Genomic DNA, 130798 nt, shown 5'->3' on the forward strand with positions numbered 1-130798 from the left:
TCCTCAGAACATGTCATCCTTAGAGTACACCTCAAAATCTTCTCCGACTCAATAGTATGCTTATAGCAAATATCAATACATCTTGTACTTTGTAAATTATGATAAAATATGATATGAAGGTATTCACAATAATAAAACTTATATAGGTTAATTTATATAAAGGCATAATTTAATAAAACATTTAATAAAAACAAAAGTAAATAACTGAATGTAAACAACCTCAAGAATTATCTTTTTTAACAAAAACCGCCTCATCAAAGTTAACTACATCAAACATTGTTAACACAACCATAGATAAACCACCAACCAAAGTTATCCAAAACTAGTGCATTCTAATCATATGTGGTATTTTGTCACAGCTCATGATCATGAGTACGGTTGATTAATCAGTTTTACATTTTACAAAAATTATATATTTCATATAATATTTACATACTTTCGAGGTGTGCGACCAAAAAAATAACCTCCTAACAAATAACCTCAACAAATAACTGCAAGCCCTTTACAAAGTTTCTCCCAACAAGTGTCTACCCGCTAAGATTCTACTGCCGTATAACACAAATAACCTCAACAATAGAAGCTCCCTCTTGTGTCATACAGTTCCAGAGAAATTCCATCGATTCTCTGTTCCACCACCTAATCTACACTATGTTAAGAGAGATTAATTAGTTAGCCAGGCTCATCTCATACTACGCTTTTTGTTGTACTATAAAGCTTGATCCGATCACATTATGAACCAATCCCTAATTGAATTAAGCAAGACTACTATCACACAACCAATTCAACCTCTTGATCAATTCCCTAATCCATATTACTAAATACATTAACACAAATTTATCTCATGTTGCAGAAAGCCATTATCAAAGTTATTGTACCAAGTGTATGATCCAACTCTCAAGCGTGGCTCGGTTGTCTATGGTGAGCGGCGGAAAAGGACGCGGGAGCGACGGCGAGCCTTTTTGGGGAACATGTTGGCGTCGGGGCGGCTCGTAGTGATGCAGCGACGGCGAGGCACCGCGGTGGGGGCTCTAGGCGGCGGAAGCTCACCGAAGAGGGCGCGGATCGGCGCGGACGTCGACGGATAGAGGCGGAGGAGCATACTTGGGTAATGGAGAACCCATTTGGGGGATCATGTGGTCGCCGGGGAGGCTTGCATTGGTGCGGCGACGGCAAGGAACTCCGGCAGCGGCTCGTGCTCAGCGAGGAGGCATACGGGCGGCGATGGAGTCCTGGAAAGGGAAGGATGCGGGAGGGGGGGGGGGGGCTCGAGGATGCCTATGGGGTGCTCTTGGGGGGATTATATAGGCTAGGGGCGGGATTGAGTTCGGGTAGGATTGGAGGCCGGCAGTGAGATTTGCGGTGGTTTCCTTCTTGCCGAGCTTGAATTCCGGGAGCTGTTAATCTCTCTTCCCTTATCTGCGGCCGAGCCTTCCATCTGTTCGTACGCGGTGAGCTGGCTTCTCCTTCTTCGGCGCGGAATTGGGACGGGATTGACGGTACGGTGTCGGGCACAGAGGAGAAAGGGGGCGGCGGGAGGTTGGGGGCGGAGCTGACGCGTGGGACCGGCGCGGCAGAGAGAGGGAGCGGCGGGCGCAGGCGGCTGGGCGCGGTCGCGTTGGCCGTTGCGGGCGAGCGAGGCCCAGGAGCGGGGGCGGGGGCGGGAGGAAGGGTAAGTGGGTTGGCCGCGCGCGCTGGGCCAGAGGCCGGGGTGGGTCGGGCCGGAAGAGAGAAAGAGAGGGGAGAGGGAGGCCCGACAGTTTTTTTTTCTTTGACTTCTTTTCTCCTTTTGTTTCTCTTTTCTTTTCTATTTTCCAAACATTTTCTTATGCAAAACATTTTAATACCACTCTTTGATTTATTAAAAGGGATTCATAGACTTTTATTTAATTATTTTCTTGAGGAAATTTTATATAGCAAAATCTGGTTGTTACACTTCAAAATAACACAATTCAAGAGCATTTCAACATTCCATTATCTGAACAAACTTATGAAGAATATCACAAATTACAAGAGCTTTTACATGGTATTCAAGCGTAAAATGAAGAAAAAGATAGGTGGTATTATATCTTGGGAACTCACACTTACTCTAAGAAATTTTACAGCCTCCCTTTCCAAAATATTCATCCACCTCAGCCTTTGCTATGGATTTGGAAATCTAAATGTTGCAACAAACTCTAAGTCTTCATCTGATTGCTTCTGATGGGCAAACTTAATACCAGAAATATTCTCTAGAGAAAGAACTTCAAGATTGACAACAACTACATATGTGTTCTTTGCACTCAAATGCTTAAAGAAACTGCTTTTCATCTCTTCTTTGGCTATCAGTTTAGCAGAAGTTGATGGAAATAAATCAATATTTACTGGAGCTACAATCTTCTTTTCTTCAGTATATTGTCCAAGGCCAAACTAAATTTTTTCCCCAACCTTTCTTCATGGATATCTTCATCATAGCACCCTGGCAACTCTGGAAGCAAAGAAATGATCTTACTTCTTTAAACAGACGACCAACTTTCTCTTCGTGGAAGCAAGGATTCTTGGATGAAGCTCGTTTTCAATCTTATAGATTCAAGGATGTCAACAGATTGTTTCTCTTAAATTGGCTTGAGTCCATTCCTTAGTCTATCTTTTGTTTCCTCCTCTTTTCCTTTTTGTTTTGTTTTGTTCTGTTTCCCTTTGTTTGGTCCTCTGCATATTTGTTTATTCTTCATTCTTTATGAAAGAACTAAAAGTAGGGGAATAATCTTGAGCTTAGATTATTCAGAAAGTCCTAGGGGCTATATATAGTATCATGTATAGAGGGAATTTATTTTTACCTTCAAGTCTATTTCTAAGTTAAGTCTATCTCTAAGAGATCTATCTGTACTTTAAATCACTTCATTTCCAAACTGTACAACAACTATAATCAACACAACTAACCGACCAACAATAGCGCTGTTGCCGGCCCTGCTACAGTGGCCACGCTAGATCATCATACGACATATTTCAACACTTTATATATATATATATATATATATATATATATATATATATATATATATATATATATATATATATATAATTTACAGTCGAGCCCTCCCTAATGTATTTCTCTTTCAAAACAAAAAGATACAAGGCGACTTCACCTAAGTTTCTGAAGAGGAGTTGCTTTTATGCATTTTTGACTACTGCCACATAGAAGCATCTCGCGCTTTGATGCTTGTGTTCACCTCCTTCTAGTTTACTTTTATTGGATCTATTGTTTTGTTTCAAGTTTTTCTTTGTTGGATGAGATTATCGTTTTAGTCTTTGGGCTGAAAATTTTCCTCCGTGTGAAATTGTTCTTCTTGTTGTTAGAGGCATAAAATTCACATACAAATGTGTACAAGTGAATCTTGAATTCTGTTTCCTCTAAATCATCAACTTAGAGAGTTTCTTCTTCAGGTGTTCCTCTCTTTGAATCGTTGTGTTTCTTTTATCTAGTTGTGATCTTTTATAGCGATGACTCATGAATTGAGTTTTATTGGAACGTAGAGTTCACATACAAACATGAGAGTCATGATTTTATTTGCGTTCTTAATTGCAATTTGCTTCTCTCCAACTTTTACTTCCACTTGAGTTTTAAGGTTTGTTAGGTGAAAGAAAGAAGAAGGTTATCATATTTAAAAGAATTTGGTAAGACATCTATTCACCCTGCTCTAGTCGTCGTTGTTGGTCCTACAATGTCAATCAAGTATTTGGCCTGCAAGATTTGATGTGTGGGTCTATGCCTCTGTGCTCTCTCCTTATCATCATGATAATAAATACTGGGATTTTTTTATTTACATTTTATTTCAGAAATTTTGATGCAAACCTTACTGAACAAATGAGTACTGAACACCTGATTATGCACTCTGGAGTAACACAGGGTAGTTGAGAAATCCCAGTCGCATAGTATAAGTTTTTACGCTATGACATGGATTGGATGCATAAGGCCGCTATTATAATTATGCAGCTGGAACATCTGGTCATATCTTAATCTGTAATTTGCTTATTCAGAACTCAATTTTAATGCGCATGGTCTTATGTTATTCAAGTCTTTTGGCTGTAGCATTAGAACAACTCATTGCAAGATCTGTGAGTTGTCAGTGACAAGTGGCACGGTATGCGTTGCATCAATGCTGCAAAGTACAATTTGTTTGTCACCTGCTAGATACTGCTTTCCTCTTGATTTGTTTAAAAAGTTAATTCCCTGAGATGAAGTCTTCTTTCATTTTCTTTTTGAACTGCCCTTGGTTCAAAAGCTTGGGTTTCCTTTCGACCACGGATTAACATCCTCTGCCATTTTTGAAAATGCTTGGAATGGAAGTTACAGAGAATTTCCTCACAAATAAAAAGGCTCACTTTATATTTGAAACCTGTCACTTCCTCCAGTCTCACATATCTCAAATTCCACTGGATCACTGACGAGAGTACAAATCCGGAACCGCATCATCTACGTTGTTCCTTAACGATGACAGGAACCGAATCCGGAATTTTTCTAGAAGTTCTAGGCTCATTAATCACTGAAGGACTGCCACAACAAAAGCTATTCTCCGGTACTAAATCATGGATGGGAGTAGGATAGCGTGAGCATCTTTGCTTAGATGATGCAAGTTAGCCGGAATAACTATAGACGCTAGAAGAGAATATATAAGCTGTTAGAAACTATACTTCTTTTTTGGTTTGGAGTACTCTACATTCTTTTTTTTTCTCGAACGCGTAGGAAAACTGTAACAGTATAAACTAGGTCCAAATAGACAAACAAACACCCGCACACACAAACACACACCTACGCTAAACAAAAACCAAAAGCCAAGAAATGAAGAAGAAAACGAGGCAATCCAACTAACAAAGATTAAAGCCAAGAAGCCCTAACGGCACACCAAAGGGAGGCTTCAACCACAACCGACGTCAGCATCGAACTAACTTTTGGGACCATCCCATTAAAAACAATCATTTCGGTGCTTCCAAACCTCCCAGGCAATAAGGATAATAAGAGTGTGAGCCCCTTCCTGTGTTGCTTAGGGACTTTCTTAATAGTACGACTCCATCAACTCGAGAACACAAAAATGCCCGGCTATGGACAGATCAAGGGCAGCCCAACCCTCTGTAGGACATCAAACCAAACCTGACGAACAAACACATAAGAAATCAACAGATGTTGTATTGTCTCATCAACCTGATCGCAAAGTGGACAAGCTTCTGGATGCGGCAATCCTCTCGTAGCCAATCTGTCTACCGTCCAACAACAATTAAGAATAACCAACCAAATGAAAAACCTGCATTTCAGAGGTGCCCAGGACTTCTAAACTCTCTTCCATGGAGCAAACCCAATCGAACCAACAAAGAAAGCGTTGTAACCTGATTTACTCGAATACATTACAGAAGCTGAAAGCCTTCAAAGATGTTGGTCTTGAACCCCTGGCTGCAGAGCAAAACCATCCAAGATATCCCAAAGATGAAGATACTCCACAATAGCCCTCACCGATAGGGCACCCTTGATATTAGATACCCAAGTCCTATAAAAAAGAGCCTGAAAAACTGATTTTTGGTTGGTCACCTTTTGAGAAACCAATGAAATAATATTGGGAGCTAAATCAGCAATTGACTGACCATGCAGCCAATGATCAGTCCAAAACTTAGTATTCATGCCATCGCCCACCAAAGAAATGGTAGCCATGGAAAACAAAGCACAAGCATTTGGATGAACCTTCACCTGAAAACTAGCCCAAGGCCACGACGAATCAGTCTTTTGGAGCCATAATTGCGAGGAACCACCCAAATAATATTCTAGTTAATCACCAAGTCAATCATTCACATACTCACGACTTCAACAATTAACCAGAATATCATCCTAGTAGTCCTGACACATGTTTTATGTCCAAGATCGGAACACACATAAGAAATCACAACTAAGCTTAATAAAGAGCGAGTAATTAAACTATATTACAAGTTCTTAAGCATTAACAAGTTTAACAATTTACAACAAAAGAGATATAGAAGGAAACTAAAACTGATCAACTCCTATCTAAAAGAGAAACTACGCAGCGGAAATAAAAGCTATAGACCACAAAAGGTGGGTGAATGCCGTGCCCGGCCCGTCTCGACTCAGGCCATGCCGTGCCTGAGTCGTGCCTACAGTGTCGTGCCTCGGGCCGGTCCAGTAGGCACGGTCCATTTGAACATCTTTAATCTTGACCTCCTCTACCGCGTAGGATAACATTGACACACCAAAAACGACCGAAACTCGGCTATTGCCTCTAATGGTGGTCGAGGCCATTGTTGAGCTTAGTGAGCTCAAATCCGGTCAATCTAGCCACAGGGAAGGAATGGGAGGGGGTTTAGGGTGCTCGTCATGTTCTAGCAAGCCTGTGGTCCGGTCGTGGAGGTTGGGGAATGGGCAGAGCTCGAAATCAACTTCGGGGAGGTGGTGGATGGCTTGAGGAGGAAGAAGACGTTGCCGAGGAGCTCAGGCTCGACGGGAAAAATCACCTCCGGTGGGGGAGCTCGCCGGAGACCTCCTCCTTGGCCTCCACTCCTTTCTCCTCCTCTCCACAACTCTCTTGGTCGGTTGGGGAAAAATGAGAGAGAGGGTGTGAGAGGGTGTGCACGTGGGGGGGGGGGGGAGAGCAAAAGAAAGCGATCGATCTACTTAACCCGAACCTCTATGTGCTGGTAGTCAGACTGCGACTAGCTGCGGTCGGACCGTGAGAAATCCACATGGCAGCGTACCTGGCGGTCATACCGCAGGTGACCCCGGTTAGACCGCGAGGGGGTTCTTTTGCCGAAAATTTTCTAATTCTCCCCCCATCAACCTCCTTCTATTCTTTTCTATTCTTTTCCTTCTCCAAAGTATTTAGGGATTCTCCAAAGCGCTCTAAACCATCTCTAAGGTATTTAAAACATGCTTGGCTAGTCTTTGATAGGCAAACACGTGTAAGCACATGCGATAACAATTACGCATGCTTAATTATGAAATTAGCATTTTGAGGACGTGACAATAACCACCTCATCCTAAGAGCCCAACCAAGAGACACCAAATCAAGGACACCGAAACCACCAAGATGAAGAGGGCGACACACTCGCTGCCAAGACACCAAACAGTTTCCACCCTTAGCTTGGTCCTGACCCGACCAAAGAAAGCCACGTCATCGTTTGTCTATTGCCTTAGAGAACCCACTTGGGGAGATCCATGGCAATCATTTGATAAATGGGAGTTACCGTGAGAACCATGCACACTAGAATGAGCCTGTCGGCCCAGTTCAACAAAGAAGCCTTCCACCCTAGAAGATTGTTAGAGACTTTATCAACTAGCGGTCAGAGGATAGCTTTGGAAGGCTTACCAATCACTAGAGGGAGGCCAAGATAAGAACACGGAAAATGCTTCACTTGACAAGGCAGGAAGTCCCTTATGACTGACATATCTTCCTCGAGACAATGAATCAGAGACACATAACATTTCAAAATGTTAGTTTTGAGGTCCGAAACATCACCAAAAAGCTAAAAAATATGCTTGATTAAACTCAAATCAGAAGGAACCATTCTAAGAAAAACAACCACATCATTCGCATACAAAGAAACTCTATGATGAAGACCTCGAATGGAGAATGGTTTCATCAAACCTTCTTAACATGCTCGACTGATCAGCGAGTTTAGAACATCCATAACCAAGATAAAAAGCATAGTAGAAAGTGGATCTCCCTGCCGAAGACCCCTTTGATGCTCAATCAACTAACCTGACTCCCCATTTAGCAAGACCTGAGTTAAGGCATAGCGCAAGAGACTACAAATCAAATTACACCAACAACGACCAAATCCTATGGTAATCAAAATCTCCAACAAAAAAGGCCAAGAAACCGAGTCAAATGCTTTAGAAGTATCCAACTTAAGGAGAATGTGAGGTTCCTTTTGAATATGCAACCGCTTCACCGTTTGTTGAACTAGCATGAAGTTATCCTGAGTGCATCTCTTACGGATAAAAGCACTTTGATTATCCTAAATACATTCTCAATTAGAATTCTTGTTTCAATGATGAATGGGAGTAGGATAGCGTGTGTGATCCTTTTTTTCCCTTCTAATTTTAGTTTCCTATTTTCTCTCTCTCTCTCAATTATAGTATTTTCCCTGACAGTTTGACCCGACAAAGGGGTCAAAAGAGAGAAACACACAAATTAAAGACTTAGAATGAGGAACTTGTGATTCTTGGATTATTGAAGAGATAATAGGGTTGCAACAAGTGGTGAAAGTGAATTCTATAAAGTCTAAGTTGGATATTAATTTTGTAGGGTTGATATTATATCCATGGCACAAATTTTTGTCAGGACAAGGCATCAGTTTAGTTGTCTTTTTGTTGAAGTGGTGTTCTATAAATTACAATCTAAAGGCAATTTTTTTTAAAGAACTCTAGTAGAGGAATCCCCTAAGGCAATATTATGCAACCATATGGCTAGAAATGTACTTTGTAGTACATATATCTTGATTGTGTATTATGTACTCTTTTGTGCTTATGATTGTGTTGCTAGAGTAAAAGGAATTTAAAGTTTCATCATTAGGCACTTTTAATATGTCTTCTTTACATACATGCAAATTTTAACCAAGAGTATTTATATACAAATGCTTTGGTTACATACTTTCATGTTCATGTGTTATTCATTATCTAAAAAAATGTTCATGTGTTTTTATATAGTGACAGTTCCGAGGTTCTAAGCTAGTACCACACATCCATGGAGCTCTAAACCACCAACACAGGTCCATGGAACCACAGAAGATCCCATTTTGCAACGTAAAACCACTTTTCTCCAACCGAATTCTTGGTAGAGCTCCCCAATCCAGATTCCCCATAAAAATCTAAGGAGCTCTACCAAACGGAGAGCTCAATGTTCACAGAGACTTTGAGTAGAAGTTTAACGGCTAGTTTCTAAGTTTGTACTCAATGGATGATACGGTGTTAGTACTACTGTTCTCACCGGATCATCCTGTGTTAACAACTTTCCTGAGCCATTGGAAAAACAGCTAGTTGCCGGGTTTGAGGCTATAAATACCCCTCCACTTAGTTATTTGAAGGTATGGCATGCTGCTAGAGTCTAGAGTAAGCTCATATACACTTGAGAAGACATCCAAGCTACCAAAGTGCTTAAAGTGATCATCCAAGGCGATTAAGCATAAGACTAAAGAGTATTTAATGCTTATAGGCCTAGAGTGAGTTGTAGCTAGGTGCTGTAGCTTGAAGAAAGGATTAAGGAGTGATCCTAGCTTGTATCGAGTGGTACGTTAGTGCCTTGGAATCCTGGTGACTTGCTGATATCTTGGGCATTGGTGGCTCAAACTTGTTAACCTTTCGACTTGGTGTGGAGCGGCGGCAAGACACGGGTACGGGAATACGGAGACCCTTGACTTGGTGGCTCAAGCTCCGAAGTGATCACAACGGCAAATGACTAGAAGAGATGCTAATTGTGAGACCTTGCCTTGGTGGCTTGGTAGCTCATTGTGCTTGAGACCTTATCTTGGTGACTTAGTAGCTCAAGAGCCGTGAACAGAAGAGTCGTGCCGACCGAGAGCATATCCTTTGTGGAGCTCCAACGTGGACTAGGGGTGGCATTCATACCATCGATGCCACATGATAAAAATCTCTTATGATGAGTTTGTCTCTCTACCCTATTTACGTTTCTGCATTTATATACTTACAATTTACCTTGCTAGAGTAGGATACAATCCTCTTAAACAGTAGAGTAGACACACTACATAAATCTAGAGCACATTTAGATAGAAATTGAGATAAATTTATCTTGTGAAGTTTTTAGAGCCAATTTAGTTTAGGTTTATAAGTGTCCTAATTCACCACCTTCTTAGGATGTCGTTGTTCCTCACACCCGCACGGTTGCACCCGTTGTGCCCAACCTTCCCCATCCGCTCGACCGACACCACCGCCCGATGCCTCTCCACCGCCCAGCGCATCTTGACCGACTGGCCCTTGTCCCCAGACCCTCCCTTCGGCAGAATCCCCTTTGCCTTCGCTCCTACCTAGCGTGTCCCATCCAGATCCCCATCAGCGCACTAGATCTAATGCCACACCTTTGAGCTGGCACCGTGCCGCCCCTTCGAGTCGACGCCACAACGGATCCAGCACCATGCCCTTGAGCTGACACCATGCCGCCCCTTCAAGTGACCATTGCGCCACACCTCTTCTTCTTTGTGGCCATGCAACCTGTTGTAACTGACAGCCTAACGTCATGGCATGCGTGGTGTCATCGCCATGTTTGTCGTGCTGATGTGTGCGCTGGTGAGGTATATGCATGTTTTTGTTTTGCAGCCACTGCCGATGGGATGCTCCAACTAGCCTTCATGCTGCCATCAAGGGACCCGAGTTGCGCGAGCATGTGTTTCCCTCTCTATTGCATGTGGTGATTGATCTCCACCGTGGGTGCATGGCTTCGGACCGCAGCGGCGTTGAGTATGTGATCTTTCTGCCGTGGGTGTATGGCTTCGGGTTGCGCCAGTGTTGAGTTTGTGGCATCTCCATCGTGGGTGCATGGCTTCTAGTCACGCCGGCGTTCAACTTGTGTTCGTCTCCGGCCATGCGTGTCTCTGCTGCCACGCGTGTACACCAAGTCATATGTATTTCTGGCATATTGTCGTCGAATTGGGCCATCATGCTGATGTGTCACCATTGTCATGCTGGTGTGAAAGGATCGAATAATCTAAGAGGGGGTGAATTGGGTCATAATTAAAACTATTTTAACTAAACTCTAGAATAAGTAAACAACCTTATCCTATATGAATAGTAAAGTAACTACAATGATCAAATTTGATAGAATGCTAAGCAAGAAAACATGCAAGCTACAACAAGAAGAGAATTGCAGAACAATAGCTTGCAAGAAAGACACAAATTTTTGTTCCGATGTATCAAGGAGTTGGTACTCTTCCCTAATCCTCGTTGTAGCATCCACTAAGGATATCGCTCCCCTTTAGTCACCAAGACTCAAGTGCTCCCTAGTGATAGCCACATCTTCATCTCTGGATTGACGTGCTTCAAACCAAGCACAAAGCTTCCTCTTAGGGCTCCCACAAGAACTACAAGAACTCATCAATACACCACCAATCACTAAGACCAATTAGGTGTTGCCAACCACCAAGAGTAACAAGCCAATAGCTTCACTTGACCTCAATCAAACCTGGACTATAGCTAGATATACACTTTCTACTCTTCTTGCAATAATGATGTTCTTAATCTTTAATTAAGAACTTTGCAAATCACTCTAGTGCACTCTTATGCCTCTTGATCATACACTAAGTGTTCTAGCTCTTTTGAATCGCAAGGTTACCCAACTGAGATGAAATGAGGGGGTATTTATAGGCTAGAGGTCTAAAACTAGCCGTTGCCTAACCACCTACATTTTTCGTGAACGCCGGATGATCTTGCATGCACAGGCTCTAAACACCGAACAATCCGGTGTGAACCGTCCACCTAAAACTAGCGTTACAGCTCCAAATGCTACAGCAAAGCCTCCTATGTATGTGTTGGACCATCCGGCATGTATATGTCCTTTTTCTACTTAATAGGAGCCTTCTGGACTTTACTCCAACGATGCCTCCCATATGAGCTGGACCATTCGACATGTATAACTCCGTTTTCCAGTGAAACACAAAGAAATCCTCTGAACTTTTACTTAACGATGCTTCCGATGTGTACGCCGGACCATCCAACGTGTACAACTTGAAATCCCTCTTCTGAAAAATACTCTGACACAGTCGATTTAACCTCGTCTAATCATCCAGCATGCACAAGCATTAAAGCCCACTTCTTAACAAATACTCCAGCATGTATAAGCTCATTAGCGCTGGACCATCCGTCATATAGAGGTTTTTCAGAACTTGTCCAGTTCAAACTTCTTTTAAATTATATCTTCTTTTCAATTCATCCATGTGCTTCTCTGAGTTACCTAGTGTTAGAATTTCACAAGTGTGCATCTAATCAATTCTAAACTCAACGAGGTCAAACTACTGCTCTTAGCTCTCTTTATAGTACAGTCAAATAATTAAAGATAGGCTATGCTATTCTAGTGTACTTCATCTCTTTATGACACTTAGAACTAGAAGGTCCTTAATCTTGACGCTCACATCCTTTGATTGCTAAACCATTTAATTACGGGACCAAGATCACCCAACAATATTATAAACTAATATTTTAATTGTCCTTTAAAATAAACTTGTTAGTCACAACACTTACCACTTGTATAGGGGTCTAGATGCTACATGGTGTGCGCGTGCCGCCGTTGTACGGATGTGCATGCGCTGCCGACGTGCTGGTGTATGTCCCCACTGGTACGTGTTATCGCCCGTGATGATGTGTGTGTCGCCACCACGTTGATCTGTGCATGCACGTGTGTGCCACTGGGTGAGTTGGCTGGCCGGTGTGCGTGTGTGCTACCGTATGTCTTGGGTGGCACGCATGTGTGCCGTATGATGTTCTGACTGGCTGTACGCGTATTATCTCTCTGTGTCGCCATCATGGTCATACCGTTATACGCGTGCCACCGTGAAGGTACTTGATTGATAACCACATGTGTGTGTGTTTCTGGTCTTCAATCTATGGTTGCTCCCTGTCTCTTTGGTTGAGCAATAGTTGTTGAAGTGATACTGCCTATTGTACCCATTAAGATTGTCTGATTGATGCTAGGGACCTCGGGGCATGGTGTTGTTTTTCCAGATTGCCTTTTTGTGGTTCTAGTATTGACATTGTGAGAATGTTGAGTTTTCCTTGTTGCCAATTGGTGATGTGTTCCTTCTCGACGGTGATATGCTATTGCTGGATGACAACCCGGTTACTTATGCCTCTGCTGTTAGTCGACTAATAGTGTCATTGTAATGTTATGTGAGGTGTCCCTCAGAACCCGAAGACATGATCGCAATGATTAGTTAGATATATGTATGTGTGGCGTACGTGATATGATGTAATCATGGAAATATATACTTTATGAATCAAAAGAATAAAGATCAATGTTGTAATATGATGTAATCATTTGGGCTCATTTAGTTGTAATATCTATATTATTAATGTTATGTTTTAACTACTCAAACTATATTTATATAGTAATCTTATGTAATCCAATGTTCTTACAATATATAGTCATAATTTATTAGTGTAACAAAGAAACATGACAAGAAATAGTTACAAATCAAGAGTCAACCAGAGATAAAAATGACAATTCTAGCATAATATTTCTTTCAGAAATCAGAAGTCAGCCACCTTAGTAAATAATTTTATAGACAGAAACAAATTTACTACAGAATCAATTAAAATCGAATGCTCTAGAAAAAGACCTAACTAACACTTTTCATTTCCTCTCTATATTTCTTTTAATCTCCATTTCTTGTCACTTTCTTGCACCTTCTTCTCCTCTTCTCGCACTGTCTCTTGCGCGCCGCGGCCCGCGTGGGAACCCACCTCTCTCCTCCTACTTCCCCACCACCTCTACAGTCTACCCGCTCCAGAGGTTTCGCCACTTGCTCACTCTCCCACACGCCCAAAAAACCCCTGCACATTTATAGTGCTCTATAACTTCGCATATAAGTCCGAAAGGGGGAGCGGAGCAGAGCAGAGCAGAGAGGCTTTTTGTGGGGAAGATCAGAGGGGTGTTGCCATGGTCAACAAGGAGGGGAACTTGGACGCTGTCCTCAAGGAGGCCGTCGACTTGGTAACAACTGACTGCTCTTGGGGTAGTAGTGTCCTGGCAAGTCTGCGTCTGGGCGTTCTTGGCTCTTGGGCTCGCAGAACCACGGGGGTTTCTTGGTTCTTGTTATCTCTCTGGATCGTGCAGTGGAATTAGCATGTGGATCGTGGTCCTGTGTGTTGTCAAGAACATATTGGCCTGTAGCATTATTTCAGGGTGGCAAAATTGGTTTGCTAGTTCTTTGGTCCTCTGTTCATGTTGTTGTACAATCTTGTTTTTCTTTTTTCTTTTTTGAAATAAAGGCGCGAGCGTCCAGGCTCCGAGCTAATTGCACCATCTTGTTGTTATATGTTCTTGGATTTATATGTTAGTACTTCATTGCTAATTCATGGATTGCTTGGAAAGAGGGACTTGGGTTGCTAATTCTTGTTCAGCTGGCGCCGTGGGTGGCACAACTGGGATGGTTTCTTGTTTAATGTTTGTAAATTTCAGAATTCTAGGTGACATCGCTGTGACACGATTCTTTCTTTATTGTGCTTACTTATTTTGGAGTTCCGTGTTCTTGCTTCTCTTTCTGATCATGATATCCGTTTGGTTGCATGGATATGTTGGCATCTTTCTTTAATTTTATCATGTCCCTTTTTATTGCAGATCTTTTTCCACTATTTGGTAAAATTATGTCCATACGAGTTTTGTTCTATTGGAAATGGTCCCTTAGACTCAGGTTTTGGTTGATAGCAACAGTAGGTTGCACACTGGCAGGTTGAATTAGAATTTTATTTTCTCTTTTATTTTGGCATGTGCGCGGTGGCAATTTCGCACTCAGGAATTTTTTCACTTTGTTTTCCTGATTATAGAACTCGTTTAGTTTGTAAAAGGCTGCTTTTGCAATTATTTTGCAGGAGAACATCCCACTTGAGGAAGTGTTTGAGAATCTGAGATGCAGCCACCAGGGGCTCACTTCCGAGCAGGCGCAGCAACGCCTACAAATATTTGGCCCGAACAAGCTCGAAGAGAAGAAGGTCAGGTTTCTCCAGCCCATTCGGCCATTTCTCGGGAAAGATTTTGTTCTTCTCAGAGAGAACAATCTTGTTTCTTCGCTTTTCTATCTTCCTTCACATGGCTCATTAAGTTGGAGTTGATTGCTGCAGGAGAGCAAGTTTCTCAAGTTTCTGGGGTTCATGTGGAATCCACTGTCATGGGTCATGGAGGCTGCAGCTGTCATGGCCATCGCATTGGCGAACGGTGGGGTAAGAACTATGACAAAATTTCCTATTTAGTTGTTTATTGCCTTTTACTTTAGTGAATGGTGATGAATGAAGTGTGTACATCCTGCTCTTTTAACAGTAGATGAGATGTTTTATGTCATCAGGGAAAGCCACCAGACTGGCAGGACTTCGTTGGTATCATCACACTGCTACTTATCAACTCAACTATCAGTTTCATTGAGGAAAATAATGCTGGCAATGCTGCTGCGGCACTTATGGCCCATCTTGCTCCGAAAGCCAAGGTCCTTATCCACTTATTTTGCGACATCCGCTGTAAAAAATTATTGTGATATCTCATTATTTTATCCCTGAGTCCATGTATCGTCTTTATGATGTCTATTTGAAAATCAAAACTCATGTTGGGTATTGTTGGATAGGTGCTTCGTGATGGCCGTTGGACTGAGAAAGAAGCAGCCATCCTTGTGCCCGGGGACATCATCAGTATTAAACTTGGAGATATCATTCCTGCAGATGCTCGCCTCCTTGATGGAGACCCTTTGAAGATCGATCAGGTTCTTTATATCTTTGACATTTGGTCTCCTTCACCATTTATTTCATCCACCTAGGTTTCTTCATCTCACATCTTGATCTGACCTCTTATTTATAGTCTGCACTAACTGGAGAGTCATTGCCAGTCACCAAAGGTCCTGGTGATGGCGTCTACTCTGGTTCAACGGTCAAGCAGGGTGAGATTGAAGCTGTTGTGATAGCAACTGGTGTGCACACTTTCTTTGGAAAGGCTGCACATCTTGTTGACTCCACGAATCAAGTTGGCCATTTCCAAAAGGCAAGATCGAGAAGCCTCACATTCATATCTGATGCTGTCATTTGAGTCATTACTACATTGTTACACTCATTATTATGTGATTGATGCAGGTCTTGACAGCCATTGGGAACTTTTGTATTTGCTCCATTGCTGTGGGGATGTTTGTTGAGATCATTGTCATGTACCCTATCCAGCACAGGGCGTACCGTCCTGGGATTGACAACCTTTTGGTGCTCCTCATTGGAGGCATTCCCATAGCAATGCCAACAGTTTTATCTGTGACCATGGCTATCGGGTCTCATCGCTTGGCTCAACAGGTTTACATCTCTTTGAGGGTACTGTTAATCATGTGATGACCAGGCCAGAACTTCTGTGCTATATACTTAGTTGCTGTTTTTTTTAAAAAAAAAATTATGCAGGGAGCTATAACAAAAAGAATGACTGCAATCGAAGAGATGGCTGGTATGGATGTTCTTTGCAGTGATAAAACTGGAACCCTGACTTTAAATAAGCTCACAGTGGATAAGAATCTCATTGAGGTTAGACTTGAACAACCACCATTTAGTCCTCCACGTCTGAGCTTAAAACACTTACTTTTCTCTTGTTGGTCCAGATTTTTGAAAGAGGAGTGACTCAAGACCAAGTAATTCTGATGGCAGCTAGAGCATCCCGAATAGAAAATCAAGATGCTATTGATACTGCAATAGTTGGGATGCTAGCTGATCCAAAAGAGGTATATCGATTGTTGAGTAGGGACGGAATAGGGATACCTATCTTGTTTATTTGATGACATGAACATCCAACAACATTTCCCACAGGCACGTGCTGGTATTCAAGAAGTTCATTTCCTGCCATTCAATCCTACCGACAAAAGAACTGCCTTGACATACATTGATAGTGATGGGAAGATGTATCGTGTTAGTAAAGGTGCACCCGAGCAGGTATGTAAAAACTGGATTGAAACATAGCTTCAAAAGGCATTATCTGGATTTGTCATTTATAGCATGGTCTTATTGATTAACAAAATGACCTTCAGATTCTCAACCTAGCTCACAACAAGTCAGAGATAGAACGAAGAGTCCATGCTGTAATTGACAAGTTTGCAGAGCGTGGACTTCGATCACTTGCTGTAGCATATCAGGTGAGTGAACTTCAAAGGAACTCCTTCAGAGTCCACTTAAAGCTCGCATAATCTGAAAATTTATTAAACATGTTTGAACTAGTGTAGAATTGGTAGTAGTCAGCATTAAATTATGGTTAAGTTTGTTGCACGGTTTTTTTTCCTGTCATGTATGTGCATATGTTGTTTTCTTGATGGTTGTTCTCTCTGTCATGTAGGAAGTGCCAGACGGAAGGAAAGAAAGTCCTGGTGGGCCATGGCATTTCATTGCTCTTATGCCACTCTTTGATCCTCCAAGGCATGATAGTGCAGAAACAATTCGAAGGGCACTGAACCTTGGTGTTAATGTGAAGATGATCACAGGTATACTTTTTGGAAGTCCAAATGGTGTTTCGCTCAATTTTCAGACAATCCAGTTTTCGTGGATGTCATGCCTTTGATGTTTTCCTATTTTTTTTAAGAATAGGACAACAATCATTAAAAAAAAAGATAGATCTCGTGGGGTTGTAGTTTTTACTGCAGTGAAGTCGATGCCATTTACACATCAGAGGGTAGTTTGCATCCATTTGTTATGTAAGATGATCCATCAGAGGTATAAGGATCCTAATCTACTGTGTTGGCTCTTGAGAATAGATAGGATGAGTCTATAGGACTGCAATATGTCGAATCAGGAATTCATGGTCCTGATGAAGCATAAGTAAGGAATTGAAGTTTTTATCATGCGAAAATGAAATCATCCACTACTCTTCTGCATTTGTTGTCAGTATTGGGACCATCAACACCATACTGAATTATGTGGATTCAAATTTATTTTATTATTTCCAGGTGATCAACTAGCAATTGGAAAGGAAACAGGACGCCGCTTAGGAATGGGTACTAATATGTACCCTTCCTCTGCTTTGTTGGGACAGAAAAAGGATGAGTCTATTGCTGCTTTTCCAGTTGATGATCTAATTGAGAAAGCTGATGGTTTTGCTGGTGTCTTCCCAGGTATGCTTCACTTCAATAGCAGGGAAATTGTTTTCAAAGGGTTGAAAATGGGGGCAGGAACAGAAAGTATAACAGCTGAGTAATTAGATCTTTTTTTTTTCCCTTTTTTCTCAGAGCACAAGTATGAGATTGTAAAACGTCTGCAAGCACGAAAACACATTTGTGGAATGACTGGTGATGGAGTAAATGATGCTCCAGCCCTAAAGAAAGCTGATATTGGTATAGCAGTTGCTGATGCGACTGACGCAGCCAGGAGTGCTTCTGATATTGTCCTAACAGAACCTGGCCTGAGTGTGATCATTAGCGCTGTTCTTACCAGCCGGGCGATTTTCCAGAGGATGAAGAACTACACTGTATGTCAGATGGAAACCTACGGAGATAGATTTATTGTTGTTTTGTTTATGTTATTTTGCTAATCCACATTTATATTTACAGATCTATGCTGTCTCGATTACAATACGTATCGTGGTATGTTCTATTGTTTTATTCTTCAGAACTAGAATTTTATACTGTCCAAGTTCATGGTTCCATCTGTGGTTACATAAATTTCATATTATTCTATTGCATGCATGTTAAAATATCTCTCTATTTATTTTATTGATTCGTTTAGGTGTTTATGTTATACTGCAAGCTAATTAGATGCATATGTAATTAGATTGCAATGTATGATTCTCCCACCATTAAATTGATGGTCAACTATGCGGTGTATTCATCTTGATTTTTAAGATTATGTAAATGAACCAGGGACTAATGTGTTTGGTTGCTCTATATTTCAACAGCTTGGATTTATGCTGCTTGCCCTCATATGGGAGTTCGATTTCCCACCATTTATGGTCCTGATTATTGCAATTCTGAATGATGGTACATCTCTTCTTGTTCCTTTCACCCCTGCAGTCAATCACCATATGGTGGTGGAAAGTAGTAAACATCATTTTCACTTCAACCATTTCCTGGTACGAACAGGTACCATAATGACTATATCAAAGGATCGAGTAAAGCCTTCTCCATTACCTGACAGCTGGAAGCTGTCTGAGATTTTCACTACTGGAATTGTGCTTGGTGGATACTTGGCAATGATGACTGTCATCTTCTTCTGGGCTGCATATAAGACTAACTTTTTCCCAGTAATGATCAAGAAAAATGCCAACACGTTTTTTTTTGGTTCTGTTGAAAAAGCCTATATGACTTGGGCAATCTCTATTAAACATTTTGACAATAAAAATGGCTTATGAAGCTAGTAACTGCAGCATTAAGTTTCATGATTGTTCTGAGAAATGCATTGACTCTATACTGTTCAATGGTGTTTTAGAGGATCTTTCAGGTCGAAAGCCTTGAGAAGACAGCTCAGGATGATCACCAAAAACTTGCCTCTGCTGTATATCTCCAAGTTAGCACCATCAGTCAAGCTCTCATCTTTGTCACAAGGTCTCGCAGCTGGTCATTTGTTGAGCGCCCTGGATTTATATTGGTCTTTGCTTTCTTGGTTGCACAGCTGGTATGCTCTCTCACCCTTTGCTCTGCACCACTTGATAAAATTCAGTTATTGGAATGAGTCTCATTATGCAAGTACTTACCTTTGAATGCAGATAGCTACATTAATTGCTGTATACGCCGACTGGGGATTCACTTCAATCAAAGGCATTGGGTGGGGCTGGGCTGGTGTTGTGTGGCTCTACAATCTCATTTTTTACTTCCCACTCGATATCATCAAGTTCCTCATCCGATATGCTCTGAGCGGGAAAGCATGGGATCTTGTCATTGAGCAAAGAGTAATGGAAATACACACTGCATAGTTGTCTTGCTATACCTATTTTCCATGCATTTCTGACTAATTTTCGGTTTACAGATCGCATTTACAAGAAAGAAGGACTTTGGCAAGGAAGAGAGGGAGCTCAAGTGGGCACATGCACAGAGGACACTCCACGGCCTGCAGCCACCGGATGCCAAGATGTTCCCTGAGAGGGTGAACGAGCTGAATCAAATGGCCGAAGAGGCGAAACGAAGGGCTGAGATCGCAAGGTAGGATCAAATCTGCCGGGATGATTTGCAAAACAAATACTGATACTAATACTATCACTTGCAACCAAAAAGAAAAAAAGAAAAAAATACTAGTGCTTTCCATGATCTGTCATGTTTTGGGATGTTTATAGTAGCACTGGTCCCACTCGCATCAACAGTACTTGGTATTTGTGGTCTTGCCTTCGAAGATCAGAAGCATACTTCTTCCCTTGGAACTCTCCATTCGCATCAAAATGCAGCTGCGTGATGCCAATGCGCGTCTCCTGCATAATTTTTATGTTGCACCTTAACAACGTAAAGGTAACTACTGGCTTGTCGATATCTCATTGCAGGCTGAGGGAGCTTCATACGCTGAAGGGGCATGTGGAGTCAGTTGTGAAGCTGAAGGGCCTGGATATCGATACTATTCGGCAGTCGTACACAGTGTGATAAGCTCATCCGCCCTGACTTATGTATATATATGTTTCCCACACAGGAACAGCTAGTTTTGATAGGCGGCTGTCGTCTTTTACTTGCCATAGCTACCATCATCGTTAAATCAATAGTGCACAGTTCATCAAAAGGAACTGATATGGTCAGTTCAGCTCCTATCTCATGTTGTACATTGCCTTCCGGGGAATAACTAAGGCCCTGTTCTGGCTTCTAACCAAACGGGCCATTGAGAAGTTGATATTTGAAAAACTGAAAAACTGGTTTATAAGAAAATGAACTAAAAGTTGAGAAGTTAGTTGAAAAGAGTTTTTTTTGTTTTTTAACATGCTGAGAAGCTAAACATTTATTGCAAAAATCAATAGCAAAAAACCATCAGTTAGACATTAGAAGTTAGTTTTTCAGTTAAAAAACAAAAACCTATAGTTTTTCAGTTAAAAAACAAAAATTTAACTGCCGCTCGCTAGTCGCCCGCTGCCTGCGCGCACCGGCGCACGCAACGGCTGCCCCAAAGCAGCGCGCCTGCGCTCCAGCTCCCAGTCACGGCGCTCCGCCCGCCATCCGCGGAGTGGCCCCTGCCCAGCGCGCGTCGAACTGGCCGCTCCTGCAAGGCGGCGCGGGCGCTCCCTTCCTGATGTAAGATTTGTACTACAACTTTGTTGAGCAATTTTGTGAAGTGTGGATTTGAGGCTCCTGTATTGATTCATAAGGACAACGAGCGTGAGAACAATTGAATGTTTCTCGACTCTCGCTGATTAGAGAGACACATTTTCACTCAGCACAAAATAAGATGCTTACAATTTGAGCAACAAAATGCCACAACCAAAATTGTTCTTCTCGATTTCAGCACCCAATGCCACAACCACAAGACCATTGCAGTTCCGAACGTACCATAACGAAAAAGCTACTCTTTTTTTTTTTTTAAAGAACTCCGGTAGGGGCAAGGTGACCATTTTATTAAGAGAAAAATTACTGTACAACGCCTGCAAACAGGCAAGTCTTAAAGAGAGACACAAAGTAGGAAAACACTAAATTAAGTTATTAATCCATTGGGAAACTCAGCATGAAAGGATCCTGTCATTCTGTACAGTTATAAGTGCACAGTGTAAAAAAATCGTTCTTCCAACTGCGAAAAGCTAGATTGATTTGCTAAAAGATCTTTGCATTCTTTTGCTTCCAAATCTCTCAAGCTGCAATAGTGAAGACTTCCTAGAAGAAGATGTCGTGAAAAGTCCTGGTTGCTTCATCTAACATTGCAAATAATTCTGCATCCTGGTCCAGGTAATGCCAAGAGAGGACTAACATCTAACGCTGAAAGGTCAGGCAAATAAGAGATGGGAGGTCATTTCTTCCGTGTTTAAATTACAAAGAACACAATTGTAATTGTTGTTTTGAATTCTCCATCTTTTCCTTTTAATAATGTTACAGGTGTTAATTTTGTCTCTGAAAAAGGAGACAAGTGAACACTCTGATCTTTTTGACTCTGATCTTTTTGGAGCACTCTGACTTCCAGATCATGGTAATGGGAGCTGGGGGGGGCAAAATGGCCTTAAAAGGCAAAGCATATAATTTACTTGAAGAGTACCTTTCACTGCCCCAATAATAACTCTAACAATCCTTTTACGTACTTTGGCTTTGAATATTCTCCAGCCTTAATTGCAAAATCAAAAGTTCTTGGAATGCAACATTCGATAGCGGGTGTGGAAGTTCCTATGGGGCAAGAATCGCTCTCTATAGGTCGCAATAGACACATGCTTTTCTCTGGCAAACGAGTACATATATGGGAGCTGATCTTTAAGGTAGTTTCCATCCCACATGTCCTGCCAGAGAAGAATGGTGGAGCCAATCCCAGGTGAACCTGAAGCAACACCTCTAAAATGATCCAAAAAGATCCCGCCACTAGAAGGATCCTCTTGGCCTGGATGCATGTGGGACACAACCATTTGAGTAGAGAGTATTGTAGATTAGATTGATCCAAGGGATGTCAAGTTTATTGTAGAATTTATACAGATGTTTCACCAAGAGAGCTTCATTTTGCATTGACAGGTCGATGACCCCTATTTCTCCTTTGTTTTTGGAGATACAAACATATTTTCAAGCAATAAGCGTCGTCCCTTTGGCCGATCCATTGGGTTCCCTCCATAAGCAGTTCCTCCTAGCTCTGTCAATTTGATCATTTGATCTAACTAAGTTTTGATTTTATATATGAACATTTACAAAACCTATTATTATGAATGTTTGTTTACCTAGTTTGAGATTGAAGTTAGCTAGTTCTTAATGCTTGTATTGCCTCGGTACGAGTGGATATTTATGTGGTGGTCACTTCTAACATGATTCAACTATGTGAACTTAAATACACCAATAATTATTCCGTTTAGCTTGTCTAGCTTTATGTTCTTGTGATACTATATCTTTTTAGCATTTGTGCACTTGTGAGCTCATTCTACTGTCTATAGCCTTTTGATGTCTTTAGTATTTGCAAATACTTTATGGTATACTTGTGAAAGTTCATTAGGATCTTATGATTATGCTTTGCATGATGTTTTGTTCTTAATGTTTGCATTGCCAAAGGAGAGAAAAATATGCACTAAGTCACAAAGAATAATCTTGCATGATGAAAGGAGGAGAAAATATATGAAAAATATGCATTCCTCAAGATTTTGCTTCCGTTATTGGTTTTTGAGATGCGTTGTGTGATAAAAGTGGAAGACCATTTATTTTGAAAAAAATTAGTAAGATAACTATTTACTTTTCTCTTATGGTCGTTCTCAATTCTATATTATATTGGCACCTATCAGCCAAGCTCTTATCTTTTTCATAATAAGGTCTCGCAGCTGGTCATTTGTTGAGAAGTTCACATTACCAGTTGAACTTTGGCAGTACATATTCTCGAACGCCAAACGCTAAGTAAGAATCGACAGGTGAAGTGGTGATGTATACCAGCAGCAAAGAAGACAACGTAGCATTAGCTGGGAATAACAATCACACGATGGTTTATCTCACAGGGGGCAAAAAGAACGAGAACAATCACATTATGGAATGCTGAAACAGGGAATGCCAAAATAAATGCTACGCCGGAGGATAAGCGTGGAACAGATTTTGGATTCTGGGCTTGTGAACAACAGAAGCAACGGGTGTCCTCGGTAACATTGAACATCTCAATCAGATGATACAGCTCGTTAAACCCGCAGCGGTGGTCAGCCGCTGGTGAGTTCCTCCCTCCTCCGCTCTGCCGCGTGTCCTCGGTGCCCCTCCCGCTCGGCGCGCGTCTCAAGCAGGCGCAGCCCACCTTCGGCGTGCCCCATTCCCATGCTCTCTCCCTGTGCGCCATACCCTGCCCCTGAGGCCCTGACCCGCTCCCTGAGGCATCCGGGCGCCTACCGGCCTCCTGTCGTTCGCCTGCTGCCTGCGCGCACGCAACGGCTGCCGCAGAGCAGCGCGTGCGCGCTCCCGTCCCGGCCACGGTGCTCCGTCCGCCCCCTGCCCACCGCGCGTCGAACCTGCCGCTCCTGCGAGGCGGCGCGGGCGCTCCCTTCCTGAGGTAAGATTCGTACTATTTATTTGTTAAACAATATTGGGAAGTGAGGATTCGAGGTTCTATATGTTGATTCATAAGAACAACGGACGTTGAGAACAATACTTACCAATCCGAGCTACAGAGCGCCGCCACCGAATCTGTTCTTCTCCCTTTCGGTTTCAGACACCAGATGCAACAGTTAGACAGCCAAACAAGCCGTTCTGCTAGAGCTTATTTTCCTGCTCCTGCATGCAACTCGGTCTGAGAACTAAGGAATACGGTTCCTTGGTGTAGTAGATGTACCCGTCGAGATCAAGTTTCTCTGATTCACACGCATATGCCTTTAGCTGCTGGACATGCTGGATCTTTCCCCACTCAGAGGTGTCATCTTGTAAGGATATCAGTTTGAGCAAGCTGAGGCTACAATATATAGTCAACTTAGTTAACTTTGCCTCTCGTAAGTATTGTGGTAGTGTTTCAGCATCGAAATCCTTCCATTGGATGCTTCCCAGTGCTGGCAAACCCTCCAATAACTTCAGCCGTGGGCAACTGGAAATGGTAGTCTTCTGCAAGCTTGGACAGTTGGTGATCCTCTCTAGTCTTGGATTGTCAAATATCTTTAGCTCAACGAGCGAAAGGAAGTTCTCTACAGAGACCAAATGCAAGACATTTCTCAGGTCCAAGTGCATGAGTCGACCTGCATGGTGTGCAAGCCCAGGAGGAAGATGCTGCAGTTTACAGTTGTCAATCAAAAATCCCTCTAGAACAGTCATTGCTGGGACCTGCTGCTCCCAGTCCCACTCTGTCCATCCTAACATGCCCTCAAAACCCAATGTTTTCAGCTTGGGAAAAGCAATAGCAGCACCATGAGAAATATGATGACGCTGCCTACTTTCGATCCTTGTTCTTGTTATCACTGGTGTATCGTCCTTGCCATCACCTTCACCACCCGTGGAGGGGAGGAGGAAATCATGCCCAATACACTGGATGGACGGAGCTTGCTCGACCCAAAAGTATTCTAGGAAGGGGAGCTGGCCCAATCCGTTAGGAATCTGTTTACAGCACGCGTAACCCTCTAGAACAAACTTCCTTAAGGTCCCAAAGGGTGACATCATTTTGGTCCACTGTGGTAAGCCACTTCCAAAGTAACCTTTGATAGTAAGTTCTTCTATGCAAGTCGGAGGACAGAGATTACCCAACACCTCCTCGATTTGTTCGTGCTCCTCCTTGCTGATGTTTTCTTCAACCTCCCCGTTGTCTCCGAGCCTACTGGTAAAATTCAAAGTTAACGTTGTTTGGTGGTGTTTACTGTACAGCTTTGCTGTAGCAGCCATGGAACCTGAAGATGCCTTCTCCAAACCTGTTATATCAAGTAGTTTCAGCTTTGACAAGGACCCTAATTCTTCCAAGCTGCACCAACCATCTGTGCAATCATCCGAATTGGTTGGAAACCCTGCCAGTATGACCAAATCTTCTAGTTTTCCAAAACCACGAGGAACTGAGGTTATGTTGGTGCCTCTAATGTCGAGTAACCTTAGCTTCCGTAGCTTCAGTATGCTGTTAGGAAGTTGAGAAATGTTTGAACATCCTACAAGGTCAATGGCTTGTAGAAAAATTAGACTTCCTATGTCTTGAGGAATTGCAGGTATGGGTGTACCTGAGAGTCCCAAGTATCTCAGATGCTTGAGGTGGCATATGGAATCTGGCAGCTCAGCAAGTTTCATTTTAAATATATTTATTACTCGTAGGCAAGAAAGATGTTTCCAGAAATCTTTCAAATCAACCATGTTGCTTCCAAATAACATCAATGTTCTCAGAGAGACTTGTTTTTGCAAAGCATCCCACTCCACTACCTTTTTTGAGATAGATAGGTGACGAAGCTTCAAAGTACTAAGAGTGCTGTTTACATTCTGCCCCTCACTAACAATTACTACTTCATCTTTTGTTATATATTGAGCAAAGGAGCGGACAACATCATGCATGGTGCATACTAACTGTCTATAGGATCCTTCTTTTGGTTCTAAAAGATTTCTTGAAAGCAATTCTTTGTAGTACTCGAACCCTAGATCTTCTGGTAGCTTTGAACCTGGTTTGTTATGCACATAACCTTCTGCGATCCATATCTGGACTATATCTCCATATCTGATTAATTCATCTTTTGGGAAAAGTGAACAAAGCAGAAAACATTGTTTCAAGTGTGAAGGCAATTCCTCGAAACTCAAATAGATTGCTTTGTTAATATCGTCATCAATCCCTTCTATCGACCATGCGAAGTGGTTACAAACATCCACCCAAGCATCTCTTGTTCTACTAATGTTAGACAAGAGTCCTCCAAGCACCTTAATTGCTAGTGGCAAGCCATCACATCTTTCCACAATCTTTGTCCCTATATCCTTTAATCCACCGACCTCTAGTTCATCACTCTCATTCAAAACTACCTGTTGAAAAAATATGCCGCATGAGAGAGAAAGAGAGAGACAGACAGACTGGGGGTAGAACACGGAGAGCCACTGGCAGAAACGGGAAAGCTCCCAGTTCTGAAAGAATTACGTCATGTTGCCTCAGGCCTCAACACAGGGGGATTTCCTGTGCAGCAGTAATGGAAGCACAGGGGATAATGTAAAAAACTAAGCGGTTATTATAGATCATGGAGATGCGCTAGGAAAGTTCATGCGTAAAAAAAAAACACCCTCCTTGGCATGTACAAGATGTTTATGTTTAATAAACTTGGGAGACATTCTAGGTGCATGTGCTATGGGCCACAATCACGTGTGATGCAAGTTTTGTGTGTGCGCGTAGTGATAGGTATACATGTTTGCCTCCCTTAATCAGCAAATCAAATGCCCTTATGAAATGGCATACCACAAGTAACTAATCTCTTTTAGATAACATTATTGTAGGAGAGGAGCTTGAAAATATTTCAAGGCACCATTATATCAATGGAAACACATTGAAAAGAGATATTTCCTAAGAAAATGGACAAATGTTTCAAACTTGATAGACAAGTAATCTTGAAAACTTAAGGATATGATCTGTTTAATCTATAATATCTATACAAGAGCAAAGGGTTCCTGCTCGGTGGGTTGCGTGTTTCAGTGGTTGCAGGCGGGTTCGACGGTGCAAACATACGCTCGGGCGAAGCAGACAACGATTCCTAGCTGCTCAGGGATGTGGGGTCAAGGTCAACAAAAGGAACTTGTGCATCATCATCTGCTTCACTTGAGCGTGTGTTTGCGCCGTCGAACCCACCTGCAACCACTAAAGCACGCAACCCACCAAGCAGGAACCCTTTGCTCTTGTTTGTCGTCTCCCTCCTTGCCCCTCTCTCCCTTTGCCAGTATTGTACTAGGGATTGATTTGTTCTGCTGGTAAGCAGCCCTAACTTGCCACCCTCTTTTTTGAACATCTGTTTGGTTCTGGAAGGCCTTTGGATTACTGTGAGCAATCAATTCCTAATCCTTTTGAGATTGGTGTGCAGTGGAAATCCATCTGGTCATGGGATTGATTCCTTTTATTAGTAAGCAACCCTAACCTACTCGGTTTTTTTTTTTTGTAAGCATGCTTTTTCCCTAGGGAATCTTCGAAGTTTGAATAGCTGTAAGCAATAAAACACAAATCTTTCTCTTTATTGACATCTTTGTAGCACCAGTTCTTTCTGCATGTGGTGGAGTTCAATCTATTCCAGTTACCCATAGTTTTTTTTTTAACAGTGGGACCCATTTCCACAGCCTTCATTGGAGGCAGGGTCGAGCGGGCCACTCCGTGTGAGGCCGCCGCAAATCGGGAACCAGTTACCCACAGTTAGTAGAAGTTCCTGCACACGTTACCTATTGAGGATCAAACCACTATTCCACTGCACTAATCGATTTTGTTTACCCGTCAGTTAAAGTGTGCACGTGTTTACTAGAGTTAGTTTCGTATTTTCTACTCCAATAATGAATCAACACACTCATTCAATATCAGATTCTGCACCCCGTATCCGAGGAGGATATGCATGTTCAACTTTTGGATAATTGGATTTGGCAGCAACAAATTTTGTTTTCCGTTTCCATTCCTTTTTTTTATTATTTAAGAGGGTTCATACTATGGAACTCATACTTTTGTTCGATGTGCAGCTCTCGGGGGAGCAGGCAAGGAACAATCCTTACAGCTACGTCTACCTGTCCCAATCGAATGGCAGTTCACTGAGTACAGGTAATTTTCCTTATGTTCGGCTATACCTTCATATTATTTAGCATTCCCTTTATGCTACACAGTATAATGAGGGCCAAAAACACAATGGTATTATTGCTGGTGTGTGTACTATCTTATTTGTTGGGATTCGGAAACTTTTCAAAGATTAAGTTCTATAGTTCAATATAAAAAGACTGGGTCAGAACAAACCAAAATGTTGGACAGAACAAAAAACTTTTGGGTGGTATTTGAGATATCCAAGAGTCCAAGGTCACGCTGTTTTTTTCCAGAACATTTCTTCGCCATGTCCAATCTTTCATTTCCAAGCCAAATATTTTGTTTTTCAAAGATCATTTTCCAATCCCAATATGAAATGTAGATATTTACTTGGTTTATCCCAGCATCTCGCCTGGCATATCGGTTACTTTTTTCTGAACTGCAGAACTGGTAATCTATATAGGATAAAAGTGACAGGATCAAGTATTTTATTCAACTAGCTAGAGTTACAGTTGAATAATTGCTGAGATATTTTCCCTGAGCTTTTCCTGTTTCACGGTTCATTGCTTCCTTTTCTACAAGGACGAATACTTCCCTGCCCAATTATATGCAGAAGTTTCAATTTTTTCTTAAAAGTTCCCCAGCAATGCGTGGGGAATTTACCTAGCTAAGTTATTTGTTATTTGACACTACATGCTGAACATATGGCAAAAAGCACAATATTTTCCATCCCGACAGTTATTTTATATATTCATTGGTGCTAAAAAAAAGAGTTGGAATCACCGGACACATTCAATATCCCGTACAGATTTAACCTCGATGTTGCTTGAGTTACTTTGAATCATAGCATGGACATTTCAGTCGTGCATATGTATGTGCAGAGTTCGTATATAAGTAGTGCAACGGATAAAATTTACGGACCTGATTCTTTAGCAAAATCCAAGCATCTTCTCCTTCTAGCTTATGAACCCGGTGGAGATGTTGTGCCTTCATCTTACGAGCGACTCCATCATTTCTAGTGGTCATCAAGACTCGACTGCCGGGAGCACCATCATTAAGCGGTACTCTAAGAATCTCACTCCACACATTCTCACTCTCTCTCCACACATCATCCATCACTAACAAGAACTTATTTTGCCGCACCGCCTCCTTCAATGCACACTCGAGCAGCGCCTTGTCTCCCACGGAGCCATTGTAAGTGCTCCCAAGAGCAGCAATAACATTTTGTAGCACACCAATTTGGTCGACTTCTTTATTAACGCTCAACCAGATCCTCTTGTCAAAGTTTTCCTCCACCAAGCTGTCATTGAAAACCATCCTAGCAAGGGTTGTTTTGCCTATCCCGCCAGCGCCTGTGATAGCAGCGGCAATAACCACATTCTCTTTGTTTACTCCCACACGAGCGTCCACATTCTTGACAAGTAGATCAACAATTTTCTTTGTATCTTGCTTACTCTTCTCGCCCACAACATCAGACTGGATGATACTCGGTCCCGTCTTTCGGTTGCTGTCGGACCAAGAAGTGGCAGCTTTGTTGGACTGACCCAAGGAGTTGATCTCTTGGATGATGAATCCAAAGCGAGAGCTCCTCTCCGCAATGTCCAACAGTCGCTTGTTGAGCGCCTGGATCTTCCTCCCGATCTCGTGTGCAGTGACGGGGTTGCGAAAGCAAAAGAACTTGGGGATGTTCCAGCACCTTGAAGCGGTTTTTGGAGTGGCTACTGTTGCTGTGGGATCTTCTCCATCCTCCATGATCTGGCAGAGGTCAAGGATGTCGTCGACATGGTACATGGCATCCTTAAGCTCCCTCACCCACCTCTCCACAGCAGTGCTGCAGATTCCCTTCCTCTCAGCGTCGGCCAGGATGCTGCTCAAGTCGCCAAGCGTCGTCTCGAGCTTGGTGATCTCGCCCGGCACGCCGAGGAGCATCTCCACCTCCTCCTTCGCCATGCCCATCATGATGAACGCCAGCTTGGATGCGAACGCGCCCAGCACCGACGCCATGGTCAGGGGATGGGGTAGCAAGAGCAAAAGAGAAGTATTCAGAATGTGCGTCCGCACTCTGTGCTGCTCCGGGAAACGTTTCGACGTTTTGTATAGAACGAAGGCTTCACCGGTGGATGCAAAATTACGATCCCGGACAGAGATTAGAATATTTATCTGGCACTCGATCCGAAGTCCACATGGGTGTCGAGGCTCTAGTCAAACAAAAAATGTATGCAAGTTTTTTTAACCCTGTAGAGCCGCGGGCAAGTGCTAGATACCAATGAAACCAAGTGCATTAAGAGATGCGGTTTTCACTCGATTCAGATCTTCAGCTGATCAATCGAATGTATGATGTGGTTCACTGCCGTGGCTGATATCAAAAATATTGCTCAAATTGGCTGCTGGCATTTCGCCGTCAGGTTTTTTTTTTTTCGTCTTCTGGTTCCTCAATATGGCTTGCAATGCATAAAGTTTTACTGCATGATAACATAGCTTGAACAACCGCCAGCTTGGCAGTAGCTAAAGTCTAATCTTGTGAACAACTCAATTATACCAGTGAACCTTTGAACTCTACCTCTACTGCACCCTAGTCTTAATTACCTCATGGTAGAAGAAGATGAAGCCGGTGAGATTAAATCAATCACGTGATCCCCCCCCCCCCTCCCCCTCCAATAATTCTTTTTTAACTAGGCCTTTGGATCTCCATTCAACATTCCAAATCTCCTCACCACTTCACATAAAAGGCTCAAGTACATTAAAAGAGATATGATACATGTCCCGAGTACTCTACTTTTACTCACACTGTTTATCTCTCTTTACGACGAAAATAGGACTTAACTAGATGGCCCTCTTTCTAACAGTAAATACATACATAGTCTCTTAAGTACTGATCTGCTAATCACTCTAGGTGCTGTTATAGGGGCTTTTAACTTGGACTGAGAAGCTCTCTTGAGTTGTCTTTGAAAACTATCTTCTTAATTTGTGGTGTGAGATTTTTCTTTTCTGACACAAGCTTTAATTTGTGGTGTGAGATTTTTCTTTTCTGACACAAGCTATGTGGCACTGATCTTAACTTTTTCAGGCTCTAGAGTAGTGAATGTGGTGAAAACAGTCTTGCCAAGACTGTTGCAAGAACATAGAGGTAATCATGTCTTATCCACACACATTTTGGTATTGTTTAAAATCAAATTCATGTTGTCCTTACCTTCTGAACATCGCTTCACAAGAAAAAAATATGTACTTATTTTTAGCCATGAGCTTGTGAGCTTGCTCTCTAACCTAGCTGGGTTTGTTCTTAAAGACGATACAGGTAGAACAATTCGACTGTATATCCTTAGAACAATCAGCACTCTCTAATCTAGACTCTAACTTCTTAATGCATTTTTCTTTCATTTCAGTATCTTTTGCAAGCGCCTAAAAGAGTAGATCTAGATTGCTCCTCAAGGAGTTTCTTCTCAACAGTCTCAAGCCGACTGACAACTTGAGCATACAAAATCTGAAACTCAGCAAGCTCAGTCATAATAATAACACAACTCTCACAGTCCTCTTCTTCATCCTTAGTCCTAGACCTAAGCAATTCAAGCTCAAACAAAGAACATTCTAACTTAGACTTTAGTTCCTTAACCTCTCTAGCCGCAGTACGAACCAACCTATCTTGACTAACCAACTCATCAGTTAATCTATCTACCTCAACAGAAAGCTGGTCATAGGATGGTTGTACCTCATGCGAATCAGGCTTGATGCTGTCGTTCTCTCCCGATATAAAGCAAAGGTCGGTGAAATTTTAGTTCTTCTTCTTATTCTTCACAAGTTGCTCCTCCTCTTTCAAGCTCACATCCTCGTTTGAGGAAATGTCAATGTCGCTGAGCGCCGCCACAAAAGCTCGTGAAGCCACCTTGGTTGCCTTTTGGCCATCTTGTCACAGTTCTTAAAGAAGGAATTATTGTTCTTCTGGTACTTGTCATGGTCGTGGTTGTGATCTTCCTTCTTCTTGAGCTTGGGGCAGTCCTGCTTGAAATGAGTGGTGACCACACTCATAACAAGCAGAGAATCACATCTCCTCTAGTCTCATCGGTTGTTGTAGAAGCGGGTGAACTTCTTCACAATCAACGCTAGATTTTCATCATCAAGTGCATCCACCTGCTCTTCTGTAATAGAGATCAAGGAAGAAAAAACAAATCTACCAGGTGAAGGGTTAGCACAAGAAAAATAAACTCATGCATGACTGTCACTACTAGATCATGAAACCATGTGATAGGGGTTTCATAGATCTAACCTAGGCACGTGACTATTTCTATGAACTTAAACTTATTGAAGAGTTCATTACAAGTCAAGGTATCATAACTAGATGACTCTTGAATGCTAAAGATCTTCATTTTTTAAATACTACGATCAAGAGTATAGAGAAGCTTAATCGCTCTCTAATGATCAGAATAAGATAAAACCTCAGTGGATTTAAGATTGTTAACAATTCTGCCTAACCGTTGTCGCCAGCCTACCACGACGCCAAGCCACCACCGCCTAGGCATCCCTAGCGCCTAGCTACCTGTCGCCAGAGCACTAGACGTCGCCAGCCCAGCCCACACACATGTCGATGGTAAAGAAGGAGCTGAGGTAGAAGGGCACGACCATGCTCAGTGCGCTGGGGATGTATTCTACAGGCACCACCGATGGTGCTTGGCCACCTCCTTGAGCGCGCATATGGCGATGACGAAGAAGGCGAGGCAGAAGTGGAGATATTTGCGTACGGCGCCGAGTAACCCTTCTGATCTGAAATTCAGTGATACCGAAAACTAAAACTTGAAAACCGAAACCGAACTAGGCGGTGTTTTCAATATTTTCCATCATCTTCAGTTTGCACATTCTGAAAACTAAATTGTTCCTACACCGAAAATACCAAACCAAAAACACCGAATGCCCAACCTACTGAATCTAGACGGACGAGAGTGAGAGAGCAAGAAGCTTGACGTGCCGCATGGCCTCAACAGCACGTCACTCCATGTATTTCACCCTTCTCTTTAACGCCCATCCAACCGGCCGACAGGGTATCTGCATGCTACCAAGCTCCTCAGCTGATCCTGACAAGCAGCCACATCGATGCAGAGTTGTTGTGAAACCTAGAAGGCAAACCTAGAGTCGTCCTCAGACCTCAGGTAACGAGGAGCTAGCGTATCAGAAAAGAAAACGACTAACGAGGAAGAGCGCATCACGGCATGCACATGGGGGCGGCAGGGATATATGTACGTCGATGGCTCCAGCAGAGCACGGTTAAATTAAACCTGCTGCTAATTTGCGTACAGATCCGGTTCCTTTCGTCAACGGATGCGCGCGCCTCTGGCAAAGTACCAGATCCCAGTGATCCTCTATATATATTTTCCTCTAAGACTCCAAGCATTGACTTGTATAAAGTACTACGATCTGGATAATTAAGCAGAAACTTGTGTACAGTTGCTACCTCAGAAGGTTGGACCTAGGGCGAGAATTGCATTTCCCCATGATTCATCCGGAGTTTTGCACTTCAATTTGGTTGTCCTTTCAGAAAGCATCAGCGCAGCTTTGCGGTATGCCTGTGTTACGTGATGAGTTCACTAGCGAGGCCACATCAACTCGTGCGCCTGCACGGCTAGCAGTAAGTTCTCGAAAGAATTGGCTATATGTATGGATTCAATTAGAATATGAAATGGTAGATGGTATATTTTCCTATTTCCACTTTTATGATTTGCAAATATATATACAAAATTTATTTTCATTATTAGAAAATATTTTTTTCTACAATGGAGATGAGTAAATAGATAGTATATCTACCATATAAAATACGAGTTGATTCATCGTCATCTCTCTCCTTCCATCCATACTATCTAATAAAAAATAATAAAAAACCATGTCAAAAATAAATTAGAAAAACTGGACCTCTTTTAGCAGGCCATGCTCTCAACCCCTTGCCCAAATCACAATATGTGCCGCCCCTCTCTCTCTCCCCTCATTTCTCGGATCCAACCTAGAAGCGTCCACGCCGCCCATGCCCCGGGGGACAAGCCACGGGGCCTGCTCCCTCTCTGTCTGTTCAACGCCGAGACATGACCAGGAGGATGGGTGGGAGGAGTGAGGACTAGCCGGGCCGCCGCCAACTCCTTCTGTTCTAGTGGATAGCGTCTTGTGGATTTGAAGGACCTCATCACCGGCCTCTACAGATCTCAGCGACTCAGCCGTCCTCGGCCGCCAGCGTTGCAAACATGAGTACGCAAGAGGAGGCAATGGATGACGACCCTTTTTTTGTATGGCTAAGTTACTTGCCTATGAGTTCACGAAAAAGGCTTACTCCCCTTCCAGATCTGACATGGCATTGAAATTTCCGGTAAACTCCTGCGTTAGTGCATTTGTATATTACCCGGATAAAATCGCTAGATGCTGCTGCATTTGTGCAGCTAAACTTTTGAAATCAAGTTATCAACATTTTTGTTTACTAGTAATCAAAGTGTCCAGAATTTTGATGTGAACGCAACTAATAGATCTCGGTTTTTGTTCACGGATAGAGTTACTTTCTATCACGTAATTGTTTGTTATTGATTCATACGAAGGCTTATCTAAGGGTATATGCTGCTTGGAGGGATTATTCATGTACTGTTTTACTGATGTTTTAAGTCTCCACGAATCGTCAATGCTTTTGCTATCAATATCGGGAGGTGTTTCTTACTATCAGTTCTTATTACTATAGAAAGTGCTTTTACTGTTGGCTCTAAAACCACATTCACACCCGGTTTTAGAGCCAGCAATGTGTAATATGCGGTGATAGTTGGATTATCACTGCCGACTTAGAGACCAGTAGTAAATGAGTTATCACTACCGGCTGAAGACGGTTGAAGCCTTCAGCAGTAAATGAGTCACGTGATTTTTCGCGTGAAATACGCACCCGTGCGTTTCGTGGCACTCGAATCTGGAACCTCTCAGCTCGCACGATGCATTATTATTATCTCACCACTGAAGTACTAGTGATAACAATAAGATATGTTTTCCTTTTGATCCTTATTTTAAAAAACTTTTTATGATTATTTAGGTATTTAAATGACCTTAAATTAAAAAGTTTTCAACTACAAAGTTTTAATCTTGTCATAGGCTACAATTTTCATATAAAGTTTGTATTAAAAAATTATGATTTTTTTAGGATAAACTATTATCCATTATTATTGCTCAAGAAGGGACATGGTTCCTAGTCTGCTCAAGTAGTCGGCCCTCTGGTCGGGTCCTCGACCACGATGTTCTATTCATCGAACATAGTGGTTGAACGGTTTGCTCGTGGTAACCGACCACGATGACTTTTTTTTTGCTCTACATAACTTGTACCTGCTTATCACTGTCGGTTCATAACACGAATCGGTAGTGATACTTGACGAACTATTACTACTGTTTCATGACTAAGAACCGGTAATGATAGTCAAGTTTCACTACCGGTTTATAAGAAAAATCGGTAGTGATAGCATAATTGTTAATTCGTAGTTAGAACCGGCAGTGATAGTCAATTATCATTGCCGGTCCTTTTTTAATAGACTTTTGTTGTTGTTTCTTGATACGAACTGACAATTATATTCTATTACTATCAGCTCATAAAAGCTCGTAAAGATCCAATAGTGATGAGCCGGTATATAAGACCTATAGTGTTTAGCTTCTCAACCCATATCATCATGTTGTTTCAGATAGCTTTCACTGCTGGAATTATTCCTTCGTTGTTTTAGGAGATGGATCCAAATGAACAAAATACCAAGCAAGTATTGTAGCACAGGACGATGCTCGATGAGCATAGGACTCCTACGAAGTTTTGGGTTAAGGCTATTAGCACAGTTTGTTATATCTTCAATCGGATTTTCTTACGCTTATTTTTTAATTTGACTTCTTATGAGTTGTGTTTTTGGAGGAAGCCGAAGGTTTCACATTTGAGAATTTTTGGTGGTCGATGCTTCATCATAACGCGTGGTAATCTTGACAAGTTCAAGTCTTGTTCTTCTGATGGTATTTTCTTGAGGTATTCGCTTCATGGTCATTCTTACAGGATTCTTAATCTTGACAAAAACACCATCATGGAGTCCTGTGATGTGGTCTTTGATGAATCAACCCCCTATGCTAGCCATGTTCTTGAGTGTGCAGATATCAGAAGATGAGCAAAAGAATCTGTCGGTGTAAAGAATAGTGGGGTCCCCTCGCGGGCGGACCCACGTCGGTAAGATATCAACAGGTGTTGTATGCCACATTTGTCCGGAACCATGGTCACCCCGCGTGATAAGTTAGCAACCATGCGACCAGCCAGCGATCACGCAACCAGACGCTCTGACCAAGCTCCGCGACCAGTCCCCAGTCGCAGGAGCAAACCCCGCGACCAGTCTCCTTTGGTCGCGGGGCAGGTATGTGTCTAAACAGTCTAATCACAATAAATATTTTTTCACTCGAGTATTTTTCTTCCCTAGGTCCTCTTTCTGGTCGTTTAAGGCATGGTCGGCGCAGAGGTCTTTTGCAGGTGCGCAGACAGCGCGTGGGGATGGGATAGGGTAGTTCAGATGATTGGGATGATACAGGCGGTAGAGTGATGGGACAGACTCTGTAGCGTCGTAGAGCAAGTGAGATAAGTCTGATCTTAGTAATGATGGGCCTAGGTGGGAAGCTCTAGCTAGCTCTAGGTCTATGTCTTGATTCACATGTAATTCCTCTCTCCCTCTGATATATAAAGGGAAGAAGGGATGAAAAAGAGAGAGATCCCATAGGCGAAGAAGGATTCGGCCCGAGGAGAAGAGGGCTGGGCAAGAACATCATCTGTAACCACTTAGACCATAAGAAAATAATACACATGATGTAGGGCTATTACCCTAAGGGGGGCCTAAACCTCGATAATTCTTGGTGTTCTTGAGTCACATACACACACACAGATTCAGTAGGCACATCTCGAATAAAGATCATGCACCTGTCGTCCGATACACCCTGGAATCACTGTCAGAGATTTACCCTTGACATTTGGCGCGCTAGGTAAGGGGAGAAAAAAGCTGGGCAAGAACATCATATGTAACCAATTTAGACTACAAGAAAAGAATACACAAGATATATGGATATTGCTCTGAGGATGGCCTGAATCTGAATAATTCTCGGTGTTCTTGAGTTGCACATACATAACAAATTCAGTATGCACATACCGAACAAAGATCACGCATATGTCGTCTGATACACCCCGGAATCACTGTCATGGATATACCCTTACAGAATCTTTGTAGATGGTGATCTTCTAGCTCTCGGGGATGACGAGTATGATCCACTACTTTCTATTACTACACTTTCTCTCGAGCTAGTTTTTGTCTTTTTTACACTGACAGAGAGTCATACAAACTCTATTTACACTTAAGCACTGGTTGCATTGAAATTAGATTAGTGCAGTTTTCAGTTTAATCCTAGCTCATAGAGCATTTGTTTGCCATGGTTAGCAAATTTCAACGAGTGTGTTTCAGGAGCTAAGCATTTGTTGGCCAGTCTACGAATTTATATTCATATGATTCTTAAGTATCATATGTCTAAAAACGAGTTTGTCCTCTTAGACAGATGCGGTAAGAGACGCGCAAGAGAGCGGGAGGTTTAAGAAGAGCGCGTTGTCGTGATCACATGTTTGAGGACGCTGAAAAAAAAGTCAAACACACGTACGGCACCGACAAGGCGATAATAACAGATGTCAATGGACCCTGTCAGTGACTGGAGGGAGCAGTACCGAGTGTACTGTCCCCCCCCCCCCCCCCCCCCTCGCTCCCATCCAGCCCCTCGCGTCGAAAGCCCGCACCTCACGAGCCCTTCGCTTCCTCCTCAATCTGTTCCGATCCGACCCGAGCCAGTCGGCCATGGCGATTAGGGCTGGCCGCTCGGCTCTCCTCCTCCTCGTCGCCGCCCTCCTCCTCTCCGCCTCCCCCTGCTTCCAAGGTAATGTAATGCCACTCGCAACCCCAGCCCGCATCTGCCCTTCTCTCTCTCTCTCTCTCTCTCTCTCTCGCGCGCGCGCGCGCATCCCGTCGGCCCGCGATCTCTCGAGAATGCCACGGCGGAGCGGCGCTAGATCTGTGAGATTTTCCCGTTCGTGGCACGGGAACGCGGCCGATCGTACGGTGTGGGGCTGCGCCGGAGCGGATTGGGATTTTTGGGGCGAGTTTAAGTGTATTAGATCGCTTGCTACTTGTTTTGTGGCGGTTTGTTGGCATTGGTAGGATTTTGTCATGTGGGGGTGGGGCATTTGATGCGACGGCGTGCGTCTGGGTCTGCTTGTTGGGGAGGGGCAGAGTGTCCATCTGAGAGCTTAGCAGTTAATGAAATGGACTGAGTTTCGTGATCATTTGTGGCCAGTGTTCGAACATTGGTGTAATAGATTCTGCAAAGTAATATTTAGCGTGGTAGAATTATGGAACAAGGCCTTTTACGAGTGATTGATTGGTTAAATTACCTTCAGGAAAGGTATATTACGTTGCTAATGTTAATGGATTTTTTATTTGTTGTTGGTAGTATACCTTATCCTGTTTCATGTCCTAATTTGATGCAATGTAGTTGGCCACAAGGGCCTTTCACTTTTTCAGAGCATACTCTCGTATATCTAAGGAGTTCCCTGAAACTATCAACAACAGCAACAACAGCCTTTGTCCTAAGCAAGTTGGGGTAGGCTAGAAATGAAACCCACAAGATCCAATCAAAAAGATGATGAGAAAACAATAATGATAATAAAGGTACTAAAAAGTAATGATAATAAAGGTACTATGTGACACTATGTGGCTATCCCTATTTTTGCATGTTGGCAAACAGCTATAGTTAATGGTTCTAACCCACATAAATTTGAAGATACTCTCAAGTCTCATTCTATTGTTTGTTTTCTTTGGGAACAAAATGTCAAGCGTCTGAATTGTGAACTGATCGACACAGGTGCGCTATACACCATGCCTACAGTTCTAACCTAGTACCTGACTAACTGCTCAAAAGCAAAGATTGGCATATTCCACATGGAAAAAGTACAAATAGATGCACCTATGCAGTCTAGTATACAGCCTAGCAGACTAATTGTTAGGATAATTCCACCTGGATCATTTGGCATCAACATTGCGTTACTATCAACTTAGAAAGCCATCTATTGCATAGATTATACCTTCTATGCCTTCCAAGCAATTGTTTTGCATTGCATTCTATTAGTTTAAGGGTTTTCATTTGTTTGTGTTGCCTGGAGTGCAGCTCAGTACTCAAGTTCATCCCGTCATTTCTGAAAATCATATGAAGTTTACAGAGGAAAAAGCTAGAGATGACGTTTTTGAACGGCTTAGAAATACCTTACTATCATATCAGGCATATTATTTTCTTTTAGTCAAGAGAAGTGTATGTATTATTTCTGCACAGTTTCAATTTATGATGCTGCATCTCAGTGCCAGATGCTGACAGAGTTCAGAGTTTTCATTTGCTTGTTTGACTTGAGTGCCAACAAGGAAACTCATTACCCATCAGTTTACTCAAGCATGCAAAAGTCATGAAGGGCATTACTAGATATTTCACATTTGTCATTTGATCTTCGGAACTGCGTATTGTATTTCAGATTGGAATGTTATCCTTTGCCTATTTAGAAGACAGTGTCCCTTCACTAACCTGCTCAATTCTCTAACTAAAAGTTTGGCCCTTTTTTTGAATTGGCGGCAACAGATAAACAACATTTACCCTTTACAAACAATGCCATCCTGTTCTCTTAGTCTTTATGTTATAGTTCACTGTTACTCATTTAAGCTAATAATTAACTTCTCAGGAGGCCCTTTTAGTGTTCGGTTGGTTTTTTGTCTTCCTCACGCAATTAAAACGAAATAACATGAAATAATTGCTCATTGGAATATTTTCACAAAATCTACGAGAACTATGGTCCGACTATTGGCTAGACATTTTTCATGATTATAGAATCTATTTCCTTGAGTCATGCTAATGCAATTGTTTCTGCTTTGTGCAGCTCGAGTGGATCAACTTTATTATGGCAAACAGGTTAGCAAAATATTATCATCCCTTTTTTACTTTGTTCCGTGTCAAAATATGTGTGATTATGTTGGCAAACTTATATGATGTTAGGCACCGGATTGGAGTAGTCAACCCAACTTTGAGCTGCAGAATTTGTCCTTGAGTCAAAAGGGTGGGTAACTGAGTATTAATACTATATGTTGTTTTATGTGAGTGCATCTACTAAAAGCAGATGTATGCTTTAACTTTTTTTAATGTAGATGGCCTTCATCTCCTGGGCAGGACAGAAGAAGTGACACGCAGGGTAACATTTTTTCCCCTTCAGTACTTATCCTCGTAAATTGCAGTAAAAGTAGGAGTGATTTTAGTTGCACTTATTTCATCATTTCCAGCAGTGTTTAACCGTTAACTATCCTTCTTATATCACTATTTTTGTGGATTACAGCTTATTCTGAAACGAAATCTTGTATCTGTTTATCTGTGACCATTTTGATATTTCCTTATTATAGAAATTAAGGGAGAGAACCGGGGTAAGGAAGAAAATGGAATTAGTGCAGCAGGATGATGAAGCCATAGTTAAACTTGAGAACGCAGGTATCGAACGTTCAAAAGCTGTTGATTCTGCTGTGCTGGGAAAGTATAGCATATGGAGACGTGAAAATGAAAATGAGAAGGTAGATTCAAGGGTTCGTCTGATGCGAGATCAAATGATCATGGCCAGAATATATTCTGTGCTTGCCAAATCCAGGGACAAGCTTGATCTTTATCAGGAGCTACTCGCAAGGCTCAAGGAAAGCCAGCGCTCCCTTGGGGAAGCTACTGCTGATGCTGAACTTCCTAAGAGGTGGTGCCTGCTCGAACTGTTCTTTTAGCCAAAATTTTCTGCTTTACTGATTTTTCTTCTCTAATTTGAAGTGCTTCGGAGAGAATCAAAGCAATGGGTCAAGTTTTATCAAAAGCAAGGGATCTATTGTATGATTGCAAGGCTATTACCCAGCGTTTAAGAGCAATGCTTCAGTCAGCTGATGAGCAAGTTCGGAGCTTAAAGAAGCAAAGCACCTTCCTTAGCCAGCTGGCAGCTAAGACAATCCCAAATGGCATCCATTGTCTATCCATGCGCTTAACGATAGACTATTACCTTCTCTCTCCAGATAAAAGGAAGTTTCCCAATAGCAAGAACTTGGAAAATCCTGATCTTTATCACTATGCCCTTTTCTCGGACAATGTTTTGGCAGCATCAGTTGTGGTCAACTCAACCATAATGAATGCAAAGGTTAGTGCAATCTGATCTTCAATTTGGAAGTTTAATTTCTTCGCTATGTGTATAATTGAAGGACCTAATGATATATCACTTGTGTTTTTCTTGCTATAAATCTGCAGGAGCCTGAAAAACATGTATTTCATCTTGTTACTGACAAACTGAACTTTGGGGCTATGAACATGTGGTTTTTGCTGAATCCACCTGGGGATGCAACAATCCATGTTGAAAATGTTGATGACTTCAAATGGTTAAATTCCTCTTACTGCCCTGTTCTGAAGCAGCTTGAGTCTGCGGCCATGAAAGAGTACTATTTCAAGGCCGATCGTCCAAAAACACTCTCTGCTGGTTCCTCTAATCTGAAGTATCGAAACCCAAAATATTTGTCCATGCTCAACCATCTAAGGTTTTACCTCCCTCAAGTCTATCCCAAGTTGAATAAAATTCTTTTCCTGGATGATGACATAGTTGTTCAGAGGGACTTGACGGGACTCTGGGAGGTTGATCTTAATGGAAATGTAAATGGAGCCGTGGAAACATGCGGAGAGAGTTTTCACCGATTTGACAAGTACCTCAATTTTTCGAACCCAAATATTGCTCAGAATTTTGATCCTAATGCATGTGGTTGGGCTTATGGAATGAACATGTTTGATCTTGAAGAATGGAAGAAGAAAGACATTACTGGGATCTACCACAAATGGCAGAACATGGTGAGTTGGAAATAAGGCTTAATTACTTCATGCCTGTTTTTCTTTAGAATATTACATCTTGTGTTCTTTCAGAACCAGCCCGCCTATATGGAGTTTGGTGTTTCAGATTTCCACCACGTTATCTTTTCCGTTGTCATGCATATATAGTTTTATTATCGTGTACAGCAAACAACATGCTAAATATTTACTTATGAGTATGATTGCATTGGAACCTGCAATTAATTTTCATAATACCAATTTTCAGCTGCCGTTACATCTCCCTCAATTAGTTAGTTAACCTATCCTAGTTTCTTAAACTAGTGGAAACATGTACAGATCAAAGCATATGTTTCCGAATTTCATAACTGTACTTCACACCATTTTTCCTTCTCTCTTTACAGAACGAAAACAGGCTGCTCTGGAAATTGGGGACATTGCCGCCAGGTCTTCTAACTTTTTACAAGCTGACACACCCTCTGGACAAATCATGGCATGTGCTCGGTTTAGGGTACAACCCAACCATTGAGCACTCAGAAATAGATAATGCCGCAGTCATCCACTACAATGGGAACATGAAGCCATGGCTGGAGATTGCGATGATAAAGTACCGACCATACTGGACAAAGCACATCAATTATGAGCATCCCTATATTCATGGATGCAAGATCAGTCAATAGATACTAGCTGAAGCATTCTTCCGTGATGAACATTGGAGTTAGACGGGACTGCAAATGGAGTCCCCTGTTAGTAGTATAACTCTACCACATGTCCTTTGTTCGTGTTATTAGATTCATTAGGTTTCTTGTGTATGTAGTTTCTTTGCCCATTTGTGGTGCTTTCTTCAATCTCCAGTAGTCCGTTGTGGGCTTTTGTTTTAATCTCTCCTTTTCTAATGGGACGATGAGCTGTATGATTCTCATCCGCTGATAAATGCGATCTCTCTGAATGTGTCGGTGATGATGCCATTATAACAGTATTTGCAAGTGCTCTTTTAAATCCACATCAGCATTTCGCCACGCCAAAATGTTATGTCATCTTCTCGTCAGAACATGAATTATCAATAGCTATTGTATCAGGGAAGAAACAAGGCTGTATGATTTTTTTTTTTTTTTTTTTTTTTTTTGATTTGAAATGATCCAATTAGTAGAGCACCCCTGGTTTATTTTACGTAGTAGCCTGCAAATTAGCAATTCTTTCACTTGTTTGTATCAGCATTACGGATTAAGCTTTTCTCTGTAATTTCGATTCACTTGTGTATGTAAGGTAACTTTGATCAAGCTTTTCACCCAGTTGACAAGGCGATAAGAATTGCTTGTTACTGTAACAAACTACTGTATGCAATGTGATACTTCACCCCTCGGAAAACTCAATAGTTTAGCCATATTCCACAACTTTATTGAATATTAAACTTCCTGCTGTGCACATACTGATACCACGAACATGCTCAGGCATTCAGAACCTGCTGATTTATGTAATATACTGTCTGTCAATTTCCTATAATTCATATTCGTAAAACTTATACCAACAATTACATAACCTTACAGAAGCTGGCTATTCGACAGCACATCAGCTAATTGAAATAAGCAGCTTGTAGATCATTTGCCTTTTCGGATGCCACTGAAGCATCTGCGCCTCTGCCATCCAATGAGTATGCTTTTTCCTGGGTAAAAAAATGAGAGAAAATCGAACTTTAATAGCTTTAGAGTTGAAACGAAGAGGACGAGCCAGGGGCTCGGTTGGCTAGCAGCTCCAGGTGTGAGCACTGCCATCCAGGTTTGATCCTAAAATCGAACTCGGGCCTCAGGTTTATCCCTATATTTAATTCCGCTGCAAGCCTCTCAAGCGTGGAGCCACAATGAGACTACAACATGCCCATAGTCTACAGTCTTAGATGATTCTGTCAATCTCCATAGGAACGCTATTGTCTCTATGTGTAGTTTGTAGGTCTAGATGTGTGCGTAGGGTGTGTGAGTACGTGTGCGTGTGTGAGGGTTCGGTGCGTGTTTGCACGTATGTTCAGATACTACAAGCTATACCTAGATGAGAGGAAAAAAAAAAAAGAGTTGAAACGAAGTACATATGGATATCCAAGCATCTCATGAGCTGAATAACTGTGAAGCCAGCTTCCGGATGTCAGGACCGCAATATGTATCCCTGTCAAACCATTGCGATCCTAATCCTACACAATGCCAGTCATAAAATAGTGTCCAGCTTTTGTGACTTGAAAAATACAATTGCAGGGTACGATACTACTATGACCATATGAACCTGATCCTACAAACTCAAGAATGGTCTTACCTATGTTAGATGTATATTTGCCTTCTGTATTTCCCCATTGTATAAGGAGTTTAGTGCATATTTGCCCACATATGTACATGCATATATATGGGCCTAGAGCCCCAGTAATGAATACAAGTGCTATTCATAACATAGTATAAAGAGCCTAATATAGGGTTAGGGTTTTAGAGATAGTCCTCTTGCCTGCACGTTGCACTTGCGCGCCCACCACTACTGCCACCTCTTGCTGTCGCACTGCTGCTCTTCGTTTTGAGCCAGCAGCTGCCATAGTCGGAAGATTTTCTTAGGGCGAAGTTGATTTCGTTGGCCTTCGTCCGCTTGAAGTCACCAGGACTACCTCATCGTGCCACCGTCAGGGCGGGATGTCTGTTGTACGCCATTGACGGGTTTCCTTCTTTGCTGCCACCACCGGTTCTTTCTGCCGTCACCATCGCCGGTTCTTCACGTTGCCGTGGTTGCCGCCATCTTCGGTGATCCACCATCACCACCACCGGGGGCCCCTATCTCCGGTCGCCCCCTGCGGATCAGATTTTGAGGCACCTGCTCATCCGCCGTGTGCCATCGCCCCCCCCCCCCCCCTTGTGGTCTCTCTGTTTCGCCGCTCTACTCTGATCAGCTCCCAATTTGTTCACTTGTTTTGCTGAACACAGGTAGGAGCAACTAGTAGCGACCAGGGAGTCTCTGATGATGAGAAGAAGCTGCTTGCTGATCATGACTCATGAGGATTCTTTGGCATCATTTGAGGCTCAATTTGCTGCGCACAGAACATGGAAGGATGAGAATTCTCGTGCTGGATCTATCCTTGTTGCTAGCATGGAGCAACGTCTCACTAGGGATGTGGTTGGTCTTGATTCTACATAATTGATGTGGGAGTTCCTTCGTTGGTTCTATGAGCCATCTGGTCACTCTATGTATCTTGCTGTTGTACACCGAGAGCAGTCTCTTCAGCAGGGTGATGCTACAGTGGAGAATTTCTTTACTCATATAACTGTAGTGTGACGCCAGCTTGATACACTTGGGTCATAGTTGTCCTCTAGTACTTGCCAGTTATGTATGGGTCAGAAGGGTCTTCTGACAGTTCGCCGCACCTATGACTTCTTGACACATCTTCGGCCCGAGTTTGAGTCGATTCGTGCTCAGCTACTTGCTCGTGGCCCTTTTGCCACTGATGGATGCTCTTGCTGCTGTTCGTACTGAGGAGACTAGGCTTCATGGTCCTGGTCTGTTGCAGCTTCCTTCAATCTTGGCTGCTCTTCACCAGCTTCTAGACCCCCCCCCCTCCATCAGTGGCACCGTCTCCAATGGCGCCTTCTTCACTGCACCTAGTGTGACAAGGATGGACATGTGGAGGCTTATTGTTACCAGAAGAAGCGCTGCAGTGGACATCCTTCCAAGGGTGCTGGTGGTGGTGCTGGTACTGGAGGTTCTCAGAGTAGTTCTACTAGTCCTAAGACACATGAAATTCTCATGTTGCTCCATCGCATGGCTGCCTATTCACCCACAAGGTGTTGTTGGTTCTGCTACTCAGTTTTCTGCATCGCCATGTTCTATTGCTTCTGCTACTCGGTCTTCTAGTGAGGGACCATATTCCACTTCTACTTCAGGTCCTTTTTCATGGATTCTTGATTTTGGTGAATTTTTTTATATGACTTCTGATAGTACCAGTTTTTCTTTCATTAGTCCATCTATTCCTATCACTGTTCAGACTGCAGATGGACCCCTCTGTGTTGCAGGATGAGGCACTTGTCTTCCTCTTTTCATGTTCTTGTTATTTCTTATGTACCCAAACAAACCATACAGCTCATATCCACTGGCCAGCTCACTGTTTATGGTTGTCGTGTTATCCTCAATTCTGATTCTTGTTGTGTTCAGAACTGCCGCACGGGTCTCCTGGTTGGTACTAGCTCTCGTCGTCATGATTCTCAGCGTCTCTGAAAGCTTTACTGGCTTTGTCTTCCTTGTGTTGCTTCTGCTAGTCCTGTCAGCTTTGCCTCCATTGCATCGTCCAATTTGTCTTTGGCTAAGTGGCATCATCGTTTGGGTTATTTTTGTGGTTCGTGTCTGTCTACTCTAGTTTGTCGTGGTCTTTTAAGGTTTGTCTTCAGTGATGTATCCTTAGATCAATGTCAGGATTTTAGGCTTGACAAGCAAGTACAGATCCCTTATTATTCTAGTAAGTCAATATCAAAGCATTCTTTTGATTTTGTTCATTCAAATGTATGTGGTCCGGCTCCCTTCATTTCGAAAGGAGGTCATCAATAGTATATAATCTTTATAGATGGTTTCTCTCGCCACACATGGACTTATTTTATGTCTCATCGTAGTGAGGCTTTATCCATCTATAAGAATTTTGCCACCATGATTCGTACTCAGCTTGACACTGCTATTCGGGTCTTTCGTATTAACTCTGCGGAGAGTATCTTTCTGGAGCTCTTGGACAATTTTTCTTTGAGCTGGGCACTTGTCGGTGAATCAGGAACCAGGGGTCCCCGAATCCCGAGACCAGACCAGCAGTTTGCCACGTGGCACCTTCCCGCGGGGTTCATCTCCGCGAGGTACGAGAAGACTAAGTCCCGGGAGGGGATGCTCGAGGCCATGAACAGTGGTCCCCGAGTGCCCGAGTGCCCGAGTCCCACAATGATCCGCGAAGACCAAGTGCCGGGAAGAGAGTGCTTGGGGTCATGAGCAGTGGCCCCCGAGCACCCGAGTCCCCCGACAACCAGAAAAGCCGAGTACCGGGAAGGGCGTGCTCGGGGCTACGAACAGTGGCCCCCGAGCACCCAAGTACCCCGAGGACCCAAGGAAGGTACTTCCGGGAGAGAGTGCTCGGGGCTGCGGACAGCGGCCCCCGAGCGTTCGGTTCCCCGAGGATCCGAACAGTCATTTCTGGGAGAGTGCTCGGGGCTGTGAACAGTGGCCCCCGAGCACTCGGTTCCCCGACGGCCCAAGAAGTCCTTCACCGGTGGCCCCCACAGGGGTCCAGCGGTGAGGTATCAGCCTGTGAAAGGCCCGATGCCGCATTTAAGAGGGCGCATGGTCTGTCACTTCCAACTGCCCCTGCCACGCTCGGTGTCAGTCCCTACCACATCCTGGCAGAAGGGCGTGGGGACATTTAATGCACGCGTCCCATCCCGCGTCATCCGACGCGCCTCGGGATAGCATCGCAAGGCCCAAGGCGCCCCGCCTGCCGCCCTGCTGCGTCAGGTGAACAAGACCGGGCGGGCACGCCAGGCTGCTCTGCGGCTGCCCGGTGAGCCCTCTCCACGGCGCCCGTTGCTAGCGCCATCATGACGACCGAAACCGGACGGGGGGTGCGTTTTCAACCCCGCCGTCACTTCGCGCAGCAGCCCATAATGACCGCTTTTCCATTTATAGCGCCTTGAAACTCGTGCCCTCCCTTTCGGGGCACGCTACCGCCGGCGGGTATTTAAGAGAGTCGGCGGGCACGGACAAAAGGGAGGACTCTCAGAGGCTGAAAGGCTCGGATACAGACTCTCAGAGGCTAAAGAATCCAGAGCGAAGACATACTCTTAAGAACACTCAGTACAAGCACAGAAGCTAAGACCACCGAAGAACAAGGAGCCCGAAGCTCTAGGATAGACAAATATTCTTGTAACCAGCAACATTTCTGAGAGACATTCTCAGGACATTTATAGCATCCACACAGGAGTAGGGTATTACGCTCACTGTGGCCCGAACCTGTCTAAAAATCCCTCCAGTACATTTACTGCATTCTGCATTCGATCCTTCCATCCCACATGTCATCGCATTTACACCCATTTATTTCTCCCGCAAATATATTCAGAATCATCCCCCGGCCGAATCTCAAAAAGAGGTCCCTCCGGATCCCTGCGACAGGAGTTCACGCTCCGACAGCACTCTTGCCCAGTTTTCCTATCCTGGTGCTCATGCTTAGAATGGCATAGGTGAGTGTAAGCATCGTCATCTTCTTGAGGTTGCTTGTGCTCTAATGCTTGCATCTTCTGTTCCACCTCATTTTGGGGCTGAGGTTGTTTACATTGCTACTTATTTGACTAATATTCAGCATTCGCCTGCTCTTTAGGGTGGGATTCCTTTTCTTTTTAGTTGTGTGCCATGTGCTTCTTGCACCTCGTGAGCGCACCAAGTCGACTGTTGAATTTGTTGAGTGTCTTTCTAGGGTGAAGTGCTAAGCATAATGGGTATCGTTGTTGGGATCCTATTCGTAGACGGGTGAGGATCTCTCGGGATGTAACTTTTGATGAGTCTCGTCCTTTCTATCCTCGACCTTCTTCTAATGCTTCTTTAATATCTTTGGTCAAGTCACTTTCTTTTCTGACTTTTTTTCTGATACACTCATTGTCACTATGTCCTCTCCACAGTTGGTGCATTCTACGATGGCACCTCCTATTGCGCCTTCTCCTAAGGTGTATTCTTCAATAGTGCCTTCTTCTGCAGAACCTTCTCCTCTTGGCACTATTCTTGATTACCGACCGCCTGTGACACATGTATACACGCATTGTTCACTAGAGGAGGATTCATCTATGTGCCATCTTCTCCTGATGAGCTACCTTCTTCTGAGGAGTCTACTCCTAAGCCTCCTTCTCGATATGCCCTTCGCAATCATCAGTTGATTCGGTCTCCTGAGCGCTTTAGCTTTGTTAGTGTCGTTCTTGCTGATCCGACTTCTTACCGTGATGTTGTTCATCAGGAATGGTAGCATGCAATGATGGAGGAGCTTGTTGCCCTTGAGCGCACTGGCACGTGGGATTTGGTTCCTCTTCCTCCGCGTGTTCACCCTATCACCTTCAAGTGGGTCTATAAAGTTAAGACCTACTCAAATAGTTCTCTTGAACGCTACAAGGCTCGTCTTGTCACACGTGGCTTTTAGCATGAGCATAGCCATGACTATGATGAGACCTTTGCTCTTGTGGCTCACATGACTAATTGACTACTATTTGCACTCTTCTTGTTATAGCCTTTGTTCGTGAGTGGTTTATCTCTCAACTTGATGTGAAGAATGCATTTCTTAATGGTGAGTTGCGTGTGTATATGCAGTCACTAAGGGTATGGTTTGTCGTTTGCGCCACTCTTTATATGGACTCAAACAATGTTTCAGCGTTTTGCTTTTGTGGTCATTGTTGTTGGTTGTTCTGCCAGTACTCACGATCTGTGTCGCTCTTTGTCCATACTTTGTCCCATAGTCATACTCTTCTCTTTATGTTAATGATATGATCATCACTGGAGATGACTCTCGGTATATTACCTTTGTGAAGGCACGTCTCAGTGAGCAGTTTCTTATGCCTGGTCTTGGTCCTCTTTGTTACTTCATTGGGATTGAGGTTTCTTTTTACACTTCAGGGCTTCTACATATCCCAGGAGAAGTATATATAGAATTTTTTTTATCGTGCTTCTCACTCCTATGAAGCTCAATGTTCATCTTCGTGCCACTTATGGTGAGCTTCTTATTGATCCCATGCGCTATCGTCGCCATGTTGGGAGTCTTGTTTACTTAGTGTGACTCGTCTTGACATTTCATATCCAATACATATTCTGAGTCAATTTGTTTCTGCTCCTACTTAGCTCACTATAGCCATCTTCTTCATGTTCTACATGTAATGGGATTATCTCTCGTCGTCTTTTCTTTCCTCGCTCTAGCTCTTTACATCTCCAGGCGTATTCTGATGCTACCTAGGCAAGTGATCCTTCTGATCGTCAGTCTCTTTCTATCTACTGTGTTTTTCTTGGTGGTTCTCTCGTTGTTTGGAATACTAAGCAGACAACAGTTTCTTGATCGAGTGCAGAGGCTGAATAGTGAGCTATGACACTTTTGACAGCAGAGGTTACTTGGCTACGGTACTTGAGGATTTTGGTGTTTCGGTTTCTATGCCGACTCCTTTTTTTTGTTTGACAGTATATGCGCTATCAGTATTGCCCGAGATCCAGTGAAGCATGAGTTTACCAAACATATTGGTGTTGATGCTTCTTACATAGGCACAGGTACTATGTCAGATTATTGCTCTTTAGTATGTGCCTTCATAGCTTTAGTTGGCAGATTTCTTCACAAAGGAACTAGAGCTCAATATAGGTGATCTCTCCAAACTCAGTGTTGTTGATCCACCTTGAGTTTGAAGAGGGTGTTAAATGGATATGTCTTCTTGTATTTCCCCATTGTATAAGGGGTTTAGTGCATATTTGCCCACACATGTACATGTATATATATGAGCTTAGAGCCCCCAAAATGAATACAGATGCTATTCATAATAACCTACACTGCCCCGTGTATGCCTGAATAATATCGTAAGGTTACTAGTTTGGGGAGAAACCAGGCTCTATGGTCAACAAATTAGTATATTTTTCAAGCACCACGAAGTCAGACTTTGCTCAATTGTAAGAATGTGTTAAATAAAATATATTTTACTAGAATCCTCAATAGCTCATTATATTGATGCATTTTCTGTGGGCCAAGCATTTTGTCGGTGAGTTTGGAGCTGCCGTCTTTTGGTAGGTTGATAGAAACGTATTTTCAGAATTTTACATCTTAACATAGGATTCTGCTTATATGCAAGGAGGAACGTCTGTAGTATCTAAATAAACAGTTACTGACGCAAACTTTTCCGTTTGGCATATAGGACAATATGTAGATTTATCTCAAACTAGCAGCCTGTTACCATCCAAGCAATCATCTATGACCCAATAGTGTCTTGGCTGCAGTGTGCTCCCACAGATTCTTAGCATTCTTTTTATCAAATCTTTACCAAATCAGTTAAGAAAATATTGGTCAGAATATAAAGAATAATACAAACGAAAGCAGTGTGATTGTGGAAGCACTCTTACTAGCAAACGCCACAAGAAAGAAGCACCCTCTCGTTTCCTTATTTGTTTGCCAAGCACCTCAATTGCTGTGGAATATTCAAACTGCATTAGCTCCTTACATAGGGAGCAACAGAAAGATTAGAGGTCAATTTGTAAGCAGTGAAGACATCATACCTTTGGAAGTCTCTCCAGCATTAATTAGAACAGTGTACCAAACTTCATTGAAGACATCCACTTGTTCATCTGATGCACCAATCATCTAATTGTACGATTTGTTAATCTTTAGCAAACATAAGCAAATCAGTAATTAATGATTACTTGTCTTAAAGCAATAAAAGGTCCCAGGATCCTACTTTATAACCAAGTGCATCAAAGTCTGGACCCAGAGTGTCAAAGACCTTTTTGTGCTCTCCTTTTCCATATTCATAAACAGCCTCCGCTAGCTATATGAAAGAAAGTAACATATATCAATCTTAACGGAGAAGATTTGTGATGAAATCTTTGTTTTGGCGATGTTACAAAAGACAAGTAATAACGAGCTACAAGAAAGCAACACACCAGAAAATTAGTAGGCATGTACTGTGACAAAGAATCATACATTGTGTGCAGTGATATTAGGCACCAGAATTGGACCTCTCACTTTTCAGAAATACTAGACATCGCTTCATAGTGTGTTTTCCTTAGACGAGTAAACAAATGTTGCACTTGATGTCTTTCTCATGGTACTTGAACTTGCACAAAAGATTTAGCATACCTGGATTGCCTTCTGCATCACTTGCTGCCTACTCCTGTCCATTGAACTGACCCTGCAATCAGGTTGGTATTGACGGAATTAATAACTTTTAATAGAATCCTATGTTCCTGCAAAACACAAGACCTCATGTATCTGACCTTGACTTCAATGATTCCAACATATTGTGCGCACTTTTAAACTCACTCATACTTGATAGTGCCCATAATATAAGCAAGTCAAGAAGCCACTCCACATGCCATATAGACTGAACAAAGCTCAAACTGAAGTCAGAAGAATGCGTCTCATAGAGGCTACAGCTTTAGTTCAGATCTTTAAAATGTGCTGGGAGAGGATTCAATACCTCATTCTTTAGTGCATCTAGCAATGCTGTTAACCTCTCTTTAGCTGGATCTATATGTCCGCGCACATACAAACGGAGCAGCAACCCTAGAGCATTCAAATACACCTGAATGCATGAGAAAATATTCAGTGTCCCAAACATCTATGTCTACGGAAAAATAACCACCACTTATACCTCTGCAGGCTCACAATCACTTTTCTCAAGTTCACTCATGATGTATTGATCATAAACCTCCAGAACTTTCGGTAAAGGAGATTCACCTTCCAAGTAACAAACAGCGACATGCCACCAGTTGTGGGTAAACCTATGAGAGAAAAGAAAAGAAAACTTTTAAGAAACCATGTGCATGTTTTTTGACTTACATCAACAGAACACACAATGCATCAGAAATGACATACATAAATGATGAGCATGCTGTCCACGATGGAGAACATGATTCCATGAACTCAGTAGCTTCTCTGAAGCGACATTTCTGCTGAAAAACATGGCACAGCTGCAAGAAGAAATCAAAGACGCAGCTTTCAATGAACTTTTGTTGTTGGAATATGCACAGATCAACTAACTAAAACTGTTATGGATAAGACATGTCTTGTCAATTTAAAGTTACAGAACACTTGCATGAGAAGAATTCAGTAAGAGCATACTAGCATATCCCACAGTAACAAGATATTAATTATGACTTTCTTTCCACAAGTAAAAAAAGTATTGCACCTTCTAAAGCAATGAGCAGATCAAACGAAGATGCAGGAAGACATAGGATCAATATTAGTGAACCATGGATTTCTCATATAGGCACCTGAATGAACAAACTAAGATAAAGCTATAAAACCAAATTGTTTGTGTAATTTTCATATGCCCTGTAATGTGACCTGGCTCAGTTTCCCAGAGGCAACTTTGTTATCTCTAGGTGCTACATGCTAGTCGCCACTTGCCAGATTGCTGGGTGAGTGGGTAGGTCCATTATGTTCATGGTTACAGATGTGCTCTACTCTGAAATTAAAGGTTCAATTTCTTTTTTAAAAGAAGATACTAGGACCAACTTCGCTTTACACAGGAAATTCTTTTTTTGTTTCACATTCCCATAAGTTTGTGAAAAATACAAATCTGCATATTATATGGGTCAATTCAATCACAAGTTGCAATAGCTAGTACTAGTCTACTAGATCCTCCATGGGATGCTTTCAGTAATCATTCTTGCATCTTATTCTACTGAACATATCCTGCATGCAAAGCCTTTAAGCTTATAATCAGCGGTAAGATACAAGTAGTTACTGAAACTAACTATAATCAAAGCATTAACATACATTATGCTGTGACCAGACGTCATTCTTGTTTATAGACAAGCCTTTCCGAGCAGCTCTCTCAGCTTCATCCATTCTTCCTAGCTCTAGCAAAGGGAAGGCGAGCATGCCATATATGTAATTTCGATCTTGATTCTCTGGCAAAACCTGATAAGCAGTGAGTACCATAAATCTAGTGAAAAACAAAGCCTGTTACAATAGTTATTTTATAAGGTGAGCTGATTTCACAAACTCTTTAGTTAATAGCTACATCAAAAAGTTCCTGCAATATTCCATTTGGCACAATAACGAATTCCAAAGAACACGATGAAAGGAGTGCTACACTATGTGAGCTCCCTTACCTGTTCAACAAATTTCAGGGATGTATCCGGCCGTCCCATATAGAAGCAGATGAGCTGCGCTCTCTTCAGAGACATGAGATCCCTGGGGAATCCCTTGAGCAACTGTGAAATACAACCATACTACAAATTAATCAGTTGGTACACGCCCGGCTGCAAATTCCAGAAGAATCTTGTAGGCTGCAGCGCACATCCCCGTTCCCAAAATCAACACACAAGCAATCGCAAACCTCGAAGTGCCGATCAAGTGCCACCTCATGGTCCCTCTCCTCCCCCAGCAGCGCGGAGAGCGTCCTGAACACCGCCCTCTCGTACTCCGTGGCTTTACCCTGGAAGCAAACAGACTGTAAGTTAAGGGAGGATCAGGGAAAAAAGGGTGGGGGAGGGGTCGAGCAGCGCGTGAGGTAAGGACGGAGGAGAGACGCCTACGAGGTTGTCCGCGGCAGCAGCAAGGAAGACGGCAGCCGCGGCGGGGTCCCTGGGCCCGACGAAGTGCGCGGCGAGCGCGGAGGCGAGGGCGCAGGAGGGGTCGGCCGCGGCGGCGCGGAGTATGGCCGCTCCGCGGCCGCGGCCGAAGGACATGAAGGCCGCGTAGTAGGCGTCGAGCGCCGCCGCGCAGTCGGCGGAGGACGTCCGGTACTCCTGCCCCCACAGGTCCCGCCTCACCTCCTTCCCCTCCGCCGCCGCAGCCGCCATCTGTCCCTCGCGCTGCGCTCGCTCGCCCTCGCTCTCCGGTCGTCGCTTCGGTCGGTGGGTGCTCGCGACGAGTCGCGTCGGCGTGGGGGCTGCGGACGCTGCGGGGTGGAGCACCGGGTCTGGTTGTCAGGTGCTATAGCCCTGCTGTCGTTGACACCGAGCTGGTTCTGCTGTCAGCGTCTGTTTGTTGCGTACAGGAGATGACAGGTGGGGCATGCGCAGCGTTCGCGTGTGTGTACCCATTACGTCAGTGATTCATCCAGCGAGAGATGGATGTGGAACGGATAGCTCCTGCAACGGTGCCAGCTCGTGGGTGGTGGTGCGGGTGATGGGGATGGGGTTCTCTCGAAATCTGCCACATCGTGGGTGCCGACGCGGCGGCACGCGAGGACGGGGACCAAACCAGGACGAGGACGAGCTGATGTGGCAGATTTCGAGGGGGGCGCGGGGATAAGTAGGGAAGCAAATCTTACCAGATATGGATGTATAAGAGATCTCTTTATTTGTGATGATGTGTATTTATTTTATTTTATTCAGTTTATTTGTTGGATTAGTAGATAAATAATATAGATATGATCTTATGATAATCTTTTTAGATAGGATTCTATAAAATTTATTTTTGACCACCACAATGTATCCATTTGTTTTGTTCTTTTTTTTCTAAATGTGTCTTTTGTTTTGTTTTTACTTCAAGATACTTTGTGCATGGATAGAAAGAAAAATCACACTAGCTTTTTAGGGCTTTACTAAAGTTGTACTCATTAGATATATTTTGCCTCTCAACTACTCAGTAATAAATACTCATTAGATATATTTTACCTCTCAACTACTCATAGTAATAAATAAGTATGAGAATTATGTCTTCGAAAATGTACTGAGCACTAATGGGAGCAGGAACATGCAGCGATGTCTATTCTTTGACTCAACAAACAAAAAACATTTTTTATAACCTAAAACGACTAATAAAAAGGGTCGGAGGGAGCAAGTACTCAAGTGTGTTGCGGCTATTGGATCCTCTTGTCCCAATCCAACAGCCGACATCTTTCTTCCTCCTAATCTTTTTTTTGTCTTCTTGACCTTCTTCCTCCTCTCGATCCCTCTCGTCATCGGCAAGCTCACCTCTAACCCACTCTCCTACACTCGTCTTTGATCCGCTGCCGCAGCTCGCCTCTACGTTAACCCCTCTCGTTTTGACAACCCGCCTCGACCTTCCCCCATGACTATCCTCCACCATCCCACCCGGTAGTGCCCTCGTCGCCAAACAAACTTGGGAGACTTAAGTGATTTTTGATGTGACTGAGTCTACATAGGATTTTATTTGGAATATGGAATCTTTTGTTTAAAAAATATGTAAGAATTTTTCCCTCTTTACCATCAGATCTTAATACATCTCAACAATGAAAATCCTATGTGTGATGTTGACATGTCCTTTCATTCTCTCAAATCTCAACCCGTAAGATAAGATTCGACTTTCGACCAACTTACTTACTCCGCCAAATCTGATCACCATAGTCCATAGTCTCGCTGTTCCGTTGAGCACAGACCAGAGCAAACAATTCCATGCTCTTTAGGGCCCGGGAGAAGAACGGAGTGGGAACCGCACCGGACCTGACTAGCAAACCGAACGGATCGAAATTTTCAGCTGATTTGCTTTAGTTTGTCTAATTTGTGTGAATCAGTGTTACCAAAATTTCGAACCAAGTTAGGAAAGGGGATTGGAACTAGCCCGCCTTTCATCTCAGACGTCCAATTCCCCGATCGAACGGCTCACGCGCGACGGTTGGTGCCACTCCGACGAACCACACTGCAAGCGCTGCATCCCCAGGTCCCTGAAATGTCCTGCCTCTGCCGCGAGCGACAAGATCCAAGAACTCACCCGCACAGCACAAGACGGACAGGGCCGGAGAGCGAGGCGCCATGAACGTGGAGGAGGAGGTCGGGAGGCTCAAGGAGGAGATCCAGAGGCTCGGCCAGCAGCAACCCGACGGCTCCTACAAGGTAATTTGACTGTCTCTGTCTCTCCTCCGAAACCACCGCAGATCTGATACATCCGCGCCGCCGCATTTCCCGTGTCTCCGCCGTGCGGTGGTCTGAGCCAGGACTCCGCTTATTTTATCAATGCCTACGAAAATATGCAGCTCGATGCGCACTTGCTAATCGTACGATGTGAAAGTACCCCAAAATTTTGATCTGCAAGTGAATCCTAGAGAGAGTCCGCTGTCTATTTGGTTGATTTTGAGGTGATCTTGTGGCGGCTGCTGATGTGTACATATGTAGCAAGGCGTTGTTCATGTCTATGAGAAAACGTTTTGTCTTGCCAGGCCGGTGGATGCCAGAAATGTTGTGTGCAGTGCAGATCCCCAAATCTGCGCACCTCTGACAATTACCTGGTCAGCTAATGGAACCTGTTGCGAGCATTGGTACTGAATCAATGATATTACAGCTGAAACATAACATTTCCAGTCTTTTTGCATTGGAATGTTGAGTTTCATGTCGATTTAAGAAGCCTGCACAAAAGGAACTGCTGTTTGCAGTGTTGTACTTGCCGTAGTTGTATGTTAGGGTATATGTTTGTATTATCAACGAAGATGGCCATCGTGATTGTGCAAAGAAGAGTGTAAGAGATTAAGGACCATAGACATATGTATTGTTTACAGAGTTCTTTCATGTCGCAGATCTGTTTTTCATTGACCATCGCGGACCCTTTTTATTCTAGGGAACTCAACAGATTCAACATGGAAACTTACACATCTTAATTTTTTGTCTTAGATTCCCGACACTTTGTGAACGTACAAAGGATATCAAAACTGCGTTACTGAACTATTGTGGTTTTGCAGGTCAAGTTTGGTGTCCTCTTCAATGATGACCGGTGTGCAAACATTTTTGAAGCACTAGTTGGCACCTTGCGGGCGGCGAAGAAGAGGAAAATTTTGACCTACGATGGCGAGCTGCTTCTGCAGGGTGTTCATGACAATGTGGAGATAACCCTCATGCCTCCTCCCGCTGTCGCTGCTGCTTGAAGTGCACAGCACCACCGAGTCCCTACTGTCGTATCGTTGATATGTTTGTAATTTGTTGTGCCTAGATTCTCATGAACCATTTGGTATTCCCAGAAGACTACTATTGTTTGATGCATAAAATTGTGAATTTGTGATACTCAAGAAATTGCATTGCCTGCATGTGGTTGTGTTGGAAATTCGATGTTGGTTTAGTATGCCATTAGACATGAAAGATACAACTATTATGTCATTAGACATGAAAGATACAACTTGGAAGTAATGGTTGGGTGTTACTGACAATATACCGTATGAGGCGATTTTTTCCCGTTGCCTAAATGAAATGGGTGTACCCGGATAGAAAAATACATAGCCTAAAACAATAGGTAGAGAACGAACTCAAAGATGGACTAAATGTCTAGTATGCAGCGATGTGAGATGGACTAAAACTCAAAGAATTGACTTGTACGCAAAGAGTACTAGCTTTGCCCTCCTGATTTGCCGAATTTACCGAGACAGCCCGCGTTGACCAAAGCTTTTCCCGATGACATGTATTACTTTTTTTGAACTGTGATGACATGCATTACTGGGAGTGGCAGCTGAACACTCTCTGACGCCGGTGTGATCCATCTAGCGGCGCGCATCCTCGCAAGCAGGGCAGGCTTTCAGTTCTTCCGGCCATATATGGTGCGTATGTGCCTCTGAATTTACGCTGTGCTGCTAACACAAATTCAACCTTCACCCATCGACCTTCCTGCGACCCTTAATGTATTGTTGCAGGAGTTTTGAATGACCACGCTGCTCGTGCCAGAAGGAGTAGGAGCAGCTGGTGATGTAGATCCACTACTCTTCTCTCTGCAGCAGATTTGCGTATGCTTCGATTTTCTTATGGTGATGTTTTCCTTTGCCCCCTCCCTCTACTAGCAGAAACAATAGCAATGATAGCGGCTTACAAAGCACAACCATGGAGCAAAGTAATATAACGTACCAATTCTTAAAAGAAATTACGGATGGCTTTTCCAAGGAGCGAAAACTTGGTGAAGGCGCATATGGAAAGGTTTACAGGGTAAGATTAAGGCATACATTACTTGGTGTTTATATGCATTTTATTTGCTCTCAGAAAAATTATTTGGAGTAAGTGAGGCCCACATATATAGTGTGCTGTGTCAAACAACTCACATGAAAGTTTGCCCATAACTGGGAGGTAGGCAGCGACCTGGAGATACTCTTCGTCGTTGCACCATATTAGGTTGTAGTAATATGCCTAAAAAAACCCCAATTTTCTGCTTGTCAAGTATGATAAGTAGCAAAGAAAGTCAAACTGTATTCAGCATTGATAATAATCTCCAACGGGGGGTACACAAAATGGAGAAGAGATTGCTACCAAGGTGCTTCATTTCAGGCTAGGACAAGATGACGAGCAATTTCGGAATGAGTTTGATAACCTTATGTGGCTCAAACATGACAACATTGTCCGGTTGGTTGGCTACTGCTATGAAACGCAACATAGACATATGCAGTACGAAGGAAGAACTGTTTTTGCTGAAGAGACATACAGAGCGCTCTGCTTCGAGTATATGCACAACGGGAGCCTTCAAAATCACCTTTCCGGTATGCTGGTGCTCCACTTCGAGTATGTTTTAGCATGTGATCGTGAAATTTTTTCTATATTTGCTTTTAGTCAATACTCTGTCTGTTTACTCTTGCAGAGGAATGTGCTGGACTTGATTGGTACACACGTTACAAAATCATTAAGGGCATTTGTGAAGGTTTAAAATACCTTCATGAACGATTAAAAAAACTACTTGCAATTTGGACCTGAAACCGGACAATACATTGCTAGATAAGAACATGGAGCCAAAACTTGCAGATTTCGGTTTGTCCAAGCTCTTCAGCGGAGAAGAAACCAGGATCGCACAAAGTCCTATTGGAACATTGTAAGTTCAATGCCTCCTGTGAATGAAACAAAATGTGCTTACTACATATTCATTAAATCTATTATATCTATGATGCCGTGCAGTGGATACTTGCCATTGGAATACTTACTGGGAAATATAGTCTCAAAGAAGTTAGACATATATAGTATGGGTGTTGTAATGATAAAAATAATTGCAGACACGCACGGAGCATGGTGGCAAGACACCAGGTTGGAGTCTGAGCCGACGGAGGTTTGATTTCCCCGTACTGCACCCTTTGAACTCATATGAAGTTTGTGCAATTTGGGGAGGCACCGGTAAAAAAAGAAAAAAAAATAATCACAGGAGATAAAGGCCGCTGCAGAAATCTTGACATGTATCCCGAGAATTAATTGATCTGGTAAGAAATCAATCTCTTAATCAAGATCAATGGTAAATTGGGGTTTTTTTTCTCTAACAATTACTATGCTATGTTTTAGTACCAGTCCAGCTTTACATTATGATTTCTCAGTGTTAATGACAAGATTTGGTATTTATAGGGGTCATGGTAGCGATGATAGGCTTAATGGGCGATCAGATAAACAGTACTGCGATCAGATGAACGGTACCACAACCAGACAAATAGTGTTCGACTAGGTGAACAGTGACCTCCGACCGGTGAACAGTGATTTCAGACTAGCGAACACAAACCATGGTCATGACCAATGACTAGGCGCGCAGTGATCATAATTTGTTCCTACAGTTGGTCTCCAGACAGATGGAAGAATCGGTTGAATCTAAAAAGATCGAACTACATTAAAACATATTCAGGTAGATATATGGGAGTTTTACGTGTTCAAATAGAAAATATATGTTTGTTATAGAAAGTTTGGAGATCAGGTAGGCATAGCCGAATCATATCTGTAAGTCTTGTTCGGTTTGAATTAGAATTCTTGATCTCTTACGGTTAAGACCTGTTGCCCTTTAAATATGAGAGAGTCATAATCGATTGAGGACATCAACCAATCGATCAAACACAATTTACAATATCTTTCTTCTTTTGCCTAGCTCTCGTAGTCCCGTTCTTTTTTTTCCATCTATATTGCTTCCTGTTCTTGATCTCGATGACCAAGGACAAGCCGCCGGTCACCCGCACTCCGACGAGGTCTCTCGCGAGCGTGGGTGACGACGAAGGTCTGACGACGCAGCGCCACGACTAGGGCATCCTGGGTGCTACTCGTCGGATATTGCACACGAGGTGTCCGGTGTGTTTGACGTGAAATTCTCGGCCATTAACGAAGGACGGTTGAAATTCTCGGAGATGCAAGTTGACAAGCAACCGTTTCCGGTTAATGTAATTGATCTCCAGGATAAGAGTGTTCTAATTCGGCCAACTCAAGCTGAATCAACTAAAGGAAAAAATGTGATCGTCGGTGAAGATAGGCCAAAACCTTTGGGAGAGAACAAGAATTTGCTAAGAGAAATACTACTTGAGAAGACTCTCGAAGGCAAGGAATTGATCAAAGTTGTATTAAACACTTCGACCCCCAGGAGGTATGGCAATGCTAGGATGATCAAACCAAAAAATCCGAAGGTTGGAAAGTGGAAGATTAATAAAGCCAAATGACATGACAAGGTTGTGAAATTTAAACCCACGTTCAAGTAACTTCTGTCCAAATATGAAAAGAATAAGTCCGTCCAAACTCATACGAATCGGCCAAATAATCTCAAGAGAGCAAGATCACCTTTGAAGCAAGAAGTGCATGGTCATCATCAACCAGAGGAGGATTGTGTTACTGCTACTCACCCACCACTTAGGTCGGCGCCATGGCCATGGATGCCTCCTCCGATGTCTTTTCCTCCTCGCCTAACGTCGGGTTATAATGGTATGTGGATGCCTCCTCCTCCTACGCAATTAAATTATTTTCATTTGGGATGGACAACACCATGTAGGTCGGTATTTGATAGAATACCACATCCTGTCCATGACCGATTATGGTGGTCTAGTGATGTTCGGCATGATGGAAATGTGAAGAAGGTATATCGGGTCAAGGAAAGTGTTGTTTCTATTCAAACTTCAGATTCTAGTACTGCAAAAACAAGTACCACTTCTGCTAATATTATTGAAATAATTATTGAAATAGGGTCAATGAAAGTGATCACCAAAGAGCTTGGTAAAGGACCGATTGTTATTAGCAATAAATCGGTCAAATCTGAAAGTATACCTACTGTTGTGTATGTTGTTCCAAAGGATAATAATCATTGGGCAAGTAGTAGCCATCCATCGTCTAAGTATCTACAACCGAGGTGGTGTCCCTCCGGTTTATCTCACACGAAAAAGAGAAGCTTGCAACGGCTACGCAAGTAGAAATTAATGGAACAGCAAGCTAAAAAATTACGGGACGATACTTTCAATGAAGTTAAACCTATGCAACCCATGAAGCAAGTGTGGAGACCAAAATTAGATGCAACGACGGCTCCTGCGGCATCTCCTTCACCAATAAAAACACCGGTGCGTATTCAGAGTGATAAGGAAGATTGAGGAATTAATTGATTATGGTGATTCGCCGGTGCATACTAATGATGCTTTGCCAACCGAATGTATGGATGTCAATATGGTTTTTATGTTACCTTCAGAATTTCGTGCTATGGATAAAGGTGAAGTGGCTCAATTGAATTTAGGGGCAAAATAAGCTATTGAGACAGATCGGCATTTGAAGCCCTTGTACGTGAAGGGTCAATTAATGGGAAACCGATTTCTAGGATTACATAACGATAAACAAAAAAAAACCATACTACACAACTCAATTAAAAAATGGGAAAATATTAAATTAAATACTTCTCACATTCCCTATCCGAGTGCCCCATGAAACCACAAAGGAAGCAAAAGTACGGAACACGCTCATACCTCAAGTCAAAATGTTTCACCACCTTGCCCTGGACTTTAACCTTAACTGGAAGCTTGATCTTTAGATGACGATCCACTGGCAACTCAATTCTGACACGAAGGAAGTCATGCTTATTGCGGCCATTTGCTTCCACATCCACTTCAATCACCCGACCAAGTTTCTTCCCGAGAGTTTCACCAGCACCCTGAGTCATCCTCCCAAGAGGCAGATCGTACATCCTTACCCACACCGGGATATCATTGAGTGGAATCTCTGAAGGCTAAGTAAAGCCATCAAAAGGCGCGACGATCAGAGCATCACCTCTGTGAACCCACAGTCCCCCCTTCAGAACAAAGACAAAATCGCCCTCTAACTCAAATGTGACGATGAACAAGTTGTCCCTCAACGCCTTGTAACTGAAATCCGTGCGAAGCATCCATGCCCGCTTGAGATCATCAAAGAGAGCCGCCGGGTTTGGTCGTTTCAGCGAGTAATATCTCGCAAGAATCATCCAATGCCCCGCTGCCTTCGCCTCTACCTCATCAATCTCAAATTCTATTGGATCATCTTCCTCCTCCACATCACCCTCCAGATGTGCGCTTGGGCCCGTGTTGATCATGACCTCTGTTGAACACTCCCCCTTCTCCTTCGCCTCCGACGGATTGGCCAGATTCCCAATCACCAGAGCCGTAGAGGGCACCCGCACGTCTCCGACAGCAAACCCAACCCCGGCTTTGCCATTAGCAGGTGCCCCATCACAGCGTCGTCAGCCAACTTCAGGTGGGCAGATTCCTTAGCGGAATCCCCTTGTTCACCCCCATCGACAGACGGCACACACGACATGGCACACACCGATGAGATCAAACCGCCTGGATCAAAATCTTGATTTGCTGCGTACAAGAACTTCACAGATGTCCAATTCAACCCTCTCACCTTGCTTTTATAGTCGTCCCAAGAGCCCAATTCGATTCGGAGATGCCCTCCCTCTTCCCTATTTGAACGCCTCAAATCACCGAAGGACTCCTTCCACAGATCGATTTCCAACTCCTCCCTAACGGAAACACCCCAGATCCATCCACCATCACAGACATTGATCTATCCCCAAACTCCCGCTGGCACAACTCAGAGCCCTGTGCTCCCAGACTTGGATGACACCGGATGTCGCCTGTAGACCACCTCAACCCATTGTCCCCTAGGGACTCCTTCATCGGATCGGAGTCAAACTCCATCACACCATCGACAACTCGCGGATTCGGGAGGCGGCACCCGGTCTCCCAGCTGCAAATGCCCAAACCCCAAGCCGCAGTCAGACCTCCGCCGTCGCCCGGCGTGACGATCACCATCTTGACCAACATGCGACGCACAAATATAACCATCAACGGATCGGAGACGGGCTCCATCCAGACTCCCAGCCGGCACGCGATGCCGACGGCGCCGTCTGGTCGCCCAACTAGATCTCACTCATCCTAGCTTCCTCCTCTTAGATCATCCTAAACGGCGTGCCCAGACTCAGGATTCGACACCAACGCAGGCCAAGGCAAGGATATCCTCTATTATCACTCACGGCACTGTATCATGTCTCGCAAACTATTGTTCTTTTCTGCCTTTACCAACCGAATCCAGCTATTAGCACAAGTGTATGGACTGTGTGAAACGCATCTACTTCAATTACACTCATCTGACATTGTGAATTCTTAACTCATGTTGTCTATATAGGCATAGCTGACACTAGAAAATATTCACATTTTAGACACAATCAATTACCGCTAACCTTTTGACCATATATCCACATGTAAATTTTAGAGCATATGCTAGCTAGTCTTTATTCGGTTAATTTCCTTCTCCGACACAATCCTCTTAAACTGCAGGCCAAATTGGTTGGTTCTGACTTTGGCATCTTAGAAGTTCGGGATTGTCTTAATCGAAAGCTGCAGACTTATTGTAGCCAACAAATACAGCAATAACAAATTGGCAATCGGGCAATGATCAATCATGGGGACCCGCGGCGGCAGGGCGACACGGCTCCAGCACGCACGCAGCCACGTACGCTTGAGTACGCGCGCTTCGACCGGGATGGTTGGGTGGTGGTTGGGGGTGCAAGGACTAACCTGGCAGCAGGTGAGCGCGACGAGGAGGCGGCCGGTGAGCCGCGACGGGGAGAGCTCCTCGATCTCCAAGCCGATGGCGTGCAGCGACGCGTCCAGCTCGGCCATCTTGGCGCCGGAAGCGGGCGGCGGCGGCGGCTGCTGGTGCTGAGACAGGGCCGTGGCGTCGTCCATGGCGCGACCGGCCGGGGTAGTTGGGCAGCTGGGAAAGGTGCGTGTGGAACGTCAGGGGACCCGCGGATCGAAATCATTTGCCTTCAGCACAATGAAATCATAGATGAACAGTGAGATATGGGAGTTTGAACTGTAGTAAGGTACTGTATCCAAAAATACCGTAGCACTAGTACGGTAACAGCACTGTAATATCATATCTGATCCGTCCGTTTAAATCCAACGGTTTACATCAATTTACTTCACTATGGCATTGTAATATCAGATCTAATCCGTCCGTTTAAATCTAATTGTTCACCTCAATTTACTGTCAGAGATCCCATTCAGTAACTGGGTTCTCTGCAGCGAAGGAGACAATATGGAGAATTGTAGCGCCACGCACAGTAATATGTGCCTCGTAGTAAAGGTATTGTTGCCCTTTGCAGCTGGGGTTCGGAACAATATTCAGACTGACAAATGGAAGATCATGTTGGGGTTGGCGGGTGAGTCGTACTCACTAGCTCGGCACCAACCGAAAGTACAGGACCCAGCCGTGCGCGTGGACTCCTCTCCTCTTCGGTTTACTGGACCATGAGTTGCCCGCTGCGGGATTTCTCAGCTTCGTTTGCTCGTGCTGCCTTTTCTACCCGGTTCACTGCAGGTTCGTGATTTGCATGACAAGGCAGAGTGCATTCCCCTTCGTAATACTTTTCCCGACGTGATTTGCGTCTGTTTGGAGCGCAGGAATTTTCCTGAAGCATGTCATGAGAACAGGATTGCTACGGAATTAGTGCGATCGAAGTACTGCGTCACTCCATCTCGAAAGAAAATGCAGGATTCCTACGGAATTAGCGGGTATACTCAGGATGGATTATAATACTCGTGTCTGACCCGTGACTTCATACGTACTCGACCCACCGTGCCTGTGGTAAAATCTCAAACCCATGTTTACAGCCATCAAGCATGGTAACAAGCAGTATGATCCCCTCTCTCTCTCTCACTGGTGCATTGATAGGGCCAGGAGGCTAGATCAGTGTCACTCACTAGCTACCCAAATTGAATGGCTGGGTGCGCCATCTCGTTGAGTAGTGGTAAGTAGGCAGCCATATCACGGGTACAAGCCTAAAAGGGGAATAAGCTAATTTAGGATGTAAGTTTTGTATTTTTTAATTATTGATTACCTAAAATTAAAAAAATAAACTAAAGATTCTCTTCCATACAGCTGAGCTAGGAGAAAATAGACTAAGTAATAACCCATTTGGTACCCATATGTATCCCTATGGCAACTATCTAGGGATTATGGATTAAAACTTAAAACATGGTACGCTCTTGCAGTGTAAAGATCTTGTATTTGGTTGTTTGTACATGACATTGTGTCCGATCCATACCGGGAGCAGAAGAGATATTCTTGTTTCTGAGATTCAAGGTCTGCAGTCGCCATTGCACACAAGGTATTAACGGACACGCGATTCCATCTTCAGCTCAGCATCTACATCATCAGAGGGCAGATCAATCCGTCGGGCTGCGCTCTCACCCAAGTTGCCATGGGCAAGATCAAACTTATTCTTGAGCTCGTGGGTCAGGGCCCGCAGCCCGTGGTGACCTGCAGAACCTTTTCGGGTCCAGTAGATGCGCCAAAACGGGTCAACTCATTATTTGGCTGACCGGGCCATCTTTACCGAAGCATGGGCGACGAAAGGGGCCCAAACTGTAGCCCCTGATTATTGTGGAGTCGGAGGCGTCGTCCGCCGCGCGGACAGTTTCGAAACCTGGAAACGGCGAGAGCCGGCGGAAACAGAGCGCGCCCGCCCAGATCCGATCCGCCCCCACGCCGGGCCGCACTCCACCAACGTACCTGCGCGGCCCTCGCCATCCCCAGGACTAGGTGAAATGGTGAAATCCCCCCAAAATTTCAAATCCTTCTCCCGTCCGCCTCACCCCGCTAGGGTTTCAGTTTCACCACACCAACTGCAGTCCAGAGACCAATCGGCGCCGTGCTCGCCCGCCCCGTCCATGCCCATGCCGAATCCCTAGCCTCCTGGCCGCCCCTCCATGTCCCGCTCCTTCTTCCCGATCTGCACTTCCCAGAAAGGTGCCCGCCTCTCGCCTCCACCAACGAACCCCCCCGTTCGCGGCAAGATTTGGTTTGTTGGGTTCTGACTCTGACGACTTTGTTTCGATTCTTGCGCAGCGGAAATGGAGGAGATGTCCAAGGAGCTGGACGACCTGCGGGCCGAGGTGGAGAGGCTCACCGCCGAGCTCCGCGCCAAGTCCGACCTCTCCGACGGCCTCAAACGCGCCGGCGCCGACCAGGCCGCTCGGCTCCGTGAGGCCCGGGCGGAGGCCGAGCGGCACGCGCGGGAAGCCGCCGGGAAGGGCGAGGAGGCCGCCGCCGCCGGGGAGCAGTGCGGGCAGCTGGAGGCCAAGCTGGCCGAGAAGGAGCAGGCGCTGAGGCACCTCTGCGCGACGCACGAGGCGCTCAAGGGCAGCCTCCGGGAGAAGACCAAGGGGCTTGAGGCGGAGAAGAGGGAGCTCCTCGCGGCGGTCGAAGGCTCCGAGGCCAGGCGGCAGGAGCAGGAGGCCGCCCTGCGCTATCGCGACGACGAGGTCGCGAGGCTCAGGGGGCTCTTGTCGGAGAAGGTGACCAAGTGCAGCGACGCCGAGCAGAGGGCGTTGGCTCCGAGGGAGGTGATGATGAGGGATGACATGCTGGTGAAGCTGGAGGAGGAGAAGGCCGCCGTCGAGGGCAAGCTCAAGTGGAAGGCAGAGCAGTTCAGGCACCTTGAGGAAGCGCTCAAGAAGGTCCAGGATGAGTTCAGGGCGGCCAAGAGGGAGTGGGGCTCAGACAGGTCAACCTTGGTTGATCGGATTGATACTGTCGAGGCTAATTTAGATTCCAAGACCAGGGTTGCAGAGGAGTTCCGGTCAAGGCTCGAGATGTGCAGCCAGGCGTTGGCACACGAGGAGGGCCGCAGGAAGTGGCTCGAAACAGAGATGTCTGAATTGCGCAATATGTATGGGAATGTGGTCACGGAATATGAAAAGGCCAGATCGACGATTGAGTTTCTCAGCGCCAAGAGGGATGAGGAGATTGCATCTTTGAGGAGCTCACTGGCTGAGAAGGTCACACTGCTCAAGGAGATAGGGTACAGCAAGGCACATCTTGAGCAAGAAAATGAGGATTTGCGGTCTACTTTGAAGGAATACCAAGAGGCTCAGATTGGTGGTGCAGATGCTGTAGTGTCATTGAAGGGTCTGCGGGAGAAGTTCAGAGCTCTGGAGCAGACACATAGAAGCTGCACTGAGAAGCTGAGAGATAAGGAAGCAGAATGGAGAATGCAGGTGGAAAAGCTTGGGAATGATCTGGATGGATGCTTGTCACGGTTAGATTCCAAAGATACGCTTATCAGGGAATTGCAGAATGAGGTGCTGAGCAGTTATAGCTCACTGGAGCTGCAAACTGTGGAGAATTGGGAAGCTTTAATAGTTCTTACTGTTGTAAAGTCTAAATTTTATGATTCCTGCTTATGTATTGATAATATTAAAGTGAATATTCAAAATCATTGTGAAAAACTTGAGAAGGAAATTGCTTCTGCCAAACAGCAGTTGGAAGGTAAAAACTGTGCCATTGTTCAATCTCAAGCTGAGCTGAAACAGCAGTCAGAGGTAATAGTGAGATTGCATGGAAGAATTAAGCAGCTAGAACACATGGAACAGGAACATGAGAAGATGCAAAGGCAGCTTGATGTGTACAAAGAGATGCTTGATAACACATCAAGAGATGTTCACCGTTTAAAAGATGTAGCCTCAGAGAAAAATATCCTGCAGGAGAAATTGAGGACGGCATTAGGTGCTCTTGATGAAGCAAAATGTGCCCTTGCTGGCAGGAAGAGTGAGTTGGGCCAACTAGAAATCAATCTTCATCAGCAAAAGCAAGCAATTGACCATTTCAGAAAACTGAAAGTTGATATGGAAACTGATCTCAAGGGCTATATGGATGACAACTGTATACTGAAGAGAGATCTGGATGCTGTTCTTGCTGCCAAAATGGAAGGTGAGGAGTTGCTTCGAGAAGAAAAGGTGAAGCTACTAGGTGCTCTCGATGAAGCAAAATGTGCCCTTTCTGAGAGGACCCGCGAACTGAGCCAATTAGAGATCAATTATCATCAGCAAAAGCAGGCATTGGAGCATATGGAGAAATTGAAGATTGATATAGAAGCTGAACACAAGATCTATATGGATGAAAACCATGTACTGAAGAGAGATCTGGATGTTGCTCTCATTGCCAAAATGGAGGCTGAGAAGTCTCAGGCAGAAGAAAAAGAGAAGTTATGTGGTATAATTAATGAGAAAAGAAGAGTGATTGATGAGCTTCATCAACACATCACTATACTAGAAGAAGAAAACCTGGGCCAAAAACTTGATTTGGGAAGTCTTATCAAGTTGGAGTATGAGAAATCCATTCAAGTGAACAACAGGTGCTCTGAAATTGTTGAAGTCTTTGACGAAAAACTTCTGGAGCTTGAAAACAGGCTTAGTTTCTTTGAGCAGAAATTCACATGCAGGAAGCAGGAGATCATGGAAATGTTTGACCAAGAGGAAGCAGATTGGTATACACTAATTGCAGAGAAAGAAATTGCTATTGCTGATATTCAACAAATTGTTGAATCTGTTCAACTTGACATCAAGCAGCTTCTTGACACTGCAGCAGCAAAAGTCGCAGAAGTTCAGCTCGAGGTTAAGCAACTTTATGGTTTTGCAGAAACTCTGAATTCACTTTACATCATCCAAGAGCATGATAGTGTTTTCAAGGATATGATCATTGCAGAATGTGAAAGAGAACTTGAGTCCCTGCAGGTGAATTTAGTGTTAGAGAAAGAACAATCAGGAAATTTGAAGAATCTTATTGAGCAGCTCAAAGTAGAGACTACTGCAGAAAAGCTAGAAAAGGCAAAGGAGCATCTGGAAGTCACAAATAAACTGAAATCTTTGGAGGAAAGAAAAGAAATATTGGAAGAGCATTTGGGAGAGTTAAAGTCTAGAACAACGGATCTATCTAATGTTGTTGTTCAAGAGAGGAAAGAGTACATCCATGAGTTGACCGGACTCACTAATACTATTGAAGAAGTAATTCAGGGAGATGAAGATCTGATGTCAAGCTTGAGAAGGATCATGCATAAAGTCAATAATGATGGACATTTACCGGATTCCTGCAGTAATGACAGGCCTAGCTCGGAGAAAATCAATGCGAAAAGTTCTGCATCTCTGATCAGGAACAGATCAGGGCATCTCCCAGATAGAAGATCACCTCTAAAGGAGCACAACTATTAGTGTTGATAGATAGGGTCAGATTATGTACTGACATTGTTGTAACATTTGTACCGTCATGCTGCATGTAGAATTGTAGATTGTCATCTCTCTCATTTTCCTTACCTTAATGCCAGCTGTGTTATGTTGTTTACACACAATGGCTGCGGTTACTGGACATTTCTTTTTATCAATTGCATTTAAATTAAATCTTTCCTCATCCTCAGTATTGAATGGAATGAGCTTACCCTTTTTTCCATGTTCCCGTAGGCTTCACATCTGCATGTAGATTGTTCTTTTTTCCACTTCTATTAGTGCCATCTGTCTTATGTTGTTTGCAAGCAGTGGTTATGGTTATTTAACATTTCTTTGTGTCAATTTTGTTTAAATTGAATATTTTCGCAGTGTTGAATTGAATGAGCTTATCTATTCTACAGTAGTCGCATATTGGCCCATATGTTCAGTTCCACTTGTGTGCATTTGGATACTTTGATCAATAAACTTCATCGCTTATGCCTGCTAGATATCCTTAATTCCTGTCCTAAGCTCTTATTGTGGAATTGCAAAGTTCTCTCATTTGCTTATTTAAATGTGAGTGTGTTATGTTTACACTTCTGTCCTGTTCCTATATGAACATTTCAATCATCCTGAGTTTGTTGGATGAAAATTTATGATCAAAAACCTGGAAACAATGTGAAGCCTGCAAGGATTATAATGATTTGACGAAGACGCCAAAGAGGGGATGCAAGTCCTTCGGGTGGTGGTAACCTGCAGTGCATAGATCGAGGAAAAAAACTTTGGGAAACCAATTGTCCAAACAAGGTAAAACATTTTCTGTGGAGGATGGCGCACAACAGTCTAGCTTTAGGAATGCACTAGAAATAGGGCATGGCGCTGCCACGCCTAATGGCCCGTCCCGTTGGGCTTCCTAAAAGCCTGCTATCCAAGATGTTTCAGGGCTATGGACTGTTGATCAGCTGAAATTTTTGGGAAGCAAATCTTTCAATGGTATCTATGTAGCATGTAAGTACGAAGCATGAAACTATAAACAGCTATATATGTTTGCTAGTTTAACTGTAACTAAAATCATGAGTAATCAAACAATTATACTGATGATGAAAATTGTAGTTTACATAGAACATTAAAACCTGCATAACTGGTATTACGTTCGCTAGTTTAATTGTAACTAAAATCATGAAACTGCAGGAAAAAACTATACATATTATGTAAATTATAGTTTACATGGAACATGAAAAGCTCCATAAAGGAATCAGTCATTGGGGAATTAATTAGATGTGACCACACCAATATAACTAAAACACATCAAATTATTATTTGTTCATCGTCAATGGAACTGGGGCAGCTTTTTTATTGTAAAAAATTATCTTCTCATCAAATTAAATGGTCCAATACATAATTTCAGCAAACATCTTAAGTACGTCAAGATCTAGAACCAAACACAGCACAATGGAGATGGGACTAATTGACTAAAAAAGTAAGCATCACAGAAATGCTTGTGACTGCAACCAGATCTCCATCAATCAGCTTTCTTTCTCTGTTAATCTCAGGGATATCATTAAACATCCACAACTCTGATCCTGGCGCAAGGAAAGCATCAAGTACATGGATATGAACAACCAAGTTACAATATGTTGTTCTCAACCGAAACACAATAAGGCCCTAATAGCTCATTCCATCCACTATGCTGCTGTGGCATTAATTATACATATAAAATTTGGAACGTAAGGAAATACTCTATATTGAAAAGTTTTGGAACAGGTAAATTTTGCCTTCGAATCCTTTCACTACAAATGTCTTCGTTATAGGCACATGAACACTTAAGAATGTCAATTTGGATTCATTGTCAAGTTACCATTATCATATCTTCCGTATCACGACACCGACCACAAAACAATATTCTTTCTGGAGACTTTGGAACATTAAAATCTTTAGGCAGATAGCCCCTCCTAACCTGCACAATTTAACACAGAGAAAAAGAATCAGGAGCTCCAAAGAAAGATTTTACCACAATTATATTATCTGGCAGCGAGGGTGGCGAGGACATGGGTGTCGTCCATGGAGATCACCACGGAGCTGTTCTCCAATATGTATCTTAGTAAGTTTTGTTTCCCTTCCTGCAAAAGAATAGATTATAATAACAAATTGAAGATAGGGATTATGAGTATACATATATACAGAAATAAGTATTATTGATAGTATACATATATGAGGATCCAGCTCTAATTGAAGTTTCATTTTAAGGTAAAAATTCTTTTGTGACTACACGAGAAGTGACATAAGAACATTTATCTAACATTAAAAGGGGTTGCAGAATTAAAGTTACGGGCTATGAGTATACATAATATACAGTATCTAACGTTGTTATCAGAATTGAATCTACTCATGCAACCTCTAATGTGCTATAGTATATCATCTGCAGACTATTATTAAACATTGTTGACAACTTCAATCTATTAAGTCTCTCTCTAAGTCTAAAGATGTATAACATCAAAACTTTGCATACAATAGATAGATCATATAATGCTGCAACTATAATCAAGTATTATATCTAATCTGTTTAGCATACGCCTAAATCAAACTCTCTGCGACGCGCAAAGACCATACGTGGTGGCGGGTGAGAAGTAGGAGCATTCACGGTGGTGGCGGTGGGGTGGCAGTGTTCGAAGTGGTGGTGGGATAACTTGAACTCTCGTTACTCAGAAGTGCCTTTGAACTGAAAGAAGATAGAAAAAGCGAGCAGTAAGAACCTTCTGATAAGTTACAGAACGTGTATTCCTTCATCACCTGGAAGAAAATTTGTTAGATCAAACTACTTTTTCTCTTGGGCCAGGGCAGAAGAAGAATGTACCCCAGCATTTCACATTTGACATTTGACATTTGTTTCAAAGTTCAAACATGTCTTGATCGATTTATATCTAATCTGAACTAATAACATACATAATCCTACACCAGAAGTACCTGCATATACTGTTAGCTTCAAAATGATGTTTCAAGCAAACTGTCAGTGAAGTAGATTTTTCAATAAAGAGGACACATAGCAACGGTTTATCAGTTGGGATTTATTGGAAAGCAGGGTGTGAAAAGGTTTTGCCCCAACTCCTCCGGCTTGATCAACATCTCCGGAGATCTTGACCAATGGCAGTGTAAACAAACCTTAGCTGGAGCAAGGGAATCAAGCAAGCAAGCAACCAGCGGATAATTCGTTCGACGGGGACTCCAAACAAATCAATCAGTCGATCAATAACTGGACATCTACTTTCGCTAAATATCAAACTCCGCCTGCAAGAGTTCAATCAGCAAGCGACACCGACCAAGCCCGTCCAACAGCGAACGGTTCAACCAAATCGACGAATTCCTACGACATTGTGGCATCAACTCAATAGCAGCGAGAACCGCCAGAGTTAGGTGCTTACCGGCGCCGGGGGGAGGGGGGGCGGGGGTTCAGGTTGGGTCGATGGTGGGTGAGAAACAGGAGAGGAGTTTGCGCCCTTCCAGTCGTGCGGCCGTACGCGCAGAGCGGAGGCGGCGAGGTGGCGCGGTGCCAGAGGCGGCATTGGCCGCGAGTGCGCGTAGATCGGAGGTGGCTGTGGCGGCGAGGGCGCGCGTAGCTGAGGCGGAGGTGGCCGGAGTCGATTTGGGATGTGAAGCAGAGAGCGCAACGAGGAATTAGGGCTCAGGAGAGAGCGATGGTCCCAGAACGCACGCGAAGGAGAACTCCATGACTGCCCGATCACGATCCGAAGGGATCCGGATCCCCTGACTTCAGACCTCTGAAGTCACGAGTGAACAGTAAAGTGTGAGTAGGTGAACAGTTCTCTGACGTCAATTTACTGTAGCAAAAGTACTGTAGCAACGGTTCCGTTAATTTACTGTGTCTTTTTACTGTTCCCGTTACACTGTAGCAGTACATCTGATCCATCCATCCATTATCCAACGGTGCACAGAAGTTTGAAGTCACCTGACTTCACCCGTGAGTGAAGTCAGAGGATCCGATTCCGATCCGAAGTCCTTCCTTTAGTTGCCGACGTGGATCAACCAGCAAGCGCAAAAGCCAGAAGGTACGCGTTTTAGTATGAGAGATGTGTGCAGAAGAGGTTGCAATATTGATACAAAAAATGCACTGTTTGTTACCGTTTTAACGAGGATTGTGACCATCTTTTTCTTACAAAACTTAAAATTGTTCGACAAGTATGGGCACTTGGGCAGAAGATGGGGGAGATTTGCGATCAGTTAGCGCAATTGCCAATCAACGGGAGAAGTGATAAAATCATGGCCTCAAAATCAAACCTGTCGCCTATGCGATCAGAGGATGAAACGCCTATTCATATTTATAAAGATTACGTCTTCACTTGATAGGTTTGGTCTCAGCTATCGCTATGGTTGCATTTAGTTCTTACCATAGTTTGCGTCGTATCGTACCACGGCTGGTGGATCACGATATCACGTCGAATTGACAAAGACCTATAAAAGTCTGATGGTTTAGTGTTGCCTTTTGGTGGAATATTTGGAAAGAAAAGAACAATATAATCTTTTAAAGCGTCGAAAACTCCGTGGTTAAGGTTGCCGAGCGGACCAAGGATCAAATTAAAGTTTTTTAAATGCTGTCTTTTGATTTAGCTCTTGTTGTTTCCTTCTGGCAGCGTCGCCGTTTTTTTTCCTTTGTAATTCAGGCCCTAGCTTTTGTTTTTTCCTTCTTTTTGAATTGGGGCTGGTATCCTCTTTGTAGCCACACTAACATAGATTATTCATTCTTTAATAAAATCGGCAAATCTCGTGTGGTCCTTTCGGGAAAAAAAAAAGAAAGACATGTGTGGAGGCTGCCAGCGCAAGACTTTCTGAAGATCAATGCAGATGGCTCCTTTGTAGCCACACGAACACAGAGACTGCGGATTCGCTATCCGAGACCATGCTGGTGATGTAATTGGGGCGGGTGCAGGCAGAATGGAATTGGGAAGCTTGTATTCAGGGAGTGAAAAATGGCAGTGGCGCATGGTATTGAAATATTCAGATGGAGACAGACTCCCTGATTCTGAAAAATGCAGTGGAAAGCGAAGACTACGATCTGGCTCCGGTGGGCTTTTGCTATTTGTTGCTGAACTTCATTAGGTTTTTCTGTTGATTAGAGCCCTTGTGAGTGTAACAAGGTAGAGCATTTGTTAGTTGCGCATGGTTGTTCTCGTGTTTGTGGGGATTATGCTGTCTTTTATAGGACCCTTGACTTTTTTACTGATCAGATGGCAGCGATTTAGCTGCGGCCAATGGTTAATGGAATTTTATTTCCATCTTTGCTTCTCTGTGATTACTCCTGTTGTAGTAACATCGTGCACGGTCAGAGGACCCTGCTCGTGATTAGCTTGCTTGTCAGTGTCATTACTCGCCCTTCAGGAGTTCGCAAATATGATTCTCCAGGTACCTTTGCTAAGAATCCGTGTATGCGCGCTAATTATGGCTGGTTACCAGCCTGAAAACATGCAAGCTGCTGGATCTATGCGCAGGTAGTTTTCAGCTTGTAAATTCAGTTGATTAAGCATAAACTCAGTTGGTTAAGCATGACTAAGCCAAATATTTCAATCTAGTTGCTTAATTAAACTCCCACCTTATGCACTTGTTCAGAATACAAATCAACAAGACGAATCAGCAAATCGATCTTCATTAACATTGTTAGAGTTTAAATCCATTGCAGAAAGGAGGGGGGGGGGGTCGACAATCTTCACTGTGGTTCACAGATAAACCACAAATCGTCCAAAGTACAGAGACCATCGAATTAGCGAGTCACATAAGTTTACAGACTTTTTCCTCTCTTTTGAAGACGTCGAGCACGTAGGCGCCTCGGCACATCTCTCGTCTCAGCTGGATGAACTGCTGCAGCATCGCTCGGTTGGTGACCTGCCGCCCCTCGGCTTCCTCGACGACTGCACGGGCTCGTAACAGCGCTCGCTGCAGCCTGACGATGTCGTCGGCGGCGCCGGACTCCTGGCACTTTCTTCTGATGAGGAAGGAGACCAGCCGGCCGACGAGGTCGGTAGCCACTGCAGACAGCACCACCTCCATTGCCTATGCCTCTCACTACTGATTTCTGAACGACTAAACAGCAATGAACATGACAACAGGCAAGGATAAATGAGCTCTTTTACGGTGGTCCATACTACCTAAAGGTAAGAGGTAGTATAAATCTAATCCGACGATCTATATAATTAGATATTTTGGTAATTGTGGCAATTTTGTTAAAATTAACTACCATGCTTTTGCTAATAGAAAAATTGACGCCGCAAACATCGGATCGCTAACCCTAGCCGATGGGTAGCAAATGAACTCTCATGCCGAAGACAGATTAAAATGTTAAAATAACAATGAAATATTACTCTATTTAGAGACACATAACTGCAGTTAATTAGTTTTATGCAACGTATTTTTCTTCCCAAAATAACCCTAATACTACTATACTACTCACATATACTACCTATACTACTAGTAGAAAATGAGTAGTATTCTGACTAATCTGGATCGTTGGACTCTAAAAATAGATGGCTCATATTAATTTTGGACCACCGTAAAATTTCTCAAAAAGTTTGGAATTTTATTTCTTTTTGTGTGCGCGAGCTCGTGACGGTCACTCTACCTGGTGTGCGAGTAGACAACTCACTGTCGGATTAATTCCGTGATGTATTGCCGATGACCGGGTACAGAAAAAATGAGCATGGATGGTTTTGCTTTTGAGTCGTTCCGATCTGTTCGGTCTCTCTTCCTCATTGAATACTCTCCCACTCTGGCAAGTGGCAAACGCGCAATGTTTTGCTGACCAAAGTACGAGACATGGTCATACATACAGTACAAATTACAAAGTTGTTTAAGGATGGCACTCTAAGCGCCGAAAAATTCATTGGAAGCATAGTCACTGTACTCTTGCCAAGAAACAGCAACATTGCCGGATGCAATTTAACTTGTGTAGACCCTAGACGTCAGTACTCTATGGCCCATGCAACTGGCAAGTCAAACATTGCTACTCTAGGCTATCACTCGCCAACTGATCCAATCCAACCGTTGAATCCTGTCATTGACCACGACGCTGAGCCGACGTTTTAAAGCTAGTAAAGCGACTCTGAGCTTATTCTGTTCCTGAGGAGCCTGCCAACTTTTGCCCACAGATTTATTTTGACTTTTTGTTTCGCCCCCATGACTTTCGTGCATTTTGACTCTTGGACCTTTTGTGATCCTGGGACAGCAAAGTCAAACGATGTGCATATCTGCTCTCACTCACCAAGTATTTGCGTTGACTCCCTGAGCCAACGCAGCCACGCATGTGAAGGCGCACTCGGATCGAGGACGGCCGTGGCTGGCGATAAAACAGAGCAAATTTTTAATAATCTTTTGGATCCTTCTATTCCTCACTCACCTAAAAATGGGCCATCTTTCATTCGATGCGTTCTAACCGTTGGATGGACATAGGACGTCCCAGTAGTCCAGCACCTCTCTTCTACCTACAGCCAACAACACAGACGGCTCTCTTTCTTTTCTTCTCGTGTGCCAGCATCGTTTGCTCGTTCTCCCATCCTGTCCCCCTCCTCCCTGTCATTGAATCTACAATTGTCGGTCCGCTATGCTAATCTAGCTTCGTCAGACCATTTCCACTCGCCCTAGCACCGCCCATCCGACGCTCCTCCGTCACTCACGACTGGTGGTGTCCCTACCGTCTCACCACTCCGTCCTCACGTCCCACTGTCAGACCGTCATGCCTCCAATAGTCCCCTCTAAGTCCAACAGCCGTTGGAATTCTTGGAAGTAAACCGCTGTCCCTAGCCTTGACATCTCACTCAACTCTCACCGTCGACTGAAGAGTTAAGAAATTTAGACATCTGGAGGCGAGTATTCTTTTATGTAGAACATATGGCTTTCGAAATTTCTTTAAGATCATTCACTCTAAACGGGGGTAGAGACTGTACCTTTCTACTATTTAGTTTTTTAAAGTTTGGAATGCTTTTTATCTTGTTGGCATATGATATGCTCAAGCGGCCAGAGTGGCCTGCAGCCTGCCGACTACCGGTGTGTTTAGTGGTAAAAGAGAGGTTACATTATATAGTTTGGTTAAGTGGAAGCAGGTTAAGGGAGTTGTATAACTATTTGAGAAGAGTGTTTGGTTAGCTGCATGAGTATATGAAATGACGGATGCAGTGAAAATGTGAAGATATTTGATTGCCTGTATGAGTTGATGTAATAATTCTACGATCTGAGACTAGCGAGTGTGTCTTACTGATATTGTAGCTCATGCAGCCTGCATTCATTTAGATTGGATGCAAGTGAAGCTTGATTTGGACGTATCGTATAACCAGGATGACTCATGCAGGATGCATCTGCCATGTAGACAATCAAACAGACTTTTGTACAAAAATGCATGAGAACCTTCGCCACGGAGTGAGGTTGTGAGATTGCCCCTCCTCTCCCTGCGGTTTCGCACGGCGAAAACTGTCATCCCTATAGGGATAAAATCGAAACGAATACGAATGAAATAGTTTATTTTTCATATTGTTATCCACATTTTAATACGAATCTGAATATTTTTGAATGTTAATACAAATCGGATTATTCGAATATGAATCTGCATCCGAATACGTACTAGATTTAGTTATATATGAATATCCTATAGCTTTAATAATACATTGTAAACTAATAAATTTATTCGATACGAACAAGAAATTTCTTTTTAGTAGATTGATCATCTACCTTAAAGCAAATATCCATTTTTAATACAATATCATAACTTTAGATTATTTTGGATCATTTAATAGGAGATGAAAGGGTCAAATTTATCGTTACACTATACATATTACAATGCTAAACAATAAAATAATAGATATGATCGAAAGAATTAAATAAGAGAACAAAATAAAAAATAAAGCTTCATGTTACTCATATTTATATTTTATATATATTCAGATACATATATTATCTATATTTATTTTTAAGAAAACGGATATATCCATATTCATATATGAGAAACTAAATTCGGTTATATTCATATTCATATCCTCTGATAATCGAATATGAATTTTTCTTATCATATCTAAATTTAATCGAATACAAATATCAAATAATACATATATCTCCTATCGATTTCTGATTCATCCATACCTACACCCGTCAACTCATCACGAGAAGTCAGCTACTCAATTCCTCGTGGGAAACCAGCAATTGGTTAGTCAAAGTGACCCTACGAGTGCCGGTAGACAAATGTCTTCCTTCCACTTGCCGTCCATATTTAAACCCAACTCACATGCCATTGCCGCCTCCTCCCTCCGCTCCCAAGAAATCTACCTGTCTCCTCGCCGCCGCGCCGCTCAGCCGTGCCAGCGAGAGCCAAGGCCCAAGATGCGGAGGCCTCTCCCTGCGGCGCGCGCGGGAGTCTCGCTCCTCCTCCTCTGCTGCTGCCTCGCCGCCTGGTCGCCGGCCTCGCGCGCCCTCCCGCTATGCACCGACGGAAGTGAGCAGCTAGCGCTTCTCTCCGGTTTTCCCTTCCTCGGTTTGACCCTGCGCCGTCTTCTGATTTGGTCGCTTGCTGCTTGCCTGCAGGGGCGCCGGTGGCGCAGAACAGGACGTTCGCCTTCTGCTCCTCCTACAGCGGGGGCAGCAGCAGCTGCTGCGACGCCGCCGCGGACGCCGCGCTGCGGAGGCAGTTCGAGGCCATGAACGTCTCCGACGCCGCGTGCGCCGGCGTCGTCAAGTCTCTCCTGTGCGCGGTAATTGCTCCGATGGCTTGATGAGACCGGCTAGCGTCGCTAAACATTTTTGTGTTGACCGTTGACTGAGACTCTGGGTTGCACGCGACGTGCTCGATGATTTGCCCAGGGGGGGGGGGGGGGGAAGCTAGGGATGTGGGTAGCTTTTGTTTTTTCCCCTTTTTGAGAGTACTAGGTAGCTTCCGTTTTTATATATTGCCACTAGCATTGATCCGCCATATGAGTATTCAGTCAAATTCTATTGGATCTCAAAGAAACTGCACGAGTAGTTGGATCCTCATTGAAATACGAGCGTGCTGTCTACCACTACCGTACCCATGTTATTACCAAGAATCTTGAAAAGGTTATAAGAAACATTGATGCATATCCCGAAAACGAGAAAACAAAACAAAGGACTGCGTGTTGGGTATATTCAGGTATCTGGTGTTTGCAAAAGTAGAGGCGTATATATGTTTATTTGACCTGTTCAGTGCAATTGGACACAGTTGAAATAAAAGTATATTTCAAGAGTTCTAGATAAATATTGCAGCTCTGTTGTCTGAATCTAAAGGATTTCTATGCTTAAAATGCCCAAGTCAAATCTTGAGCTTGCAGTCCTAGTAACTTGCTAGGCACCCTACTTTCTGGATTTCCAGATGGAAATTCTGTTGGTAAATGGAGGGTAACCAAGGTAGAAAGAAAATGTGCACGAAATCATTCTTATCTTTGAGAATGGAGACAACAACTTTAGGTTCATGCTAGTGTAAGCACTATTGCATTGTGATGCGATAAACAGTACTTGAAGTAGGATTATTGACTGTTTGAGATTTATTGTTCTTCATGTTTTCTATTAGGTGCTATGTTACAGTTTTTTTTTTTGGCTCTTAGATATTAGTATTAACAAATTTCTCGGTTTTGCCTTCAGAAATGTAATCCTTTTTCAGCTGAGCTGTTCAACTCAAGCTCAAAGATTTCAATGGTTCCTCACCTATGCAACTATACTTCTTCAGCAAGTTCTGTTCAATCAAAAGATTCTACGCAAGACTACTGTAAACTAGTTTGGGAGACTTGCAAAAATGTGAAAATAGTGAACTCTCCTTTTCAACCTCCCTTGCAAGGAAGTGCAAGGCTACCTAGTTCATCGTCTAAGCTTACCGATGTCTGGCAGTCAGGAAATGACTTCTGCACATCATTTGGTGGCTCATCTGATGACCAGTCTCTATGCTTCAATGGAAATGCAGTTTTCTTTAACACTACAGAACCATCACCGTCTCCTAAAGGTATATGCCTTGAGAGAATAGGCAATGGATCCTACCTGAACATGGTTCCACACCCTGATGGATCCAACAGGGTTTTCTTGTCTAGCCAAGCTGGAAAGATATGGTTGGCAACCCTCCCAGAACAAGGCTCTGGAGGCACTTTACAATTAGATCAGGAAAACCCATTTCTTGATCTAACTGATGAAGTGCATTATGATTCTGAGTTTGGACTCATGGGTATAGCATTTCATCCCAAGTTCGCTATCAATGGGCGCTTCTTTGTTTCTTATAATTGTGATAGAACTCGGTCACCTAGCTGTGCGGGTAGGTGTTCATGTAATTCTGATGCTGACTGTGATCCTTCGAAGCTTGGTCCTGATAATGGTGCTCAGCCGTGCCAGTACCAAGTTATTGTTTCGGAGTATTCTGCAAAAGTCTCCTCATCAAATGTTTCTGAGGTATGCATACTCCTTCAAAAATCTTGATATCAAAGTTATGTTTCTGAGAACTGCACGTAGTGCAGATGCCTAGAGCTGTGTTGTTACGCCCAGGCCACCCGCGTTCAAGCCCTGCTCGACGCTTGTTTTCTCAACTTTGCGCAGGAGGAGCCTCTCCTCCTGTATTTCTTTCAAAAAAAAAGTTATGTTTGATGTTTCTCATTGTTATTTTCTTTTCTAGGCAACATCTGCAAATCCATCCGAGGTTAGAAGGATTTTTACAATGGGACTGCCGTATACAGCTCACCATGGAGGACAAATACTGTTTGGACCAACAGATGGATACCTTTACCTTATGATGGGGGATGGTGGAAACAAAGGTGACCCTTTTAATTTCTCTCAGAATAAGAAATCACTTTTGGGGAAAATAATGAGGCTTGACATTGACGGCACACAAAGTAAGTTGGCACTAAGAATTGTGTTTTAAATATTGTTCATATTGGCATTTTGTTGACCATTCGTTTTCCTTAAGTTCATTTGCTTGTGATTTAGTTTACATTTCCTTATCTGTTGTTTTTTTTTACTATATTGTCAAAGATTATTCCACTAGAAAGTTTGTAGAGCTTACAGGTTTAGTGTTCTTCACAGTGATAAGATTAAATTTTGGTTTGTTCCTCAGTAGTATGGCATTTGACTAAGACCTGCACGTAATGAAATATATTGCATACTGTACAATTTATCAATTTATGGGAAACCATTTGAAATGTTTGAGTTAAGTATGTTTTCACTCTCTGTTTTAAGAAGAATGTTATACTACTATGGTATTACAAATGATGCTAAACGTCTAACTCAAAAACATTAGAATGACAAATTTCCTCACTAATTTGATGTCCAGCAATGTTAGGGTAAACATCCATCAGGAGGATAACCAGATGGCGTCGGCTGCTAGGGAAAATATTAGATCGTAGATTGGGGAGACAACATATTGGGGGAGACTAGAAAATGGGATTGAGAAATAGATCTATTCTTCTTGTTTGATTACAATAATATGTGACTGCCCCTTTATATAGAGAAGAGAGATTACAATCTTAAATCAACTTCAAATCCTAACTTACTAAATTTATCTCCTATTGAATTGAAAACTAAATCAAACTTACCTCCTAATCAAATCAAATCCAATTCCTACCAAACTTATCTTCTAATTAAATGGCAAGCCTTGATCTCCTGTCATAACATCTACTAAACTCGCGCTACAGCACCGCTGGTACTGTTCGTGTGAACAGTAATTTCGGCACATAACAAGCAATGTTAAATTGAACTGACTGCTTTCATTTCCTTCTTTGGAAGGCAAGTAACTGTTTCCAGACGTCAATTGAAGTTATTATATCAGATGACTGAAATTTTCGAAGCTTTTTACATGTAGAAAGAAGTATAAATTTTAATTTTGATTAGGTTTTGCTGAATCTTTCTAATAATGTCATTTTTCAGGCCAGAGTAGAACCATTAGCCAAAGCTTATGGGGTAACTATTCTATTCCAAAGGACAATCCATTTGCGGATGACAGAGACTTACAACCAGAGATATGGGCTTTGGGTTTTAGCAACCCATGGAGATGCAGTTTTGATTCTGAAAGACCTTCCTACTTCTACTGTGGAGATGTTGGGCAGGTAATGGTATCATTCCAAGTCTAAGTTTATCAACACACATGTTTGGGCCTTTTATCAACACACATGGTCAGGCATTATCTTCCATGAAGTTTTTTGTACTTCGTTTTTTAAATGTATTACTATATTTAAACATAGTAGGATAAAGGTGTTGCTTTATTTTCATCGACTGTGTTATTTTACAGTAAGAACTATCCTTTTATTAATCATTTGTAATGCTGAAACCAGAGAACTAAGATAGACTTACGAACAAAACAAAAATTCCTAGCTTGAACTCTGCCAGGCGTTGCCTTCTGGCTGGCCTTAGATTTTTTCTTGCATTTTTACCTTATATGTGTAGGATGCGTACGAAGAGGTAGATTTGATCTCCAAGGGTGGAAACTACGGATGGCGTGTATATGAGGGGCCATATATTTATCATCCACAATGGTCACCTGGAGGGAATACGTCACTTGACTCCATAAATGCCATCTTCCCTGTCATGGGCTACGACCATTCTGCTGCCAACAACAATATTGGATCTGCATCAATTACAGGTGGATATGTTTATCGAGGGTCTACAGATCCCTGCTTATATGGAAGGTATACCGGTTACTGCCTAGCAGAGTAGCAGGCACTTACATATTTCATTGTTTTGAATAAGTTAGATGTAGGATGTAGAATGACCACAGAATTTAGCCTATATGTTCCTGTAGCAGCTTGAGTAATTTTTTGCATATTTTCCTAGTTTCATTATGCGAAATTAATCTGCTTTTCCAAACTTCATTTCATGGTTAGAAACCCAACGTTGTATCCCCTTATTATACTAGCTTGAAGGCACAAATTGAGTCTGATGTGCAAGGTGAGCACAGTTTGTCAAACGACTGCAAGCACTGGCACAAATAAGTTCCACAAGCAATTGGACATGCAAAAGTTCAGCATTTGCAGTTTTGCATCCTCTCATTACTCTTTGGTATTTGAAAGGTGCGCAGCAGCTTTGATTGACAATCCTATCTGCTAATGCTCATCCAGGTACCTTTACACTGATCTGTATTCATCGTTGATGTGGATCGGCACAGAGACCCCAGAGGGTAGTGGAAATTACACCTCAGCTGTGGTACCAGTGAGCTGCTCCAAGAACTCCCCGATTGCCTGCGAATCCGCCGCTGGGAACTCCGACCCATTATTTGGTTACATTTTCTCATTTGGAGAGGATAATAACAAGGATATCTTCGTTCTGGCGAGCAAAGGCGTCTACCGAGTTGTCAGGCCTAGCCTGTGCGGCTACACCTGTCCCGCAGAGAAACCGGCAACCAACAACGGGACAACGCCATCCGGCCCTTCGTCTTCAGCTCCAGCAACACAACTAGGGAAGTCATTGGCGGTAGCTTTGGCGTTGATTGTATGTGCATTGTACTCTTGAGATGCCCATCCGGCCTGTTCTTCGGTATAGTCTCCTTCACGCTTGCTGTGCAGCCTTGACGAATCTACTTGTTTGTATGATAGCAGCGGTTTTCGTAATACTCTGCATCCAAAATCCATTTCTAGCTCAGCGTAGTGAAAATAGCCATATTAGCTTATAACTATAATTTTAATAATTATATAGTTATTGAGACTAGCATATTTTAGTAGATTTTATGAATGCAATATATTAAGAAGCTATTTTGGTTGGAACAAAGTTTGATTGAATTAAAAAAGTCTTAGAAAAATTTGTCTCACCGGATAATTTGGTGCAGATGAATTTGTATTCACTAGAGTATTATGTTCAAAGGCTAATAGCTTCATCGAATAGTTCGGTGAATAGGACATGAGATCATCGGAGTGTTTCTGACAAAGAGGAGAAGGTTGTACTAGGTAACACTGGAGTATTTCCTACAGAGAAAAATACAAGTGTAGAAGACTAAAGATCAACCCATTGGATGGTCCATTGCTTGGTTTGTGCACATTGGATTATAGCATCGAAACATTTCTTGCAGAGACAACTACAAATGTTGAAGAATGAAGAACAACCCACCGAAAGGTCCGATGCTCTAAAGATGAATGCACCGGAGCATTTTACATAGAGAGACTGCAAAAGCTCGGATGACTCAATATAACTCACCGGAAGGTTCGGTGATAGATTTGAAGGTACACCTGGAGTGTCTGGTGTTCACAGAGACATTAAGTGGAGTTTCAACGACTAGTTTCTGAGCTTCTCATTGGATGATCCGATGTTAATACTACTGTTCTCATCGAATCATCCGGTGTTAACAGCTTTTTTAGCCGTTAGAAAAATGGCTAGTTAGCAGGTTTGAGACTATAAATACCCCTGCACTCAATCATTTAAGGGTGTGCCAAGCTGCTAGAGTTCAGAGAATCCCACATACACTTGAGAAAACATCTAAGCCACCAAAGTAGTTAACATGATCATCCAATGCAATTAAGAACAAGATTAGAGAGTGTTTAGTGCTTATAGGCCTATAATAAATTGTAGTTAGGTGCTACAACTTGAAGAAGGGATCAAGGAGTGATCATAGCTTATACCAAGTGATACGTCAACGCCTTAGGGTCTTGATGACTCGTTGATAATTTGAGCTAGAGTTACTCAAGCTTATTGACCATCCGACTTAATGTGGAGCAGGAGCAAGACACATGTACAGGGACGCGGAGATCCTTGTCTTAGTGACTCAAGCTACGAAGTGATCGTAGCGGTAAGCGACCGGAAGAGAGGATAGTGGTCAGACCTTACCTTGGTGGTTTGGTGGCTCATGCGGTTTAAGGCCTTGCCTTGGTGGCTTGATGGCTCAAGAGTCATGATCGGGTACCGACCGGAAGCATATTCTCGGTGGAGCTCCAATATAGACTAGAGGTGGAATTCATGCTATCGATACCACATGATAAAAATCCTTCATGTCGAGTTTGTCTCTCTACCTTATTTACGTTTTCACATTTATTTTCTTGCAATTTAACTTGCTAGAGTAAGTTGCAATCCAATTAAACAGTAGAGTAAATACACTAGATAAACCTAGAGCACATTTAGATAGAAATTGAGATAGGTTTATCTTGTGAAGTTTTTGGAGCCGATTTAGGTTTTAAATGTCCTGATTCACCCCTCTCTTAGGACATCACGTTCCTCACAATTGGTATCAGAACATCATGCTCTTGATAGGCTTAACATCATAGAGTCGTGAAGTCCGGGGTTGGGATGGATACTCATAGCACTCATCATTTCGACGACACTAATTTCTCCTGTTAGAAAATTCTAATGACTTGTTACTTACAAGCTAAATGTTTAAATATTTGGAGAGTTACCAGAGGAAGGGATGAGATAATTAGATGCATTGGCGAAGAGTATCATTTTATCATCTTTAAATGTTAATGTATTTAATCGTGTTTATTCTCGCACAAATGTACATGATATTTGGAATAGTCTCATTGAAATACATGAAGGCACAAAGGATATGTGCAATGATAAATATCATGTATTTATTATTAAGCTCAATAGCATCAAACAATTTTCTCATGAAAATGCTAATGACATGCATTCACGTTTGAATATTCTTATCAATGAGATAAATAGGTTAGGTTTAACGCCAATTGACGATGATCAAGTGGTGAGAAGAATACTTCAATCTCTTCTTCTAAAATACAAGTTGATAGTCTCCATCATCTACGATAACAATAACATCAAGAAGATGACTCCAAATAAAGTGCTCGACAAGATCACCACCCATGATATGACCATGCATATACGGGTGGAAGTTTATTACTCATCCGACGTCAAAAACCTTGCTCTGACAAGCAAGCAAACACCATGCCTACACATGAAGACGATGATGAGGAGACAAGATCAAAAGTCAAGCTCAAGTGAAGATGAAGGAGATGAAGATGAAAAGGGCAATAAAGATGATGAGTAAAGCATATCAAGTGATGGAGAAATGGATCCTAAAGTCGTCAAGCTCATATCTCAAGTGAAGAAAAATATCAAGAAGATCAATACTAAGATTGATTATTGAATCTCTATGAAAGATTTGGTCGAAACTATTGATAGCATCAAGAAGGAGAAGAAGACCCAGAGCAAGAAGGAGACAAGGAGAAGAGCCAAAGCATTTGCAAGTATGAGAAGATAAGTGAGTGAAGATGAAGATTCAAGCTTAAGTGATGAAAGCTTCGCAACCCACTCCTCTAAAAGAAGTTCTTCCTTAAGGTCATCATCACGTAAGTCGTCACACAAGTATTTTATAGTTGAATGTATAGATAGCGATGTAAATGATGATAAATCTGATGAGGATTCTCCATCCTACGATGCCTTGGTGGCTCAAGCTCTGAAGTGATCATGGTAGCAAGTGATCGGAAGAGAGGCTATTAGTGAGTCTTTGTCTTGATAGCTTGGTGGCTCATCCGGCTTGAGATCTTGCCTTGTTAGCTCAAGGGTTATGACTAGATACCGACTGGGAGCATGTCCTTGGTGGAGCTCCAACATGGATTAGGGTGACATTCATGATATTGATATCACATGATAAAAATCTCCTGTGCCGAGTTTGTCTCTCCACCTTATTTATGTTTCTGTATTTATTTTTTTGCAATTTATCTTGCTAGAGTAGGTTGCAATTCTCTTGAGTGGTGGAGTAGATATACTAGATAAACATATAACACATTTAAATAGAAATTGAGATATGTTTATCTTGTGAAGTTTTCGGAGCTAATTAGGTTTTAAGCGTCCTAATTCACCTTCCTCTTAGAATGTTACCGTTCCTCACACCCAACCCACCTGTGGAGCAGGCCCACGTATACATAACACCTCTATTACACTTCCGTACTCATTTTGTGTACAAGTGTTAATCCGAATATGCTATATTTAGAATACAAATGCTTATAAGCTAGTCTGAAACCAGAAATACTAATGTGCCGGGTATTACACTTTCCCATCTTTAAGGTCACATGTGCTCGTGCAACGAGAGTTGACTCTAATATCATATATAACACTTCATCTAAAAAATTCTCTTACAGCCCAGCCCATCTGTGGCCCGCATACGCATAGCATCTCTTTTATAGTTTTGTCGTTGCTTTATGTAAAAGGGTTAATCCAAAGTTATTATATTTAGAACACAAAGACTTATAAGCTGACACAAATATATTTAAACTACTAAGGTGATATTAAATCCATTACATCAAAACACTTAGGCTATACAGATCAAAACTAAAAACACTAATGAACCAGGTATTACCGTTTTAGTTGATGTACTTGTGAGGAAGTAGAATGTAGCATGTCATTCAGACCTCGATACGTCGAGACCTTGTTGCCTTGTTGGTTTTGTAAACGTTACTGTAATTTCTAAAGTAATATCCTTGGGCTTTTGGGATGGCTTTGAAGTCTGAACTTCTCGTTTGTTGTTGGTCTCTTGTAATTTGGTAGTGTTAGGAAATTAGTCATCAGCAGAAGCAACAGAATGATTTATCGAGATGATGCACACGATTATAGATGATATCAAAGGTACGATATTTGTTAATGAGGTTCAACCAAAGTCTACATCCCTAGAGCATGACTATGGACACTCCTCCCTAACTAGTAACACTGGCTTCTTCCTAGGGTTTCAGCAGAACAGCTCTCCCCTGTGAACTTGTTGTTATGCCGTCATGATTACAAATAATAGTCATCCTTTCATATTTATGAGGAGACCTAGATATAGGAGTCCTACTAGAATTCCGCTAGAATCCTACTAGGATTCCACCATGTACCGCTAATATAACTTCAAGTCATATACATAACCAACTCTGTACAATTATTTGACATATATCCAACAAACTCCACCTTGACGAATAATCTGCCATCTTGAAGCTATCATGTGTGAACATCCATATACATCATACTTGAGTTGTCGCCTTTGTCGCTCAACGAGAGTTGTCTGATGAGTTTTACTCAGACTCACCGCCTTCTAGAGACTATGCTATCCCTGTAACTACATGACTCCATCTGCAGCTAAGCACATTTCTCTTTTACCAACACAACCTCTTTAAGTGAAATCAGATTCCTCTTTAGTCTTGACACATACCTGCCTCAACGAAGCATATAACTCCATTATAGGTCTTGATTTAGATGTGCCTTATTCTAACATCACGGTAGCCCGTGTCGTTACAAAAGTATATACAACCAGAATCACCATATTTTATGAAGAAAATCCGCTCCCAGTTGGGTGTCATATGAAAAAACCAACTAAATCTGACATTCATACTACCAATTAATTGCTTCTTGATGTAGAGAAATTCATTGTTTCTTTCTGAGTCACACATAGAAATTGTCATACTAGCATTGCTCTTTCACCTGATTGCTTAGATTACGATTCTCCGACATTGTCGGAGGGTGAACTCCTGTCGCAGGGATCCCGAGAGACCCCTTTTTAGAGATTCGGCCGGGGGGATGATCCTGAACGAGCTTGTTTGGGAAATAAGCGGGAAACGGAAATAAATGCAGTGGCTGGTGGGAGATGATCGTCCTAGTGCGAGAAAGATGGGTGCACCGGGGTTTAGACAGGTTCGGGCCGCACGGGGGCGTAACACCCTACTCCTGTGTGAGTGCTATATCTATCCTTGAAGGGAATTCTTCAAGGATGTATCTGGTTACAAGAGAGAGCCACTTACAGAGAGCTTGAGGCTCTCGTGTTCTAGTTTGGCTTGAGCTGGTTCGAGCGTCTGCGTCCTCTTTCTTTTTTCACACCTTTTACGTGTTCTCCATCCTTTCCTTTTATAGGCGCGCCGACCTCGACATATCCTGAATGGGAAAGAGGGGGTGCGAGTGCCAAGGTGCCACGGAGAAAGGCGTCATCATTCCGTTTTGGCGAAGTGACAGAGGCGGCGGAAAAATGCGGCGCGCATCCGACCACCCGCCATTGTGGATGCCCCGCGGCGCCATTAAGGGGGCCCACCGGGCAGCCTCAGAGGTAACCGGTGCACCCACCCTGTCTTGTTCTTCTGCCAGGGCAGGGTGGCAGGCGGAGCGCTTCGATCCTGGCAACGTTATCCCGAGGCATCCAGATGAAACGGGACGGGACCCGTGCATTTAATGGACCCACGCCCCCCTGCCAGTGCATGGCAGGGTCTGACACTGGGGCGTGGGTAGCTGAGAATGTCAGGATGTCAGGCCGCGCGTGCCTATTAAATGCGGCATTGGGCCCTTGACTGGCTGACACCCCGACGATGGGACCCTTCGAGTCGTCGGACGATCTTGCGCGAACCTTCGGGGAACCGAGTCCTCGAGGGCTGCCACGTGCAGCCCCGAGCACTCTCTCCCGAGCACTTCGGTGAGCTCTTCGGGGAACCGAGTCCTCGGGGGCTGCCGCGTGCAGCCCCGAGCACTCTCTCCCGAGCACTTCGGTGAGCCCTTCGGGGAACCGAGTCCTCGGGGGCTGCCACGTGCAGCCCCGAGCACTCTCTCCCGAGTACTTGGGTGAGACCTTCGGGGAACCGAGTCCTCGGGGGCTGCCACGTGCAGCCCCGAGCACTCTCTCCCGAGTACTTGGGTGAGACCTTCGGGGAACCGAGTCCTCGGGGGCTGCCACGTGCAGCCCCGAGCACTTCGGTGTTTGGATCATCGGGGGACTACAGTACTCGGGGATAAGTGAGAAACCTCCCGAGCACTTCCTTCCCGGTACTTGGACTCTGCGGATCATCGGGGAACTGGGGTGCTCGGGAACCTAGAGGCTACGGCCCCGAGCACCTTCCCCCGGGACTTAGCTTCTTCTTATCCTGCAGGGTGGACCTCGCAGGATGGTGACATGTGGCAGATGGCTGGCCCGGTCTCGGGATTCAGGGACCCCTGGTTCCTAATACACCGACAGACATCTTACATCGTAGCCTCGTGTAGTCCCAGAACAACTAGATTACTCCAGTTGCAAGTAGATATATCTCTACTTCCTTCCAATTCAGTCACTGATGTATCCCCACGCCATTCGATCCACACTTCAAAAACCCATATGTACAACTTGAATCTATCTGCACCCTTTCCGATTTGAAAGCGCGCAAGCCCTCTCCAATACAAATATGCATCCTGAGCTCACACCACGTACTGCCACACCACAGAGATCAAACAACAATAGCCCTCACGCTCCTATGTTGTTTTTGCTAGCCTCTTTATTCGCCACCCGTGGTATGATTGGCCTGCTATCGCCAGCCTATTTGCCTTGTACCACGGATTGTTCACCCCCCAAGTGAATTATTCGTCAACTACCACTGAATTGTCTACCATGTACCTGCAAACTGTCCGGCCATTACCATCGAACTCTTATTAATCGTCATGTGGACTAGGACCAAACATTGTTGACAGTCCATGCTCATCATCGAGCATCGCAACACCGGACTGAGGTTTACCTAACCAGTCAATTGTCTCTTCTCATTTGTTTGTTGCAATATTCATTAGCATATGTGACCTTTTATCGTGCTCTAACACCCGCACACCTCTGTCTACGACCTTCTGTCGCACTCCGTGAGACACACATTGTTATCCAATCCATCCGGCATTTAATTGAAACTTCAGTCTCGCTCACAGAATACCAGATTATTCACCCTGTAGCGAGTTGTCTACCCCCGTTCATCACTGAACCTGCCTCTCATCGTCAAATTTCCGTGCGTAGAACCTGTCAGTTGACACCATGGCAGGCCGAGCCACCTCCCTGAGCCATTCCACCTGAGCCCCTACTAACTCGCGCCTGCGAGACACCTCACCCGCACCGAGCCACGCTCGCGAGCCAACCAGGCCTCGGCCACTCGATATGCCAGCAATCCACGCACACAAGTGTACTACCGAGCCGCCCAGACATGCACTCCAGCACAGACCACGAACCTCACACGGCCTCCACTGGCCACACCCGTCTGGGCCATCGGCCTACTAGCCGCACAACCACCTGGCCCGCTTGGCTCCAACCAGGCCACACCTGCTCGCTGGGCCGAACACGCCATGCCATGGTCCACGCACGACCGGCCTGGCCACACTAGCCACGCCTACCGAATTATATATATATATATTTCAATACTTTCAAATTTACACGACCATTTAAAAAAAATTATAATAATAATCTATCATCGTACGTTCATCAAACGAGAGTAAGAATTTACCCATAAACGAATGACACTTGTAGGCCTTGAACAGTAGACAACAATTTTTAAGTAGTTTATCAACTTAAGATCTCGTTCGTTCAGCGAACGAAAGCAAGGTATCGCTCATGGAACAGGCGAGATGTGATAGCTACTGGATTTTTTATTACTGATATTGCTCTCGTCCGATAAACCGAGAAAACTAGTCTGTATTATAATATTCGACATAAATGAACTGGATATACTCATTTATCACTATAAGTATACTTATATACTCATTCTGAGGTACTCCAATGTAAGTTACATGAAAAAAATGAAAAGAAATCCATCAATTTTAATAAATTTTAATAATACCTTCATATTTGTACATAAAATATAATATACTCAAAAAATATGTACAAACCCAAAAAAATATACATACAACTTGGATAATCTTATATACTTATATGCTCCATATACATAGTATTTATCATATAAGATAATCTTATATTACGAGATATGTATGTAAGAGTACGTATCAAATATGCTTATATATAATTCACGCATACCTGGCCGCACGCCTGGGCCAGCCACTCGCAGGCCTGCTCCTAGCCGCGTCATGGGCCATCGCACTCCACCGGCCCACTTGGGCTTGAGCCCAACCTCACGGCTGGACCACATGCTGCACCAGGCCGACTCGGCTCTGCTGCCTACCTGGGCTCCCACCAGGTACGCGCCCAACTTGGTTGATGGCCACCCGTCGGCCTTCATGAGCAATGCTGTATGATGCCCCTCTTGCGCGCTCCGCCGGCCCACGTGGGCTCCACACGGCCTGCAGTGCTCGCGCGCTCCACCTGCGCCCTCGGTCCATCGGCCTCCCACTGCCTGAGCTTCATCCGATCAACGCCCGCTCTGCCCGGCTTTGTCGCCAACTCCTGGCCTGTCCGCGCTTTGGCCACACGAGCTGCTCGCCCGAGTCAGTCCAGACCGAGCTGCCTCACACGGGAACTCGATTAATCCCAGCGCCGCACGTCTCCAGCCGAGTCCGACACGATCGTGGTCTCGGTTTCTTTGACTGCACCACCACAGCCTCCAGCCGTGTCCCACACGGACGCGAGCCTGTCCCTCGCGTCGCAGCTCGCGATGCCATCATCTCGTCGGCGTCGGTGTCCACGCCCCGCCTTTCACCTTACCCCGCGTGTGCTTGTCCACAAGTTGGCGCTGCCAAGACAGTCGCACCCCGTGGCCCCCTGCATTGCCGACACCTTTGCGACGACATCATCCGCAATGTCCTCGATGATGACATTCACCTAGAAACCTAGCCGGCGCCGACGCTCCCATACATGACTGCGTGCTCCGCGTGTCCATGATGTCTTCGTGCTGCACAGTCCGTATGCCTACGTCGACCTGCCGTGGCCGCGCGCGCCTTGCTTGCACGTACCGGCTATCATCATGTACTTCCCAGTGCGTTGCACGACGTTTGTAGATGCATAATCATCGCGCCTTTATATGATCTCTACGTATCATCTCTAAATCCAATCCAATTATAACTCTAATACTAATTGTTAGAAAATTAGTCATCAACAAAAGCAACAAATTGATTTACCGAGATGATGCACATGATCACATATAATACCAGAGGTATGATATTTATTAACGAGATTCAATCAAAACCTACATCCCTAGTACATGACTACAGATACTCCTTCTCAACTAGTAGCATCTTCTCTTCCTTACGGTTCGAGCAGAACCGTTGCCCCTGCGAATCTATCGTAATACCGTCATGATTATAAATAACAACTATTATCTCATATTTATAAGAAGATCTAAATATATAAGTCTCACTGAGATTCCACTTGAGTTCTATTAGAATTCCACTATACACTACGAATACAATTTTAAATTATATACCTAACTAATTTTATATAATTATTCGACACATATTAAACCGTAAAGATCTATCGTCGTCTTCGTTCAGATTTCAGCTTTGGAAGCACTCGGTTGTCCCTCGTGAATTCCGGCCTATCTATGCCATTGTGGTATCTCCTGTCAACTGAAAGTTTGCAAATCGTCAAGCAATTGAAAATTTGCAAGGCCGTACCAGCATCATATATAGGTCCGGAAAAGATGGGACGTAGCTTGTAGCTGGTGGCTGCCGTGTTCTGTTCTTGTCCCTCTCTCCGTCCGTCTGTCGTAGAACGGAACGGCTCCGTAGCTCTGGCCCACGAAACTAACTTTCGTCCGGCGGTTGCTCATCCTCGTGCTGCCATTTTTTCGTGAATGATTCATGCTGCAATCGTGCAGAGGTGTTGGCATGATAACATCAAAACCGGGAATGGACTGGAAAGATAGATCGGCTTATTTAACATTTGTAGAGTAGAGAGAACAGCATCCAAGAACGAATGAAGTCTCCTCGCCTGCTTCGCTCCGATTTTGTCAACCATCGATTCGAGCTCGATCGTCTGGTCTGCTTGTCTGGTACAATGGCGTAATGGACCAGCCTAGCCGTGCCAATCAAAGGAGTGGGCGTAGGACGCGCCGCCCGTGACTGCAAGCCTCACAGCGGTGTAGGGCAGGTGTAGGCCTGGTCGTGCGTACATGCAATGCAGCCGTCCATGACAGCGACTAGCAATCGTCGCCTCCACCGTCCGAGCTTTCCCAGTGTTGGAAGACGTTCGATAGGATTGATGAGACCCGTTTGGAACGATATGGATTCTCCCGCGGACCAGCCTGCTCAGAGGAGTCGGTGGAGGGTTCGAGCCTCCGTTCTGCATATTTTTTCTAAGAAATTTTTAAAGAAGGCTAGTTATTGGAGGGTCTGATTAAAAAAATAAAAATGAAGAAATAAGAAAAATTAAATATAAAATATAAAAAAAGAACGATATGGATTCTCCTCCTCGTCGTCCTCGATCGTGGCGGAATTGAGCAGTCTCTTTGCGAATTTCCAGTGAAATTCCTAAGTCCGAAACAGGGGCACAACGGGCTGGCAACGGCGACAGGTTGAACGGACTTGGATCGCGCCGGTACGCACGCTGCCTTGTGCGCCGGCGGCCGGCCGTCGTCCTCTTCCTCCCGGCGGCGTGTGCGCCACGTTGGGGCCGCCCGTCTGGCCGCTCTCCGGACGAGCTGGTGCGGCGCCCGTACGGCCGGTTTGGTCGCCGCGCCGCGCCTGGTTGTTCAGTATCAAGAGCGCAGCCGGCCTCAGCAACGTAATGGCGGGCATGACGTACGCGGTGAAGCCTCAACGTCCTTCGGATGGATTGCAGATTGCACTTGCACGCACGCACGTCCAACCGGAAGCTCCTGTCATATCATGCCGTCGTGGTACTGCTCGTACTTCATGGTTCACGGGATAAACAATCGGCGAATCCTAAAGATGGGCCGGGATTCGCGCTACGACAATCTAAATGTAGCAGCTACAGCTACACCAATGCAAGTTCGGCTAGGCAGCCTCTGATTGATTGAAGAAGTTGAATCTGATAGGGATTATGTCAGATGAGATGTTATAGATGGATGGTATAAAAATGTATTTGGTTGATTATAGAATACGTAAAAAAAATTATATGATTTTTTAAGAATAGAAAACCACCTCTTTTATTTTTAAGCATCAAACAACACTAAAAAATGAGTATTGTTGAATTTCATCCGGCGATTTGAGCGTATGATGCAGTATCTAACGAAAATATACTAAGAATGGACTCGTCCGGACGATAGGACGCAGTTCAAAGAACCAAACGGGAACTTACTCCAAAGATGCGCCGGCCGATCCAGGACGGGCTCCGGTACGCAACCAAGCACATGGTTGGTTTTCAAATGTAGCAGCTACAGCTGCTGCTCTCGCTCGAACTGATTCAAATTCAACTGACAACTGCAGCGCGGCGCAGTCGCGCAGACCACTTCCTGGCTTCGTGCTCCCCCTCACTCTCACACACGTCAACGACTACCAGTCCACGCTGGCACGATCCATATAAACACCCGCGCCTTCCCGGCTTCTCGCCACTCCCGCCGACGCCAGCCTCCAACCATGGAGTCCGCCGCCGCCTCCACGCGCGCCGCCACCGTCGACCTCCGCTCGCTGCTCTCCGTCGCCGCCGGCGGCCTCTGCGCGCTCCTCCTCCTCCTCTTTGCCACCTCCCCGTTCCCGCTCCCCTCCTCCTCCTCCTTCCTCCCCTTCTCCCCTTCCCCGGCTTCGGTTTCCTCCTCCTCGCCGCGCCCCCTGCCCCCGCTCTTCGTCGAGTCCGCGCTCTCCCGCCCCGCGCCTGCTCCCGCCCGCCTCCCGCGCTTCGCCTACCTCATCTCCGGCTCCGCGGGGGAAGCCGCCATGCTGCGCCGCTGCCTCCTCGCGCTATACCACCCCAGGAACAGCTACATCCTCCACCTCGACGCGCAGGCACCCGACTCCGACCGCGCGGAGCTCGCCGCCTTCGTCGCGGCGCACCCGGTCCTCGCCGCCGCGCGCAACGTCAGGGTGATCGAGAAGGCCAATCTCGTCACCTACAGGGGACCAACCATGGTGACCACTACGCTGCACGCAGCGGCCGCGTTCCTGTGGGGCGAGGGACGCGGGCGCGGCGCCGACTGGGACTGGTTCATCAACCTCTCCGCCTCCGACTACCCGCTCGTCACGCAGGATGGTACATAATTTTCTTCTTTTAGTTCTTGGCCCCATTAGTATTCAATCACGCCTTCTTGATTTCGTATGTAGTTGTAGCTTGCTTCTCCATGTTGCAATTTGCTGAATTGCTTTTGCTCTCGGTTGCACCCAATTCCGCTGATTTTTTCTTGATTCTGTCAGCATTTGGAGCTCATCCGGGTTTTGGTTTTGCATTGATGCGTCATAAGTTGCTAACTTTGTGATGATTTCAACGCAGATTTGATGCATGTGTTCTCGAAGCTGCCGCGCGACCTCAACTTTATAGATCACACAAGCAACATGAGCTGGAAAGCGTATGTGCTCACTCATTCGATTGCAGGGCCTTTGCGTTCTCAGTTTCTTTACACATGGAATTGAGAGTATATTGTGACGTTGACAGGTTTGCAAGGGCGATGCCATTGATCATAGACCCGGGGCTCTACATGAAGACGAAGGGCGATTTGTTCTGGGTACCTGAGAAGCGGAGCTTGCCGACAGCCTTCAAGCTCTTCACTGGTATGGAATATGGATACTGCTTTCTGTTCATCCATGATAGTTGCTTGGCAGAAGAAGCAATGGAGTCATTAAGTTTTAGCACAAGCTCTTAGCTGTACGTCACGGTTCCTATATGTGTCATTTTCCCTAGCACTTGATTCCTCTATAGTTCGAATTAATCATCAGTTAGGCCATCTCCAACGGAGTCTCCAAACCTACAAATTCTAGTGCTACAGTACTAAAAATCCTCTTCAACAGATTCTCTATCCAGGGATACAGTACTGCTACAGTATTAGGGATATGGGATGTTGTAATAGTGATAGAGGATGCTGTAATAGTATTTTGAGGATGAAAATTTAAGGTAGCTGTTAGAGATAGTCTTACGTCTTTTTGAGTTGTCACTTGTCATCACTTATGGCACAAATCATGAAACTACAGTGTTACTTGTTGAGTAGCATGCAGATGGTTGTAACCCTTAATGTGCTTTAATTGTTGCGTCTTCTTTATCTCTTGGTGAGAGCATAGAAGCACCTTACTAAAAGTTTGCAACATTTTAATTTGGACCATAAGCTAGCTGGTAGGTAGCATAAAACCCTCGTTGGGATACACCAAGAAATCATGCAAAGTTGCACACACAGTATTTCTTTTAGGCTTTTTGCAGTTTCGGTTTTGAACCTTGGTGATATTACTGCGAAATGTTGAGCATCACAATCTTTTCTACTGGATTGCTTGCTCTTGTAGTCCTTTGCTGCCTGAGGACGCAGACCATAAGTTTTTGCAAGTCAGATTATATTGAGACACATGAATCCACATTTTTCCACCGGAAGAATAGCAGGCTGTCCTAGTTTTTAATGGGATTTTGCGTATCCCTTCAATATCCCAGACTAGTCCGTTCTTGGTGATTGGAGACCACGTCTTTGTTTTCCTTTTCTCTTTTTTTCAGCAAACCTACAAATGCTTCCATTGTCAAGTTTCTTCTTACTTACTGTTCGACATATTTGTGATGATGAGCAAAAATTGGGTTGGAGGAACAAGAAAATTAGGGTATAGTTTTCCATAACTTGTGGCCTTAGTTTTGCCAACACTAATTGCCTAGGGAGATGTTGGTGCCTTCATCTCAACTACAATGTTATCCGTGGAGAATTTCCTCCATTACAATATCAGTTTGTTTCTGACACGGACTTCCTTGGCCTAAGAAATGATATAGTTCATATATGGGAAAAATGCAAAACCCCCCAAAAATCACTTGGATTTTGACTTCCCCCAAAAGTTGTTTTGTTGAAAAAAAACCCCACAAAAGTTTGACTTTATTAAAAAACCTCAAAAATTTAAAAAAATAAAAAGAATCATAAAAAATTCTAAAAAAAAACTAGAGACAATTCTAAGACCTTCTGTAAAATTTGTATTAAAAATAATATCCTTTGCATCATATTTCATGGAGAGGAAGTTTGGAAAAAAAGAAAAATATGCAGCTCATTTATTAACTCATGCTATTTTAACTTTTTTTATGTCTACCATTATTTTTTCTACACAAATAATTGTTTAAGTAAACTAATAAAAATGGTTTTACTAATTTTGGGGGTGTTATGGATTAGTTATGAATTAATCTATCTGTAACACATTTACTCAATCCTGCACGTTACAATAACTATTTCAAAATTTCATTTATTTTTAGAAGATAGAGGATCATGTAAGAAGATTAAAAAAAAATTAGTTTCATGATTTTTGGATTAGTAAATAATTAACTATGCATTTAACTCGAATTAATAAATGAGCTGCATGTTTTTCTTTTTTTTCAAACTTCCTCTCCATGAAATATGATGCAAAGGATATTATTTTTGAATTTTTTTTCACAAAAGGTCTTAGAATTGTCTCTAGTTTTTTTTTAAAAAAATTTATGATTTTTTATTTTTTTTGAATTTTTGGAGATGTTTTTCAACAAAACCAAACTAGGAGGTTTGCAACAAAAACAATTTTTGGAGAGGAAAATTAAAATCCCAGTGACTTTTGGGGAGTTTTGTATTTTCCCTTGATATATTGGGTGAAATTATGGAGGTACATTTCAACAGCAAAATAGCAACATTAAAAAAATATCAGGAGAGCCACTACTTCTCCACAACCACCAAAACAAAAATATTTTTGAAAAAAACAGCTGGAATATAGGACAACAGCAACCATCTTTTACATCATGTGCATGCGAAACTTTTTTATTCCTCATATGTATATAGAAATGGTTTTTTTTAACTGTAATATAGAAATGGTTTTACGTGTCATAGATTCTTGCTCTTTTGTAATAGAGAAAGTTGGCAATCCTAATATACTCCGTACTGTCTTGCAGGCTCTGCGTGGATGATGTTGTCCAGGTCATTCGTCGAGTACCTGATCTGGGGCTGGGACAACCTCCCCCGCACCGTCCTCATGTACTACGCCAACTTCATCTCGTCGCCGGAGGGCTACTTCCACACGGTAGCCTGCAACGCCGACGAGTTCAGGAACACCACCGTGAACAGCGACCTGCACTTCATCTTCTGGGACAACCCTCCCATGCAGCACCCGCACTACCTCACCCTCGACGACTGGGACCGGATGGTCGGTAGCGAGGCCCCCTTCGCGCGCAAGTTCCTCAGGGACGACCCGGTGCTGGACAAGATCGATGCGGACATCCTGGCGCGAGGCCCCGACATGGTCGCCCCCGGAGGCTGGTGCTCGAGCGAGAAGCGGGACAATGGGAGTGATCCATGCTCGGCTGTTGGGAACGCGGCGTTCCTGCGGCCTGGTCCAGGGGCGGCGCGGCTGCAGAGGCTCATCACGTCGCTGCTGTCGGAGGAGAACTTCCGGCCGAGACAGTGCAAAGTAGAAGAGCAGAACTGAAAGGAGCTGGGCCTGGGCTACGTGCAGCATTGTTTGTGCAGGCATGAGCTACTACCGTTGGTACTCCATTCTGGCAGGCATTTCAGCATTGTACCTGACGCAATGTGGATGTGAATGCCGCTTTGTTGTTGTACAGTATATCAGAACCTCATGTATAGCGCAGAGTTGCTTGTTGGGGGCTTGGGGCGGTTCACCTGTTGTACTGGAGTTGTGATCTCACGGCAACGGCATGTGGGTGATACCTGAAGATGCATGGTACATGATGCTAGGCGCTGGGGTACTCTGGGATACATCATATACATGTAAAAGTATGTAAAGGGGACGAAAAACGTGCCCCCCATATCTATACATATATACTACGTTTTTGCTCCTTTGATCTTTCAGAAAAATATATACTACGATTTTGCTCTTTTGATCATTCGTTGATGTGCTTGCCGAGAGGTATATATAGCAAATCCTTCTTGATACGTCCGGTAGTGAAAATGAGCCGATGAGCTGAGGAAAAAGCACCGTCGCTGATGAACAATCAGGCCGTCCTTCGGTAAGGATGTCAAGTTTGGTTTCCTGGGAGAAGAGCAATCATTCGCAGCCGCTGCCGGGATAGATTCCGCCACGCGGTTCGGCGTCGGCAACCTCCTGTCCCCGAGGGAGCTGCCGCGCGCGCTCGTTGTTACAGGGAGTGTTTGGTTCGAAAACAGGTTTGCATGGGTTATTTCTGTTTTTAGGAGTGAGATCATCTAAATTGTTTGTTTGGTTAGATAGAATAAGTTAATTTTTTATTTAGTTAGAGAGATAAAAATAAATATGAGGAGAATAATTAACTCAATTATACTATTAATATCAAATAATAATAGTTTATCATACATATTTCAGTACACACTAACACTTATCAACATTAATCTTATCATACTAATTACTAATTAATAACAAAGCTCATACTAATTATCACTAATTATACTATATTTAATACAACCCTACACTAACCAATCCACTATAACACTTATAAAAAATAATATCAAAATATTAAATAATAATTAGTAATACAACATATTAATTAGCATTGTCATTTTATTAATGATTAAGATTAGATAAGTTGGATACATCCCAACAAAAAAAAGCTAGTTCACTCTACTCAACATATATGAGAAATATTTATTAAAGTGGATGACCATATCCTATCTATTCTTGAGACAAATACCTAAAAAAATGATTACCATATCTCAACCACACTTATATCCCTCCAACCAAATACACACAAAGTTATTCCACATGCCGGGTGTAGATCACGATGTGTTCGTGTCCGCGGCTACGCATCACCGGCCTGGTAGGCACTTTACCTGCAATCGTGGCCCTGCTCCAATGCACCGTGCCCTCCCATCGCGCCCACGCTATCTACAAGACCATCACGTATCGGGCTCTCAAGGGTTACGACAGTACTGTTTTTTTACATTTTCTAATATAAATATTTACAAAAATATATTTTGGATAGAAAGATTTACGAGAATAAGCATCTATCGCCCTTTAAAAATGCTGGTGGTAAGCATACTATGGTGGCACGAACAGTCTTTACTACCTTTTTATAGAGTGGTTATGCTCTTACCGTCTCCACTCTCGGGCTCAGCGCCCCTTACCGCTTCGTGAGAGAGCGGTTAGGTCATCTCTATTCAAAATCATATGAAAAAGTTATGAATATTTCTTCGAATATCGTCTGGCTAACGCTCCATCAACAATTATCCGTCCTCTCATGCAACGGTAAGAGCCTAACCATCCCATAAAAGGTCGGTAAAGCTTGCCCATGCCACCGTAATATTATTATCGCCTTCTGAAAGAGTTAGGCGGTAGGCATCTATTTTCATAAATGTTTTCATTCGAGATATATTTTTACAAATATTTATGTTAGAAAATGTAAAAATTAAATAAAAAAATCTCCGACGGTGCATCCGTGCAGGTGGGGCGGCGGCCGGTTTGACACAACACGAGGCCTAACTGTAGCCCATGGTTAGTTGGATCGCCGGTTCATGTGCTGATTACTCCTACGATGTTTGGATGTCCAGTGTCCGCCTGACATGGGCCAGTCGGACCGCCGCAACGGGCCATACGGGAGGGGTTTCACGAGATTCTTGTGGCCTGTCTGGGCCCGCTTTGCCAGTACCTTCAACCTTGTGCACGTGACTTGCAACGCGTAAGGCCTGTCGGAACGGGGATTCTCTATACAGGGTGTGTTTGTTTGCCCGAATGTTCTCAGTCTGGTTCGTACGAGCTATGTAGGCTGAGTTGAGTCAGGCTGAGTTGATGCATGAGGGTCTATTTGGTTGGCTGTATGTGGTGAGTCTGGCTGAGAAAAGATTGTGTTTGATTGCCCGCATGAGTATACATTGTATTACAAAGAAACTCATTTTTTTACCAAATAACCTAGGTTAGAAATATTTTTAGAAATTAGTACATCACAGGATAAGAATATTAGTGAATTTTTTTTATGATTTTTGAAGAATTTTAATTAGATATTGACTTAGATTTTTTAGATAAAATTAATTAAAATGGGTTGCTAGTGAGCTCTAGTTTGCTCATAAAAATGTTTATAATTTTTGGATCACTTTTATACCACTAAATAAAATCTAAAGTTAAATAAAAAATTATTATGCACAGTATTTTTTGCACCGAGCGAGCCAGCCCCGGCGCGTACGCCCGATTCCGGCGTACGCGAGGAGCCAGGCTCGCTCGATACGTTTGCACGGGCGGGTGCAGGCCAGCAACCAACCAAACACGCGCTGAGCGGATACGGTTTGTACGCGCGGATGCAAGCACGCGGAGAACCGAGCATCCAAACACGCCCATAGTGATTCTACACTATTTGACTCTTAGTTGCCTTTGCTACAGTTTTGTGACTTCCGCGATCTACATCGCGTGAGGTCCCTCCCGTTCCTGGATCTAAATTGTTCCACACCTCTGCCCCGGTTGTTCCCGTTGCCCTCTACATCCTCTTTACCACTCCCGGCTGTTGCTCCTCCTACTTCCGGCCATCCTTGTCGCTCCCTCCGTGTTCCTGGCACGACGCGCTCCGCTCAGCTGAAACAACGGTTTTTGTTTTAGAACATTCCGTTTCACTGGCTAGAAGAATGGCCTTTGGTCGTTGAAACTGATATTGCAGTTCGATCACATAGAAAAATATGGTCAGTATGTGATTTTACTGTATGCGAGTCTGACAGATGCATAGCATATGTGTATCTAACAAGACTTAGGTTCTGATTATTTTTGCAGAAAGATCCAAATCTTTGCTACCTTGTAAGTAACACAGAATATCATTCACTCTATTCCAATGCCTTTTAATGGGCTATGCACTATATCATACAAGTAGATTTTCTGCAAACGCTATGTCTGACCTAATACAAAACCAAACCGCTCAAACACATTCCGAGTATAGTTTGATTGATGTACAAAAATTCCATCCACCATATGCTTCAGCTACATGTCTAAGCAAAACTTGGTTTTACCTAAATCTTTCATTTCACATTTAAGTACGAGCTTGCTTCCTTCAATATTCATAAATCCATTCTGGGATTTGACTGGTTCAACACATATAGCGATTTCTTCAATTATACGCTATAAATATATCTATTTCTTCTATCCTGATTTGACAATGGTATTCCTTCATGTGCATTCATATCAATATTCGAATTAAGGCTCCCATAAAGATATATGATCACAATATCCATCAATTTCATTTTCAACTCCATGTTAACTGCCATTAAGATTAAATATCCAAAGGTAACATCACCTATCATAGAGGAATAGTTTTCTTCATAATCAATGTCTGGTCGTTGAGTGAAACCATGTGCCACTAGTTGTGCTTTGTACCTCATAATTTCATTCCTTTCATTCATCTTATGAACAAAAAAACTCACTTATATCTTACTGGTTTGATGTGAGGAGGTGTGCGGCATACTGGCTAAAAACTCTCTTTTGTCTAGAGACAACATTTCAACTGTTATTACCTTCTGCTAGCCTTTTCAATCTGACTTCATTCTACATTCAGCGAGCGATGCAGGCTCAGGGTCATGATCTATAACTGTAGCAATTTTATTTGCGAAGTATATATCAACTATTGTGGTTGCACTTTCAGGTGCTTCTTCATCTTGCTTTTCATTATTTCTTTCAGGTGCACTTTCAGGTGCTTCTTCATTATTTCTTTCTATGGGAGCAAGGTTCTTTAGTTTACCAGCGTCGATTTCAGCGTGCGTATTTTTCCTGGTTTCTTCCTGCGTGGAAAGATTTAAATCTGGTATGCCTATTTTCTTAGGTTACATACCATCGCCAGGTCTTAATTGGCTCCCCTTCTTTGTACTTTGGGGTCTTTTATGATCGGTTGTGATAAGCTCCTATTTTCCACTTTCGCCACACGTTTCCAGCTACTTGGGACTTGAGGAACCGAATTTTTTGTCCTTTTATTATTTTTTAGAGCTCCTAGGACAAGATGAGGGGTAGCTTCCTTTGATACTTCCACCCTCTCCGGTCCATTATGTTCAGACACATGCGACTTAGTCACGCTCTTCAAATCATAAAAATGATCAGGTATATCATTTGCTAATTTCTGCAAAATGATAGTTTTCTATACTTTATCATTTGCTTTGCTAGCGTGTGGGTCATGTGCTGCAATTCTCTCATTCTGGCAAATAATTTCCCGACATTCCTCATCCAAGGGTATATTTTCTCCCGCTAAAGACGAAAAATTATTTTCATCACATATGCAGTCAGCGAAGCGGGCCGTATGAAAGGTCCCATAGCGGTTTGTTGTGGCAGTAGTATTGGCCAATAAACCATACATCCAAATTTGTGTAAAGGGAAATTTTCAGAAATACCCTTTGCACTATTTTCATAGGTGAATGGATGTTATAGGAGGATGGTCTATAATTAATGAGAGATGTCGTATGTAAGATTGCACGTCCCTAACATTTAGCAGACAAATTACAATACTGCAACAAAGGTCTAGCAATGAATTTTGTTTCTTTTATCAGTGCTTCGGCAAGTCCGTTTTGAGTATGGATGTGCGGTACAAAATGTTCAACTTTAATTTTCATACCAGTGCAATAATCATCGAACGCTTTAGAAGTAAATTCTCCAACGTTGACCATTCTAATGGATTTCACTCGATGGTCAAGAAAAAAAATCTTGATTTGTATGATCTGCGAGATCAACTTTGCAAAGACGTGGTTGCGGATAGATAATAAACATACATACGATCACTTTGATGATGCATCTATCAATACCACAAAGTACCAGAAAGGGCCAGAAAGCTACTGAATAGTATCACAAATATCCCCTGGATTCGGTTCAGGAATATAGGGATTTCATATTGTACCTTCAAGATAGACGATCTTATTATTAATTTTCTGGTAGCACATGCAGGACATACAAAATCTTCGTGATTCGGAAAATTCTTTACATTTATGCAATGACCTTGTGAGTTAGTAATTATGTTTTTTATCGTTCTAAGACCAGGGTGACCAAATCTATCATTCAATAGGGAGAATAATTCTGCACTACGAAATACAGTCTTTAAGGTAGTAAACACTCTAGGTGCTTTAATGCGAGTGTAGTAAAAGTCACTGCTCATGGAGGGAAGTTGTTTTCTAGTATTCTCACGTCACCATCACGCTTAGTGATGAGCAGGTACTCCCTACCATCTTCTTCATCAGTTTCTATATAAAAACCGTTAGCACGAATATCTTTAAAACTTAGGAAATTTCTCGTAGATTTCCAGAACCTACTATGTATTTATCACTACTAGTGACAATCATCATCTTTTCAGATCTATTTCTGATAGACTAAAAATACACCTTTTTTTAAAGATAGTGTTTGTGTTTCATTATCCATAATACGCACTTCCTCTATACGGACGCCACACATATTCTATAAATACCAAAAAAATATTGTTTGTAGCTAAGCTTGCTCTTCTAGAGCTTTTATTTATTCATTCAATTATTCTAAATTTAGTAACTAAATAGATGCCTAATTACTGTAATCCTAGATAGAGTCTGTGAAATATTCGACCAATTTTCTTCAATGGCTTTCTTTTTTGCTTCATCCTTCATAGCATCTTCTACGGCAGTGGAGGGCAAAGTAAAGGCCTCTGCATCTTTCATTGGGAGGTCTTTTACTGCCAGTGTGGGAGCATCATCAACTTCCATGTGAGATACTACCGTTTCAATTGTGGCTACTTTTTCCACCTCCATCCCCACTGCAATGATGATGTGTGCTTCTGGCTACTCCTTCTTCTTCTGGTATGCTGCCATAACATGCTTTGGTGCTTTGAAGATTCTAGTTTTGCTCACCATATGGCTTGACTTCTTCCATTATCTTGCCATTATTATCACCAGGCTTGATCTTGTCTGTCACCACTTTCCTTCCTCACTTCCCCCACTTCTTATTACGGTTCTTGCGTGCTTTGAAACAACTGTGATTGACTTCTAGGCCACTGCTCTTCCCTTGCGGCTATGATAATAAGTTTTTGTTTATGACTTCATCATGAACTTCATGAAGCTACAACACATCAACCAATTCAGAATACTTCTTGCATTTTGATTGAAGGTGATTGCGTGCGGATTCTCTCGCATTTTGGTGGAAAGTGGAGAGAGTCTTCTCAATTTTCTCATCTTATGTTATCTCTTTCCCACAGAGACACAGAAGTGTGCAAATACGGTGCATTGCGGAGTTGTACTCTCTGATATGCCTGAAGTCATAGAAACAGAGCCGGACCCATTCTTACTCTAGAAGAGCCTCGATGGTGTACTTAAGGCGCTCAAAAGGCTCATGTAGTGCGTCCCATAGTGCCTTAGCGCTGGTCATTGCTATGTACCCGTCCTTCAAAGTAGGAGAGAGATGGTGGCCGAGAAAATAAAGCATCTGATCATTCTCATCCTCCATGGGAACCATTTCACTACTTGTTCCTAGGCCAATGGTAGCATGAAGCTTTTTTCGCTCCTGTACAATCCGAACATCCGACGCCCAAGTAAGGTAGTTGCAGCCATCTGCACTCCGCTCCGTGAACTCCTTGTTCGTGATACCAACCATCTTCATATTTAAATGAAGCAAGCATTACTACTAGTAAGGTTGCATAGTGTTGCTAAATAGTATTATGTAAATTTTCCGATATTTTCTATACTATTATATTAATATTATTGAATTTAAGTGCATAACATGCAATTTAAATAGTAACAATAATATAAAAATAAATACTATATAATTGCTAAAATAGATGTAAAATTTAAATTCTAAAGGTGCTTTTATGCAAAAATAGAGACTTTGAATTATTTTCATAACAACCAAGGGCCTAAACGCAAAAATACAGGGACTATGCTCAATTAACGAAAAACCTAGGGGGTTAAAGGTAAAATTTCAGGTTTTTCTTTATTTTCACTGGAATTTTTCTTTATTGGACAGGCCCGCTAACATATGGCCTGTGCCGACCCATCCAGGCCCTTTCCTTGGTCGCATTGGGCCGACAGCGCCCATGCGGGATTAAACACTTATAATCATCATGGCGTTATGTTTATACGTGTTCATTTGATAACTTGAGTTGAAACATGTTTCAAAAATACTTTGGAGATAGTCTAGAGCACCTTAGGGAAGCCCTAAATACTTCGAGAAGAAGAAGAATAGAAAGACGGGCAAATTTAGGAAAAGTCAGCAAAGGATCCCTTTCACGGTCTAACCAGGATTCCCTGCAATCTGACCGCCAAGGGGCAGCCATGTAGGCTTTCCATGTGGGCTTCCCGTGGTCTGACCGACCCATCCCACGGTCTGACTACCACAACACAGAGGCTTCAGTTAAGAAAATCGGTCAACTCTCTCACACTCACTCTCTCTCACACTCTCACTCTCACTCACCCTTCACCCACACCAAGAGAGAGGGAGAGACCACCTTGACATCCACGATGACCGGAGATCAACGAAGCGAACTTTCTCGATCTCCTTGAAGGCTTCCTCAAGCTCATACCTTTCATCCTCATCGTCGGGAGAGTTTCTATACGCGTTCATCCACATCAAGACCATACACCACCCCGCAGCCCGATCTCCAAATCGAAGCTTCCTCGGAGTAAACCCCTTTGATAGAAAGCCTCCCTACACTAAGGTGAGGCATCCGCTACCGATTCTCCATCATTCCCAAGCTCAAGTCGATCCCATGTCGTTTAGAACCAAGCTTAACCCTAGCCTAGGGCTTATCCATGGAGTGTTTTTAGTTTAGCTCGGTGAATGTTGTCCAAATCACTTTAGAAGCACTCCACTAGTCACATAGAGCATTTTGGTACCCTTCATGGTCGAAGGTTTCACCAGAGCCTTCGCCGACGGCCTCACAAAGTGGTGCCTACAGGGTCTCGCAGTCTGACCACCGATATACCGTTGGTCTGACCGCTAGATGCCAAAACTTTTTTCAGGTCGACGGTCAGACCACCACCTCCACGTTGGTCTGACCACCAGCCCTTCAAGACTGTATGTACTTAGGTTACCTTGTCCGGGGTTTCAAACTTCAGAACCCTAATCATTTGGTGGTCTTTTGCAAATGTTTTTGAAACATGACTCTTTATTAATTTTTAAGCATGCATCATACGCACACTTTTCCATCGTTTGATTATTTTTGCAATGCATTATTGATTCATTTAGAGAGTATTACGCTAACGGTCCCAGCTAGTGAAGGTGCCGCTGAGCTACCTGAGTTCTGTGAGTGTTGTGCGGGTAGTATCAGGCAACCACCAGAGCAGTAAGGCAATTATCTAAGCATACTCAACCTACTACTTTAGATCTCGTTTTGTATAGCTTGATAAATTATGCTTTATATATTTTTGCATGAGTAGTGGGCCTATTGTTGGGTAGAACCTATGTTGATGAATTGCCTACCTTGAGTTGTTGATTATTCATATCCTTATAGCATTGGTAACATTATTGATGTCTATCTTAAGAGTTATTCGAAATGCTTAGCCATACATAGGTTCTCGGTAGAAGTTGAGTAATGATTCCATCATTGTTTGCAAGCTTAGGGTCTACTTGTTGTTTACAAACACGATGACAATGATGTGGGTTGTATGAGATACGAGAATGAGAAGAGATGCGGGCAGTGTTATGGGTATCTTCAGCACCGAAGGAGTTCCTCGGTGTAATTAAGGAGAGGAATTCGGATGCCGTAGACCGCTTGCATCGTTTAAGCATTGTCCGTTGTTACAGTTGAGTCTAGCACTTTCCGTACTAACCACATGTTGATCTAATGGTAAGATAAGCCGAATTCCTCTGTAGCTATGATCATTTAGGCTTACACATAGAGAGTGTGAGTGGGCAGGCCTGTAGAGATATTTTTGGTTGCTCCGGGAGTTAACCTAAGTGGGTTCCGCACTGAGCGATGCCTGATTCAAATGGTTGAGGCTAATTGGGAAAGGTTGTCACGAGTGCCCCCTTGGGTGGGCCTGTGTGGTCACTCAAGCCATATGATTCTCAAATTATGTGGGTAAAGTTGTATCCCCTGCAGGGTGTAAGGACAATTCGAATTGCCACGCTCTCGGTCATAAGCATGTTTCTGTCCATTTTGTAGCAGTCGTAGAGTTGTAAATGCGGGATGTGTGGTATGGTTGGATGTGATGGGTTTGAGATAGTTCGTTTTACAGTTATGTTCATGAGATGTTTCCATTTACGTTTATATTAGTTCGTTTTACAGTTATGTTCATGAGATGTTTCCATTTACGTTTATATGCAAGCCAATGGTTACAGAGTAGAAATGTATATGTGGTTAAGTTTAGGTGCTCACACATAGGTGTTAAGGTTGCTTACTGAAACTTGTGGCATACTCCTTGCTAATGGGTCAATTTATAATTCTTGGAGTTAGGCTATTATATGTACCTATTATGGATTAAGTCTTGCAAGTATATTCATATTCACGCTGTTCTTTCAGGTTGTACCAGTGAGGAGGAGCTCGTGTTTGGCTACTTCATGCTCGCGAATGTAGGTGGCGGAAATGAGTAGTGCAAACTACTCGTGTGACGAGACTTTTGGATGGAGCCTAAGGGCATATGCCTTCACCTAGCTTTTGTTGGTTTATAGATGTTAATCTCCCGCTGCTTAGTTTCTAGTTTTGGTTAGGAGGTGAACTGTTCTTTATCCTCCTAGCTTTCTTTTGTTGTAAATTATGTAAATAGTTAAATACTTCAGAACTAGTAATATAATTTAATTGCTCGCTCTTTCTTAAGCTTTGTTGTGATGTTATATGTTGGAAAGGCATGTGTTCTGATCTTGACCACGAAACAAGTGCTGGGACTACCGGAATTGGATTCTGATTAATTGTTGAGGATGTGATTATGTTAATAGTCATTCTTGACGATTAATTAGAATACAATTTGGACGGTTCCTCAAATGGGAGCGTCGCACTGCACGGTTGGCAAGGCGGTGGCGGGCGACGGCTCCGAGCTATGGTGAGGCGGCGTGTTGGCTGGGGCGGAGTCGCACAACAGGACATGCGTCGGCACACGATGGTGGTCAGGACGGGCATGATCACATGGTGCAGTGGGTGAGGCGGCGCATGGCGGTGCCGCTTCAGGTTGCTTAATTGACTTGGGGTGGCGCCGACGATGCCACTTCGAGCAGCATAGAGGCACAGTCGGGTGCACGACGGGTGGCGGCCTAGTGGTGTGGTGGCCTAGCGACGCCGCTTCAAGCGACGCATGTGCTCAGGCGGCATGGTGGTAGCCGGAGTAGGCGCGGCACGACAGTGTGCCCCAGCACCGCATGCAGTGCGGTGCAAGGCGCCGGCGAGGGGGGGGGGTCATCGTTGGTGTGGCGTCAGGTGAGCAACCGGGCACGATAGCGCATGCAACGGGCGACTGACACGACACATGGTGGCGCTGCTTCGGGTGGTGCCCTTCTTCCCCCTTTTTTCAATCTGTCACGGTGCCCATCGAGACATCGCGTTCTATGTAGGGGAACGAACGCCACTGTCCTGCGGGCTAAGAATCTTCCTTACTCATCTCGTCTTCTTCATTGCGTTCCGCCTTAGAGGGAAGCAACCGCGAAAGCGGGGGTCGACGAAGCGGAAGCGAGAATGTCGGCTTGATGGGACTAAGGAGCGGGTACGGGAGCTTAAACACGAGATACTTTTTCTAGAAATATGGACGAATGGAAGTTTAACCCCTAAAGAAGCGCTTTATGAAGCTTCTCATAATTTGATTGATCATCGACTCCTTTCGCAAGTGTGGCACATTTCTCGGTGACGTGGCGGCAGCTACAGGCCCTACGGTACTGCTTCATCGATGCAATGGCGAGTTCATTGTGATTCAAGAGATTGGATTCTATTGTTCATGCGTACGCTACTTGTCGAGGATAAATCCCTGACAGTGATTCCATGGTATGTCGGACAGTGGGTGCATAAACGACATTTCAAGGAGTGAGTGTGTCTATGTGTGTAGATGAAGGATTCGGGGACACCAGCGGTTATACAGGTTCGGGTCTCCTAGAAGATAACAACCCTACATCATGTGTTTTGTGTTATAGTAGATCTCACTTTGTTACAATGGTGTTCTAGCAGTTTGCCAGAATTGATCTGTCTTCGTTACAACGGGGTCCTCATCCCTTTATATAGTAGGGAGAGGGAGAACTAACATGCGGGCTTTACACAGATGACCTCTGCTTATTCTAATATCTAACTCAAATCATCATTATGGAGTACCAGACATGCAACTTGCTCTGACAACATTGTATATCGTGTTGCTGCGCGATATCTTTGCTTAGCCCGTAGAGCCTTATCCTGTTGCATTTAATGCAACAGGACGGAACGGTGCCCTTCTGCACCGTCCTCGTCTGCTTGCCTCTCTGCGCCATCCTTGTCCACTTGCCTCTGCGCACTGTCCCCATCCACTTGCCTCTCTACACCATCTCTGTCCACACGCCCTGTCGGATGGCTGACAACATCCCATCTGTCGTGCGGCGCTGCGCCAGCCTATAGAGTCTCACTTCGTAGCCTTTAATGCTACGGGATGGGACAACGCCCCTGCACTGCCCATGACCTTATCCGTCGGGGCCGTGCCTGGTGAAGAGATACGTTCGGCAAGTGTCCAATCTAGTCCCGCGACCAGGGGGGCAAGTCGTGGGATTGTGTGAAGGTGTAGTGAGATTGGTCGCTGGAGGCTTTGCACTAGTCGGGGTAGCTCATCGACTGATTAGATTTTTTAGGAGATGTTCCCCTGGCTGTTTGCACTCTTCATGAGGCCTGTTAGCCGGGGTACCCCTTTACTTGATACAGCGACAATAGCCCCCAAGCTCCCTCGTGATTGTGGTTCGGCCTGATCCTACCACCTAGGTCCCAGGCCAAACGTAGTTCGCCCCAGGAGTGGTTATTGACGTCGTCCGTCCTCAAAGTTCAACCTTTGAGTTCCGCATCACAGGGGGAGGTTTCAAGTGCCTTGGGAGAGAAGAAAGGGGGAGGCATATTTATTGCCGTTGGACCTGAAGGACTCTTGGCTCTTTCAGCATGCCCCATCGGGTTTTGAGCGGTTTGATTGCTGTGTTGGTTGGGATGCTGTTGTAGTCTTTTTAAGGAACGGGTGTTTGAGGGTCCTTCGAGTCCTCCTTTTGCATTCTTTCCTTCCTTCAAGCTTTTTTGCTCCTAGAGTCCAGTTTCTTCATCCCATCTCGCGCTCGGCTCCATAGCGTAGACAGACCCAGAGGTCATGGCGCGCTCCCCTCCCATCTCACCGATGAGGTTGACGATTTTGGATGAACCGGCGGAGGGGGATTTACTTCCCATCCAGGATCCGCTTGTCGTGGTGCTTCAAGACAAATCTTTTGTCGTGGTCATGATGACAAGATCAGAGTTGATACCCACCTGAATGGCTCCCATGACCGTCAAGCTTACGCCGTTCTACATAAAGCCATCCTTTGCGAGGCCATCCCGCTCTCCTGCCTGGGCGGACCCCCTGGCGGATGTCATCGATATTTCAGATGACGAGGAGGGGATTGATTAGAGCCTTTTGGAGAAGGAGATCGATGAAGAAGAAGAGTTGGAGAAGCAGAAGGGAGGTCTTCGGGGAGTGCTGGAGCCGGTCAACAGCTCTAGCAGGGCCTTTGTGTCGGTCGCGCATCCTGGCCCTACACTGGTCGCCATCCGATCCCCGGAGTGGTGAGCTTCCATCCCATGGAGGAGTATAAGAGGTTCCTTGACTCATTCAGGGGCAGATAGAGGTGAGTGTCTGGCGGGCTTTATACGTCAACCTCGCGCTGATCACTAGATTAGGGAGGATAGGACAGGTAAGTATTGGGATAGCTGGCCCGAGTGGGTGTAACCATTCGGCTTGTAACCCCTCCTCCTCTTGAATGGACTTTGCTAGGGTCATACAGTGTTCGTCTTCGTTGCGGCCCCTCCCTGACCCTTGCCGATGTTCAGAGGATAAAAAACGGAGTTCCGTAGTTTCTCAGATGGATTGGCCTGGACCAGTGCTTGGATTTTTTCAAAAAAAACTTTCCTAGTGTCGATGCGGAGAATTATCTCCGCTTGTCCTGTTCTGCTCGCTAGTGGGGCTTTTGGCAGGTAGAACAGCCATAGCTCGATAAGTCCGTCGGTGGTGACCAGCGCTCGACCCGAGTGAGGACTCGTGGTCCGGTCGTCGTATTTTTCGGCCGCCCGCACCCCTGTTATCTCGTGAGCATACGAGATTGGGCTTCACCCTGCTCGGGAGTCTGTGGCCGCTTTGTTGTTTGTCGCCCTGGTCACCAGGTTTGGTAGTGGTCGTCAAGTGTGGTCGGGCATTGTGGACGGAGGACCAATTTGCGTGGAGTCCGTTTTTGGTCGAGAGGTCCTGCAAAGCAAGGAGTCTGGTTTTTTAATTTAAGAACGTACAGGTCGTATTCCACGCTCGTCTGGATGGTCCTACAAAATAGAGAAAATAGACCTTTTTTCGAGCGATCCTACACATAGAACTTGCGCAACAGGGCAATATTCCAGAAGTGTATAATTCACGGCCGTCCTCTATGGCTAACTTGACCGCACCAGGTCGGGTGACATCGACCACCTTGTAGGGTCCCTCCCATTTAGGGGAGAGTTTATTCCGACCGACCTTATTCTGAATTTGCCTAAGGACGAGGTCGTCTACAACCAGTGTTCGTTGTCGTACCCTTCGATCGTGGTAGCGTCTGAGGCTTTGCTGATACCGAGCGGCTCGAATCAGAGCACGATTGTGGAACTCTTCGATCAGGTTTATGTCGTCCTCTCGTCACGCCACTTGGTTGTTGTTCGAGTGGTTGCTGACTCGGGGTGACTGGAGAGCCTTTTCGGAGGGGAGCATGGCTTCCGCGCCAAAGAGCAAGAAGAAAGGGGTTTAGGCCGTGGCCCGACTAGAGGTCGTCCGTAGAGACTAGAGTATTGTGGGGAGTTTATCCACCAAATATCTTGAATAGCTTTTAAGCCGATCAAAAACTCGGGTTTTCTTCCCTTGCAGTATCATCCCATTTGCCCTCTCGACTTGTCTGTTGCTTTCAGGGTGAGCCACAAATGCATAGCAAATCTTGGTCCCGATTTCCTTGCACTAGTCTTGGAAAGCACTACTGGTGAATTGAGTTCCGTTGTCCTTAATTATGCGGTTTGGACTGCCAAACCGCACTATCAGCTCCCGTATAAACTTAATCGCTACTGCGGCGGTGATCTTCCTGTTGGACTTGGCCTCGATCCACTTACTGAACTAGTCGATTGCCACGAACAGGAACTCAAAACCGCCTGGGGCCTTAGGGAATGGTCCCACGATATCGAGTCCCTAGACAGTGAAAGGCCAAGAGAGTGGGATGGTTTGCAGTGCCTGGGCTGGTAGGTTGGTATTTCAGCTGTGGTAATAACACGACTCGCACCGTTTCACCAGCTCGCAGGCATCCTGGAGGGCAGTGGGCCAATAAAATCCTTACCAGAACACTTTTCCTTCCAGAGTGCGGTATGAAGCGTGGCTACGACATATGCCTCCATGGATATCAGAGAGCACTGTGCTCCCCTCTTCCTGAGTGATGCATTTCAGTAAGAGGCCGTTGCTCCCTCAGCGGTAGAGGCATCCCTCTACCAGGGAGTATCTGCGGGCTTGCCGTGAGACCTTTTCTGCTAACGCATCATCGTCGGGGGCTCCTTGGTTCTGAAGGTAGTCCAATATCTAATCCATTCAGGTTGTACCCGAACCGAGCAGGGCAACCACATGATGGTCGCCTGAGTTCGACGGCACCGAAGGAGACGTTGCCTCCAAAGGTGTTGCCTCGGGTGCTCCGTTTTTGAGCGGAGCATCCCCTTCACCTTGGCTTGAGACCGTGATGGATGGTCGTGAGAGTCTTTCTTCAAAGACTCCGACCAGGACAGATTCTCGAGAATCTAGATGGGGCAACTCATTGGCTAGGAAGTTGTCATTGCGAGGGACCTGCTTGACCTCAAAGCCGATCAAGCATCACTCTATTTTTCTTACTTCGGTGAGGTATGCCGCCATTGTCGGGTCAGAGCACTGAAACTCCTTTTGCACCTAGTTTACAACTAGTAGCGAGTCCCCTATCGCTAATGATCGTTTAATCCCAAGTGTGGAGGCTGCTCGTATTCCGCACAAGAGGCCCTCATATTCAGCTGTGTTATTAGTGGCTGGAAAATATAATTGAACGACGTACCTGAGGATGTCACCAGTGGGTGAGGTCAAAACCACCCCAGCTTCAGCAACTTTAGCGTGAATGACCCGTCGAAATGCAAGGTCCAGTGCTCGTTTGCCTCCGGTCGCTGCACTTGCTCGGGCTCAAAGGACGACCACTCGGCTACAAAATTAGCCAGCACCTGGGACTTGATCGAAGTTTGGGGGACGAACTGAAGGTCGAATCCCCTGAGCTCTACTGCCCACTTTGCTGTTCTCCCTGTTGCATCTCTATTGTGGAGAATTTCCCTAATTAGGAACAAGGATATCACCTTGATTTTGTGAGCTTGAAAGTAGTGTCTGAGCTTGCGAGAGGCTATCATGATGGCATACAACAGTTTATGAGCCTGTGGGTATCGAGCCTTGGCATCGTGTAAAACCTCGCTGATGTAGTATACTGGTCGCTGGAGGCCCTCTCGCTCGGCGATCAGGACCGCGCTTGCGACCTGTGGTGTCACGGCAACATAGAGCAAGAGCTCCTCGTTGGGCCGAGGCGCAGTTAGTACGGGAGGGGTTGAGAGGTACCTTTTGAGTTCTTAGAATGTTGTTACCACCTCTGGTATCCACAGGAAGTGGTCGTTTTTCTTCAGGAGTTTGAAGAGTGGTAGTCTCTTTTCCCTCAGCCTTGAGATGAACCTGCTCAGAGCATCAATGCATCCCGTTAGTTTCTGAACTTCCTTTAACCTGGTTGGCGGCAGCATCTGGTCGATGGGTCTGATCTTGTTGGGGCTTTCCTCAATCCTCCGATGAGATACGAGGAACCCCAGCAGCTTTCCGGATGGAACCCCGAACATGAAAATTTGTATTTCAAGAGTTTTATGAGTTTCCTCTAAACATGAAAATTTCTCTTGAAATGCAACATTGCTACTCTCAGGACTAGCAATTAAGCTATTGGCCAAATTTAGATCTTTAGTCAATTTCTCAACTTTCTCCTTTTCTTTAGCAAGGAGCTCCGTAAGTTCAAGGTTTCTCTCCTTTTCAAGAATGAGCAAGTCCTCTTGTTTCTCAAGGGTCTCCTCGTGACTCTCTATTGTTTCCATTCGTATTTTCATTTTAGACATAGCATTTTTACTCAAATCCTTAAACATGCTTTCACAATCACCATCGCTATCACTTTCACTATCTAGAAGCATGGATTGTGATTTTACCTTGCGGCCTTTAGCCATAAGGCACTTGGGGGAGTCGTCGTCACTCATTTCGCCAAAGAGTGTTTTTGTTGGTGTAGACTTGCGAATGGCGATGGTGGCGACTCCTTCATCATCGGAGTCGAAGTTGGAGTTAGAATCTGTCGGTAAATCAGGAACCAGGGGTCCCCGAATCCCGAGGCCAGGCCAGCAATCTGCCACGTGGCGCCATCCCGCGGGGTCACCTCCGCAAGGTAAAAAAGACTAAGTCCCGGGAGAGGACGCTCGGGGCCACAGTCAGTGGTCCCCGAGTACCCGGGTTCCCCGACGATCTGCGAAGACTAAGTGACGGGAAGAAAGTGCTCGGGGAGGTAAACGGTGACCCCCGAGCACCCAAGTCCCCCCACGACCAGGAGAACCAAGTACCGGGAGGGGTGTGCCCGGGGCTGCGAGCAGTAGCCCCCCGGGCACCCGAGTACCCCGAGGGCCCACTGAAGGAAGTTCCGGGAGAGAGTGCTCAGGGCTGCGAGCCGCGCGGCCCCCGAGCACTTGGTTCCCCAAGGATCCGTACAAGCATGCCCGGGAGAGAGTGCTCGGGGAGGGAACAGTGGCCCCCAAGCACTCGGTTCCCTGAGGACCAAGGAAGGGTGTTCTCGGGAGAGAGTGCTCGGGGAGGTGAACAGTGACCCTCGAGCACTCGGTCCCCCGACGACCCAGGAAGCCCCTCCGTCAGTAGCCCCCACAGGGGTCCAGCGATGAGATGTCAGCAGGTGAAAGGCCCGAGGCCGCATTTAAGAGCGCGCGTGGCCTGTCACCTCCAACTGCTCCCGCCACGCTCGGTGTTAGTTCCTGCCATATTCTGGCAGAAGGGCGTGGGGACATTAAATGCACGGGTCCCATCCCGTGCCATCCGGCGCGCCTCGGGATAACGTCGCAAGGGCCGAGGCGTTCCGTCTACTACGCTGCTGTGGCAGGAGAACAAGACAGGGCGGGCACGCCGGGCCGCTCTGTGGCTGCCCAGTGGGCCCTCTCCACGGCACCCGTTGCCAGTGCCATTATGGCGACTGAAGGCCGGGCGCGGGGCGCGTTTTCAACCCCCGTCACTTTGCGCAGGGGCTATGATGACGCCCTTTCCATTTATGGTGCCTTGGAACTCGTGCCCTCCCATTCGGGGCACGCTACTGCCAGCGGGTATTTAAAGCAGCTGGCAGCATGCACAAAGACAAGTTGAATCTCTGAACAAGCGAAGTAAGTTGAAGTTCTCAAGCTGAAAAAGCCCGGCAAGCTCTGCACGGTTGAAGAAGTTAAGGAAGTAGAGAAGATCGAGAAGTCCAAGAGCCCCCAAAGCCAACAGATACACACAGACCGAAGAACAAGGAGCCCTAGGCTCTAGGATAGACAGACATTCTTGTAACCAGCAACATCCTTGAGGGACATTCTCAGGGCATTTATAGAATCTATACAGGGGTAGGGTGTTACGCCTCCGTGCGGCCCGAACTTGTCTAAACCCCCAGTGCATTTACTTCATTCCGCACTAGATCATTCCACCCTACCAGCCATCGCATTCATATCCATTTATTTCTCTGGCAAACTTATTCAGAATAGTCCCCCCAGTCGAATCTCTAAAAAGGGGTCCCTCAGGATCCCTGTGACAGGAGTTAACCCTCCGACAGAATCCCACTCCTCTCCAATAGGTTCTTGACCCGAATACTTCTTCTTATGGGTCTTGTACTTGTCCTTCTTGAATGGCTTATTCCTCTTCTCATCTTTGTCTTTGCCTTTCTTCTTGTTGGGACAATCGGCTATGAAATGGCCAACCTCGCCACACTCATAGCATGCCCTCTCTTGGGTGTCTCTCTTGTATTTGCTATAGCCTCATTTCTTCATGAATTTTTTAAATTTTCTCACAAAGAAGGCTATTTCTTCGTCATCCGAGCTCTCATCTTCACTTGAACTCGATTCTTCAATTTGCTTGCTTTTGCTTGCCTTGAATGCGATTTCCTTGTTCTTGAAGGCGGAGCTATGCTTGCTAAGATTCTTCACTTCATTGGCTACTCCTCCATGAGCTCATGAGCAAGTATCCTCCCAAGCACATCACTTGGGGTGAGCCTCTTGTAATCTCTTCTTTCTCGGATAAGTGTGACTAAGGTGGGGTTTCTTGGTGCGAAGGCTCTAAGCAATCTTCTCACCACCTTGTGATCATCTAGCTCTTCACTTTCAAGCCCTCTTATCTTGTTTACCAACACCATCATCAGATCATACATTGCTTGAGAGGTCTCCTCATCCTCCATGACGAATCTTCCCAATTTGCCTTCAAACAACTCGATCTTCGACTCTCTTACACTTGTCGTGCCTTCATGTGTGACTTGAAGTGTGTCCCATATCATTTTGGCTTCCTCAAGCCCATCAACCTTTTTGAATTCCTCGGGGCTCAAGGCACCAAGCAATACACTTGCGGCTTGTGCTTTGCGGTGTAAGCTTTGCTCTTGATTGGGAGTGAGCTCTAAATCTTCATCCGACAATTCACAACCTATACAAACAATCTTCCAAATACTTGGATGAAGAGATATTAAATGCAATTTCATCTTGTGCCTCCAAGCGGCATAATGTGTACCATCAAAATATGGTGCACGCCCGGAAGGCACGGAAACATAAGAATTAGAGGCATTCAATTTAGCATAATTAAATTCAAATGCATCTCCCTTGCCTCTACCATTACCACTACCTTCGCCCAACTTTGAAGGATCATCTTTTGGAGACCTCGGGCTTCCGCCTTCTTTCGGACTCTTTGCCCCGGATGCTGACATCTTGAATACCTCCAAGCGGTGAAGCCTTGCAGAAGGTTAAACTCTGATACCAATTGAGTGTACTAGATGTCGCCAAGAGGGGGTGAATAGGCGTTCCTGAAATTTAAAAGTTCGCAGCGGATTAAAACAGACCTAGATACTCCGGTCGAGTCCGGAGTATCCAATCTAACCTGGATTATCCGGCCTATACAGAAGTACAAAATCTAAGTAAGTTGAGAGAAATTCTAAATGATCTAAAGGTTACTACAAGTCCTATCAGGTGTATAAGCTTCTTTTCAATAAGAACCTGCAGCTAAAGACTCACAAGCACAAAGATCGGGAAAATCCCCAAAATCAACTTTAACAAAGTAACTTTGCAAGAATGTAAAAGAGACAAGGATTTTATCCCGAAGTTCGGCCACTCCACAAAGAAGTGCATACGTCTCCGTTGAGGAGCTCACAAAGAGCCGGGTCTCTTTCAACCCTATCCTCTCCTAGCGACCACAAAGGTCAAGCTAGGGATTCTCACTCAACTTGATGGTGGATTACAAACTCCCGTGGCACTCCACAAATCTTGGGTGCTCTACGGGCAATGCCTTGCCGTCTAGGAGCACGGAGCTCCAAGAGTAGAAGATTGCAAATCGAAAGCTTGACGATGACTCGAATGCTCAAAGATTTGCCTTTTGCTCTCAAGCTCTTAATCACACTCACCAAACCCTAAATCTCAAATCTAGCAAGAAACAAGGCTCTAGATGGGGTTTGGAGGGCTCTTCAATGCTTTGGAGGTGTTTGCCCACAAGTAGCTCAGCAAAAGTAGCATCATTCAATTGGAGGGGGAGAAGAGGTATTTATACCATTCCCCCAAAAACTAGCCATTACTGTGCTGGTTGAATTTTATTGGAGTATCCGGTCTTGCCTGGAGACTCCGGCCAGCATAGAGACTCGTGCACAGAACGCTGTCAGAAACTAGCCGTTACGGCGAAATTTGAACTGACCCCGGAGACTTTGGTCTTGCTTGGAGACTTCGACCTTAAATATTTAAACCCAAACCGAAAGGCTCTGGCGGAGTCTTACTCGGAGACTCCGGCAAAAACACCAGATCCTGGAGTATCCGGTATCACCCGGAGACTCCGACATTAAATATTTTAAGGACTAACCGAGACTCTTTGGCGGAGTCTCACCCGGAGACTCCGACCAAAAATGCTAGACCTCGGAATATCCGGTACCACCCGGAGACTCCGACATTAAAACATTTTAAAGATTAACCGAGACTCTCTGGCGGAGTCTCACTCGGAGACTCCGGCCGAAAGTGCCAGACCCCGGAGTATCCGGCCCAACCCGGAGACTCCGGACTCAGGCAACTTAGCCCTTTTTCCCAGTGTCCGTGGGTGATTGTGTCTCTCATCTTTTAGTTCTAAAAGGACACTTTGAGCATCGAGACACCTACAAGACTATCAAATGAATCCCCCTTGATAGTACGGCATTTCTAAACTCAATTCCAAAAGATAAAATTAATTAAAAACTATTGAGCGACTACAATCCGCTTCTCTTTTCTTTTTGAGGGATGCCATCGTCCATTAAATTCACCAATAGGACTAAATCTTGTTCATAATCTCAATAAAATCATTAGTCCCTTAATCATTTGTTATTAATCACCAAAACCCACTTAGAGGGTCTAGATGCACTTTCAACATTACTATTCATGCATATGCCATTGTTCATACATATGCAACTGTTCATATGATTCTAGATCTATTTAACACAAAATAGTAGTAGTGAGAATACGTACCGAATCGATCATAACTTTTAGTCCTTGCGAAACGAGGCGATCCTATTCCCTAGCTTGATCTCCGGCAGAGCTTGGTGCTGATAACGTGTTGAGGAACCACTGCTACCGAGTATAGTCTAGCTATCTCTCTAGAAAACAATCACACAAAGGAGACACAATGTAGGGTAAATTTTTTCTCTTCTTTATTCATCTGTGTTCTATAATGAGAGGTTCTACCCCGTATATATATATAGTGCCAAAAGTCTCTAAGAGATAGAATCGAATCTTTCAAGAGATCTAGATAGGCCCACATTCAGTTGTAAAACTCCAGGTTTCCTAACAGGATGCAGCGGCTGTTGCCTCGGGCTGAGCCGTGGGTCCTCGTGCACCACACAAATTTGTTTTGATGGCGTGCCCTAGAATTTTTTAATAGTTATATTTCAAAAATAAAATAATTGCAAACCTAGGCATTCGTTTAAAAAAATTACAAAAATAGGCTACCGTTGCACGTTGGAATGGCGACAGGCGTCATCCTTCCAACAGGCGACATCTTTAAAAAAATAAAGATGTAGCCCTTCCAATAGACGATAGGTTAAAAAACACTACGTTGTATTGCTCTCAAAATTCAAAACACTACCTAAATAGTAAAATCTTTTAAAAAAGTATATTGTAGAGAATACTTTGATCTAGCTAAAAATATCAAACAAAAAAAATGATATGTATAATTAGAAAAAAGTGTGTACGATGATATTTGTCTTTTTTTTCTCATTGTTATAGTATTTGTTTGAGTTGATTTTTTTTTTTGCACAGAGATAGATCATAGTATCCTCTAGAATATACTTTTTTAGAATTTAATGACTATTTTGATAGTGTTTTAAATTTTAAGAGAAATGGAGCACATTGTTTTTTTAACCTGTCACTTATTGGAAGGACAATATCTTTATTTTTTTTAAGATGTTGCCTATTAGAAGGGTGATATTTTGCTGTCGTTCTTTTGATGGGCAACGTTAGCCTATTTTTTCAATTTTTTAAAACCATCACCTAGATTTGCAATATTTTATTTTCAAAATATAAAAATAAAAAAGCTTCGTGTGCCCTACAAGGTGAGAGGGGTGTGCGGTGCTATACTATTTGCCGCTCACGCGGCCTCCAGTCCCTATCGGGTGGAAAATGGATAGCTGATATCTGTATTATCTGATATTCCTATTCGACTAAACATAAATGCGGTAAGAAAAATCTATATCCGAGTGACAGATGGATACAAATATAGATATATCCGAATTTGTTTTTCACATATGAATATGGATATATCCGAATCTATTTTCCCATAAATGAATATGATATGGATAATATTTGTATCGGAATATGTAGATGTACTTTTATAGAATATAAATGTGAGTAGCATAAAGTTCTATTATTTTATCTTATTATCTTACTTAATTCTTTCGATCCTACCTGTTATTTTATTATTTAATATTGTACCAAATATATTATAACGATAAATCTTGCCATTTTATCTCCTATCGAATGGTTTAAAATCATTTAAAATCATAGTATTGTATTAAAAGTGGCTCTTTGCCTTAATATAGATGATCATTCCACTAAAAATGAAGTTCCTTATGTTAAGTTGTCATCATACTCGTATTTAAATAATCCGATTTGTATTCGTATTTAAGAATATTTGGATCCGTATTTATATTTATACTTAAATATGGATAGCAATTTGAAAAGCGAACTATTTAAATAGTAACGTACTAATTACCGGCTCTACATGGACTGACGAAAACGATCACATGGGACTCAAATCCCAACCTGATGCTCTTCTCCTTGAGTCTTGTCTCTGGCTGCAAGAATATTTCCATGAGCAGCTAAATAGCTAATTCCCATGCAAGAACCAGTACTCCTCACCCATGTCCGTCACTCTGGCCTGCCAAGCTGCCAGGGCGTAATTGATCAGTGCACTGATTCACAGTCACAGTCGTCCCCAACATCATATCCTCGGGATACAAGACCGGGATCAGCACGCAGCCCTCAAAATGCGCGACTCGATAGCAGCAGCGGCAGCAAAAGATAAAGCAAACTGAAGACATGAGGTGCATGATGCCTGTTGCAAAAGAGACCAAAGCTAGCGCCAACGCCAACGCGCCCAACAAAAGAGGCCGAAGCCGGAGCCAGCGGCCATGCCCCAGAATCAAGACGGCCACTGGCTACCACCCTTTTCGCGTGACAAGAACGAACCTCTCCAAGAAACGTCTCCTCCTGCCGTAGCGGCCCAATGATCACCTACGTACGCACCTCAGCGTCTAGAGCTTTAGGCTCTTCATTTGATGGGTGACTACTGACTACATGCATGAGGTGATGCTGGGATCGCTGGACGTCGCCAAACTCCTTTCAGCCCTTTCGAAGCATGCATTCTTACACCCAATCGTTTAAAGTGATCATTGGGAAGAAGAGCTCAAATCTGCTGTGCCATGAAGAATAATCTTTGTTCAATAGTTGAGCGTTGTGTGAGCTTTACGTACTCTGTGTGAGTGAATGAAAGTAGCAGGCTTGGAGTTGGAGTGCTCCTTTTAACACCATTAACCCCCCAAAGAAGAAAAAGAAAAGGAAGAACAAAAGCTCGTCAAGAGAGATCTATCAGAGGATTTAGAGCACGTTGGCCAAAGCAAAGATGATCATCTTGTGTGGCCTTGTGCTCTCGATTCTCTCCCCTTTTTCACCCTCTAATACATGCATGCATATAAGTGTGTGTTCACTCGGGACGTCGACCATCATGAGCACCACCGCCACCGCCTCCTTGGCTGTTCGTCCTCGATCGACCTCGCGCGACTAGCCATGGAACCTTCCACGCCACAATGTGACCTCCCTTCAGCCTTCAGCCTCTGTACCTGATCTGAGCTAATGTACGTGCTCGGTGACTCTACACTCTCCTCGCCGGTGCTTCTCCCCATCTGGCTCTCCTGAAAAAAACACCAAGAGAAATGATGGTTAGAGCACATGCACAGAGATAGAGAGGGATAAAAAAAAAAGACGCCGGCGAATCGAGGTCAGTGTTCAATGGGACCCATGCATGCATGCATGATTCTGTAGTAGTGCTGCAATCATTTGTTGTTTCTTTCATGTGCTATCACTTGCTTGTTTCTGCTGGTCGTTCGCCTGATCTCTGAGACTCGTCGTCTCATCGATAAGCGCGAATACCGAAGCACATCTGTATGCTTGAGCCTCTTCTTTTCAGAGGGTGACACACTGGAGTTCGGATGCTCCATGACCACCTCTGTTTGCATTCGTTTCTATGGTCCATGACCTGACACACTCGCCAAACGGCGTTTTATAATTATCTGACAAAGCAAGTCCATTTAATCATGTCCCTTTTCAATCTATTTGCAAGAATAAGGTTTTAGACATAGAGTTCGTCAGAGACTCAAAGGCATGAGTTACATAACTTTGTACAAGCTGTGATAAGAGGGTTTGGTGGCTCAGTTGTAAATTCATGCATCTTTAGCACAAGCTGTGTAAACATATTTGTGTTTTACAAAAAGTGAAATTAGGAACACAACTGAAACAATATGATTTATACCATTGTACTATAGAAAGAACTGTCAGATGAGGTTAATACCTATTGTGAATAGGATCAGGTCCGTTCGGCACCTTCCTCTTGCTGTCCCTGTACCGGTCATCCAACGGAGGAGCTTGCTGAGCTGAAGGCGCCGTAGTTGCAGAGGTACCAACCGGCGGCGACGTAATTTCACCAGCAGCTTGTGTTGTTGTGACGGCAGGACTAGGAGCACCAACAACCCCAGTCCTGATGCCGTTCGCTATAGCCGCAGATAAGAGCACGACGGAGATGAAAATGACCGGACCACTGATGGTCCGGCGTCCGCCACCGAGGCTGCCCATGGCACTAGCTCCCTGCAGCTTGCTTATTGCTTCTGCGGTTCAGGTGAGCGATCTGGAGTGATCACGACCTCCTGTTCGATAGCTAGCTACCTTCTCTTGCACGTACTATCTCTCCGTAAGTGGAGAGATGAAACGAGAGCTAGCTGTTCAAAGGAGAGCCAAAGCTTGCTTGAGAATATACGGAAGCAGGGGGTTCCTGGGAGCAAGCTGGCAGAGGAGAGTGACGACTGACAAGTGGTGAAGGAAGAGTGTAGGTATGATCCCAGCAAGCTACAACACATGATCTTATATACTCCTGCTCTGAGCCTCTGCAGTTCAGCTTTGAAGTTTGATCCAATGATGTTGATTGATTAGTACTAGTATATAGATGGAGATGTGGCGAGGAGGCGTATGGCTGTCCGGCTTTGGTGTGTTTTTCCCTTTGTTGGTTCACTCAAAAAGTACAAATCAGGAACACCAGGTCTAGTCGTGATCGGCCTATGTAAACAGGCGCAGTCGCGCAGAGTTGGCTTGGATGCCCGAGGAAGACGGGGAAGTTCCAAAAGAGTACTACAACCTTACAGCAATCTTGCCTGCAAGGGCAAGTGATAAAAGCATATTCAAATGGATTTATCTTGTCTGCAGGGGCCCCTGAACGAACTGATTGCCATGCCAAGTTAGTGCCGAGGCATATGTTCCAGGAGCATCGGTTCAATGATATTGTTGCATATAAAATTCAGTTGATAAGCTAACATGCATGACAACAAGACGCCAGCTTTAAATGCATAATATCAGGTTAAAAAAATACGTTCGGAAGGGAGAGACGTTTGGAAGGTAATTCTATTGGACTCTTTATCGAAAGAGTTTTACGAGATCTTGATCATATCGTCTTTTTCTGATCTAACAGTTGGTATATGTAATTAAAAAAAAAGAGTTGAACACGTGGTATACATAAGAGAGTATCTTTCAGTGAGACTGAGTCTTATAGAATTTTCCTCTGAGATATCCCTTCTGACAATTTTGTATAAGAAAAGAGTCGAATTCGGATTGGCTAGCCCACCTTTCATGATGGCTAACTAAGGTCCAGTTTATTTCCACTCAATATTATAATAAGCTAGTTTATTTGCCTAAAGTACAAACAAAAAGCTAAATTATTTGTCTAGATTATAATAAGTTGAAATCTAGATTATAATAATCCTATAAACTATGAAAAAGAATGTATTTCAACTTATGATTCGATATTTTACAATAATACCCATCAATTTAAGGGAAATTACCCACTAATGCGACCCCCACCCCCTCCCGTTCACCCCCTCTCTTTATCCCCTCTCATTTGCCTCCCTCTCTTTATGTTCCCTCTAAACATAATATTTCTCCTCAAATTCGACAAGCTCCGCGGTGGTCCAGCCAAGATGAAGCCAATCGACGTTGAAGATGTAGAGGAGATCCTCGCCCTTGCCCTCGCCTGCCGAGATTCGTTGGGTAAGGAACGGACACGTCCATGCATGGCAGCGCCTCCTTGCCCGGCGCGCATGAATCTTTGGCGCGGGCAGCCTCCCTGGTACGTCGGGCCTAGTTGCTGCAGGGGCCATGCCTAGCGTGACAGCCCCAGCTCTCGTGGTCGCACTGGAGGCCTCCCTGATGGCGCTGCGATGTGGGAGGCACGGTGTTGTAGGATCTACTGGCGCGGTCGTGCGAGGCTCACGCAGAACAGTGGCCGCCTCAGCCAGCGCGGATAGCTCCCTAGCTGCGCGCTAAGGGAAACGACCTTACATACTGCCCCATCCATCCTTTGTGGCTAGTGGCCTTGAGTCCGGCGTTACCAAGGGAGAGGCCGACGGCGAGGATGCTGACGCGTCTACGCATGTGTCCACCGGCAACATTGTGAGCTTGCCCCGTTCATGTGCTTGTGTTAACAGACACTGATGCGATTCTTGTACCAAGTTGATGCCTTTTCTTGGCTCAGGAACCTTGATACCGGATTGATTTGTCGTTGATTAATTAAGTAGTAACACTGTGGTGTGGGTTTTATAGGATCTCTATCGAGGATGAGCGGTGGCGAGGGTTTGGTGCCTGTGACGTTGATGGAACCCGACAGCTTGGTATTGCGGCTGTCGGCTAGAGGGAGTAGGAGATTAAGGGTTCATGGTTTCATCAAATTCGTCGAGTTGCTCGACATAGAAGTGGATTTCTAAGTTCTTGGAGGATGTTATCTTGGTGCTGGTATTCAAGAAGTGGTGCTTTTTGGTAGTTTGGTACTGTGAGAGTTCTTCCTCCAGTGTAATCTACAACTCTACAAAAGCTGTAGTTATCAGGGCCGATTGCTTGGTTCATGAGTGGTGCCACATACCTGGCATATAAGTTTTGAGATAAAGCTACAAAATGGATGCAACAATATGGAGCAATTACATGCGCATTTGGTATGTACTATACTGAATTTTATTTGAACAAGTCAGAGAGAATTGAACCTATTTTCTCGGGTCATGATTAGGTTTTGAAAACACTTAATGTTCTAAAAGATTAGTATGACATATTTAGGATGAGTAGGTCACTTTTTGATAGGTTGCATAACTTGTTGGTGGTACCTTATAGTTTGAAGTCAAGTAGTAAGATGAGCTTCTTTGAAGCTTTAGTCATGTTTTTACGGACTATTGGGGCTCATTAGTCATTTACTCAAGTGAAGAACCGATTTGTGAAGTCAAAAGAAATAATTAGTAGAAATTCAACAAAGTATTAAAAAAATATCTACCTCATCTCAGTAGATATTGTCAAACCTAGAGATCAAAACTTCACAATGATCCATCTAAGACTGTTAGGTTCTCGTTTTGCGCCTCATTTCAATAACTACATAGGTGCAATAAATGGTACTCATATACCGGTTGTTGTGCCTTCGGTAAAGGTGGTTCAACATGTGAGTCGACATGAATATTTTACTCAAAATGTGTTGGCGATATGTGACTTTGATATGAGATTCACTTTTGTTGTTGTAGGATGGCCGGGTTCGGTACATGATTTGAGGGTGTTCAATGATGCTTTACGTAAATATGCTGCTCAGTTTCCACATCCTCCACATGGTATAGTAATATTTTGCCTGGTTATCATCTCACTAGATTCAATAATGAAGATATGTCCCATAGTGTATTTTGATGTTTGTAGGAAAATTTTACCTTGTTGACTTGGGCTATCCAAACCGATTGGGTTTTCTAGCTCCAGACAAAGGGACCAAATACCATTTACCGGAGTTTCGAAATGGCCCACGTCCTAGTGGCAAGAATGAGGTATTCAACCATTTGTATTTATCTCTTTGTAATGTGATTGAACATTCATTTAGTGTTTTGAAGATAAAGTGGAGAATTTTGTTGGACTTACCAAGTTATCTTATGCGCGAGCAAACTAAAATAATATATGCATGTATGACTCTTCATAACTTTATTCGGGATAGTACTTTTGGTGATGAAGAGTTTGACCGGTGTGATCGAGATAAAAACTATATGCCAATACCTTTATTTCAAGGGAGTGCAAGTTAATTGGGAGATAAAGAGAGAGGTATGAATGCCTTCCGTGATAATATTATTAATGCTTTACTTGCTATGAGAGAGTAATTTGTTTGTGAGAGTATATTTGTATGGACAAAAATTCAAGGATGCATGAATAATTTATCTTTTAACATTTATTTATTTAATTCCGTGTTTTATAAATATTCTGCAAGGCCGATTGAATGTTAAATGTGTCACAATAGAATATACAAGTCATCCGAAATAGTTGAGAACATTGTAGACTTTTGTCATCTAAAAACAAGAATTCAGACTCAATAAATCATAGCTTATTTACCTTCAATTTATCATAATCTATCATCTATAAACTGCTTATTATAATTATGAGCTAAAACAAACAAATCTAATTTAGCCTACAAGACTTCGATGTAGATCAGGTCTTATAGGATAAGTTTTCTTCAAAAACACGGGTAGTCCGAATTGTGCCAGTGGTGACAATTGGACTGTTGTAGATTGTGTCCCCACCCCGGACCAACAACCATGTAGACCCTATGTGGAGTGCAGGAATTGAGGTGTGCCGTGTGGTTTCTCGTGCAGGATCACGAGATTGTGTGGGTAAGGATTCAGCTAGCAGTCCACCATTGATAAGTGAGTCCGGATTTCCAAAGAAACCTATGACGGCTGCACGTCAGGGATAGTTTCTCAGGTACGGTGCAGCACAGCAGAGTATCTTCGCCTCGCATCACAAAAAGACGTAGAGACAAGAGGAAGGGCAGAAATACACAGGCAGCGATGATTCGTCTCGTCTCCTTCCTTGGTAAACTAATCCTTCCTCTGGTTCTGGCCCCGGCCGGGCCGCGAGCGCGAAAGCGACCATGTGACGCCCCTGTCTGAGCACGCAGGGGACAAAGCCGGATTCTCCCGGGCCTACAGTGCTCGCTCCTCCGTTCCCAACCCGGACGCATCGATCGCTATCTCCCTGCCGCCTCCTGGCCCGGCTCTCCCAGTCTCGGCTCTCCACCAACCGCAGCGCCGGCGCCGGCATTGATGAAACGCTCGAAAACGTACCCGGTGTTCTCAGGGACGCATCGCTATCCCCTGGACGGAATCCTAGTTGCTGGTGAGTGGTGGCCGACGAGGCGCAGCGCCGCACAGGCGACTCCTCGTAGAATCGCCAGCAGCCGAGCTGGCTTGGCCTTTTCTTTTCCGGCTTTTGAGAGAGCGCGCCAGGTTGGTGGGCGCATGCATGTGTCGCTGTGATTTGGGTATCCATCGTCCCTGATCCTTCGGTTGCAGAGACTGGACGGAGGAATGTCCCGGGGGATCTTTTTTGACCGGCCGGCCCCGCCCTTGGACCCTTGGACCGTGGCGCCAACGAATGGAGGCAGCGTGGTGCAATGAGAGGGGGGGGGGGGGGAACGCGCTAGCCGGCCCCGCGACGGAGGAGGGTGGGGAGGCCGATTGCTACGTACGCTCCGCAGCGTGGCGGGGGAGTCGATGCTGTAATTGGCGGGCGGTGACGTCGGCCTACATAGCCGCGGCCGCAGCTTTTGAGCAGGTTCTATATGTACGTCGTGACGAAGGGTCAGGCTAAGTACTGTGTTTAATTTGCTAGCTAAGCATTGCATGGGGTCTCTGAAATCAACTTGATTAACATGTTGAGATGACTCGGTCACCAACTTGTAGGCCGTGGCTGTCCAAGGAGGACGACGAGCCTGTCAGAAAACTAAACTCACGCGAACATCTGGAAATCACAGTACACCAAACAATTTGTGCTGCGAAGCGGCAGCTTTTCTGGACTCTATATTGCAGTAGATAGAGGACTCAACAAGCTATGGCTGGTAAGGCGCCTACATGCGCGCGCCACGACCGTGAACGGCGCTCCTAGACTCGCTCCCATGCGAACGAGCCCACGTCAGAGCTAAACTTGTGCACAACCACAAGAAATCGGTCATACACTAAACCCACTAACAAAACAAACTAACAGCGGACAATATTTATTCTAACAAATTAATCTCCTCCTACGTCTTCCTGCGCCGACTGGATCACTGGTTTCAATGAGGTCAATTTTGATGCGCAGCTCCTGAAACTTGATATGGCAGAGCGGCTTCGTGAGGATGTCACCCAACTTCTCTTCTATGCATATGAACTTCACTTCGATTTGGCCTCTTTCTGCGCACTCTCGGATACGATGTAACCTTGTATGTATACTTGTATGTATAGAGATAATTTCTTA

General features: G+C 44.0%; 10 protein-coding genes and 2 long non-coding RNA genes across 13 annotated transcripts; 8 read left to right on the forward strand and 4 right to left on the reverse strand.

Moving 5' to 3' along the window:
- Positions 1-13476: 13476 nt before the first annotated feature.
- LOC133913059 (plasma membrane ATPase 1-like) lies at positions 13477-20519 on the forward strand. Its single transcript, XM_062356101.1, has 21 exons — positions 13477-13691; positions 14570-14689; positions 14819-14917; positions 15040-15177; positions 15313-15447; positions 15543-15722; positions 15812-16018; positions 16121-16240; positions 16315-16434; positions 16520-16642; positions 16738-16842; positions 17040-17184; positions 17647-17811; positions 17926-18164; positions 18247-18279; positions 18591-18672; positions 18775-18935; positions 19121-19306; positions 19398-19580; positions 19658-19830; positions 20163-20519. The coding sequence occupies exons 1-21, from the start codon at positions 13638-13640 to the stop codon at positions 20257-20259; spliced, it is 2865 nt and encodes a 954-aa protein (XP_062212085.1). The 5' UTR covers positions 13477-13637; the 3' UTR covers positions 20260-20519.
- A 2720-nt stretch (positions 20520-23239) lies between these two features.
- LOC133913063 (uncharacterized) lies at positions 23240-34841 on the forward strand. The gene is made up of 5 exons (XR_009908981.1): positions 23240-23800; positions 27200-27293; positions 27892-27970; positions 31014-31073; positions 31628-34841. It is a non-coding gene; the product is annotated as an uncharacterized LOC133913063 (long non-coding RNA).
- Positions 23666-29001, reverse strand: LOC133913062 (putative disease resistance protein RGA3). Its single transcript, XM_062356105.1, has 4 exons — positions 28868-29001; positions 25668-26214; positions 23904-25433; positions 23666-23795 (listed from the first exon to the last, which is right to left on the reverse strand). The coding sequence occupies exons 1-3, from the start codon at positions 28970-28972 to the stop codon at positions 24001-24003; spliced, it is 2085 nt and encodes a 694-aa protein (XP_062212089.1). The 5' UTR covers positions 28973-29001; the 3' UTR covers positions 23666-23795; positions 23904-24000.
- A 2862-nt stretch (positions 34842-37703) lies between the features above and the next one.
- LOC133913060 (polygalacturonate 4-alpha-galacturonosyltransferase-like) lies at positions 37704-42882 on the forward strand. The gene is made up of 8 exons (XM_062356102.1): positions 37704-37873; positions 39915-39946; positions 40031-40091; positions 40180-40223; positions 40429-40763; positions 40835-41192; positions 41300-41887; positions 42268-42882. Exons 1-8 carry the CDS (start codon positions 37795-37797, stop codon positions 42541-42543), a joined length of 1773 nt encoding a protein of 590 aa, XP_062212086.1. The 5' UTR covers positions 37704-37794; the 3' UTR covers positions 42544-42882.
- Positions 42883-43236: 354 nt separating this feature from the next.
- LOC133913061 (uncharacterized) lies at positions 43237-54527 on the reverse strand. Of its 2 annotated transcripts, none has more exons than XM_062356103.1 (13): positions 54122-54526; positions 53923-54021; positions 53696-53797; positions 53358-53501; positions 52452-52546; positions 52228-52357; positions 52054-52158; positions 51851-51957; positions 51714-51765; positions 51313-51402; positions 51134-51218; positions 50981-51045; positions 43237-43526 (listed from the first exon to the last, which is right to left on the reverse strand). In XM_062356103.1, the coding sequence occupies exons 1-13, from the start codon at positions 54386-54388 to the stop codon at positions 43437-43439; spliced, it is 1431 nt and encodes a 476-aa protein (XP_062212087.1). In that variant the 5' UTR covers positions 54389-54526; the 3' UTR covers positions 43237-43436. The 2 variants fall into 2 exon arrangements, with proteins under 2 accessions (XP_062212087.1, XP_062212088.1); XM_062356104.1 differs by lacking the exon at positions 43237-43526 and adding an exon at positions 46836-50895 and having other exon boundaries at positions 54122-54527.
- Positions 54528-56213: 1686 nt separating this feature from the next.
- On the forward strand, positions 56214-57567 carry LOC133911202 (costars family protein-like). Its single transcript, XM_062353408.1, has 2 exons — positions 56214-56386; positions 57226-57567. Exons 1-2 carry the CDS (start codon positions 56306-56308, stop codon positions 57406-57408), a joined length of 264 nt encoding a protein of 87 aa, XP_062209392.1. The 5' UTR covers positions 56214-56305; the 3' UTR covers positions 57409-57567.
- A 781-nt stretch (positions 57568-58348) lies between these two features.
- Positions 58349-59558, forward strand: LOC133910711 (cysteine-rich receptor-like protein kinase 41). The gene is made up of 5 exons (XM_062353012.1): positions 58349-58475; positions 58756-58995; positions 59094-59153; positions 59255-59321; positions 59405-59558. Exons 1-5 carry the CDS (start codon positions 58349-58351, stop codon positions 59556-59558), a joined length of 648 nt encoding a protein of 215 aa, XP_062208996.1.
- A 6563-nt stretch (positions 59559-66121) lies between these two features.
- LOC133913064 (uncharacterized protein At4g38062-like) lies at positions 66122-70001 on the forward strand. The gene is made up of 2 exons (XM_062356106.1): positions 66122-66514; positions 66614-70001. Exons 1-2 carry the CDS (start codon positions 66475-66477, stop codon positions 69751-69753), a joined length of 3180 nt encoding a protein of 1059 aa, XP_062212090.1. The 5' UTR covers positions 66122-66474; the 3' UTR covers positions 69754-70001.
- A 1488-nt stretch (positions 70002-71489) lies between these two features.
- On the reverse strand, positions 71490-73485 carry LOC133913065 (uncharacterized). Its single transcript, XR_009908982.1, has 2 exons — positions 72355-73485; positions 71490-71864 (listed from the first exon to the last, which is right to left on the reverse strand). It is a non-coding gene; the product is annotated as an uncharacterized LOC133913065 (long non-coding RNA).
- A 5475-nt stretch (positions 73486-78960) lies between these two features.
- On the forward strand, positions 78961-84320 carry LOC133913066 (HIPL1 protein-like). The gene is made up of 7 exons (XM_062356107.1): positions 78961-79225; positions 79315-79481; positions 80386-81177; positions 81398-81614; positions 82645-82823; positions 83161-83402; positions 83832-84320. The coding sequence occupies exons 1-7, from the start codon at positions 78976-78978 to the stop codon at positions 84220-84222; spliced, it is 2238 nt and encodes a 745-aa protein (XP_062212091.1). The 5' UTR covers positions 78961-78975; the 3' UTR covers positions 84223-84320.
- An 11429-nt stretch (positions 84321-95749) lies between these two features.
- On the forward strand, positions 95750-100240 carry LOC133913067 (beta-glucuronosyltransferase GlcAT14B-like). The gene is made up of 4 exons (XM_062356108.1): positions 95750-96478; positions 96716-96791; positions 96878-96993; positions 99311-100240. The coding sequence occupies exons 1-4, from the start codon at positions 95869-95871 to the stop codon at positions 99841-99843; spliced, it is 1335 nt and encodes a 444-aa protein (XP_062212092.1). The 5' UTR covers positions 95750-95868; the 3' UTR covers positions 99844-100240.
- Positions 100241-123659: 23419 nt separating this feature from the next.
- Positions 123660-125089, reverse strand: LOC133911203 (uncharacterized). Its single transcript, XM_062353409.1, has 2 exons — positions 124809-125089; positions 123660-124152 (listed from the first exon to the last, which is right to left on the reverse strand). The coding sequence occupies exons 1-2, from the start codon at positions 125087-125089 to the stop codon at positions 124113-124115; spliced, it is 321 nt and encodes a 106-aa protein (XP_062209393.1). The 3' UTR covers positions 123660-124112.
- Between the last annotated feature and the right edge of the window lie 5709 nt (positions 125090-130798).

The sequence above is a fragment of the Phragmites australis genome, chromosome 3 (genome assembly GCF_958298935.1).
Source record: "Phragmites australis chromosome 3, lpPhrAust1.1, whole genome shotgun sequence".
Lineage (NCBI taxonomy): Eukaryota > Viridiplantae > Streptophyta > Magnoliopsida > Poales > Poaceae > Phragmites > Phragmites australis.

Coding starts and splice junctions, on each gene's coding strand:
- LOC133911203 (XM_062353409.1), bottom strand. CDS start 125,089: ATGGGCAGCCTCGGTGGCGGACGCCGGACCATCAGTGGTCCGGTCATT. Junction 124,153..124,808: donor CCTGATCCTATTCACAATAG/GTATTAACCTCA, acceptor TGTTTTTTTCAG/GAGAGCCAGATGGGGAGAAG.
- LOC133911202 (XM_062353408.1), top strand. CDS start 56,306: ATGAACGTGGAGGAGGAGGTCGGGAGGCTCAAGGAGGAGATCCAGAGG. Junction 56,387..57,225: donor AACCCGACGGCTCCTACAAG/GTAATTTGACTG, acceptor GTGGTTTTGCAG/GTCAAGTTTGGTGTCCTCTT.
- LOC133913061 (XM_062356103.1), bottom strand. CDS start 54,388: ATGGCGGCTGCGGCGGCGGAGGGGAAGGAGGTGAGGCGGGACCTGTGG. Junction 53,502..53,695: donor CCCTGAAATTTGTTGAACAG/GTAAGGGAGCTC, acceptor ACTGCTTATCAG/GTTTTGCCAGAGAATCAAGA. Junction 52,547..53,357: donor ACGTCTGGTCACAGCATAAT/GTATGTTAATGC, acceptor TTCTTCTTGCAG/CTGTGCCATGTTTTTCAGCA.
- LOC133910711 (XM_062353012.1), top strand. CDS start 58,349: ATGGAGCAAAGTAATATAACGTACCAATTCTTAAAAGAAATTACGGAT. Junction 58,996..59,093: donor CCTTCAAAATCACCTTTCCG/GTATGCTGGTGC, acceptor TTACTCTTGCAG/AGGAATGTGCTGGACTTGAT. Junction 59,322..59,404: donor CAAAGTCCTATTGGAACATT/GTAAGTTCAATG, acceptor GATGCCGTGCAG/TGGATACTTGCCATTGGAAT.
- LOC133913060 (XM_062356102.1), top strand. CDS start 37,795: ATGGCGATTAGGGCTGGCCGCTCGGCTCTCCTCCTCCTCGTCGCCGCC. Junction 40,224..40,428: donor CAGAAGAAGTGACACGCAGG/GTAACATTTTTT, acceptor TCCTTATTATAG/AAATTAAGGGAGAGAACCGG. Junction 41,193..41,299: donor CAACCATAATGAATGCAAAG/GTTAGTGCAATC, acceptor ATAAATCTGCAG/GAGCCTGAAAAACATGTATT.
- LOC133913064 (XM_062356106.1), top strand. CDS start 66,475: ATGTCCCGCTCCTTCTTCCCGATCTGCACTTCCCAGAAAG. Junction 66,515..66,613: donor GATCTGCACTTCCCAGAAAG/GTGCCCGCCTCT, acceptor ATTCTTGCGCAG/CGGAAATGGAGGAGATGTCC.
- LOC133913066 (XM_062356107.1), top strand. CDS start 78,976: ATGTCTTCCTTCCACTTGCCGTCCATATTTAAACCCAACTCACATGCC. Junction 79,226..79,314: donor CCCGCTATGCACCGACGGAA/GTGAGCAGCTAG, acceptor GCTTGCCTGCAG/GGGCGCCGGTGGCGCAGAAC. Junction 79,482..80,385: donor TCAAGTCTCTCCTGTGCGCG/GTAATTGCTCCG, acceptor TTTTGCCTTCAG/AAATGTAATCCTTTTTCAGC.
- LOC133913062 (XM_062356105.1), bottom strand. CDS start 28,972: ATGACCACTAGAAATGATGGAGTCGCTCGTAAGATGAAGGCACAACAT. Junction 26,215..28,867: donor GGATTTTGCTAAAGAATCAG/GTCCGTAAATTT, acceptor TTTTTTCAACAG/GTAGTTTTGAATGAGAGTGA. Junction 25,434..25,667: donor GAATGTAAACAGCACTCTTA/GTACTTTGAAGC, acceptor TGGGACTCTCAG/GTACACCCATACCTGCAATT.
- LOC133913067 (XM_062356108.1), top strand. CDS start 95,869: ATGGAGTCCGCCGCCGCCTCCACGCGCGCCGCCACCGTCGACCTCCGC. Junction 96,479..96,715: donor CCCGCTCGTCACGCAGGATG/GTACATAATTTT, acceptor ATTTCAACGCAG/ATTTGATGCATGTGTTCTCG. Junction 96,792..96,877: donor AGCAACATGAGCTGGAAAGC/GTATGTGCTCAC, acceptor TGACGTTGACAG/GTTTGCAAGGGCGATGCCAT.
- LOC133913059 (XM_062356101.1), top strand. CDS start 13,638: ATGGTCAACAAGGAGGGGAACTTGGACGCTGTCCTCAAGGAGGCCGTC. Junction 14,690..14,818: donor ACAAGCTCGAAGAGAAGAAG/GTCAGGTTTCTC, acceptor TGATTGCTGCAG/GAGAGCAAGTTTCTCAAGTT. Junction 16,843..17,039: donor CACTTGCTGTAGCATATCAG/GTGAGTGAACTT, acceptor TCTGTCATGTAG/GAAGTGCCAGACGGAAGGAA.